Source organism: Dendrobates tinctorius, unplaced genomic scaffold, assembly GCF_039654945.1.
Source record: "Dendrobates tinctorius isolate UK_male_01 unplaced genomic scaffold, ASM3965494v1 ptg000079l, whole genome shotgun sequence".
NCBI classification, from domain to species: domain Eukaryota; kingdom Metazoa; phylum Chordata; class Amphibia; order Anura; family Dendrobatidae; genus Dendrobates; species Dendrobates tinctorius.
In genome coordinates this window covers 24,353,033-24,497,211 of record NW_027361747.1, presented here as the reverse complement: position 1 = coordinate 24,497,211, position 144,179 = coordinate 24,353,033, and the positions used below count along the sequence as shown (strand labels likewise).

The 144,179-nt window shown below is 44.2% G+C and overlaps 1 pseudogene; it reads left to right on the top strand.

Annotated features, from left to right (window-relative positions):
- The first annotated feature begins 62,656 nt into the window (after positions 1-62,656).
- Positions 62,657-116,992, top strand: LOC141096818 (polymerase delta-interacting protein 3 pseudogene; annotated as a pseudogene).
- Positions 116,993-144,179: the final 27,187 nt, after the last annotated feature.

Genomic DNA, 144,179 nt, shown 5'->3' with positions numbered 1-144,179 from the left:
TATGAATGTCCCCTTAACAGTCTTGTTGTTTTTTAAAGACTCTGCCGATAACCCCAAAAAGGCCATTTGCACCACCGGCCATGCCCGTATCAGCAGGGGTAGCAAAACTATCAGCCTAACCACCACCAGCATGATCAGGCACATGGCAAAGCACCAGGCTCCATGAACAGTGTCTGCGGGTGATACCACTGCTTCTTCGATGTTATGAGTGCAAGCCAATCCCCTATCCATTGTGCATGCAAAGATGCCTCCAGCCCTTCATCTGTAGCTGCACACAAGCTCAACTAGCACCATTAACAAGCACGTCCACGTGCTTGTCCCAGCACAGTGTTCAGTTGTCCATACCCCAGTCCTTGGAACGCAAGTGGAAATACGCAGCCAATGTCACTGTACTAAATTCACACATTTCTCGTCTGCTTGCGCTTGAAATGTTGCATTTTAGGCTCATGGGAGACAGAAGCTTTCTGCATCCTGATGGCGGTGACCATCACAAGGTACTCGGTCCCCAGCCACCACAATTTCTTCTCGTCTGCCGTCACAACATTACACAAGCAAGCACGTGTCCCACAACATTACCCGGGCCCTCAACAATGCTGTTACAGGGAAAGTGCACCTAACCACAGACATGTCGACAAGTGCTTGTGGGAAGGGACGGTATATCTCACTGATGGCACACTGGGTTAGCATAGAGGAAGCCATGACCCAGTCGGACATTGGGAGACCATGTCAGAGATTTATGGAGGAGACGGGTTGTGGAAGGCTTTGTGTGTCATAGTTAGGGTTTTTAACTTTAGCCTCTGGGCAATAGGAAGGCAATGAAGGGCCTGGCAAAGATGAGAGGCTGGGGAATAATGGAGGGATAGTGGATTACTCGGGCAGCAGAGTTTAGGATAGATTGGAGTTGTGCAAGAGTGCTAGAGGAGAGGTCAGAAAGTAGAAGGTTGCAATAGTCAAGGCAGGAGATCATAAGGGCATGCACAAACATTTTTGCAGTTTCTTGGAATGTATGGATCCTGGAAATGTTTTTGAGTTGTAGTGGGCAGGAGGAGGCAAGGGATTGGATATGTAGCTTGAAAGATAGGGCAGAGTCGAGGATCACCACGAGGCCCCGAACATGCAGAACTATTTGTCCCAGTGTGCCGCCCCGGTATTACACAGGCACATTTCCCACAACATTACCAGTGCCCTCCACACTGTTACAGGGAAAGTTCACCTAACCACAGACACATGGACAAGTGGTTGTGGTCAGGGAGGGTACATCTCACTGACGGCGCACTGGGTTAACATAGTGGAAGTCGGGACCCAGTCCGACCTTGGGATGGTGCACATCCTCCCAACCCCGAGTATTGCGGGCCCTACGTCAACCTGGGTTGCCCCCACAGTCTACAGCTCATGCATCTCCTCCTCCACCTTTGCCTCCATCTCCAAAAGTAGCACATCAGTCACAAGCTGGAAGCATTGCAGCACTGCCTCATCCAAGCAGCAACAGGCTGTGCTTAAGCTAATATGCTTAGGTGACAAACCACACAATGCTGAAGAGTTGTGGACAGCTCTGAAAGAGCTGGCAGATCTGTGGCTGACACCGGTGAACCTACAGCCAGGCATGGTCATGTTTGACAATGGCTAGAACGTGGTGGCTTCTCTGTGGCGAGGCGAGCTCACACACGTGCCATGCCTGGCCCATGTGCTTAACCTCATTGTTCAACGTTTTCTGAAAAGCGACATGGAGCTGCCAGATCCGCTTGGAAAAGTACAACACTCTGAGTACTCATTTTAGAAAGTCAGCTAGAGCTTCATCCGCCCTTGTTGTGCTTCAGCAGCGTTTGCAGCTTTTGGCTCACAGACTGGTATGTGATGTCCCCAAGCATTGGAACTCTACACTGCAGATGATGGAAAGGATTTGTGAGCAGAAGAGGGCAGTTGGTGACTACCAGCATCAACAACGCCGTCGGTGTTCAGTTCTGACTTCACACATAAGATCACAGGAGTGGACATGGATGTCAGAAATATGTACCTTCCTCCAAAACTTTGAGGAATCCATCAAGATGGTGAGAAGCAATGACGCCATAATTAACGTCTCCATCCTGCTTCTCTGTGTTCTAACATTAATATTTATACTTATTTATATAGCACAAACATATTTACAGTTTAACAGTTTCAAACACAACAGTCTTACGTAACAACAATAACAATACAATAATTAAACCAAAATAAAATGACCCTGCTCATGACAGCTTACAATCTACACTAAGTAACAACAATAACAATAATACAATAATTAAACAGAAATAAAACTACCCTGCTCGATACAGTTTACAATCTACACTAAGTGTTAGGAACGGCGGAACGCACTAAATAAAAATAATAATAAAGTGCATTCGCTGCTCAGAGTCCACCATACAGTAGGTGATATAACCGCTGCTAAGTGGTGGCAGGAGCAATATGGCAGAAATGCACACAGGGTTAAACTTCACCCAGGTGCGCAGAGCAATCTCAGTTAACTCACAGAGATGCAAAAAGTACAAACACAAATGACTGAGCCTGTTGTAGTCACAGTACTCAGTAAAAAACGCAGACGGTATACGGTCACAGGAGTAGCCCAAGACGGCGGCACTACGTCCGTCTAGACCTACCGTGTGCACGGCGTTGCAACTGCGAACGCAAAGGAGGCTGCTACTGCAGCGCGGCGTGGACACTGCCGCTAAACGACAAAGGCAAGGCGCAAGCACAATGTCGGACGCTAGCAGCTGTGGATGTTGCAGCAGGGGAGCGCTGGCGCTGATTTTAACTCAGTCCCTATCCACATGCGTAATATCAGAGGGAACGGATTTCAAATGAGTCAGTCACCAGAATCATGCATCTGTCCTTATACACACAGCAGCAAGTAAGTCTATACTAGCGCATGGTGGAACAGCCATGCGCGCCTTTTATAGCAGCCGGGACCTTCTGCACGCTTCCAGATCTCTGAGATGGACCAATGAGAACTGAAGCGGGACCTGAGCACATGACTCCCGATCTCCAATGGGAGATTGTCCCATGAGCATGCCCAGTAAGAGGACAGAAGGACTTAGCCTCAGGAGAGATTTGCTGCAAGGCAATCTCCTCTGCAGTGGAAAAATAGGAGGAGAGTGCAGAATGTGAGGATCTGGATCCCTGCTGAGTAAACGCAGAAATCCGACTCCTAACACTAAGTAACAATGATAACAATAATAAAACCCCAATAAAACTATCCTGCTCGTGACAACTTACAATCTACAATGAGGTGGGGGAGATAAAAACTACAGGGGTGTATTTACATTGATGTATTTACAATGATATTACTAAGGTTAGTTGAAAGTTGTGGAGGCCTGAGGACAAGGAGGAGGAGGAGAGCATGGTCAGTTGTCCTCTTGGTGAGGACACGGAAGTATTGACTGTTAGCAGTCTTGCATGCATGACTGAGTTTATGATACACTGCCTTTCCCGTCACCCTTGTGTTCTCAAAATTTTGGGTGACAGGGAATACTGATTTGTGACACTTCTAGACCCACACTACAAGGAGAACTTTATATCTCTTATTCCATAGGCAGACAGGTATACTAAAATGTTGGAGGACCAGAGGGCCCTCCTTGCAGAATTATTAACAAAATTCCCATCTTGGAGCATAGGTCACAGTTCTTTGGCCAAGCAAGGAGTACAGGTGAGAGAGACGACTCCAATCCAGCAGAGGCAGTGGAACACTGGTAAAGTTCGGCGAGAGTTTTCTTAGACCCTCCCATCGCCCTGGCCCTGGGGCTCAGGGGACTCTCACAAGGAGTGCAAAGTTTGGGAAAATTCTGAGGGAGTACCTTGCTGACCATACCAATGTCCTCTGTCGTTCCTCTGTGCCTTATAATTATTGGTTATCCACTTTGAACACGTGGCATGAACTGGCTCTCTCTACTGTGCACGTGCGCTGTACTCATGGTTATGGAGTGCACGGCACCTCCCTCTCTGGCGGTCACTGGGCACACAACACCTCGCTCTCTGGCAGCACCGCTTTTAGTGGTGGGAGCCAGCGGGAGCAGTCCTTTGAGGCGCCAGTGCTCTAATAATGGGGCACACTGCTCAGCCTCCTATGCGCTGCTTGTCCAAGCCAAAAAACTCTGCTGTCATGCCCGCTTTATCTTAAGCTGGCCCCCCTGCCTCTAGGTCACCAGGTCTGTCTGCTGCAGTTTGTCGCAGTGCCGGCACTTGGGGTGCGTAGTACACTGCCCCCCTTGCTGCTCACACGCTGACAGCTGGGGACTCACTCCTGATTTGCGTTTTTTCCCCTCAGCTTATGACCAGATTCCCTGTATAAACATGACCTCTTTTCCTGGGTAATGGGGCCTGTATGTTCCCCTATTCCTTCCCCCGGGAAGCAGGGGACACAGCCTTGATAATTCCGGACCCGGCACAGCACAGGTACCCGCAGCCAGGTCATCCTGAGACTGTACATATCTGGCCAATCAGTTCTTTAATGTAAGCATCATAGAAGGCATGTTCTTCTAATTTTCAAGAGAAAATTGTACATTACATCCAGAACAGTTTCACTTTGAAGGACTTTGTGGCTCATATCAATCCACAAGATTACACTTGTCTCATACTTCAAAATTTTGGTGGTAAATCTTTTCCCCAAAAGATAGGTTGTGTATGTTCTGACTTATGTAACATGATTTGGGTGATAATTATTCATAACTATTTGCTTCACAATATATTCATCTTTATCTTCAAGGCTTCGGAATATAAAGTTATTATTATTATTATTATTTATTTAGCACCATTGATTCCATGGTGCTGTACATGAGAAGGGGTAACATACAAAGTACAGATATCGCTTACAGTAAACAAACTAACAATCACAGACTGATATAGAGGGGAGAGAGGACCCTGCCCTTTCAGGCTTACATTCTACAGGATGGTGGGAAGGAGACAGTAAGTTGGGGGGTTGCAGCAGCTCCAGTGATGGTGAGGCGGTAGCTCCAGTAGTGGTGAGGAGGCAGCGGGGATCATTGCAGGCTGTAAGCTTTCCTGAAGAGACGGGTTTTCAGGTTCCGTCTGAAGGATCCGATTGTGGTTGATAGTCGGACGTGTTGGGGCAAAAAATTCCAAAGGATGGGGGCTATTCGGGAGAAGTCTTGGAGGCGGTTGGGTGAGCAGCGAATAAGTGTGGAGGAGAGAAGGAGGTCTTGAGAGGACCGGAGATTACGTGAGGGAAGGTATCGGGAGATTAGTTCAGAGACATATGGGTGAGACAGGTTAGAGATGGCCTTGTAGGTCAGTATTTGTAATTTGAAATGGATACGCGGAGGGAATGGGAGCCAGTGAAGAGATTTGCAGAGGGGAGAAGCGGAGGAGTAGCGAGGAGAGAGATGAATTAGTCTGGCGACAGAGTTAAGGATGGACTGGAGAGGTGCGAGGGTGTTAGCATGGAGATGAGATGAACAGAGAAAAAGGCGGGCACCACCACATAAATGCAATATCTAATATAAAGGGTGCTGCCTGTGTGCCAAGAGACAAGATGAATAAACAAAAGGAGAAAGACGGCACACCAGGGCGCACACACCAAATAGAGATAAAGTGAAAAAAGCTTTATTGTAAAAAAAAATGCACACGCATGTTAAAAACATTTAAAACACTAAAATCAGTGATAAACTGTATAGTACATGTAACGGACATATGTTGACAATCAAAATAATCTGCATAGAAGTCATGGAATGTGGCAAAAATATAACGGTTACAATATAACGACCATACTTTCAATGTATATGAGTCTCTACTAATACAGACATATCACCATAATGACAAAAAGATGTAAATAAGCTTGTCAACATATGTTACACTATTTCACCCATGGTGGTAAAAGAATATTTACTCAACACCAGCAATACCATAATAGTGAGCTTCCCCTGATGAAGCTACAAGACGTAGCGATACGTGTAGGGACAGGCAGTACAGCACTATAACCTTTGGTGAGTATGGCTATCTTTGCATCTATGCAATTCACATAGGATCTTATAGGGCCATAATATTATTAGCTCACTATTATGGTAGCTCATATACATTGAAAGTATGGTCGTTGTATTGTAACCGTTATATTTTTGCCACATTCCATGACTTCTATGCAGATTTTTTTGATTGTCAACATATGTCCGTTACATGTACTATACAGTTTATCACTGATTTTAGTGTTTTAAATGCTTTTAACATGTGTGTGCATTTTTTGTTACAATAAGCTTTTTTCACTTTATCTCTATTTGGTGTGTGCGCCCTGGTGTGCCGTCTTTCTCCTTTTGTTTATTCATGGTGTTAGCATGGAGGCCACAGAAAAGGATGTTGCAATAGTCGAGGCAGGAGATGAGTGCATGTACAAGCATTTTAGTAGAATGAGGGTTGAGGAAGGGATGGATTCTGGAAATATTTTTGAGCTGAAGGTGACAGGAGGTGGAGAGAGCTTGGATGTGCGGTTTGAAGGACAGGGCAGAGTCAAGGGTTACTCCAGGGCAGCGGACCTCTGGTACGGGGGAAAGCGTGATGTCGTCAATTGATATAGATAAGTCGAGTAAGGAAGATCTGTGAGATGGGGGAAAGATGATAAGTTCAGATTTGTCTACATTGAGGAGGAGGAGAAGAAGGAGGATATGGCTGATAGACCCTCCAGGATTCTGGACAGCAGAGAGGTGACGTCTGGGCCAGAGAGGTAGATCTGAATATTATTGTGGTATTGGACTCCATGGGACTTTATGAGTTGCCCAAGGCCAAGTGTACAGATTGAGAAGAGTAGGGGTCCTAGAACAGAGCCTTGGGGGACTCCAACAGAGAGAGGGTGGGATGAGGAGGTAGTATGGGAGTGGGAGACGCTGAATGTGCTGTTGGAAAGGTATGAGGAGATCCAGGATAGGGTGAGGTCTTTGATGCCAAATGAGGAGAGGATCTGTAGTAGGAGGTAGTAGCCAACTGTGTCGAAAGCAGAGGACAGGTCTTGGCTGTAAGTAGGTTATTGGTAATTTTGGTCAAGGCTGTCTCAGTGGAGTGATGGAGATGGAAACTAGATTGTAGATTATCAAAGAGCAAGTTAAATGAGAGGTGGGAGGAAAGGTCAGCGTGGACATGCTGTTCCAGGAGTGTAGAAGCGAATGGAAGCAGCGATATTGGGCAATAGCTGGACATGGCTGTTGGGTTGAGAGTGAAGGGAAGGTACTGGAAGTAAGTGATAAGTTGAAGAGGTGGGTTAGGGATGGGACAAGAGTGGTGGCGAGGTTGGGGAGGAAGTGGGATGGGATGGGGTCGAGTGCACAAGTGGTGAGGTGTGATTTAGAGAGAAGATGAGCAAGCTCCCCTTCAGTGATGTTGGATAAGGAGGTTATGGGGTTTGGGCATTGGTCTGGTATACAAAGGGGTTGTGGTGGTTGAATAATAAAGACTTGCCATGTGTGGTCTATCTTGTTTTTGAAGTGCGCGGCAAAGTCCTCAGCAGAGATTAGGGAAATTGGAGGGGGCAGTGGTGGGCGGAGGAGGAAGTTAAAAGTATTGACCAACTGTTTTGGGGTTGTGGGATAAGGAAGATACAAGGGATGTAAAGTAGGCTGGTTAGCAGAGGTGAGAGCTGATTTAAATGCAAGTGTTGCTTGTTTGAGTGCAGTGAAGTCGTCTTGGGAATGCGTTTTCTTCCAGTGCTGTTCAGCAATTCTGGATGCTTGCTGAAGCTTTTTAGTGGTGTTATTGTACCAGGGTTGTCTATTGATTCTTCACACTCTGCTATGCATGACAGGGGCGACCAAATCGATGGCTGATGCAAGAGTGGCATTGTAAAAACTAGTGGCAGTGTCTGTGTTGTGGAGTGAAGATATGGAGGACAGTGGTAGGATAGAGTCAGAGAATATGTGAGTGTCTAGATGTGCAAGGTTTCTGCGGGGGTGCGCATGTTGCTGGACATGGGTGACAGGTGAGGAGGACAGTGATGAGAAAGAGAGTAGATGGTGGTTAGATATAGGGAGAGGGGAGGTTGTGAGGTTAGCAGAGATGGGTGAAGACCAGGTCTAATGTGTGTCCGTCTGTGTGGGAGGCTGAGGAGGACCACTGAGTAATTCCAAAAGATGACATGAGTGACAGGAGTTTTGTTAATGTTGTAAAAGTGAAAGCAAGTTGGTGAAGTGTGTTTTAACTCATTGGTGAAAGTAATTGTCATCATTACTATGTCTCCATTCTGTGTGCGGCTTACCACCTCATTGATCTTATTGAGTTTCTTTGGCAAGAAAACAACAGCTCCATAAACACCACGTGCTTTTCCTATTAATTCATCATGCTGGTAAAGTAGAGGTGAGATTAGGGATCTAGATAACATCTGTGGACTGTAGTTAACATGACACTGTGACAAGACCCACTGGGGTCTAGCTACCAATTTGACATAGTATGTGCACAGCTGAACAGAGTTGTAGGAAATACAAGATTTTGATTCATTAACATGTTGAATGGATTGTCTAGTGCAAACACCCATATAGTATTATTTTTTATTTTTTTATACAGCTCCATTAATTCCATGGTGCTGTACATGAGAAGGGGATACATACAAAATAATAGATATAATTCACAGTAAACAAATTTACAATGACAGACTGGTACAGAGGGGAGAAGAACCTGTTCTTTGTGGACTTGCATTCTACGGGATAATAGGGAAGAGATAGAATGGTCATTCATCTGCTCAATGACGACTTTTATTCCCCATTGATTTGCATTGGGGTCGGGTTTCAGACGAAACTCCAACTTTTTTTTGCCCTAGTCGGACCAGTTTCAAATTTTGTTTCATTCGGGTTTCACAAAACCCGATCCGACCAAAGTTGCTCAACTCTACAATACAGTATTAAGAAACATCAGAATTTTATATATCCTTTATGAGTAGTCACAAGCTTAGCAGTAATGTTGATTCTCTGAATTGAATATTTGGGAAAAACACATTGAACTTAATCAACTCTAATTTCAAAAGATTCGATCAAGATTAAAAATTAATACCGAAAACAGAATCCACAGAAGATGAAAGGGCAATATCCTTGAAATAAAAATTAAAACGCAAAGTTATGATTCATAGAAATATAAGCCTTCATGTCCCAACTAATCACTGTAATGATTAGAAATAACCCTACCTCGCTCACCTGAATAAAGCCGCTGCTTAGATGAGCACATCTGTTCCCCTGCTCAAGTGATTGTGAGAGGTCTTTGCAACCCAACCCCAAATAGCCAAATTTAAGAAATGGCATATAACTACTTATAAAACAAAGACACTTTAATATTATATTTTTTAGTAATAGCTGGCAAATATAGTAAATATGATTAAAAATTTCTTGAAATGAACATTATTTTCGAGATTCTGGCTGATTGCTTCGCACATACAGTACAGACCAAAAGTTTGGACACACCTTCTCATTCAAAGAGTTTTCTTTATTTTCATGACTATGAAAATTGTAGATTCACTCTGAAGGCATCAAAACTATGAATTAACACATGTGGAATTATATAATTAACAAAAAAGTGTGAAACAACTGAAAATATGTCTTATATGCTACAGTAGGTTCTTCAAAGTAGCCACCTTTTGCTTTGATTACTGCTTTGCACACTCTTGGCATTCTCTTGATGATCTTCAAGAGGTAGTCACAGGAAATGGTTTCCACTTCACAGGTGTGCCCTGTCAGGTTTAATAAGTGGGAGTTCTTGCCTTATAAATGGGGTTGGGACCATCAGTTGTGTTGTGCAGAAGTCTGGTGGATACACAGCTGATAGTCCTACTAAATAGACTGTTAGAATTTGTATTATGGCTAGAGAAAAGCAGCTAAGCAAAGAAAAACGAGTGGCCATCATTACTTTATAAGAAATGAAGGTCAGTCAGTCTGAAAAATTGGGTAAACTTTGAAAGTGTCCCCAAGTACAGTGGCAAAAACCATCAAGCGCTACAAAGAAACTGGCTCACATGAGGACCGCCCCAGGAAAAGAAGTCCAAGAGTCACCTCTGCTGCGGAGGATAAGTTCATCCGAGTCACAAGCCTCAGAAATCGCAGGTTAACAGCAGCTCAGATTAGAGACCAGGTCAATGCCACACAGAGTTCTAGCAGCGGACACATCTCTACAACAACTGTTAAGAGGAGACTTTGTGCAGCAGGCCTTCATGGTAAAATAGCTGCTAGGAAACCACTGCTAAGGACAGTCAACAAGCAGAAGAGACTTGTTTGGGCTAAAGAACACAAGGAATGGACATCAGACCAGTGGAAACCTGTGCTTTGGTCTGATGAGTCCAAATTTGAGATCTTTGGTTTCAACGACAGTGTCTTTGTGAGACGCAGAAAAGGTGAACGGATGGACTCTACATGCCTGGTTCCCACCGTGAAGCATGGAGGAGGAGGTGTGATGGTGTGGGGGTGCTTTGCTGGTGACACTGTTGGGGATTTATTCAAAATTGCAGGCATACTGAACCAGCATGGCTACCACAGCATCTTGCAGCGGCATGCTATTCCATCCGGTTTGCGTTTAGTTGGACCATCTTTCATTTTTCAACAGGACAATGACCCCAAACACACCTCCAGGCTGTGTAAGGGCTATTTGACCAAGAGGGACAGTGATGGGGTGCTACACCAGATGACCTGGCCTCCACAGTCACCAGACCTGAACCCAATCGAGATGGTTTGGGGTGAGCTAGACCGCAGAGTGAAGGCAAAAGGGCGAACAAGTGCTAAACATCTCTGGGAACTGCTTCAAGACTGTAGGAAGACCATTTCCGGTGACTACCTCTTGAATCTCATCAAGAGAATGCCTAGAATGTGCAAAGCAGTAATCAAAGCAAAAGGTGGCTACTTTGAAGAACCTAGAATATAAGACATATTTTCAGTTGTTTCACACTTTTTTGTTAATTATATAATTCCACATGTGTTACTTCATAGTTTTGATGCCTTCAGAGTGAATCTACAATTTTCATAGTCATGAAAATAAAGAAAACTCTTTGAATGAGAAGGTGTGTCCAAACTTTTGGTCTGTACTGTATGTCATATTTTTGTGATTGCTAGACATTCTTCATTGTCTGCTCAAGATCAGTCAGGTAAAGGACAGGTAATTAAGTCAAGTAATCTAAATGTGGCTCCTCATTTTTCACAAATAATGGTGTGCTTATGATTGCCCTTAATTAAGAAAAGTCTGTTGCACTATTATTAATCAGTGTTATGCAGAATTAGTACCAGTTTTAGCATTAGTGTAAAATGCTACAATGCAAATAACACAACAGTGTATGAAACCTCCTGACTAAACTGCAGGTGGTGGTGAAACTTGGGTTACGTGTCATCAAGCTCAAAACTTTATACTGCAATGACCAAAGATAACCTTGTTGCTTTATATGTATAATGCTATTTTGTAATGTTATCTTTAATATCTTCTTTTATGGAGTGGCTGACTATTGTCTTATATAGGTGAACCATAGAATCTTTCTATTATATACTATGTTCACCTGATATGCAACATTTGCTTGTTAGTATGTTAGTGCCCTTGCTCCCTCCCTTGCCCTGTCAGTTAATATTCTATTTTCGAGGGTATTAATTGATATAACATGAGGAATTGCTTATATACTGTAGTGTATGAAACACATTGCTTCAGCATTAGAAAACATGATGGCTAAAAATTAGAAGTAAGGCCAATAAGTATTATGAGATAGTGACAGGACAGGTAGTCGGGGATTGTTATATTTCCCTGAGATTCTGCTCATATTTATGCTAAGTACTAGAAAGTATATAGTATATCTCATACAGAAACAGCTAAGTATAAAGAATCCAGGAAAGTATAGTTTGCTAAAGGCTCTGGAGAATCCAATTTTCAAGCCCGAATTTTTCTGTAATTGTAACGTTTCATCTTGTGGAGAGTGACATGTCTAGCCTGCCATGCCAAGGTGAGGGGACTTTTAAGCCACAATGCTCCTCTGGGCAATATGCAATTTGTCTCATCAGAAAGGAAGAGGACTAGAACTCTGGTACCACCTGTAGGAAGTAGCAATGCTAAAAGTTAGTATCAAGTCTCTAACTATCCTTGTCACATGACATAGGATAAAAGCCAAAACGAAATCTCAATTTGCAGGCACTGCATTTCGGGGTACTTTCCCTCATCAGTGCAAAGTGTGAGATGTGATTTGACTGGGTGAGAGGTGTCTGCCCAGGATCCAAGGTGTAATGTTTCTCCTTGCGGAGAGTGACATGTCACGGCTACAATTGAGTTCTTCTGGTCCGATTTCTGGCTTCTAAATTAATCATGGATCAAAACAATCTCTCCAAGTCCAGTGGCTTAGGCATTGCTTCTCAATATTATTGCAGTTTCCCTCACCTTTTTATTCACCTAAAAACTTCCTAGTACAACACACTGAGTTTCTTGTGTCTTTTATCTACGGATGCATAAAAATTGAATGCAATGTGGATGATCTGTATGGGATGCAATTTGTTTGCGCACTCATACTGCTGAATGGGTGAGTTTCATAGAGAAGAGAATGGCAAATGCTGTAGTTTTTTCACTTGGACACTTAGTCCATGTGATGGAACTCTCAGCTGAATAACACTATAGAATGACATTGGTCACCATGCTGTGTGATTTTAATATGTGCTGCACACGTACGTACAGAACGCTCATCAGGACAAACCTCTGTTTTGCACGCCAAAAATAGAGAACTAAAGTTATTATGCCACCATGCAGCCATTATTAAATATGAAACAGCATGTTTTTTTCATTTTCAGTCATGCCAGTTAACATGCTCTGTTAATGTTCATTTCTATTGAGAATGCTGTACTCAGGTAGAGGTAAAAAAAGGTATAGCTCAAGAATTAAAACTGCATAAAAGATATGCATGAAAAATATTGTACAGTAAGTGCCCTAATATCAATGTCATATAATGTCTAAATAAAACCAAAATGTTAAACTGGGTTTCAATTGTATCTATATAGACAGTGTTCAAGTTAAGCCCTGAATCTCTTTAAGATACTTTATCTGTTGGCAGTCAGTTTATTAAAATATTCTTGTCTAAATCCTGTTACTGAAATCTCGCCTAATTTCTTTGAAAATGCATCTGCATTTCCATGCTTTCCATGTTCAAAAAGGGGTCAGCAAAAATCTGATTGTAGTAAAAATCAAATACAGATAGTGCTCACCTTTCACTGGCTTGGCTGCAGCAATGAAGGCACATCGCTGCTGCTGCCAATCACTGACCTCAGTGACTAAGCTGTTAAAAAAAAAAAAAAATCTTTGTGAAAATTTGATGAATAGAACAAAGAATAATTGATAAAAGGTTCAATTTTTTTACTAGGGTCAGATCATCCACAGTGAAGCTGTGGACTCTGACTCATGCTTTTCGAGGACGAGGTGCATCCTTCAAGCAAAAGGTCCGGGTGGGCACAGGGATGACAGTCCTCAGTGCAGTCGATATGTGAGACATGAGAGACACAGACAGCTCAAGGACTGTAAATTGTAGATAGACAGGAGATGTCCAGAGTACCACATATAGGCAGCTGGAATGCTGGAAACCACAGATAGGCAGGAGATGTCCAGGAAACTGCAGAAAGGCAGGTGGGCATTGCTAGAAACCAAAGCAGGAGGGAATCATCCAGAAGATGGTAAGCAGGTGATATGATGAAAAACACAGAAAATGGCAGATAGCAGCAGAGCAGATCAAGGTGTACACAGAAACTCAGAGTCTAACAATACTGATGTCTTAATACCAAGACGCAGGTGTGTAGGCCCGGGTGCAGATGCTCACATGGGATCACGTCGGTCCATCTGTAAAGCCCAATATGGAGAACAACAGAGTCAGGACAGGTGCGTAACAATTACAAATTGAGTTTATGCAGGAGTCACTGTAAAAGTTTATAGAAAATAATGTATTTCTTTAAGCTACTATTACCTTCCCTAAATAAATTTAAAACACTAGACAGAACAATAGATGTTTATCACTAGTGATAAAAGAAAATATGGAAAATTAGTGTAGAATAAGTGAAAAACATCTGTTGTATAGGGACAAATGGCAGACCATTTGGAAATTAGTATAAACCCAAATGAGAAAAACTCAAACAAAAGGTCAGAAAAATATGACAATTAAAAATATGAGGTTAAAATACCTTTATTACTAATGGTATATAGTACTACAAACACAAGAAGTGTCCACCCAAATAATAACACATAATTTACATAATAAAATCAGAATTAAAGTATGACACATAAAAATCATACAGTCAAGTAACAAGAATAAATGTGAAATGCAATATTCATATTCATGGATAGCCATCATAAATAGTGAGAAAACTAAAAAGCAAAAAAACTTAAAAAAGTGCCTGTACTTGGTGCAACATGCTAAGCGGAGAAGAAAACTTATATGAACTAGCTAGGAGGTAGATTAAGTCACAATGGACGAAATCAGAAGGAGTGAGATATACAGTGTGAGATGTAAATGCAGCGGTCACTGTGAATCATATCACCCCTGATGAAGGAGAAGTTCCGAAACGCGCGTCGGGGCATGTGCCGCACTTGTGACCACTGATACCCAGGTAATTTACCCCTTACTCCACAAGACTCTGCCTATATTATAATCATCATTTCATTCACTTGCGTGATATGATTTACAGTGACCATTGCATTTACATCTCACGTTGTATATCTTACTCCTTCTGATGTAGTCCATTGTGACTTTACCTTCCTCCCAGCTATTTCATATAAGTTTTTTCTCCACTTAGCATCTTGCACCCAGCACAGGCACTCTTGAGTTATTTTGTTTTTAATGTTTTCACTATTTATGATGGCTATCCATGAATATGAATATCGTATTTCACATTGATTCATGTTACTTGATCGTAAGATTTTTTATGTTCTCACTTTGTAGCCTTTTAGCCACTATACTGTTATAACTGCATATTAGAATCCTTGCTGCTGTATGAGGCAGGCTGGCCCTGTGATTCTTTCCTATCTAAACTAAGCTGTTGCTAAAATCTGTATATAACCTTTTAACATACGGTAATTCAATTAATTTTTATCATTTTTTACCTGGTGTGGTGGTCTTTAATCCATTGTATGTGTCATACTTCAATTCTGATTTTATTATATAAATTATGCTATATTTGTGCGGGCACTTCTTGTATTTGTATTACTATATACCATTACTAATAAAGGTATTTTTCTGACCTTTTATTCGGGTTTTTCTTCTTTGGGTTCTTCTCTAAATAAAAGTATAGTGTAATCCAAAAAAAGGGGTAATTTGCAGCTTCTTCCTTCTAGCGATCATGATGCTTATAGAGTTTAATGCATATACTGCAGAAAAAGTCCTATTTCAATGTGTTAAATAGAATATAACACATTCTGATTGTACATTTATAAAAATGTTTTTAAATTTTTAATTCACTACACTGGAATCTTCATTATTAGCATTAGCAAAGTTATCCTGTTACATTTTAATCCTCATTTAGCTTTTCAGTACAGAATCCATTTTTAGTGATATTATCCATGGAAATGTTACAGTTATGTGTAGATGGCCTAGTTCAGTCAAACCATTGCTTTCTACAATAAATGAAGTTATTACCTAAAAGTATAATGAAAAGTAATTATAATAATCAAAACTACTTCAATAGGAATTTGAAAAGGAGCAGATCCTGGTAATACTGTAAACGTGTTCCCTGTAGCGTTTAATGATGCTTACAAGGATGTAAAAACAATAGCAACAAGTAGCACTAGTCTTATGGGATTTAATAAATGTTCAGTATTCTGTAAAAATAGAAATTAAGCAAGATTTGGTGAAAATACGCAGCAATTTAGCTTGTAGGGTAACAAAAGTGTCATACACTGCAAGTCTTTACATTGTAAGAAGCGCTATTGAATTGAAGTGTAAGAGCACTCAAAGTGCTTGTCTCTTTGGCAATCAATATGCCAACATTTGCAAAATTAAGGCATTACTGTGCGTAGTGATAACATAGCAAACAGACATTGTTAACTACAATGCTGACTGCTCGGAAGTCAGAATAAAAGAAGCAAAGAAAAAAAACTTAAAAATCAATTCACAGGACTTGAGATGTAGTTAGAGCCTCCCTTTGGGTATATCTTTCCACAGCATTTAAAGATCACATGTAGGTTGAAAACAAGTACTCAATTTATTATATGCATTACAGCACGCTCAGTCATCCGTTACCAACAACCTACCCCTGGGGTTACGCGCAGTTCACGAATGTCATTCATTGCAATTGAAGCATGGACTTTATAACAGAAAGTAATAGCTGCGTATTTTATCAAAATCTATGCAGCACACATGATATGTGGCCAAAGCCATATTACATAATAGAGTGGGAAATATAGTGCTCGTATTCACACAATCCGGTTTTGCCGATTTTTTTTTTTTTACAGTGAATGAGATTGGTGCGTTTTGCTTTGAATAAGATATCTGAAAGCTAGTGTCCAGTGCTAAACACCGAGCATGGACCTCTCCAGAAGTCTGGAAGTTCGGACTTCCGGGTAAAGTCAATTGCAGAGCCAGAGAGAGAAAATTTCCAGCTCAAAAGTTAGGGTTCCCATTCTTTACAATGAGGTTCAGGTTCTGGTTGAAGTTTGGGTACAGTTCTGGTACCCAAACAAAACTTTGTAATAAAGTTCTGGTCGGGTACCTCTCCTTTTAAATTTGAATCTTCAAAGCATTTTTTTCAAATCTGCAGTAACTTAATTTTTTCAGTATTTTTGCAAAGTTTTTAACCCATGAAATGAATAGGGAATAAAACGCAAGTAAAAATACATAAAATACGCACTTGAAGAAACAGATAAAAAAACAGTGAACATTTTATGCAGCGTTTTTCCTGCCAACATAAAAATCTGCAGGACATAAATCAATACTGGAAAATACTTATAAACATATTGTATGATATTGTAGCTTGAAGGGAAAAGGTTTTCCTCTTTTTATTCACATTTTTATGTGAAATATATATTTTTAAAATATTTTGTTTTTTTTATATCTCAATTCACGATCTATATATAAAAATTAAAATTTTTCAATTTTCATTTGACCACAGAGCCTTATAAAATGTTCACACTTTCTGCTTTATAGAAATCGTTTTCCTGTAGTGACACATCGTCACAGGCAAGATTGTCTTCCAAAAGTAAAAACATTAAAAAACCTCCATCAAAAATCAGGAGGCAGATAACTTAGGAATTTTTATCAACTAATGACATGATCAAAGTTAACCTCTTTCACAAAGATCTCTAATGGATCATAGATCATGCCTAAAATAATAAATCAAGATGGTTGCCCCCATTGTTTTCTAAGTCCTTCTTTGACAAAAGATACATTGAACTTACAAAAAAATTGGTTTCTTAAAGGGGTAGTCCACTATCCGTACAACCCCTTCTCAATTCTCAAGTCTCCTGATTCTCCTTTTAGAGAATAACAGCACTTGCACTCACCTCTATTGTCGGCGTCATTCCAATGGTGTCAACATTGGAGCTACCTGAAATCGCATAACATTACGTCACGCGATCCCTGCGGTCAAAGAGAGCTAGCTTCACTCTCCACACCTTTGGATGTATCACATATTGTACATGCAGAGCAATTAAACAGCTGTTGCTCTTTCACTTCATAAGAATGCATTTGATTTGTCTGGTGAGGAGAGTGAAGCCACAGGGCTGATTGGCCACACAGATAACGTGATATAACAATGTTATGCAATCCCTGGGAGAGCCAGGGCAAACACCACTGGAACAGCGACAGGCGAGTATTATGTATTGTTATTTTACAAAGGGGAATCAGGAGGATTGAGAAGGAATTTGTCCGAGTGGTGGACAATCCCTTTAAGTCTAAAGGCATTATACTGGGCAATGTTTCCTTACCCTACCGAAGGTTAGAAGGGTCAGATAATTAGAATTAATCAATTAACAAATAATTAGAGCTTATCCAAATGGCAGTGGAAAAAATGTCTTTAGCCATTATTTTATCTTTTAGGCATCATGTGTATGATATACAACATTGTCAGAAAATAGTGCTACTTTTGGACTCAAAGAAAATTTTCGTTAAGTAAAATATATTTTTTCCTTTTCACTTTTAAATAGTGTTGAGCATTCCGATACTGCAATATCGGGTATCGGCTGATATTCGCGGTATCGGAGTTCCGATTCTGAGTTCCGATACTTTTAGAATATCGAATACCAGAATCGGAAGTTCCCATAATGCAATGAGCCAGTTTGATTTTATTCAGCCAACCAGGAATCCTAAGAAGTGTGGGCACATCCTGTTATGCATGTTAGGCATGGTAACTAATGGCATGACTGTAATTGGCTGCTGAAATGATGTCATGATGCACTATAAAAGCCGCTGCCGCCATTTTGGGTTCACTCTGCTGTGAATTTACTTAGGGACAGGACGCTGCTGTTCTGACTCTGAGGGACAGTTTGAGCTAGCAATTTGCTTTATTGTGCTTTACCCAGGCTACTTTAGCAACCGCTGTGTGAGAAGCTTTCTTTTGCCTTGCAGCTCTGTTCACGGCTGTCTGCGAGGTCTCTGTAGTGTGTTCTGCAGCCACCTCCGGTTGTAGTCCACTCAGCGTGCGTCACTGCCTCATGCATTGTCCTTTTTTGAATTAGTGCAGCTCATTTTTCCTGATTTCTCCTATTAGTGTGGTTCCATCTGTATCCAGCTAGATTGCTTGAAAACACTATATAGAAGTAGATAGAGGAGCTTTTCTGCAGCCTTGCAGCGCTGTTCATGGCTGTCTGCGAGGTCTCTGTGTGAGTGCAGCTCACGCTGTAGTGTGTTCTGCTGCCACCTCCGGTTGTAGTCCACTCAGCGTGCGTCACTGCCTCATGCACTGTCCTTTTTTGCATTAGTGCAGCTCATTTTTCCTGATTTCTCCTATTAGTGTGGTTCCATCCGTATCCAGCTAGATTGCTTGAAAACACTATATAGGAGTAGATAGAGGAGCTTTTCTGCAGCCTTGCAGCGCTGTTCACGGCTGTCTGCGAGGTCTCTGTGTGTGAGTGCAGGTCACGCTGTAGTGTGTTCTGCTGCCACCTCCGGTTGTAGTCCACTCAGCATGCGTCACTGCCTCATACACTGTCCTTTTTTGCATTAGTGCAGCTTATTTTTCCTGATTTCTCCTATTAGTGTGGTTCCATCCGTATCCAGCTAGATTGCTTGAAAACACTATATAGGAGTAGATAGAGGAGCTTTTCTGCAGCCTTGCAGCGCTGTTCACGGCTGTCTGTGAGGTCTCTGTGTGTGAGTGCGCTCAATTGCGGCGTCCCAGCATGGCAAGATCGTGCATTGCAGCTCTGCAGCGCCGATTCCGCCTAACGGAACATCGCATCATATGTGACCTACCCACCAGGTGGAATTCAACGTTACATATGTTGGAGAGGTTGTGTGAGCAGCAGGCAGCAGTAATGGAGTACCAGCTGCATCAGGCGCAAACAAGTTGCACTGCGTGCCATACACACTTCACCACCACTGAGTGGGCCTCTATGAAGGACATCTGCCACGTTTTGCGTGCCTTCGATGATTCCACGTGGATGGCGAGTGCAGATGATGCACTAGTCAGCATGACTATCCCCCTTATCTGCCTACTTGAAAAACACTGCAAGCACTAAGGGAGGAGGTTGTGGAAGAGGTGGAGGATGAGGAGTCACAAATGCCATCTGCTTCTGGACAGTCTGCGCAGCGTGGTTCCTCACAAAGGCCTAGGCAGGGGACACTTTGTGTGGAGGATGAGGAGAAGTCAATGGAGGTGGAAGACATCTGTCCAGAGGAGGGAGGTACAGTACACAATGCTCTAGTAGTCAGTATGTAGAGCGAGGGTGGGGTGATGAAGAGCAGGCAGAGATGACGCCTCAAGCAGGGGACAGCGTTTCCTGGCCAGTTGGCTGTCTGCAGCACATGGTTGATTTCATGCTGCAGTGCCTGAGAAATGACCGCCGCATCGCCCACATTCTCAACACGGCTGATTATTGGGTGTACACCCTCCTAGATCCTCGCTACCGGGACAACTTACAAAGCCTCATAACACCGTTGAACCGGGAGCGTAAAATGCGGGAGTACCAAGACACACTGGTGCATTCCATCATGTTCTCCATTCCACCCGAGAGCAGTGCTGCTAGTGCTTTACAAAGCAGCTCAGTGCGTCGAGCCAGTGGAGGAAGCTCTGCACAAAGAGGGAGCAGAAGCAGCGCCTCAGCACAAGGCAAGACCAGTATGGCCCAAATGTGGCAAAGCTTTGTGTCCCAGCCACAAATGTTTACACCATCACAGACGGCTCCAGTCAGCAGGAGGCAACGTTTCCGTCAGATGGTGACAGACTACATGTCTTGCCCTCTCAGGGTTCTCCCACACGGCTCTTCACCCTTCAAGATTTGGGTCTCTAAGCTGGATACACTGCCAGAGCTTAGCCAGTATGCATTGGAGGTGCTGGCTTGCCCTGCTGCTAGTGTATTATCGGAACACGTCTTTAGTGCCGCAGGTGGTGTACTAACAGACCGTCGCATGCGACTATCCTCCGATAACGTTGATCGGCTAACTTTTCTGAAAATGAACAAGGCCTGGATCTCGCAGGAATTTGCCAGTCCTCTTCCAGATTAAATAATAGGTTGGCAACAGTATCCAGGTCTCTTGTTGTGTTCATGTTTCTACCACCTGAACTGTAATCCCTGGGCTCCAACACCGCCAGTTGCTGCTCAGAAGTGCCGTCAGCACAGTCAACACATGCTCCAGTGTTATTGAGGATCAGTAACATCAGCTGATCCCCTGCTGTGTGTCTGGCAATTTTGCCTGCTCTGTCCACATTCACACTACTACAGATTTTAAACTTGCTCCAATTACGCCTCTGCCTCCACTCTGTTTCTAGTATTTACCCTGGGCTCCAACACCGCCAGTTGCTGCTCAGAAGTGCCATCTGCACAGTCAACACATGCTCCTGTGTTATTGGGGTTCAGTAACGTCAGCTGATCCCTGGCTGTGTGTCTGGCAATTTCTCCTGCTCCGACCACACTCACACTACTACAGATATTAAACTTGCTCCAATTAGACCTCTGGCTACACTCTGTTTCTCCTGTAATCCCTGGGCTCCAACACTGCCAGTTGCTGCTCAGAAGTGCCGTCTGCACAGTCAACACATGCTCCAGTGGTATTGGGGTTCAGTAACGTCAGCTGATCCCCTGCTATGTGTCCGGTAAATTTGCCTGCTCTGTCCACATTCACACTACTGCAGATATTAAACTTGCTCCAATTAGGCCTCTGGCTACACTCTGTTTCTCCTGTAATCCCTGGGTTCCAACACCGCCAGTTGCTGCTCGGAAGTGTCTTTGGCACAAGTACTCCCTCCTGCCCAGCCTGGTTCCAGCATGCCAGCTGTTTCTGGGTAGTGTCAACGTCACTTTGCCTCCAATATGTTGTCCTGTCGTGTTGCGGTCGGGTTAGCCGACTCTTTGGTGCCTGCAGTTTAGGTGCTTCCTATGTGGGCTGTAGGATCTGGCAATGAAGGCTGGTTCCTAGTGCCAATAGGACAAGCTCCCCCTGTAGGACTGTGGGTTTCGGTAACTCCGGCTGGCTCGCGGCCTTGCAACTTTTTTTTTCATGTGTACCTTCTGCTGCCTATCTGAGTTCCAGTACCATTTGCTGGTTCTTTGGAAGTCAATCTTGAATATGTCCCCCTGGGTTCCAGTAACGTCAGCTGGTTCCAGGCAGAGCTTTTGGCTTAGGTGCCTCCTTCTTGGTATCCAAGTTCCACCAATGTCTGCTGGTCCTTGGTAGTGCTTTCTGGCACAGGTACCTCCTGCTTAGTAACCAGGTTCCAGTACCATCAGCTGGTCCTCGGTAGTTCCATTGGCTCTTGTAACTTCGGCTACCCATCCAGGTTCCAGTACCGTCAGCTGGTTCTCAGCAGTTCCTCAGCCTTCTTGTACCTTCTGCTACATTTCCAAGTTTAAGCTTTTTGAAATTGTTTTTTGGTAATCACTCTGGATCTTCCTGACAATGACCCTAAAGACGACGACCCTGAAGACCATCCCGAAGAAGACTACGACCCCGAAAACGACGACCCTGGAGATGACAACCCTGAAGACCACCCCGAAGAAGACAATGACCCCGAAGACGACGACCCTGAAGACCACCCTGAAGAAGACCAAGAAGATGACCCTGAAGAAGGTGACCAAGAGGACAAAGAATAAGAAGACAACCACCAAGATACAGAAGAACAAGAGACAGAAGACCAAGAAGCAGAAGATCAAGAAGCTGCAGAACAAAAAGCAGAAGAACATTAAGCATAAGACTAAAAATCAGAGCAAAAGATATTATCTAAATTATAAGCAGAAGAAGACTAAGCAGTGTATGGGGGTGAGTTTGTTCCTCCTCATTGTGCCCCTGGAAAATACCTGCTGCTGCAGGCAAAACTGAACGTGAATAAATCCTGTTGTAAATCTTTTGTGACAGGCAGAACGGAAGGTGTAATCTTCAAACTTTTACAGATAACAACTACAGGAATGCCTGTCACAAATAAGATTATGATGAAGAAGAAGAATATGAAGAAAATGAAGAAGTAGAATAAGAAGAAGAATAATAGTTGAATAAGAAGAATATGAAGAATGTAAAAAAAAAGAATAATAGGAAGAAGGTGAAGAAGAAGAAGATGAATAAGGTGAAGAAGAAGTTGATGAAAAAGATGCTGCTGCTGAGTATGATGAAGGAGAAAGTGTGGGAGAAGTAAAAAAGAAGGTGAAGAGCATGGAAGTAGTGAAACATAAATATCTGACAAAATATAAAAAGCTTAACATAGTCAATATCTTTGTAACTCCGAACGTCTTAAAAAAAATTAATTCCTGCTATTCCATTTGATTGGGCTAAACGTCTATGCCTTTAATGTCTCCTCCACCTCCCCCCAATACATTCTACATTATTCTTAGTTGTTTTCCTTCATGTTGAATTAACCTACAAGGAAAGTAAGGGTTTATTTTCATTCCGATATTTGTGTCCCATTGACTTGCATTGGTTTCCGGTATTGGAATTGGCGATATCCGATATTTTTGGGGTAGCGGTCCGATCCAATCCGATATCGGAAGGTATCGCTCAACACTACTTTTAAACGGAATGTTGGGAAGTAGGTAGCTAGAATTCAGGCGTTACCAACTTGAAAACTATTTCAAGAAGTACTTATACGCCAAATGTCAAACTTGAGGAGATACTCAGGTTATACAATAGTTGGTGTTGGATACATTTATTTGAGTGGAATTCAATTTGACTCAAATTTTACAAAAATCCATATTCTTTTTTTGCAATTCACTCCGCATGAATGTCATTTTGGAAAACCATAAGAAGGCTGACAAAAGGCTAAAAAAAGCCCCCCAAAAACTAATACCCCACTGCTCACCTCTCCAGCTATGCCAACTGCTTTTTCTCCTCATAAAGTCCTCAGCCATTCTTCTTTCTGCTGTCATTTGCTGAAGTTCCGGGTTTCTTCATACCAGACTTGCACTTCTTCTAGATGCCACCAGGACTGGGGTGACTCAGGAAAAATGTGTCACAGCAAAGTTTATGCTCGAGATAATTACAACTAGCATATTGGGTGCACTAAACCAAAAGGTTCTTATTTAGTGGATTTAAAAAAAAAATATTCAGGGGAGCAATGGGAATAAAATAATAGCAAAAAGTGACCACTTTTTATCTGGTGACAAGTTCTCTTTAACAAATACATTTCATGTTGACCACGAAGCAACTTGACAAGTTTCATCTAAAGGCACTTCAGTAAGTTTATGGCATGAAACTGCTGATGACCTAGAGGGGTGTGCTTTGAAGTTAAAAGGAGATGGTACATTTTTTCAAGGAATACTGTAAGTGAAAGAGATGACATCTGTAATCTAACAAAATAACAGATTTGCTTGAACTCATACCCTTTCTAGGACATTGAAATTGAAAAAAAAGACGGTCTGACTTTCAAAATAGCTCTGTTCTATCAAGATGCATTGGAACTACTTGTCTGCATCCAGTCAATTACAAGTTTCTTTAGATTTGGATGTGGATGCTGCTAAAAGGCATGTATGCAGATATCCTGATTTACAATGTCTTGAAAAAGTATTTTAGAATCTGTGAACATTTCCATATTGTTTCACATTACACTCACAAACTTAAATGTATTTTATTTGGATTTTATTGTGATATACCAACACTAAGTAGCAATCTTTTGTGAAGTGTAAAGGAAATGATACATGATTTTCTAAATACTGTATAAATCTAAAAATTGTAACACACATTTAAATTCAACTCCCTGTTGTATAATGCCCTTAAATAAAATCCTGAGTGACTTATTGCCTCCAAAAGTCACATAATTAGAAAATTGAGTATGTGTAATTTACTCTCAGTATAATGACATCTGTTCTATGAAGCCCTAAGAGGTTTCTTTGAGATCATCAGGGGGTCAAATAGCATCATGAAAACTAAGGAATGCACCAGACAGGTCAATGATAAAGTTGTGGAGAAGAGTAAAGCAGAGTTTTATTATGAAAAAATATCCCAAGATTTTGACATAAAAATGGGGAAATCTTGTTTCCCCTCGCTTCACAAATTTCCAGACGCCCAACTGACCATGGAGAACCACAGGTAAGACATTCTGCAGAACTGTTCACACATTGTATTACATGGGCATCAGAGGTCTGCTCCAAAGAATCACAGAATCCAAAGGAGGAAACCATCTGCACCGATGCCCAAAAATTTTTCATGTTGGATCTACTGTAGTGCTGTATGAAGTTTAGTCTGAGCAGAATCCAGACCCTCGTCACCAGATGTTAACCACAGAGTCTGGTGGTGAGCTTGCTGGGAATCGGATACTAGAGGCGCACAAGTACTGTACTGTAGTGTTATGGCATGAAGAGAAGGGTGACTCTCAGGGTGAGGAGTGTGAGAACCAGGGGCGGACACTGACAGCTTAGGGCACCTGTGCAAGAAATAAGTCTGGGTCCCCCCTCCTTTTATGGCGACAAAGATTTTATATTATATATATATGTATATATATATATATATACTGTATATCACACATATACGTGTAAATATTTTAGATAGTGTCCTTTATTATGCATAGTGCTGTTTCTTATTACTGTTATTAGTGCCCTCTCTTGTTAGGTACAGCAACGTCCCTTACATATCGGAATATATAGATCCCTGTTCTTTATTACATACCGTCCTTTCTTGATATATATATATATATATATATATATATAATGCAATGACGGCTGACGGAGCATGGGAAAGCTTTTTTTTCTAATGGAGGAGCCGATGGACTGGTCATCTGGTTACCAACTGCTCCATCAGCAGTCACTTTATATCTAAGAGAAGGGACTAAGTAATAAAAGAGGGCATTGTGAATAACTAAAATAACAAGAATACACTATATAAGAGACATAACAGCAGAGGAAGCTATATAATAAGGAACAGCACCATATATAACCAGATAGGATGTTATGTAATAAGGGATGGTGTTATCTATCTATATCTATAAAAATGAGTGTATGTGTGCATTGACGATGATGTCATGATGGTTGGCATGACGATTGTGATGTCATAATAAGTTGCGATGGTGTCTATGATGTCATAATAGGTTGTCATAGCGACTATGATGTCATAAAGGTTGCCATGGTGAAGATGATGTCATAATAGGTTGCCAGGGTGACGATGATGTCATAATTGGCAGCCATGGCAACGATGATGTCAGAATGGTTGAAACCTATTATGACATCATAGTCACCATGGCTTGGGACTATGGGATGGAGGATATGTATGATGAGGATTATGGGATGGAGGATATGTATGATGGGTATATAGGCACTGGACTATGGGATGGAGGATATGTATGATGGGTATATGGGCACGGGACTATGGGATGGAGGATATGTATGATGGGTATATGGACATGGGACTATGGAATGGAGGATATGTATGATGGGTATATGAACACTGGACTATGGGATGGAGGATAATCTTTATAATTTGTTATAACTAACCACAGTTAGTTACTATGCCCGGGAAATGCTGGGCTCTTCAGTTAGTACATAATGAAAGAGGAAACTATGCAAGTAAGGATGGTATTATACATAATAAGTGAGTAGACTCTATACTACGGGACTCGGCTATACATAATAAGGTTATATTCCTGCATCTGTTTGCAGTATCAGTGTGCTGCCTGCTTTTACAGACACATTGAGCATGTCCTATTCTGATCATCAAAATCGGATGAGAACAGAACATTCTCTGACCCTCACGGATCTCATTCTCAGATCCATGATTTTCATGTATGTGTGAACGGAACTATAAAACTCTATGAGTCCGTGTGCCATCCAATAAAAAAAACTGGAAGCACATGGACATTTCACACAAATATGAGAATGTAGAATACAGGATTTTACAGATAAACATTATCAGTCAGCGTCACACAGTGCAGATACAGAATAATATTTACATCCAGGCACTTACCACTGATGTTTACCGCTGATGTCTCGTCTGATTAGAGTCGCTTTCTCCTGTTTCTTCTCCATCTGGTCTGACCTTCATATCAACATTTCCCAGTCACGACTCATCTTTTCACAATGATCTTCGCAGCACTGAAAATAACAAGGTCACATACATTTTATACATACATGTGTCTCCCCCGAATACAGATATGTACCCCACCATTAATACACTATTAGCCACTCACCATGAAAAATATAAAGTGATAAGCAGCACAGTGCCCCTCATAAACTATAATCTCTGCCACCCAATAATATAAATTATTCTGAGACTCTCCCCAATTAACTTTAAGGCTATCTGCACATGGAATACTGTATATGCAAGGTTTTACAGTACAGGAAAAGTGAATGAGATCCCTGAAGTTTCATGCCACACTGCTTATTTTTTCCTTGCAGATTTTCAGCAGATTAAAATCTGCAAAATGTCGATTTCTGCAGTGTATTTCACCTGTATTAATGGGGAAAAATACGTAACAAGCATGGCAAAAATGTGGAAAAAAATAAGTTTTACGCAGCTTTCTTCACGCTCTTTGATTCTTTTGCAGCATAAGTTGAGATCATTTTTTCCTGTGATGTCAATTTTTTTTGTATATTAAAAAATTTTCTGCAAACAATTTGAGTGCAGCTGTTTTAACATTTCTATTGATTGCATATTTATCCGGTTCAGCTTGCACCCTGCTCCCTTGATAGCTTTGTGCTCATCTTTATTTCTTCTTAACACATTAGGATATGCAGCAGAGTTTTCTCCTGCAAATCTTGAACAAGTGCACATAGTCCTGTCCTGTGTCCCCATCATTCATTATAAGACGCTATCAGGTACTTAGCACCTTCCGCCACCTCCCAATTCATTATAAGTCCCTGACAGCATCTTCTCCCACCTTTCTGTTCATTACAAAGGGTCCTTTGCATCTTATCGCTTCCTCTCCCACTCCCCAACAAATTTTATGTCCCTGATAGTATCACAATAAATTGTGAGATGGAGAGGACACTATTAGGGGCTTAGCATCCTCCTCCACCACCCAATTAATTTTACATCCATATCTAATGTCTTCCTCCACCTCCCCAGTTTGTAAGTTCATTATAAGTCCCCTTCCTCCCATCCCAATCCTCCACATCCCTCATTGTCCCCCCTCGCATCTCATCCTTGTCCTCTCCCTCACCTCCATCATTGCCCTCTCCATAATCAACATCATTGCCCTCTCCACTACCCCAATCATTGCCCTCCCCATCACCTCCATAATTGCCCTCTCCACCACCTCATAATAACCGTCTCCACAACCTCCATCATTGCCCTTTCCACCACCACCATCATTGCCATTTCCAGCACCCCATCATTGCCTTCTCCCCACCACATCATCATTGCCCTTTCCACCACCTCTATTATTGCTTTATCCCCCACCACCCCATCATTGCCCTCTCCATCATTGCCTTCTCCATCACCACCCCCATCATTGCCCTATCCATCATCTCCATCATTGCCTTCTTCCCCACCACCCCATCATTGCCATCTCCACCACACATACACACACCTCACCACTCCGCACATTCCCCACAGCCTCAGCATCTTTGTTGCTGGCAGCTTTCTGTCTCACAGGCGTGCGCTGAATGCTGACATCATCCAGCTGCGCTGCTATGTCAGACAGGATGTGCGGCCAGGAAGCATGATACCTGCATCTCCGCTCTGCTGCCATTTTCTCTGTAGGCAGCAGAGCTGCAGGGATAGCTCCCTACATGCTACATGAGGGCAATCTGTCTAGGGGCCCACCAGAGCCTTGGGGCCAGATAAACAGGCCAGATTGTCTCAGTGTTAGGTGCCCTGCAGGGGCCCCCTCAACCTCTGGGCCCCTGTGAAGCAACACCTGCTGCACATGTGGTTTGTCCGCCTCTGTTGAGAACAAAGAGGATGATCATGAGGTTGTAGATCCAACTTAATGTGAACCCAGAGGTATGCAGCTGAGGAGCTCAACAGAGGAAGTGGAGAAGGAAGATGAGGAGATTATGTTGCAGTTTCCCACACAGACACAAAGTGATGCAACCATGACAAGCACTGCATTCTCAGATCCAACTCTGGCTGTGGTCAGCACTGGTTGTGAGTGTGCAGTTCACAGGGGTGGCAAGATTTGCCTAGCCTGGGTCTTTTATAAGACCGAAAGGATGGCCTAACTCACGTTATTTGACAAATTTGCAAAAAAAACCTCAGTAGATGTAAAAATTGCAGTAGACAAGTAGAAGCTTGAACCAGCACAAAAGCGCCATCAGCACGCCTTAGTTTGAGGTTCTCACTGCACTAAAATGCGGGCCTCACCAACCACTGGCAGTCTCATCAGCCACATCTGCTGCTTCTTCCTCCTCAGTCAATGTGCCAAGTGTTCTCACATAGGTCTCCGGAAACAGAAACTTCACTTTTTGACCACCTACCATCGGGGTGAGTGAGAACCCATCAGCTGTTACAGAAGTGGACATGACTGCTGTTTTGTGTCACCTAGCACAACACATCTCTCAATCCACCATAACATCTCCACCTGTCCCAGTCCAGCAGTTGCCCTGTTTTCCGTACTCAACTGTCTCAGCAAAGCAACCAACTCTCGGTCCCGCAGTTGTGGTCACTTAAAATAATGTTTCCTATAACACATGCCAAAGCTAAAAGCTTGATCTCCACCATCTCCAATCTTTTGGCCACGGAAATGCTGCCTTTCCACCTGGCGGATAAAGATGATTTCAGAACTTTGATGGCGATTGCAGATCCCCAGTGTCAATTGCCGAGTCGCCATTACTTTTCTAAGAAAGCTTATCTAAGAAAACCAGCGCTACACGCGCATGTCACAGATAACATCATCCTTTCCCTGAAAAAAATCTATCCAGAAAAGAAAGCAGCCGACAGCACATTCAGAATGAAGGAGATGCACGCTCCCAGTCCAAGGACGCATTTGGGCATAAAAAATCCAGAGAAATAACGTAGAGGAGCAGCATCTAATCCGGGTGAAAAAATGTACAAAAGTTTAGTCTGCCATTAAAAAGACATACAACGTTTCGACCACAATTGGTCTCTTTCAAGTATAGCACACAGCATATATGGCGGCCTTATATAGAGAGGAATATCCAATCGATAGTAAGGAACCGCCCATTGATAATACATACAAGAAAACAATGATATGCATATAAATATTGTTCATAATAACAAATACTAGAACATTATATATCAGAACAAGACACCACAAAAAAAATAATACAAATATAATAAAAACCTGTTTGTGTAAACAGTAGTATACCACAACCCACATGTAAAGCCACCAATCCCGTATGCGCATCACAGTCGCAATAGTGACCCTTTAACCAATCTCCTTTGTTGATACAAAAATTGAGGTCATGCAGACTAGGCAACCTATAGATGACTATTAAAAACAGGTGTCAAAACCAGCAGCCTATCAAGATTACTCACACAGACTTAGCTGGCCAGGAAGCGCTATCTAGCACACCCAAATCACTCTTCCACAATGACTTTTCAACGTCAGTACATACTGCCAGGAGAAGTGACATCATAGGACAAAGTCCCGCGATAACTCTCCACTTTGTGGCCAGTGCACATGTGCAGTAGCTCCAAAAAGGTCATATGATCAGGGTCTCATAGAACACACATCAGCCAGGAAGCAGTCACATGATGGAATCATGTGACCGCAAAACACTCCCAGAGCAAGATCACAGGGTCTATGTCAGAGACTAATGTGTGGGAATAAACAGAAGCCATCTCCGCGGCAAAAGATAATCACATTGCAATATATCCCATTCCCACAGTCAAGCAGTATATAGCATTAAATAGCCCCAATTTGTATTTGGAAAATTCTAACCAGATTATGGAAAATTTTATTCAAATACAAAAAATCTATGTAAAGCATGGACAGACAAGAAGGCATAGGGATCAATGAATACAAAACAGTAGATAATATATAATGAAGTATACAAAAACTTCACGACTATTCAGTCCCCATGTCCTCTGGTCACTCCATACATTGAATGTAATTACTTAGGAAGAGACTACATCCTACAGCACCCTTATTCCAAAGGAGAGGTGTGACGAAGCACCCAGATCTAACCTATAATGATTGTAAAATAATAGATAACGGGGTGCTCACTGCTTTTCATCCGGTGCTCAGAGGAAAAAATACAATATATCATAGAAAAACCTCGGCACACAGTATTGCATGAATCCAATATTTATTCATCCAGAAAAACATATATTATTGGACCAAAAATATGTGGTACAGATAAATAGTCATCGACGTTTCGGCTATTCAGCCTTTTTCAAGATTTTATCTAATGCAAAAAAATCAAATGACAACAAATAAGAAGAAAATCATTTCCCAAATAACAAAAAGATAAATGTATACATTACATACAGGTCTCATATCCATTACAATATTTAGCCTTCAAAAATGAAATACATGTGCTCAAAATTAACAGCATTTTTTAATAGGCATTCATATATGAGAAAAATTATTATTCATCGAGTACCTCCATTTAATAAGGTAAAGTAAATATATGTCCCCATCATACAGTCATGGCCAAAAGTTTTGAGAATGACACAAATATTAATTTTTACAAAGTCTACAGCTTCATTTTTTCTAATGGCAATTTGCATATACTCCAGAATGTTATAAAGAGTGATCAGCTTAACAGCAATTACTTGCAAAGTCAATATTTGCCTAGAAAATGAACTTTATCCCCCAAAACACATTTCAACATCATTGCAGCCCTGCCTTAAAAGGACCAGCTAACATCGTTTCAGTGATTGCTCCATTAACACAGGTGTGGGTGTTGATGAGGACAGGGCTGGAGATCAATCTGTCATGATTAAGTAAGAATGACACCACTGGACACTTTAAAAGGAGGCTGGTGCTTGGCATCATTGTTTCTCTTCTGTTAACCATGGTTATCTCTAAAGAAACATGTGCAGTCATCATTGCACTGCACAAAAATGGCCTAACAGGGAAGAGTATCGCAGCTAGAAAGATTGCACCTCAGTCAACAATCTATCGCATCATCAAGAACTTCAAGGAGAGAGGTTCCCTTGTTGTCAAAAAGGCTCCAGGGCGCCCAAGAAAGACCAGCAAGCGCCAGGACCGACTCTTAAAAGTGTTTCAGCTGCGGGATCGGGCTACCAGCAGTGCAGAGCTTGCTCAGGCATGGCAGCAGGCAGGTGTGAGTGCATCTGCACGCACTGTGAGGAGGAGACTCTTGGAGCAAGGCCTGGTCTCAAGGAGGGCAGCAAAGAAGCCACTTCTCTCCAGGAAAAACATCATGGACAGACTGATATTCTGCAAGAGGTACAGGGAGTGGACAGCTGAGGACTGGGGTAAAGTCATTTTCTCTGATGAATCCCCTTTTCGATTGTTTGGGACATCTGGAAAACGGCTTATTCGGAGAAGACCAGGTGAGCGCTACCACCAGTCTTGTCTCATGCCAACTGTCAAGCATCCTGAAACCATTCATGTGTGGGGTTGCTTCTCAGCCAAGGGAATGGGCTCTCTCTCAGTCTTGCCTAAAAACACAGCCATAAATAAAGAATGGTACCAGAATGTCCTCCAAGAGCAACTTCTCCCAACCGTCCAAGAGCAGTTTGGCGATCAACAATGCCTTTTTCAACATGATGGAGCACCTTGCCATAAAGCAAAGGTGATAACTAAATGGCTCAGGGAGCAAAACAGAGAGATTTTGGGACCATGGCCTGGAAACTCCCCAGATCTTAATCCCATTGAGAACTTGTGGTCAATCATCAAGAGACGGGTGGACAAACAAAAACCTTCAAATTCAGACAAAATAAAAGCATTGATTTTGCAAGAATGGACTGCTATCAGTCAGGATTTGATCCAGAAGTTGATTGAGAGCATGCCAGGGAGAATTGCAGAGGTCCTGAAGAAGATGGGTCAACACTGCAAATATTGACTTGCTGCATTAACTCATTCTAACTGTCAATATAACCTTTTGTTACTCATAATATGATTGCAATTATATTTCTGTATGTGATAAAAACATCTGACAAACACACATAAAAACCAGAGGCCAGCAGATCATGTGAAAATATAATATTTGTGTCATTCTCAAAACGTTTGGCCATGACTGTATACAAAGCATCAATACATCGCCATCTAGTGGAAAAGGTTCTAATATCTGTATAAGTAAAGGTCCACACATGTCACAACATGGATTCCTCATGTTCATTTCACGTGAGTAGCTTGTGGATTACCTTATATTAAAGAGTAACACAAATCAATGCCCCAAAAAAGTGCAAGAGTCTCATGTAAAAAAAGGGGGTTAAACCCGCTCCAACATACCACCAAAGTGACCGTCCAGAAAGCGTATCGGCAAGCGCCAGTGAGTGATGTGGTGTGCTTTGTGAACGCCGTACAGGGAGGCGCACCTTAAATGTCATGGCGGAAAATCAGTTCTGGGACCTCCACCATTCTTTCTAGAGTTAAGACCCATGGTGATTTTTTGCATACTCCTAAAGAGGAGTTACGCACAAGAAATCTGGAAAAGGATCTAAGGAGATTAGCGACACTTGATCTCCACTGCACGACGTTAGCAGAGTACCATAAGGTCAATCGTATTCCACGTGGATTGAGAGTTTCATTGCGACCTACCTTATTCCAGGACAATACCGATTTTTGTTCAAGGTTTGAATCCATTTTGAACAAATGTTCTATGGGCAAAATTATATTAACAATTGATTTTTACAGAAAGAGATTATTGATTTGAATGCTAAAATCTCAGCTACTGAACAACAATTAGTTAATACTGTCTCAACTGAGGACTTTAAATCTATAAAATAGAAATTGGATCAGACCATCCTTGAATTCCGTAATAATTTAAAAATCAAAAAGAAAAGTAAGTTCCTCCGGGACACGGATGATTACCAGAATTACCAGGTTTACAGATGGCGTTTTTCCAATACCTACAGAAACACCCAATCTTTTTGACGGGGATACAGTTCTGTATCCACCAGCTCAGACAGCGATGGAGCTTTATGTCCATACACCACCCCTTTTTTAGGGAGACGACAAGAACGTCCACAAAGAGGAAGACGCGGAGGGGGAAACGTCAAAACAGGGGATCAGCAGAGGATGACCACGCGATCACAGGTAAGCTCCAACAAGAGAGCATTGTGTATAACATCTCATCGGTATGCCTTTCCCCAGCAGAAATGACTCTTTTACAAAAAGGTTTAACTTTTGTCCCACATTGACGTTTAATACATTTCGATTGGATCAAGACCTCCATAGATTCTATAGGACGTTACGTCTAAAGGTGCATTTCACTGATCGAATGTCGGTAACTAAGATGGACTTAAGTGATATGCCTTCTAAATTCTCATTACAATCTCTAAATTTACGATCTGCAAGTAGTTTTTTACCCCCATGTATTTACCATCCTGTAACATTCATTGATTTAGTCCAAAGAGATATTACCGAAGTTATACAGACGGTGAATAGGGGCGCAGTACGTATTAAGAATAATCTTAGATTGGAGGAAAAGAGGTCTTTAAATAGTTTAAAGGAGAATAAAAAATTAATTATTAAACCAGCCAATAAAGGAGGGGCCATTGTTATAATGGATCGTTCCTATTATATTATGGAGATTCAATCGCAGTTGTGTAATACTGACACTTATACTCCTATTTCTTAAAATCCCACCTTTGAAATAGCAAGGAAAATTAAAAATCTTGTCGATTTTTATTGTCAGTTGAGTACCATTGATTTGAAATTTGGGGAATTTTTAATTAATCCTAGTCCATCCATACCAGTATTTTACACTCTCCCGAAGATCCACAAGGATTTGTGGAAACCACCTGGACGAACTATAGTTGCCTCCACCAATTCGGTCTTATCTCCATTATCCATTGCTTTAGAGCAAATATTAACTCCATATGTACTTCTTATGAAATCTTATATAAAAGATACTGTACTTCAGATTTCTTAGACAGTATTAGATCTATGAGTCCCATACCCGTTACACTTGATGTAAATAGTTTGTACACGAGTATTGTACATCAGGATGGGATTGAATCCATGGTTATGTTTTTATCTAAAAATACTACTTTTTCAGGTGATCAGATCGAATTTTGGAGGGACGTACTCACTTTAATCTTGACTAAAAAATTTTTTCTTTTTGAGGACCAGTTTCATATACAAAACAAGGGAACGGCTATGGGTTCAAATGTGGCACCCCCCATGCCAACATTTTCATGGCACATTTTGAAGACTCTTTCATATATACTCATCCTTTATTTGCATTATATGCAATATATTGGAAACGTTATATTGATGATGTTTTCTTTTTAATTTGGACAGGGGATGTAGAAACTCTTTTAAGTTTCTTCAATTATCTGAATACATATATCGCAGGACTTACTTTCTCCCTTCACCATGATTGCCACTCAATTAATTTTCTTGACACACTTGTGACTATGAAACGTGATGGCACTATTGAAACGGATTTGTATATTAAATCCACTGACAAAAATAGTCTACTCCATTTTGAAAGTGGTCACCCACTACATATAAAGTGGGCATTGCCAAGATCACAACATGTGAGGATTGACTGGATTGTTTCAGATCCCATCACTAGAGAACTTAGACATCAAGAAATGGAAACACACTTCCGTAATAGGGGTTATCCCACTCACATACTGAAACAGCATAGCAATCCTTCACGTCACAGGAATAATACAAAAAGAGTGGCCTTTGTGAGCACATTCCATCCTTTCAACAATCTTGTGAATCGTTGTATACTTAAACAATGGGATGTTTTTAAAAACTCGTATGTATCCCTCTATTCCTGAATTTCTTTCTAAACCCATTATGTACTTTAGGAGATCAAATAATATTAGTAATTTTGTAGTGAGAGCTGATGTTGGCTCTAGTAAGAAGGAACTCACTCAAAAGACATTGACCACATCTCGGAAGGGGACGTTTCCCTATTTGGGTTGCTTACAATGCTCTAACGTTACCAAAGGAAACTCTTTTTTGCATTCCCGTACCGGACGACGATATCCGACTAATGGATATTTCACTTGTGATTCGTCCTTTGTTGTGTAAAAATGCCCTTGCAGTCTCGGATATGTTGGAGAGACCACCCAGCATGTCCGAGACCGCATCTCACAACACAAGTCAACCATTAGGTGTGGACGTACATTATTACTCATTCCAGCCCATTTTTTGTCATGTGGCCACTCGGTAGCACAATTGAGATATCATCTACGCATGGCTAGGAGCGGTGGTGATAGGGTTAAAAGGTTGAAGGAGCGTAAGTCCTTTAGGATACATACATTACAGACCCTAACGCCACTAGGGTTGAATAGAGAATATGATATAACAAGTTAGTCATATCTTTAAACCTGCTATATACGACGATATCTTTAATTAATACGGATACATTTTACCCATTGCTCAATTTTTCCTTTGTTTTTTGTATATCTAATAGGTATTGTCCTTCTTATAGTTTTTACAAGTAATTGTAAAAGTATCTTTGTTCCAGTTTTAGGTAACCTACTAGCGCATGCTTTGGTACATTATACATGAGTGTTTATGATATTTAAGGAAATTCAATGCTATTTCTTGATTAATCTAGGTTACCTTTTTACTAATATTATTTTTCTTCCCCCTCCCTTCTTTTTTCCCCCAGTTACAAACAGATAGTACCTGCAATAAACAAGTTATTTGATTGTCACATTGACGTTCACGTCTGCACACTTTATTTCTCTGGACATTGGCAGCGTCTCTGATTGAGTTTCTGGACTTTCCGGTGATCTTCGGGTGTGTGGCGCTCTTACATCTGGGAGTGCTTCGGTCTTTTTCGTCAGACTTCGGCGGCACATGCACAGTTTGCCGTCCTGGACGCTGACATCTATCCCGGAACTGATTTTCCGCCATGACATTTAAAGTGCGCCTCCCTGTACGGCGTTCACAAATCACACCGCATCACTCACTGGCGCTTGCCGATACGCTTCCTGGACGGTCACTTTGATGGTATGTTGGAGCGGGTTTAACCCCCTTTTTCTACATGAGACTCTTGCACTTTTTTGGGGCATTGATTTGTGTTACTCTTTAATATAAGGTAATCCACAAGCCACTCACGTGAAATGAACATAGGAGGAATCCATGTTGTGACATGTGTGGACCTTTACTTAAGCAGATATTAGAACCTTTTCCACTAGATGGCGATGTATTGATGCTCTGTATATGATGGGGACATATATTTACTTTACCATATTAAATGGTGGTACTCGTTGAATAATAATTTTTCTCATATATGAATGCCTATTAAAAAATGCTATTAATTTTGAGCACATGTATTTCATTTTTGAAGGCTAAATATTGTAATGGATATGAGACCTGTATGTAATGCATACATTTATCTTTTTGTTATTTGGGAAATGATTTTCCTCTTATTTGTTGTCATTTGAATTTTTTGCTTTAGATAAAATCTTGAAAAAGGTTGAATAGCCGAAACGTCGATGACTATTTATCTGTATCACATATTTTTGGTCCAATAATATATGTTTTTCTGGATGAATAAATATTGGATTCATGCAATACTGTGTGCCGGGGTTTTTGTATGATCTATAATGATTGTAAAACGTGCTCGAAGAGAAACAAGTGGCCATCTTACATATTTGATCAATGGAGACTTCTGACCTCCCTGCCCATGAGGCTGCCATGGATTGAGTGGAATGCACCTTCTGCTTCTCCGGAGCCGGTCTGCCACTTGAAGAGTACGCTTGGGAAATCACTAATCCACCTAGCCAAATTGCTCTTTGACACCCTAAGACCTTTCGTGGTGCCTTGAAAGGAGACAAACAAGGAATTGTCCTTTTTCCAGGAATCAGTGACCGATAGGTACTCAAGGAGACATCTCCTAACATCTAGAGTGTGGAGCTTACTCTCATTCTGGTTGGCCAGGATTGGGAGGAAAGATGAAAGGACCATTTCTTGCATTCTATGAAAGCTGGAAGCTACCTTAGGTATGTAAGATGGATTAGGCCGAAGTATTAGTCTATCATCATGGAACTGAGTATACAGAGGAAGTCTAGTGCTGATGTCTCAGTGCTGATGTTAATGCCACCAAAAAGGCTACTTTGAGTGAGAGTATTTTCACTGAGGCTGATGAAATGGGGTCAAATGGGGCCTCCGTCATCGCCATGAGTACTAGATTTAAATCCCATGGCATAAACCTTTCCCTAACTATGGGTCTGGACCTGCCTGCTGCTTTAATAAACCTGCTAATCCAGTAGTTACCTGCAACGTCGCAGCTAAACAGGGCCCCCAGGGCTGATACCTGTACATTAAGGGTACTGGTGGAAAGTCCCTTGTCTAGACCCTTTTGAAGGACCTCCAGGATTTGAGCTATTGGAACCCCTTCCCCGGCTATAATCTCTGAGTTCTGCAAAAAAAATTTCCAGATCCTAGCATAGATCCGTCATAATTTCTTTCCTACTTTTAAGAAGGGTATTTATCAAATTTGGCAAAAGAATTCTATCCCTTAGTAACGACCTTTCAAATTCCATGACGTCAGATGCAGGCCAGCCGCTTGAGGGTGGTAGACTGGGCCCTGGGAAAGGAGAGCTGGACTTTCCGATAGTTCCCAAGGATCGGATATCGACATGGCCCTGAGACATGAGAACCATGCCCACTTGGGCCTAAAGGGAGCGATCACTATTATCCTTGCTCTGTCCTTCTTGATTTTCCTCACTACTAGAGGTAGCAGAGATAAGGGAGGAAAGGCTTAAGCTAGACTGAAATTGCACTTTATCAGGAAGGCATCTACTGTCATTGGGTCTTCTCTGGGGTCCAGTGAACAGAACTGCCTTACTTTTCTGTTTCTCTTGGTCGTGAAGAGGTACACATTAGTGTTGAGCGATACCATCCGATATTGAGAAATATCGGATCGGATTGGATTGGCAGATACCCAAAAAGTATCGGGTATCGCCGATTCCGATACCGGAAGTCCCATTCAAGTCAATGGGACAGAAATATCAGAATTAAAAAAAACCTTTCTTTACTTGCACATCCTGTTCGGGAGGGGGGAAGAGTGTGGGCGGACACTGTGCGTATCTGTGTGTGCGGGGTCTGTGCAGGCCTGCCGGGGGTCTGTACGGGCCTGCCGGGGGTCTGTGCGGGCCTGCCGGGGGTCTGTACGGGCCTGCCGGGGGTCTGTGCTGGCTGCCGGGGGTCTGTGTGGGCCTGCTGGGGGTCTGTGCCGGCTGCCAGGGGTCTGTGCGGACTGACGGGGGTCTGTACGGGCCTGCCGAGGGTCTGTGCGGACTGCCAGGGGTCTGTGCCGGCTGCCGGGGGGTCTGTGCGGACTGCTGGGGGTCTGTGTGGGCCTTCCGGGGGTTGTGTGTGTGTGCAGGCATCGTCCGATGGGACTACAAGTCCCATCGGGCGATGCCTGCTACAATGACAGTGATTAACACATTAGCCAATGATGGGGCAGTAGTAGTCCCATCATCCGACTAATGTGTTGAATGTAAAAAAAAAAAAATACATACTACATGCATACTACATATATACAACATTCATACAACATACATACAACATACATACTACATACATACTTCATACATACTACATTCATACAACATACATACATACTACATACATACTTCATATATACTACATTCATACAACATGCATACATGCTACATACTACATACATACTTCATATATACTACATTCATACAACATACATACTACATACATACCACATATATACTACATTCATGCAACATACATACATACTACATACATACTTCATATATACTACATTCATACAACATACATACATGCTACATATATACTACATTCATACAACATACATACATACTACATACATACTACTTATATACTACATTCATACAGCATACATACATACTACATGCATACTTCATATATACTACATTCATACAACATACATACATACTACATACATACTTCATATATATTACATTCATACAACATGCATACATACATACTACATACATACTTCATATATGCTACATTCATACGATGTACATACATACTACATACATACTACATATATACTACATTCATACAGCATACATACATACTACATACATAATACATATATACTACATTCATACTGCATACATACATACTACATACGTACTTCATATATACTTCATTCATACAACATACATACATACTACACTACATACATACTACATATATACTACATTCATACAACATACATACATAAATAGTACATACTTCATACATACAACATACATGCAACATGCTACAGACATACAAAATACATACTACATACATACTACAGACATACAACATACACACTACATACGATACATTCATACAATACATACTACATATAGACATACAGTACAAACAACATAGAGTACATACTCACAATCACTTGTCACTTTGTTCCCCGAAGCCAGTGTCATCTATAAAAAAATATGAAAAAAACAAACAAGCAATATACTCCCTGAGCCGCAGAAATCCACGAGTGTCCCACGACGATCTCCCGTGGAGAACAGCAGCATTAGCTGATGCGAGCGCTCTCTAGGGGCCCCAGGAATCCAATGACGGGAGGTAGGTATCCTTCCGCACTGTATTCCTCCGCCACTGTAAAAAAAATAGTCCCTAGTCTCACCTTTGGCATTGCTGTGTGAGAAAGTTCCAACACAGCTTTTGCCATAAAGTGAGACCAGTGAACCATAGTAAGGCCGCTTTCACATTTGCGCTTTTGAGCGCAGCGACGGCCTGCGCACGGCCGCCGCTAAGCCCCACCCCCTGCCGCGCCTCCGCCGGTAGCTCCGCCTACCAGCGCATGACGCTGCTTGCGTCCTGTGTCCCCTATCTTTATCACTGGGGGCGCAGGCAGTGCGCAGTATGCATTTGGCAGCGCATGCGTCCTTTTGACGGTGCGCCGACCAGCGCCAAATGCAACCTGCTACAGTTTGATTGCGCTCGGCGCACCGTCAAAAGGACACATGTGCCGCCAAACGCATACTGCGCATGGCCTGCGCCCCCAGTGATAAAGATATGGGACGCAGGACGCATGCAGCATCATGCGCCGTTTGTCGGAGCTACCGGCGGAGGCGTGGCAGGGAGCGGGGCTAAGTGGCGGCCGTGCGCAGGCCATCGCTGCGCTCAAAAGCGCAAATGTGAAACCGGCCTAACCTCTCAGTGATGCAGTGCAGGAGATCGTCGTGGGACACTCGTGGATTTCTGCGGATCAGGGAGTATGTTGCTTGTTTGTTTTTTTCATATTTTTCATAGATGACACTGGCTTCGGGGAACAAAGTGACAAGTGATGGTGAGTATGTACACTATGTTATATGTACTGTATGTCTATATGTATGTATTGTATGAATGTATTGTATGTAGTATGTATTTTGTATGTCTGTAGCATGTTGTATGTATGTTGTATGTATGTACTATGTATGTATGTTGTATGAATGTAGTATATATGTAGTATGTATGTAGTATGTAGTATGTATGTAGTATATACAGTATGTAGTATGTACTATGTATGTATGTTGTATGAATGTAGTATATATGTAGTATGTACTATGTATGTATGTATGTTGTATGAATGTTGTATGTATGTAGTATGTATGTAGTATGTATGTAGTATGTATGTATGTATGTCAGGCGGTAGATGACACTCCTGGCACAGAGTCTAAAATTAGACCCAAAAACTACTGTATTCTTAGGGGCTGTAGCCGGGATTTTTTTTACGCTTAGTAGCCATCCTAATCGTTCCAGGATGGACATAGTCCTTTTCAACTGCTCTAAATAATGGTCCACTGTTTTTCCTACAATAAGGAAGTCATCGAGGTAGGGAAACTTATAGAGGGCCTTTAGATTAATGATGGTTATGAAGGAACATTCCGGTTTCTGGACCAAAAGCAGAGGAAAGTAGAATACTTCATCCCTCTCTGATTCCAGTACTTCTACCAGGACTCTTTTATGACATAGGTCACGGACTTCTGCCTCCAGGGCAGCCTGCTCCGAGGAAGAGGGTCGTAAGGGAGTAACCCTGAGCCTATCCTGAGGAACACAGAAAAATTCTAAATGGAGTCCTGATGATATTAGACTTAGGATCCATTTACTGTTGGAGATCAGGGACCGGGTTGGGTAGTAGGCCGCCAGCCTACCCCCTACGGGCATTGCTAGTCATTGGGATGGTTTCTTATGGTCTCATGGGGAGCTTTAAAACATAAATCCTGTACCTTTCTTTCATTTATCCCACTTTACTCGCTCCCTGGAAGGCCTCCTACAATTAAACCTTCTTCTGCTGAATGGGCGTCAGTACGAAGGGGTCGGTAAACTGGGGAACTTCTTTTTATCATCCCTTGCTTTCTCTAAAAGTTCATCAGGGACTGGACCAAAAAGGTACTCTCCTTCGCATGGAATGAAGCAAAAGTGGAATCTGGCCTGAATGTCCCCCCGGCCAACACTTTAACCACAAGGCACTTCGGGTCACTTTGGATAGACCTGCTGCCCTAACTGCCATTTTTTACAGAGTGTACTGAGGCATCGGCTAGAAAGGCTGAAGCTCCCTGAATCATTGGTAGGGCTTTTAAGATAGACTCCCTAGGTGTTCTGTCCCTTAGCTGGGACTCGAGTTGATCCAACCAGACCATCATGTATCCATATTGGGACCTTTCAGGGTGCCCATTGCACACATCGGTTCGGCATAGTGAGACTGTCGGTACTCAAAGTTTGTGTCCATGGGCTCAGCCAGGTGGGGGCAATCAGCTCTCATATACCCTGGTTCTTGGCACCGCCAGCAGATTATGGGGCTCCTTACCTCCCCAGATAAGTCCTGAGCGGCCTTCCTGGGCTCCGCTTGCCGAACCAGGTGTGGAGGCTTATGGAACCTTCCTGTTACCTTCCGAGGAGTCCCTCCCTGTAGCTCTTTGGCAGCCCCATACCTTTCTTTGAGGTCTATCATCTGCATGGCATTAGTAGGGGATGCCTGTACGACTCATGTCTGGAGGGAGGGGGGCAAAGCTCTCTAAAACTTATCAGTCACTATGCGGTCCAGCATGGCCATGGGGGACAACACCTCAGGCTGCAACCACAATCGAGACACGAGACAGATAAAACTTTAAACAGTAACTTTTATAGATAAATGCCTTTAGGGCTATTTTAAGCAATCAACAGAATAACAGTAGTTGTCCTCACAGGGAGCAAATACACATAAACAAGTATTGGGAGAACACGACTACTCCGGCAAAGATCGGTTACTATAAGGCTGCGGAATTGGCGACTAAGGATCCTTAGTTACTATGCGTCACTTATCCGCCCTGACGTCCCTCGGTGTCCTGTTCAACGGTGTGTCGGCGTCGCAGCCACTGGGCCCAGCCGCTGAGGATCTGGCGTAATCTTCAGGCATTCCGACACCCAGGAGAAGCAGGAGCACAACAGGCCCGTGGGGAGTTCTTTGTTGGGATGTCCCCCAGCGGAGGCAGCGGGATACAGCCTGGGAGTGGGAGAGTGGAGGTCGCAACTCCCTGACAGGTGCTGGCAGCGGCGGTGATAAGTGGCGGTTGGTAGGCCACAGGCGCAGCCTGCGGCAGCACTGGAGGATCCGTGGCGGGCGTAGGCCCAGCCCCTACCACAGACTGGAGTGGGGCAGTGGCAGCTGCGGGCGGCAAAGGAGAAGTCACCGCCGTGGTCGGGAGTGAAGCAGTAGTGGCTGCAGGCAGCAGTGAGGCGGCTGCAGCCGCGAGCTGGAGTGAAGCAGCGTCGGCCACGGATGGCTGCGAGTAGGCCGCGGCCGAGAGCTGGAGTGAGGCAGCAGTCTTCTTTTGTCGGCAAGTTCGGCTCCATCTCCCTGTGGTCCACTGAGAGTCTCCCTCCTATCGCTGTCCTCATCTCTTAAACTGCTCATGGCTCTCGCTCTCTGGCCCTCACCAAGTCTCCACCTCCTTCTCCCTCGTTCTGCTGAATCACTCAGTCTAGACCTCTCCGCCCCTCTTATCTGGACTCCTCCCCCAACTGCCCTGTCAGTCTCAGTGGTCCATCCCCTAGCTCTGCTCCCTGGAAACAGATACCCCAGGAACCTAGAAGACGGTCCCCTCGGTTCCAGCCTGGGTACACGGTGGAGGCCTCTCTTCCTACACACACACACATTAGGAAGAAGGCCAAGAATAAGCGATAATTTTCCCAGATACAGTTCTATGAATAAGGGGAAAAACCAGGACATTTATTGGCTATGATCGCAAGGGCTAAAATATGGACATCTTTTATAGGAGCTTTAACAGATAAGGAAGGCGCAATGGTTAATCAGCTCGATCAAATCTCAAATATTTTCAGAGAATTTTATCAGGACTTACACAGAACCAAAATACAGTTTAGCAGAGAACAAATCCTGACTTATCTGGAGAGGATTGATCTTCCAGCTATCTCTGAGGCAGATCAAAATTACCTGAATAGCCCTCAGCAATTAGAGGAGTTGCAAATAGCCACAGCATCAATGGCCAATAATAAATCACCGAGCTGGATTGGTTCCCTGGGGAAATATACAAGAAATTTGGGGATATATTACTACCTCAATTGTTGTACACCTTCCAGGAGGCAGCCACGGAAGGCACTCTGCCCGTATCAATGAGAGAAACAGTTATTGTCATTATACCCAAACCAGGTAAGGATCCATTGATTCCCGATTCCTATAGTCCTATATATTTACTACCTACGGATGTTAAAATTATAGCCGCCAGGTTAAATAACGTAATATCTAATGTTATACATAGTGATCAATTGGGCTTTATGCCCGCTAGATTTACAGCCGATAATATCCGTAGATTATTTCTTAATCTCCAGCTACCAGTGGATAATGCAGGAGATAGGGTCGTATGCTCGCATGACGCTGCTAAAGCATTTGACTCTGTTGAATGGGAATACTTATGGGTAGTTTTAGAGAAGTTTGGTATGGGTGCTGAATTTATTTCATGCATCAAATTATTATATGAGAGGCCATTGACACAATTAAGGGTGAATGGACATCTTACTTCAGCCTTTGAACTGGTGAGAGGTACATGGCAGGGTTGTCCTCAGTTCCCCCCTATTGTTCGCATTAGACATTGAATCGCTAGCTGTGATTCTTAGGAAGCACCCAGGAGTAGTGGGATTTTGCTGAAGAAATATGGAGGAGAAAATTGCGCTTTATGCTGATGCTTTATTATTTTTGGCTGAAGCCTCCAAAGCATTACCTGTAGCTATGCAGACAATTGAGAAGTTTGGGAAATATTCAGGTTTGGTTATTAACTGGACTAAATCAGGATTGCTTCCACTGGATAACAGGAACATTAATGCACCTCACTATACTGCTATACGGATTCGGGATTACAAGTGGTCAGTGAATTTAAATATTTAGGCATTAATGTAACATATAAAATTACTGACTATGAGAAACTTAACCCAATATTGGCAAGATTAAAATGCAAATTGGAAACGTGGTCTAAATTAACACTGTCAGTTGTGGGTCGCACCAACTTGGTCAAGATGATCTGGATGCCACAACTGATATATGTTTTGCATGATGCTCCAATTTTGCTGCTCCAGTGATATTTCTTTAAAGTTAATGGCATTTTCAGAGACTTAATCTGGGGATGATAATCTCCAAGAATTAAACTGGAAACTTTGCAAAGAGATAAAACAATGGGCGGCCCATGTGTCCAAATCCATGGGTTTATTATATGGCAGCTCAGCTCCAGCACATTCATGGGTGGGACAAACCTGGAGGGGGAATTCAACATCTACTACTCCAATCACATTTTAAATCATCCAGACTCTATGAAACATTGGAATTTCACAATTTACATCACTGTGGGAAATGCCATGGCTCCATAATCTGTATAATTTGGAAGGGTTTAAAAACCTTTTCTAAAAGGAGTAGAAAGATTTAGACATGTTTTAGAGGGAAATACACTCAGAGTTCTCATAAATACAAAATGAATATAGACTACCCAACACAGAATTTTATAAGCATCTTCAGTTATGACATGCATATCAGGCAGAGGGTCCCGTCTTAAATAACAAAGTGACCAAAAATGATGTAAAAGAGAATAGTCAGCTCACAACTCTGGGAAGCTAATCTCATTACTTTATAGATATCTGTTGAATCTTGTATTAGCAAGACACCCCATACAGTCAAAAGGAAAATGGGAGGGCATGTTAGGCCCTATTGAAGAGGGGCTGTGGTGTGAAATACTGGAAAGAGTTCCACAGTTGTCTTTGAGTGAATCCCATACATTTTTTCACAGGTACTATACCAGTCATATAGAACACCGCAATTTCTCCACGATATAGGGCTTCAATCAGACTCCTTATGTGCTAGATGTAAAACATCCCCAGCTAACATGCTTCATATGACGTGGACATGCTCCACTTTGGAAACTTTCTGGAGGGATGTAATAGCAATCATTAATATATCATATTCAGTTGAAACAGATCCCTCACCATTAGTATGTATACTGGGATATATAGACGATCTGAGCACTGACAAACATGGCAAAATAGCAGTGGCACGCATGTCATACATGGCCATGGAAATTGAAAGCCCAACATTGGTTATCAGAGCAGGCACCCATTGTAACAGAATATGTAAATAAAATTGGTTATTAACCCCTTCACCCCCAAGGGTGGTTTGCACGTTCATGACCGGGCCAATTTTTACAATTCTGACCACTGTACCTTTATGAGGTCATAACTCTGGAACGCTTCCATTGATCCCGGTGATTCTGACATTGTTTTCTCGTGACATATTGTACTTCATGTTAGTGGTAAAATTTCATTCAAATAACTTGCGTTTATTTGTGAAAAAAATGGAAATTTGGCAAAAATTTTGAAAATTTCACAATTTTCCAACTTTGAATTTTTATGCCCTTAAATCACAGAGATACGGCACACAAAAAACTTGATAAGTAACATTTCCCACATGTTTACTTTACATCAGCACAATTTTGGAACCAAAATTTTTTTTTGTTAGGAAGTTATAAGGGTTAAAAGTTGACCAGCGATTTCTCATTTTTACAACACCATTTTATTTTTAGGACCACATCACATTTGAAGCCACTTTGAGGGGTCTATATGATAGAAAATACCCAAAAGTGACACCATTCTAAAAACTGAACCCCTTAAGGTGCTCAAAACCACATTCAAGAAGTTTATTAACCCATTAGGTGCGTCACAGGAATTTTTTTGAATATTTCAAAAGAAATGAACATCTAACTTTTTTTCACAAATAAAATACTTCAGGTTCAATTTTTTTTATTTTACCAAGGGTAACAGGAGAAATTGGACTGCAAAAGTTATTGTGCAATTTGTCCTGAGTACGCTGATACCTGATTTGTGGGGGGGAACGACTGTTTCGGCGCATGGCAGAGCTCAGAATGGAAGGAGCGCCGTTTGACTTTTTCAATGCAAAATTGGCTGGAATTCAGATCGGACGCCATGTCACGTTTGGAGAGTCCCTGATGTACCTAAGCAGTGGAAACCCCCTACAAGTGACCCCATTTTGGAAACTAGACCCCCCAAGGAACTTATCTAGATATGTGGTGAGAACTTTGAACCCACAAGGGCTTTACAGAAGTTTATAACGTACAGCGGTACAATTAAAAAATCATATTTTTTCCACAAAAATGATCTTTTCACCCCAATTTTTATTTTCCCAAGGGTAACAGGACCTTAAAAGTTATTGTGCAATTTGTCCTGAGTATGCTGATACCCCACATGTGGGGGTAAACCACTATTTGGGCGCATGGCAGAGCTCGGAAGGGAAGCAGCGCCATTTGACGTTTTTGGCTGGAATTGAGATCGGACACCATGTCGCGTTTGGAAAACCCCTGATGTACCAAAACAGTGGAAATCCCCCACAAATGACACCATTTTGGAAACTAGACCCCCTAAGGAACTTATCTAGATGTGTGGTGAGAACTTTGAACCCCCATGGGCTTCACAGAAGTTTATAACATAAAGCCATACAATTAAAAAATCATATTTTTTCCACAAAAATGATCTTTTCACCCTCAATTCTTAATTTTCCAAGGGTAACAGGACCGTAAAAGTTATTGTGCAATTTGTTCTGAGTACGCTGATACCCCACATGTGGGGGTAAACCACTATTTGGGCGCATGGCAGAGCTCGGAAGGGAAGCAGCGCCATTTGACGTTTTTGGCTGGAATTGAGATCGGACACCATGTCGCGTTTGGAAAACTCCTGATGTACCAAAACAGTGGAAACCCCCCACAAATGACACCATTTTGGAAACTAGACCCCCTAAGGAACTTATCTAGATGTGTGGTGAGCACTTTGACCCCCTCAGTGCTTCACAGAAGTTTATAATGCCCGGGCGTGAAAATAAATAATTCGTATTTTTTCCACAAACATGATCTTTTAGTCACCATTTTTTTATTTTCCCAAGGGTACCAGGAGAAATTGGACCCCAAAAGTTGTTGTCCAATTTGTCCTGAGTATGCTGATACCCCATATGTGGGAGAAAACTACTGTATGGGCACACGTCGGGGCTCGGAAGGGAAGTAGTGACGTTTTGGAATGCAGACTTTGATGGAATGGTCTGCGGGTGTCATGTTGCCTTTGGAGAGCCCCTAATGTACCTAAACAGTGGAAACCCCCCACAAATGACACCATTTTGTAAACTAGACCCCCCAAGGAACTTATCTAGATGTGTGGTCAGCACTTTGAACCCTCCAGTGCTTCACAGAAGTTTATAACGCCCGGGCGTGAAAATAAAAAATTTGTATTTTTTCCACAAACATGATCTTTTAGTCACCATTTTTTTATTTTCCCAAGGGTACCAGGAGAAATTGGACCCCAAAAGTTGTTGTCCAATTTGTCCTGAGTATGCTGATACCCCATATGTGGGTGAAAACTACTGTATGGGCACACGTCGGGGCTCGGAAGGGAAGTAGTGACGTTTTGGTATGCAGACTTTGATGGAATGGTCTGCGGGTGTCATGTTGCCTTTGGAGAGCCCCTAATGTACCTAAACAGTGGAAACCCCCACAAATGACCCCATTTTGAAAACTAGACCCACTAAGGAACTTATCTAGATGTGAGGTGAGCACTTTGAACCCCCAAGGGCTTCACAGAAGTTTATAATGCCAGGGCATGAAAATAAAAAAATCGTATTTTTTCCAGAAACATGATCAATTAGTCCCCAATTTTTTCATTTTCCCAAGGGTAACAGGAGAAATTGGACCCCAAAAGTTGTTGTCCAATTTGGCCTGAGTACGCTGACACCCCATATGTGGGAGAAAACTACTGTATGGACACACGTCGGGGCTCGGAAGGGAAGCAGTGACGTTTTGGAATGCAGACTTTGATGGAATGGTCTGCGGGTGTCATGTGCGTTTGGAGAGCCCCTGATGTACCTAAACTATTGAAACTCCCCACAAGTGACCCCATTTTGGACACTAGACCCCCCACGGAACTTATCTAGATGTGTGGGGAGCACTTTGAACCCCCAAGTGCTTCACAGAAGTTTATAACACTCGGACGTGAAAATAAAAAAATCATTTTTTTCCACAAAAATGATATTTTTGCCCCCAATTTTTTATTTTCCTAAGGGTAACAGGAGAAATTGGACCCCAAAAATTGTTTTGCAATTTGTCCTGAGTAGGCTGATACCCTACATGTGGGGGTAAAACACTGTTTGGGCGCATGGCAGAGCTTGGAAGGGAAGGAGCACCATTTGACTTTTTCAACTCAGAATTGGCTGGAATTGAGATCAGATGCCATGTTGCATTTGGAGAGCCCCTGATGTGCCCAAACAGTGGAAACCCCCAATTATAACTCTAATCCTAACCCCAACACACCCCTAACCCTAATCTGAGCCCTAACCCTAGCCCTAGCCCTAGCCCTAACCCTAGCCCTAACCCTAGCCCTAACCCTAGCCCTAACCCTAACCCTAGCCCTAACCCTAGCCCTAACCCTAGCCCTAACCCTAGCCCTAACCCTAAGGCTGTGTGCACACGCTGCGGATTTTGCTGCGGTTCCGCAGCGGTTTTGGCTGCTGCGGACCCCAGTACCATGATTCCCTATGGGAATCAAAAACCGCAGTGCAGACGGTGCAGAATTTTCCGCGCGGATTATCTGCGGTTTTCAATCCGCAGAAAGAATTGACATGTCAATTCTTTCTGCGGATTCTCCTGCGGTTTGCCATCTCCTCTATTGAGGAGATGAAAAACCGCAGGACAAAACCGCAGAGCAATCTGCAGGTAAAACCGCAGGTCTTTTGACCTGCGGTTTCACCTGCGGATTTTACAAAATCCGCGCGGATGAATCCGCACCTAATCCGCAGCGTGTGCACACGGCCTTACCCTAACGGGAAAATGGAGATAAATACTTTTTTTTTAGTTTTATTATTTTTCCCTAACTAAGGGGGTGATAACGGGGGGTTTGATTTACTATTTATGGCGGTTTTTATTTTTGGCAGCTGTCACACGCTAAAAGACGCTTTTTATTGTAAAATAGTTTTTGCATCACCACATTTTGAGAGCTATAATTTTTCCGTATTTTGATCCACAGAGTCATATGAGGTCTTATTTTTTGCGGGACGAGTTGCCGTTTTTATTGGTACCATTTTCGGGCACGTGACATTTTTTGATCGCTTTTTATTCCTATTTTTGGGACGCAGAATGAACAAAAACCAGCGTTTCATGAATTTCTTTTGGGGGGGTGCGTTTACACCGTTCCGCGTGCGGTAAAATTGATAAAGCGGTTTTATTCTTCGGGTCAGTACGGTTACAGCGATACCTCATTTAGGTCGTTTTTTATGTTTTTGTCGGTTTTATGCAGTGAAAACTATTTTATATAAAAAATAATTATTTTTGCATCGCTTTATTCTGTGAGCTATAACTTTTTTATTTTTTCGCTGATGATGCTGTGTAGTGGCTCGTTTTTTGCGGGACAAGATGACGTTTTCAGCGGTACCATGGATATTTATATGCGTCTTTTTGATTGCACGTTATTACACTTTTTGTTTGGTGGTATGATAATAAATCATTATTTTTTGCTTCGTTTTTTATTTTTATTTTTTAAGGGGTTCGCTAAAAGGGTTAACTAATGGGACAGTTTTATAGGGCGGGTCATTACGGACGCGGCGATACCTAATATGTGTACTTTTATTGTTTTTTTTTTATTATTTTCAAAAAATGAATTTATTGGGGAATATTTTTTTTTTTTTTTACTAATTTATTTGGCGATTTTTTTTTATTTATTTTTACATTTTTTTTACTTTTTTTTTACTTTATTACATAGTCCCAGGTGGGACATCACTGTCCTGTGACAGATCGCTGATCTGTCACATCACAGATCACTGTGACAGATCAGCAATCTGTCACAGGCATTGAAGCAGACTTCCTCTTGCCTGCGCTTTGCAGGCACTGAGGAAGCCAGCTTCCTCAGGTCCCCGAAGGCCCCCGTCGCCATCTTGGATTCGGGGGCCTGGAGGATAGAAGCCCCCGGCAGCAGCGCTGCACATTGCGCTGCCGTGGGGGGGCTCAGGGAAGCACGCTGATCGCGCCGACGTACTATCCCGTCCCCGGTCATACGGGCCCGGGTACCGTGGACAGGATAGTACGTCGGATGGCAGGAAGGGGTTAAATCTAGAACAAAACATATATCTGAAAAGGAAGGCCATCTCCAAATTTGAAAAATATATGGGCTCCATGGATTGACGGCTCCGGCCTAGCTTCTCGAGAACTTCAAAGATTTTGTCTAGGTCTGTTTTGATTTATAGTGGGGAAAAAATATTTAGTCAGCCACCAATTGTGCAAGTTTCTCCCACTTAAAAAGGTGAGAGAGGCCTGTAATTGACATCATAGGTAGACCGCAACTATGAGAGTCAAAATTAGAAAACTAATCCAGAAAAACACCATGGCTGATTTGGCATGATTTATTTTAAAAATTATGGTGGAAAATAAGTATTTGGTCATTAACAAAAGTTCATCTCAATATTTTGTTATCTATCCTTTGTTGGCAATGAGGTCAAATGCTTTCTGTAAGTCTTCACAAGGTTGGCTCACACTGTTGGTGGTTTGTTGGCCCATTCCTCCATGCAGATCTCCTCTAGAGCATTGATGTTTTGGGCCTGTTGCTGGACAACATAGACTTTTAAATTCCTCCAAAGGTTTTCAATGGAGTTGAGATCTGGAGACTGGCTAGGCCACTCCAGGACCTTCATATGCTTCTTACAAAGCTACTCCTTTGTTGCCCTGGCACTGTGTTTGCGATTATTATCATGCTGAAAAACCCATCCACATTTCATCTTCAATGCCCTTGAAGATGGAAGGAGGCTTGCACTCAAAATCCTATGATACATGGCCCCATTCATTCTTTCATGTAAACGGATCAGTCGCCTGGTCCCTTTGCAGAGAAACAGCCACAAAGCATGATGTTGTCACCCCCATGGTTCACAGTAGGTATGGTGTTCTTTGGATGCATCACAATTCTGTCTCCTCCAAACATGATGAGTTTTGTTTCTACCAAACAGCTCTACTTTGGTTTCATCAGACCATATTGACATTCTTCCAATACTATTCTGAATAATCCAAATGCTCTCTAGCAAACTTCAGATTGACCCGGACATGTACTGGCTTAAGCAGGGGGATACATCTGGCACTGCTGGATCTGAGTCCCTGGCGGCATAGTGTGCTACTGATGGTAGCCTTTGTTGCGGTGGTCCCCGCTCTATGCAGATCATTCACTAGGTCCCCCCGTGTGGTTCTGGGATTTTTGCTCACTGTTCTTGTGATCATTTTGACCCCATGGGGTGAGATCTTGCGTGGAGCCCCAGATTGAGGGAGATTATCAGTGGTCTTGTATGTTTTCTATTTTCTTATTATTGCTCCCACAATTGATTTTATCACACCAAGCTGCTTGCCTATTGCAGATTCATTCTTCCCAGCCTAGTGCAGCGCTACAATTTTGTTTCTGGTGTCCTTCGACACCTCTTTCGTCTTTACCATAGTGGCGTTTGGAGTGTGACTGCTTGAGATTGTGGGCAGGTGTCTTTTATACTGATAACAATTTGTTTTCTCATTTTGACTCTTATAGTTGTGGTCTATGAAGTCAATTACCGGTCTTTCTCATCTTTTTAAGTGGGAGAACTTGTAGAATTGGTGGCTGACTAAATACTTTTTTCCCCACTGCATGTATAGCTCAGTTTAAAGACATGATAGGTGCTATATCCAAGATTGGGCAGCTTTAGTCATGTATATAACTGTGCCAAACCAAGATCTAGATTCCCCATTACTATGATAGTGAAGTGATTATTCATATTGTAAGGCTTCTAATCTGCTGTTAACACAACTGTGAAATATTTATCTTAAAATGTTATGTTTAAAATGTTGTCAGGGGGATAGAAGTGGGACTGATTCCCTTTCATGGTCGAGTTGTTTTGTACTGTTGTGTTTAAAAAAAAAAAAAAAAAAAGTGTGACAGAGGCCTATAATACTGTTTCTACTATGTGGAAATTGATGCAATTTTATTGGTGTGTGACAATAATTTTTTGAAATATGGAGAGTCCAGGTTGGGTCTCCTTTATGCGTGATGCCTGTAGAAGTAGGGCTTTCAGACAAGCAGGCCTGCACTTGTTTTCTGTCAACTACCTGATTTTTTTCCTTATTTCTTGCTACCAATAATACTGTCTGAAACAGATGTTTGTGCCATCTGAGTGTGGCTGGAAAAAATGTGGAGGTGTTGAATGAGGCATCAGGGCTTCCAGCTAAGAAAGCTTCCATTGCTCCCTTAACTACCAGGTCCTCATTGAAACTTCAATTCTAAGCTGTAAATCCTGGGTGAGACCCTGACACATCATGCATGGCCATGTCTGACTTCTAAAAGTTTCTACTGTAGGATAATTGATGCCACTTTTCATGGTGTCTGCCCCAATATCTAGCTTTTGGGAAGCTTTTTGGTAACCCTTTACAGTGTGGTGTATATGTTTGGGTTGACCGGCTATTGAATCTAATGGGGTTTGGGTACGTTTGTTAAACTGTTAGACGAACATGTTCGGCGAACGTCTAAAGGTTTAGCGAAATCGAACTGAACCAAATCTTGGAATGTTCCTTCATCTCTACTGGCTACCACATGCTGTTAGCTAGTTTGCATTATTTTCTTGTTGCTATAATGACCTGGCAGCTCTGCAACTTAACTCTCAAGGAGAGAGAACAAGGTAACATAAATGGATCCTGTTGTGTGGCGGCTCAATGGTAAATTTATATGGCTGCAGCATATAATATATAGAGCCCACACCACTGAAAGGACCGGGCAAATATATATATATATATATATATATATATATATACACTCACTGGCCACTTTATTAGGTACACCTGTCCAACTGTGTGTTAAGACTTAATTTCTAATCAGCCAATCACATGGCGGCAACTCAGTGCATTTAGGCATGTAGACATGGTCAAGACAATCTCCTGCAGTTCAAACCGAGCATCAGTATGGGGAAGAAAGGTGATTTGAGTGCCTTTGAACGTGGCATGATTGTTGGTGCCAGAAGGGCTGGTCTGAGAATTTCAGAAACTGCTGATCTACTGGGATTTTCACGCACAACCATCTCTAGGGTTTACAGAGAATGGTCCGAAAAAGAAAAAAAATCCAGTGAGCGGCAGTTCTGTGGCCGGAAATGCCATGTTGATGCCAGAGGTCAGAGGAGAATGGGCAGACTGGTTCGAGCTGATAGAAAGGCAACAGTGACTCAAATTGCCACCCGTTACAACCAAGGTAGGCAGAAGAGCATCTCTGAACGCACAGTGCGTTGAACTTTGAGGCAGATGGGCTACAGCAGCAGAAGACCACACTGGGTACCACTCCTCTCAGCTAAGAACAGGAAACTGAGGCTACAATTTGCACAAGCTCATCGAAATTGGACAGTAGAAGATTGGAAAAACGTTGCCTGGTCTGATGAGTCTCGATTTCTGCTGCGACATTCGGATGGTAGGGTCAGAATTTGGCATAAACAACATGAAAGCATGGATCCATCCTGCCTTGTATCAACGGTTCAGGCTGGTGGTGGTGGTGTCATGGTGTGGGGAATTTTTTCTGGGCACTCTTTGGGCCCCTTGGTACCAATTGAGCATCGTTGCAACGCCACAGCCTACCTGAGTATTGTTGCTGACCATGTCCATCCCTTTATGACTACAATGTACCCAACATCTGATGGCTACTTTCAGCAGGATAATGCGCCATGTCATAAAGCTCGAATCATCTCAGATTGGTTTCTTGAACATGACAATGAGTTTACTGTACTCAAATGGCCTCCTCAGTCACCAGATCTCAATCCAATAGAGCATCTTTGGGATGTGGTGGAACGGGAGATTCGCATCAGGGATGTGCAGCCGACAAATCTGCGCCAACTGTGTGATGCCATCATGTCAATATGGTCCAAAATCTCTGAGGAATGCTTCCAGCACCTTGTTGAATCTCTGCCACGAAGAATTGAGGCAGTTCTGAAGGCAAAAGGGGGTCCAACCCCTTACTAGCATGGTGTACCTAATAAAGTGGCCAGTGAGTGTATATATATATTGTGAGAATCATGTGGGAATAGTGGATGAGGGCAGGTATATCTCGCCCAGATTCCTTTCCTATGTGGCCTAGTCTGGTCAGTATCGCACCTGCTTACTAATGGATAATGGGAGGTGGATATATAAGGATGCAAGGTGGTTGTGTGAGTGTCTCAGCCTGGGGACACAGAGAGCCTGTCTGTGTGAGAGACACACACGTGAGTGGAAGCAGTGCCCACTGCAACTGTGGTTTGGCTGGACGGGAGAAGCCCGCCAGTTGGTAGTTAGGTTGTACTTTGTTTAGTTAGTGCCGGACAGGCAAGGATTTGTTTTATGTTTTATTTCCTTTTTTGCATTGCTTTCACCGTTAATAAACCTGACCCAGGGTCAGTTTCACCCGAATCCCAGCTCTGCGCCGGAGTTTTATGCTGAACGCACGTGACCTTTGACCCCAGCAAAGGCGATCCCGGAGTGTTTTATCACATTGTGGTGGAGAACGCGGGCACCACGTTGCAAGCATGAGCGTGGAGGACGTGGTGAAAGCGCTGGTACAGTCCACCGCCGTCCAGCAAGAAGCTAATCGGGTGATGATGGCCCAGCTGAAGGAGTTGGTGGACATGACAGCTACCGATCGTTCGCTTCTCCAGCAGGTGGCGCAGCGCCTGGCAAGCCTACAGGAGGTTAACCTGGAAGCCGAGTCGAGAGTGATTCACGTGAGTCGGTACTGGCAGAAGATGACGACCGAAGATGACGTCGAGGCATACCTGACCACGTTTGAACGGACGGCGGTGCGAGAAAAATGGCCAAAGGCACGATGGGCCGGCCTGATTGCCCCGTTTCTTTCCGGTGAGGCCCAAAAGGCTTATTATGACTTAGAGCCTGAAGCCGCGCAGGACTTTGACAAACTGAAAGCCGAGATCTTGGCCCGGCCGGCTCTGAGACGACGCTACCCCACCTCGTTCTTCATCATCTCCACGGGGAACCGGTAAGACTGTTCCAGGGAGTAGGGGAGATGGAAAAATCCCTAAGACAGTGGGGGAGGAAAACGGGACTGCCCGCACTGCGAGGCCGAGAGTAACGAACTATGGTCTAAGCAAGGGGCCCGTTAGGTGTTTCCGCTGCCAAGAGATGGGACATATTGCTGCGAACTGTCCGGTCACTACTGAACCCATGCAGTGCGACGTCACAGACTCTAAAAACCGCATGTCTATGGTTGCACGGGTAGTGAGTGTGAATGCCGGTCAAAAGGATGTGGAAAAACACCTCTGTGATTTAACTGTTGATGGCAAAAATGTGGTGGCATTGTTAGACTCGGGAAGTGTGGCGACTCTGGTGAAGGCCAGTCTGGTGTCAGCCCCGACTGGACCATCAGACAAATTTTCTGTAACGTGTGTGCATGGAGACACCTGTTCATACCTCACCACGGTCGTATGCATTACTACTTCCTATGGGTCTGTGCAACATAAAGTGGGACTCGTCCCGGCGTTATTGCATGATGTTATCCTGGGCCGGGATTTTCCCCACTTCTGGCAATTGTGGGAGAATCAGTTGCTGCCCTCGGGTAATAGTGTACATGATTCTTCTCCCAGGGAGCGTGTGGGTCCCGAACCCCTGGAAGAGGTCTCCCCGGAAGACTCGGGGGAAGAGTCTGCGGGAAATGACCTGCAGTTCCCGTTTTCAGTCATGGCGGGTGATAATGAGGAGACCAGGGAAGAGGAGGAGGCTGACAGCCGTCCACCTCCCCGTTTGCCGGATTTAGAAGTTCAGAAAGATGACTTCCAAAGCGAGCAAATAAAGGATCCTACCCTTTCTCAGGCTAGGACAAATGTAAAAGTGATAAATGGGGTACCCGTTGAACCTGGCTCTAGGCTGGCATATCCTTACATGGTTCTGGAGAATGATTTACTCTATCAGATAGAGAAAAAGGGGGAAGATACGGTGCAACTATTAGTCATGCCAAAACCCTACCGGCGGCAGGTCCTGGACCTGACCCACGGACATGTGATGGGAGGTCACCTGGGAGTCCAGAAAACCACCGAAAGGATATTACACTGTTTTGTTTGGCCAGGCATGCATCACGATATTCGTGTATATTGCGAGTCTTGTCCTGACTGCCAAGCCTCTGCACCTAAGCCCCGGTTCTGTAGCCCTTTGGTACCCCTACCTATTATTGAAGTCCCGTTTGAGAGGATTGGGATGGATTTAGTTGGGCCCCTTCCACGGTCTGCACGTGGACACCAACATATCCTGGTCATCTTGGATTATGCCACTCGTTACCCGGAGGCCATCCCTTTGCGTAACACGGCCACCAAGACGATTGCCAAGGAGCTGGTGCATGTGTTTAGTCGGGTCGGTATACCAAAACAGATACTCACCGACCAGGGGACCCCCTTTATGTCCAGGATAATGAAGGAGCTCTGCCGATTGTTACAAATCGAACCGTTACGCACATCCGTGTATCACCCTCAAACCGACGGGTTGGTTGAACGGTTCAATAAAACTCTGAAGCAGATGCTGAGAAAGGTGATAGACAAGGATGGGAAGAACTGGGACTATTTACTTCCGTATTTGCTTTTTGCCATCAGGGAAGTACCCCAGTCTTCCACGGGATTCTCGCCTTTCGAGTTATTGTATGCCTGACGTCCTCGCGGACTGTTAGACGTTGCAAAAGAAACCTGGGAGGGTCAGGTCACTCCATTTAAAACAGTGATAGATCACGTCACTCAAATGCAGGACCGTATTGCGGCTGTTATGCCTATCGTCAAAGAACACATGATACAGGCTCAAGGAGCCCAAAAAAGAATCTATGATAGGGGCGCCAAGATCCGTACGTTTGCACCCGGAGATAGGGTGTTGATCCTGGTCCCCACGGTGGACAGTAAGTTCCTGGCAAAGTGGCAGGGCCCCTTTGAGATCAAGGAAAGAGTTGGTGAAGTAAACTACAAAGTATACCAGGCAGGTAAACGGAAACCTGAACAGATTTATCATGTAAATCTGATAAAGCCCTGGAAGGATCGGTCTGCCTTGTCAGCGGAGCTGGCCCGTCCTGTCTTCTCGCATACCGTACCGGAGGTACGGGTTGCAGAGACTCTCTCGGAGCGGCAAAAGACGGAAGTCAGGCAGTTTCTACTTCACAACCAAAAGTTTTTCTCAGAAAAACCCGGGCAGACTATGCTAATGAAACATGACATCGTAACGGAACCTGGTGTCACAGTTCACGTAAAGCCCTACCGAATCCCGGAAGCACGCCGTGAAGCCGTTTCCCGAGAAGTGAAGGCAATGTTAGAGTTAGGAGTAATTGAGGAATCGCACAGTGCGTGGTCCAGCCCGATTGTGCTAATTCCTAAACCGGACGGCACCATCCGGTTCTGCAATGACTTCAGGAAACTGAATGCGGTCTCAAAATTTGATGCCTATCCTATGCCCCGGGTCGATGAGTTAATAGATCGGTTAGGAAAAGCCCGGTATATTACGACCCTAGACCTAACAAAGGGGTATTGGCAGATCCCTCTGGCGGAGGCTGCCAGAGAAAAGACGGCATTTGCTACCCCAGAAGGTCTATTTCAGTATGTGTATATGCCGTTTGGACTGTACGGAGCACCGGCGACCTTCCAGAGACTGATGGATCGAGTCCTGAGGCCACATAGGCGGTACGCTTCGGCCTATTTGGACGACATTGTCATTTACAGCTTGGACTGGGAGACTCATCTCCAGAAAGTACAAGCTGTGATTGACGACCTGTGGGAGGCAGGTCTAACCGCGAACCCCAAGAAATGTCACATCGGGCTAGAAGAAGCCCCGTATTTGGGGTATGTAATTGGGAGGGGTGTTGTTAAACCCCAGGTTCATAAGATTCAGGCGGTTCAGGACTGGCCACAACCTGTCAACAAGAAGCAGGTGCAAGCCTTCCTGGGGATCGCCGGTTATTATCGCCGGTTCATACCCAATTTTGCAGCCATCGCTACCCCCCTGACGGATCTTACAAAAGGGAAAGACTCCGTCATGATTAAATGGAGTTTAGCGGCTGAAGAAGCCTTCCATAGCCTAAAACGGGCACTTTGCTCTCAGCCCGTACTGGTGACTCCGGACTTCTGCAGCGAGTTTGTGGTACAAACGGATGCCTCTGATACTGGTATCGGGGCCGTACTCTCACAAGTGAGGGACGGAGTGGAACACCCAGTCCTCTATCTCAGCAGGAAGCTGAATAAACACGAGCAAAGGTATGCAGTCGTGGAAAAAGAGTGCCTAGCCATTAAGTGGGCTCTAGAGGCCCTCAAATATTACCTGGTGGGCCGAAAGTTCAGGCTGATCACTGACCATGCCCCTCTCAAGTGGATGCACTTGAACAAGGAACGGAATAGCCGGGTGACCCGGTGGTTCCTTGCCCTGCAGGCCTACACTTTTACGGTGGAGCACCGCCCAGGGGTACAGATGGGGAATGCAGATGCCCTGTCCCGAGTGCACTGTTTGGCGGGTGTCATTGCTCGACCAGAGTGGTCTGAGCAGAAGGGGGGGATATGTGAGAATCATGTGGGAATAGTGGATGAGGGCAGGTATATCTCGCCCAAATTCCTTTCCTATGTGGCCTAGTCTGGTCAGTATCGCACCTGCTTACTAATGGATAATGGGAGGTGGATATATAAGGATGCAAGGTGGTTGTGTGAGTGTCTCAGCCTGGGGACACAGAGAGCCTGTCTGTGTGAGAGACACACACGTGAGTGGAAGCAGTGCCCACTGCAACTGTGGTTTGGCTGGACGGGAGAAGCCCGCCAGTTGGTAGTTAGGTTGTACTTTGTTTAGTTAGTGCCGGACAGGCAAGGATTTGTTTTATGTTTTATTTCCTTTTTTGCATTGCTTTCACCGTTAATAAACCTGACCCAGGGTCAGTTTCACCCGAATCCCAGCTCTGCGCCGGAGTTTTATGCTGAACGCACGTGACCTTTGACCCCAGCAAAGGCGATCCCGGAGTGTTTTATCACAATATATATACACATACCTACACACCCCAACAAAACAGTCGGTATGTACGCATGAAAAGAAGCAAAGCGTTTCCGACCATACATACAAAGTCGCAATTAGTGAAACAAATGTGTTTTATTTTAATCAGGTGATAATGAATAGAATATCAACACAATGCCTAAAGATATATAAAGGCAAATAATAAAAACAAGGAATGCACACCCAGCAGACAGGTATAAGTCAGTATCTAGAGGAAAAAAGTTATATTGCAGTTGTCACGATCCATTTTTGGATCTGTGTCAGAATGGGCTTCTCACATTTAAACTTTTTTACTTTCTGGCCATCGGGGGTTAATGTCAGTTTTTCCCCCTGGTGGCAGCTGGTGTTACTAAGTGTTTAGTTAGTCTGCTGGTGGTGACCACTCCCACCTTCCTATATAAGGTCACCTGAGGCATCAACTGGTGTTGGTGATACACTTCCTTTTGGATACCAACCGTGGTCAAGATAGGAACTGGCTGAGAACAGTGGTGCTTCTGCTGAATGCTGATCTGGTGCCTTACTCTGCTGCTCGGTGCATTGCAGCAGAGAAAGCTAAGTGTTGTTTGTCTTACCTTGTCTGTTATCTTTCCTTGGTGTTATATTAGTGCAGCGGTGGGACCAGTGTTCGCACTTTCCAATTCCCTATTGAGGGATAGGTGCAGGACAAGTGAGGGCTAAGATATCCTGCTCGGCGACAGGTTGAAAGAACCTGTATAGGGACGTCAGGGAGATCAGGGCACATACTTAGGTGAGTGCAGGAGGTGTCCCTTTCCCTGTTCCCTATAGCAGGGCCCAATGTTGTAATTGTGTCCCCGGTGTTCCTTTGTTTGTCCAGTTGTTTTGGTGACCGTCCAATTGCTGGGTCGCTTCACACAGGGCCGGTCACATATTGTGACAACAATTTAATGCAATACAGTTAGTATATGATCCATGCTAATAGGTAGAGTATACATAGCATCCATTTTAACCATTAATCATATCAAATATTAATAAACTAAATACTGTGGATTGATTGGTAAATAGATAAAATGCTAATTCAATGGGAATACAAATTGTAGTGTACAGTATCTATCAGTTACTGATGGCAAGTAACTCAGGCTATAATTAATACCCTATGAAATTGTCAATATATGGAAACAGTCATAAGCAGAGGGTCATGCATCCTAAGTAGTGATGATTGAGCACTAAAATGCTCGGGTGCTCGTTGCTTGGGTTGAGCAAATTGAAATGCTTGGGTGCTTGACCCGAGCAACGAACCCAATGTAAGTCTATGGGAAACCTGAGCATTTTTGCTGCGCCCCCCTTCCTTTTAGGGTCTAAAAACATCTGAAATCGATGGGAACAGTGCTCAAATGACGTGGGAACATCATGGGGAATACCTATGGAAGCATTTCTGACTTCCAGGTCACAGTTGTGAACAATGTTGTCAGAGTCTTATGCCACTTTTAGAGGCGCGCAATAAAACATATAAAAACGAAACCAAAATGGACTTTCCTGGGAAATGTGTTAATGAACATACTTTCCAGGGTAATGATTTGTATGCAAGGCAAAATAAATATCCAAAAACAAAAATGTTCCTCTACCACCGCTTGGGCTATGTTCACACGTAGTGTTTGATGTGTTTTTTTTTAGCATTGCTTTCAACCAAGACAAATGCATTCACTGGTAAGTCATTTTAACATTTTACAACCTTATTTGGCCATGTGGTGTGTGACATATCAGACACATCCTGTTTCATTTATGAAGGAGGGACTCTGAAAGTCACAAAGTCTTTTTTTATAGGGCCAGCAGTCAGCCCTCACTTTTCTTAGAGAGCTATCAGCTGGCTATGCTTTGTTGTTCCCATTATTAAATAGTGGGTACCTCATACTGCTATTGCTTATGTAGTAAGTGACAGGGCTGCCCAAAATTTGGGTGCGCCCCAACAAACCATCGAACAGATGTCATGGATGACCACATGCAACCAAAGTTCCCAGTATTCATTTGGTACTCCCATACTGTTTGCTTATGCATTGAATGCAAGGACTGCCAGGCCCCAAAGTAACACCCCACCCCAATAAGCCTTTGAACACATGTACTGGATGGCCACAAGAAAACCAGATTCACAATCTTCATTTGGTACTCCCATACTGTTTGCTTATGCATTGAATACAAGGACTGCCCTGCACCAAAGTACACGCACCACAATAAGCCTTTGAAACCACGTAGTAGATGGCCACAAGAAACCAAAGTTTCCATTATTATGATTTTTTTATGTCACATAAACTTTGCCCATGAAGTGAATACAAGGCCTGCCCCAAATTTGCACGCACTTCAATCCCCCAAGGAAGAAATGTGGAGGGAGGATGGCCTCCGAAAAATGTTTTCCCAATATAAAGGATCGGGTCTCCTATACTTGTAATTCCCATACACTAAGTGTATGGGCTGACAAACATTTCCCCATGGGGGGTACACATCAGCATATTGTGTCAACATTTTTTTTCTGGCATCAAAATCACCCTTGAAAACAATAACGTGGTTTCCTACACAGTTGCTGCTGGGAAGGTGCAGGTTTGCAGCAGAAATATGGAGTACGTGTCATGGGATGAAGTGATCAGGAAAAGAGGCATGGTGATGGCAGGAATGGGAAAGTACAGGATTAATAACAGGGGGGCTATGAAAGGTATGAAATCCAGAATCCAGCCTACAATTATTAGTCATTTACACACCACCAATTACCAGAATGTGTTTGATGCCCGTCAGAAGACAGCTGTAACAGATGCACGTCTCAAGTTAGGCATAAAAGATGCCATGAAAAATTGGTTGCCAAAGACACACGTTTCCGTATAAAGGGTAAAGGGCAAGATGGTTGTGAGATGTTGAATTCCAGAAAGCAGCAGATCAGTGTTGGAGGACAACCAACCAAACTGATAGATGCTCATGAAAAACAAAGTTTAAAGAGGAGTGCACCAGCCTTAACTATCAACTCACTCGTGACACAAGGTTCTTCATCTTCACCCATAAATATTACCAAGACCATCAAAATTTCATAGCTGTAAACTTTCTTCAGGTGTAATGAACAATGTTAAAGGAATGCAAATAAACGTTGCTAACCATGAACCAGGAAAACCACAGATTTCCTCTTTACAAGATATGGATGATGATGGCATTGATGACGACTTAGAACTTTACCACATCCCCACCAAGAAGATGAAAATCACAGCTGCCAACACTGTGCAAAAATGGCCAGGAATGTCTGCAAATTCATTTTCTCTTGGGCAACCTTTACCTCTTTCTAAAGTGGTACAGAATGTTGCATACAGAGCTCCCTTGTCTACTCAGCACAAGACTTCGCCACCTTTATTGCACACAAAGGCTCTAACCAACATGTCATGGACACTTGTCACAAAGGAGGACAGTTCTTCAGTAGGGCTGACTCAAAAAGAGTCTGTCTTTAGCCCTTTAGAAAGCAAAAAAATGACTGTTAATAATTTGCATGCAAGAGTCACAGAGGAAGATATTGTGTAGCTTTTATGTGTATACGGTGCCTTGAAGCTCACCCACTTGTTGAGTTACGGTGTTGCAAAGGATTGAAAGGAGGTTAAAAAACAAGGGTTATAAAAAATGGATTTTGCAAATGGCAGATACTTTGGTAAAGGAGAGAACTAAGGAGTCCTTACTGTTAGGACTGGCGGAACGCACAAAATATTAAAAGATGGTAATAAGGTGGGTTCGCAGCCCGGGGTCCATCGTACAGGGGTGGTAAACTGCTGCTCTGTAATGGCGGATGCTATATTGTGGTATAATAGAAAAGCACACGAGGGTTAGCGTCACCCGGTGTGTACGGGGGCGGACTCTGTTGCTTCACAGAGCCGAATACTGCAGAACATAAATGCTGGAGCCTGTTTAAAGCTCACAGAGCTTGGCAAGGGAGCGCACAGAATGCGGTCACAGAACTCTGCCCCAAGGACACGGAGTCAGAGTCCCTCTAGACCTTCTGGATGCGTGGTGTCGCACCTGCGGATGCCACTAAAGACGCTGACTATGGTGGAGGGTCAAGCACATGCACCGTAGCATGCAGAGCCAGTGGTGGACACTGATGCCAGTCGCAGACTGCCTCTACCTACACCTAAGCCTGGGCGCTTAACAGGCTAGGCTGCACAACACATGCGTAACAAGGGTAGGGGTTTCACCAGAGTCATTCACCAGAGACATTCATACATGTATACAACACTCACTCCTCATAGTCTGGTAATGCAGTCTATACTAGCGACTTAATCCCTGGAGTAGCTTGCTGCTGACCAGCATGTGTTGCTATAGCTAGACCAGAGGTGGCAGCAGCAACCAAACCCACAGAGCTGGTCTGAGCAGAGCTCCGGGACCGACGAGTCTGCAGAACAGACTCCTCTGCGGCCAGAGAGGAATAGGAGACTGCCGAATGCAAGGCTCGGGATTCCTGCTGTGCAGCAACAGGGACCCGACGTCTAACACTTACTTGGTGATGAAAGCCGTATAGACAGGGTTAATGAACAGAATATACCTACATTTTCAACCACCTATAGCGTGGACTATAATATCATTTTCTCACTGATGCACAAGTTTTTGGCCATTGTCTATCAGGATGCTGTTTTGGCCAAAATCTTGGAAAAAGGCTATCGTGTTCCCAGAGGTACCAGAACATTAGGTAATATCTTATCGCAAACTCTTTTTGTTAGTGCAGAAAGGAGACTTACATGGTTGACACAAAAAGGGTGTTATAAATGTGGGAGAAAGAAGTGCACCCTGTGTAGGCATATGGAGAGAACAGATGAATTTTGTAATGATATGACCAACAAGAAATATTTGATTAAAGCATTTATTAATTGTAACTAGAGTTGAGCGACTTTTGGTTTTTTAGGGTCGCGTTTCGTTTCGTGAAACACGACTTTTCCAAAAGTCGGGTCGAGCAAGATCGTCCGATTATAGGGAAAAGTCGGGGTCGTCCCGAAACACGAAACCCAATGTAAGTCAATGGGGAATAAAAGTCGGCAGTGAGAGGAGGACAGGAAACACACCAACAGTGCCCATTTGAATGCCAAAAGCATCAATTCTTCTTACTTAAGCTTGTCAACCTTAATTAACTTCATAATACAAGTTACGCACTGAAAAATGGGGGTTATTTGGCTACAGACTGTGGGGGGGAGGGCTGGCTCCAGGTTTTCATGTGCCCTGGGCGAAAGAGCGCCCCTTTAACACATACCACAACTCATCATGCTCCGATACGGCAGAGAAATAGCGGTATAGTACAATGAAAAATACCTCACTTTTTACATCTCATGACGAGGCCCATCTATTTCTCCATACAGAATCATTGGTCCCATATAATGTTTGAAACAGTATATGATGAGCTCCACATAATGCTACAGTATATGTTGGTCCCCATGGATGAAGCTCTACTGTCTTATGGGCCCAAATAATGCTCCAAACATAATGGGCCCCATTTCTAATGCTCTAGTGCATAATGGGCCCTGTAAATGCTGCTCCAGTGTCTGATGTCCACCTTTGGAATGTTCCAGTGTATGGTGGGCCCCATCTATCATTCTCAGACGGTGTTAGGCCCAGTATGGATTGCACGTGATTGCACAAAGGTTAGAAAGGGTACCGTATCCCCAGATAACATGTATGGATAGCGTACAGATTCAAAATATATGTCTCAGGAGGCAGGCTCAGACGGTGTTAGGCCCAGTATGTATTGCACGTGATTGCACAAAGGTTAGAAAGGGTACCGTATCCCCGGATAACATGTATGGATAGCGTACACATTCAAAATATATGTCTCAGGAGGCAGGCTCAGACGGTGTTAGGCCCAGTATGGATTGCACAAAGGTTAGAAAGGGTACCGTATCCCCGGATAACATGTATGGATAGCGTACACATTCAAAATATATGTCTCAGGAGGCAGGCTCAGACGGTGTTAGGCCCAGTATGGATTGCACGTGATTGCACAAAGGTTAGAAAGGGTACCGTATCCCCGGATAACATGTATGGATAGCGTACACATTCAAAATATATGTCTCAGGAGGCAGGTTCAGACGGTGATAGGCCCAGTATGGATTGCACGTGATTGCACAAAGGTCAGAAAGGGTACCGTATCCCCGGATAACATGTATGGATAGCATACACATTCAAAATATATGTCTCAGGAGGCAGGCTCAGACGGTGTTAGGCCCAGTATGGATTGCACGTGATTGCACAAAGGTTAGAAAGGGTACCGTATCCCCGGATAACATGTATGGATAGCGTACACATTCAAAATATATGTCTCAGGAGGCAGGCTCAGACGGTGTTAGGCCCAGTATGGATTGCACGTGATTGCACAAAGGTTAGAAAGGGTACCGTATCCCCGGATAACATGTATGGATAGCGTACACATTCAAAATATATGTCTATACATCAGGAGGCAGGCTCAGACGGTGTTAGGCCCAGTATGGATTGCACGTGATTGCACAAAGGTTAGAAAGGGTACCGTTTCCCCGGATAACATGTATGGATAGCGTACACATTCAAAATATATGTCTCAGGAGGCAGGCTCAGACGGTGTTAGGCCCAGTATGGATTGCACGTGATTGCACAAAGGTTAGAAAGGGTACCGTATCCATGGATAACATGTATGGATAGCGCACACATTCAAAATATATGTCTATACATCAGGAGGCAGGCTCAGACGGTGTCAGGCACAGTATGGATTTGACGGCCCAGATTACACAGCGGAGGAGCAGGGAGAGGTAAAGATTGCAAATGCTGGGGCCCTGCCCAAGCAAGGGGGGCCCACTCGTGGGCGTCGGTACTGGCACTGGGCCCCTCATAGTACAGCGGTGTGTCTGACGGCGGGTGTGCACCACCACCGTCAGAGACACTTGATTGCACTATGAGGGACCCTGTGCCAGTGCCCGCGCCCAAGAGTCGGCCTACCCACCTGTCCAGGGCAACGGCACTCGCACGGTGTCGTGCGCTAGGTGGTGACCCCGGCCATGGGGGGGGAGGCAGCACAGTTAGGGAGTTTTAGAAAGTGGCATATGTTGATGTTGGACATTCGGCTGATGCAAAAGGCGAAATAGGTGAATTACCAGGAAGAGGTGGACCAAAGCAAGCCATTTTTCTGTCACCCTATGTGTCATCAGGGGAAGGTGGGACAAAATCCTTGGAAACCCATGCGTGGTTCATTTTAATGAAGGTTAGATCATCCACATTTTGGGTTGACAGACGGGTCCTTTTTTCTGTCAGGATTGATCCAGCTGCACTGAAGACTCTTTCCGATAGCACACTTGCAGCTGGGCAAGCGAGCTCCTGTAAGGCAAATTGTGCCAATTCAAGCCAGGTGTCCAGTTTAGCGGCCCAATAGTCAAAGGGGAATGACCTGTGTGGGAGAACATCGATATGGGAGGAAAAGTAGTTTGTAACCATAGTTGACAACTGCTGTCTCCTGTCACTTTCCATCGATGCAGTATTACCAGTTGTGTGAGCGGTATTTGAAAAATCAGTCCACAACATTGTCATGAAACCCCTGTCTCCAACGCCACTTCTGCTGTGTGCACCACGAACACCTCTGCCAAGCTGCCCCCGGCCCGTACGGCTCGTGTGAGAACCATCACCGCTGCTGTGTGCTGGGAATGCCTCAAGCAACCGATTTACCAGAGTTGCTTGTTTATTAGCCAATATTAGGTCAAGGTTCTCCTGTGGCATGATGTTTTGTAATTTGCCTTTATAGCGTGGATCCAGGATGCTGGCCAACCAGTAGTCGTCATCGTTCATCATTTTGGCAATGCGGGGGTCCCTTTTTAGGATCCGCAAGGCATAATCTGACATGTGGGCCAATGTTCCCGGTGTCAATGATGCACTGCGAGTGCTGGGTGGAGGAGCACTTTCTGGCAAATCCACATCCCTCCAGTCACGCACAAACCCTGTACCAGACCTTGCCACGCCAACATTTTCACTTGCCCCACGAGATGCATCCTCCTCCCCTAAGTAATCATCCCCATCATCATCCTCCTCCTCCTCTTCTTCCTCCACCTCGTCCAGGAGAGGTCCCTGAGCAGACAATGGCTGAATGTCATCAAGGATTCCCTCCTCCTCTTCCTCCTCATCAACATTGGCTGCAGACGCCTGCTCCTTAAGGTGCGTCAAAGTTTGCATGAGCAGACGCATAAGTGGGATGCTCATGCTTAGGATGGCGTCGTCTGCGCTTACCAGCCGTGTGCATTCCTCAAAACACTGAAGGACTTTACAAAGGTCTTTCAGCTTCGACCACTGCACACCTGTCAACTCCATGTCTGCTCTCAAAGTGCCTGGCCGTGTATCCTCCCACAAATGCATTATGGCCTGTCTCTGCTCGCACAGCCGCTCCACCATGTGCAGGGTGGAGTTCCACCTTGTTGCAATGTCGATAATGAGGTGGTGGTTGGGAAGGTGGAGCAATCGCTGCAGCTTCTGCATACGAACGGAGTGTACAGGCGACCGGCGGATGTGCGCGCACAGTCTTCGCACCTTCTGGAGCAGGGCTGTTAACTCCGGATAATTTTTGAGGAAGCACTGCACCACCAGGTTCAAGGTGTGAGCCAAGCAAGGTATGTGGCTGAGTTTTGAAAGGGCTATGGCTGCCACAAAATTACGGCCGTTATCACTAACTACCTTGCCTGCCTCAAGATGTACACTGCCCAGCCATGACTCAGTTTGTCGCTTCAAGTACTCGGCCAGCACCTCGGCGGTGTGTCTGTCGCCCAAACACATCATCTGCAACACAGCCTGCTGACGCTATCCACTAGCTGCTCGATAGGGGGACACATCGTGTGCAACAGTGGCAGCTGCAGATGGAGTGCTCGTACGACTGCGCTCTGTGGACGAGCTTTCGTTTCTGGAGGAGGAGGAGGAGGGTCGAACGCCTACAGCCAACTGTTTCCTATACCGTGGGCTAGGCAGCACTGTCCCACCACCGCTGTCCCCTGTGGACCCTGCATCCACCACATTAACCCAGTGCACAGTGATGGACACGTAACGGCCCTGGCCATGCCGACTGGACCATGCATCAGTTGTGAGGTGCACCTTTCCGCTCACTGACTGCTTGAGTGCATGGACAATGCGGTCTTTCACATGATGGTGGAGGGCTGGGATGGCTTTGCGAGAGAAGAAGTGGCGACTGGGTAGGTCAAAGCGTGGTACTGCATAGGCCATGAGTTCGCGGAAAGCTGTGCTTTCCACCAACCGAAAGGGCATCATCTCAAACGAGATTAGTTTGGCAATGTGGGCGTTCAAACCCAGTGTACGCGGATGAGAGACTGAGTACTTTCTTGACCTACTCATAGTGTCTGGGAGGGTGAGCTGGACTTGAGAGCTGCATATGGTGGAAGTAGCGGTGGACAGGGCGGACTGAGAGAGGGTTGATGATGGTGATGGAGTTGGTGTTCTTTCTGATGGCCTAGAATCAGTCTTTCGTTGATATAACAGTGGGATTCCCTGACTGCTGTGGTCTTGCAACGACACCTCAACATTTGCTGCTGTGCTAACCGGTGGGCTTACAGTGGGGGAAACAATGTAGCGTTGTTGACTACCTTCGTTGTGATCAGTTGCACATGTGGCACTTGAGGTTTGGTGTTGTGTCCACGCTTGCAAGTGCATGCTGGTTAAATGTCTAAGCATGCAACTGGTATTCAAATTTTTCAGATTTTTCCCTCGGCTAAAGGTCTTTGCGCACTTCTTACAGATAACCTTGGCCTGATCATGAGGATTTTGTTCAAAAAAGTGCCACACTGCACTCTTCCTACTTTGGCAGACATTTTGCGGCCTGGCACGCTGTGATCTTTTGACCCTCTGGACAAGCTGTCCAGCAACTCTTTTGATGTTTGGAACCTGTCTTTGGAGTGCTCCGGGCCTGCCAGATAACAGCTGTTGCGATGTCTATGTCTGCTGTGGATGCTACTCATCTGAGCTATTGGAAGCAGCACCCTCTTCCCCCAATGGATGCCAATCTGGGTCAACAACTGGGTCATCCATCACCTCCTCTTCTATGTCATGTGCACCTTCCTCTGTGTCACCGTGTATGGTGGTATAGTGTGCGGGAAGGGGCACCTGAGTCTCATCAGGGTCAGAATCTGGCTCTGTACACTGCGAGGACAATGTAGTGCTCTGAGTGAATGTACCAGCAGAATCATCCATCAGCGGCTGTGCATCAGTGCACTCCATGTCAGATTCATCTTGGCCTGGGTAATTCACCATTTGACTTGATAATCCAGGCATGGTATGTGAAAACAGCTCCATGGAGTAATCAGTAGTATGGCCTGCGTCATCCTTCAATCTTGGTTGGGGTGAAGGACACAAGGAAAGGTGTGGTTCATGAACATGAGCCTCCAATGACGACTCAGTGCTTTTACTTTTTACAACTGAAGAAGAGGAGGCGATAGAGCTGGAGGCTGAGTCAGCAATGTAAGACAAAACTTTTTCCTGATGCTCTGGCTTTAAAAGCGGTTTGCCAACTCCTAGAAAACTAAGCGTTCGAGGCCTTATGTAGCCAGACGATGACGCAGGGTCAGCACCTCCTACATTCGGTCCTATTTTGCTCTTGCCACTACCATCAGATCCACCACCAACACCATCATTACCAGCTGCCAACCCCCGCCCAATTCCACGGCCTCTTCCACCAGCCTTCCTCATTTTTGGTAGAAATGTAGACAAAATCCAACAAACTATATAGTAATGTAAAACAAGGTACAAGGTGTCTATAGGACAGGGGAGATTTTGAATTTCTGCAGACACTTGTGGACACTGGACACTTTTGGATTGTGTGAGGCCCACTGATATCTGAGCGCTATGTGACAGGCTCGATGGCACAGCTGTGACCAAAGTGACTAGAGGATAAGGGAGATTTTGAATCTCTGCACACACTTTTGGACACTGGATGGACACTTTTGGATTGTGTGAGGCCCACTGATATCTGAGCGCTATGTGACAGGCTCGATGGCACAGCTGTGACCAAAGTGACTAGAGGATAAGGGAGATTTTGAATCTCTGCACACACTTTTGGACACTGGACACTTTTGGATTGTGTGAGGTCCAATGAATATCTGAGCGCTATGTGACAGTCTCGATGGAACAGCTGTGACAAAAGTGACTAGAGGATAATGGAGATTTTGAATCTCTGCACACACTTTTGGACACTGGACACTTTTGGATTGTGTGAGGCCCAATGAATATCTGAGCGCTATGTGACAGGCTCGATGGCACAGCTGTGACAAAAGTGACTAGAGGATAAGGGAGATTTTGAATCTCTGCACACACTTTTGGACACTGGATGGACACTTTTGGATTGTGTGAGGCCCACTGATATCTGAGCGCTATGTGACAGGCTCGATGGCACAGCTGTGACCAAAGTGACTAGAGGATAAGGGAGATTTTGAATCTCTGCACACACTTTTGGACACTGGATGGACACTTTTGGATTGTGTGAGGCCCACTGATATCTGAGCGCTATGTGACAGGCTCGATGGCACAGCTGTGACCAAAGTGACTAGAGGATAAGGGAGATTTTGAATCTCTGCACACACTTTTGGACACTGGATGGACACTTTTGGATTGTGTGAGGCCCACTGATATCTGAGCGCTATGTGACAGGCTCGATGGCACAGCTGTGACCAAAGTGACTAGAGGATAAGGGAGATTTTGAATCTCTGCACACACTTTTGGACACTGGACACTTTTGGATTGTGTGAGGCCCAATGAATATCTGAGCGCTATGTGACAGGCTCGATGGCACAGCTGTGACAAAAGTGACTAGAGGATAAGGGAGATTTTGAATCTCTGCACACACTTTTGGACACTGGACACTTTTGGATTGTGTGAGGCCCAATGAATATATGAGCGCTATGTGACAGGCTCGATGGCACAGCTGTGACAAAAGTGACTAGAGGATAAGGGAGATTTTGAATCTCTGCACACACTTTTGGACACTGGATGGACACTTTTGGATTGTGTGAGGCCCACTGATATCTGAGCGCTATGTGACAGGCTCGATGGCACAGCTGTGACCAAAGTGACTAGAGGATAAGGGAAATTTTGAATCTCTGCACACACTTTTGGACACTGGACACTTTTGGATTGTGTGAGGCCCAATGAATATCTGAGCGCTATGTGACAGGCTCGATGGCACAGCTGTGACAAAAGTGACTAGAGGATAAGGAAGATTTTGAATCTCTGCACACACTTTTGGACACTGGATGGACACTTTTGGATTGTGTGAGGCCCACTGATATCTGAGCGCTATGTGACAGGCTCGATGGCACAGCTGTGACCAAAGTGATTAGAGGATAAGGGAGATTTTGAATCTCTGCACACACTTTTGGACACTGGACACTTTTGGATTGTGTGAGGCCCAATGAATATCTGAGTGCTATGTGATAGGCTCGATGGCACAGCTGTGACAAAAGTGACTAGAGGATAAGGGAGATTTTGAATCTCTGCACACACTTTTGGACACTGGATGGACACTTTTGGATTGTGTGAGGCCCACTGATATCTGAGCGCTATGTGACAGGCTCGATGGCACAGCTGTGACCAAAGTGACTAGAGGATAAGGGAGATTTTGAATCTCTGCACACACTTTTGGACACTGGACACTTTTGGATTGTGTGAGGCCCAATGAATATCTGAGCGCTATGTGACAGTCTCGATGGAACAGCTGTGACAAAAGTGACTAGAGGATAAGGGAGATTGGATTGCCTTTAAAAAAGCAGTTTGCGGAGCAGTGGGTAAACAGCAATGCAGGAATGTCAGGAAGCCTTAGAAGGCAGCCCAACAACCAACACCACTGATACACCACTATATAGCCTCCCCTTGCACTGCACACACAGTGACTGGTGTGTTGTGCAGGCCAAATCGCTAGCAGCAGAAGCAGTTTTTTTGTCTTCTTCCCTGCCTAACGCTCTCCCTACAGAATCAGCAGCAACCTCTCCCTATACTAAGATCGGCAGAAGTAAGATGGCGGTCGGCGTGCACGCCCTTTTATACCCCCTGTGACGCCCACCAAAGCAAGCCAATCACTTGCATGCCCTTCTGAAAGATGGTGGAGACCCGTGCCTATGTCATCACGTTGCCCACAGTGTCCGTGGATCCTGATTGGCTGATAAAGAGCGCAAAACAAACTTTTGAAACGCGACTTTGGCGCGTAAGTCGCCGACCTCGTGGCCGACCTCATCCTAGGGTCGGGTTTCGTTTCATGAAACCCGACTTTGCCAAAAGTCAGCGACTTTTGAATTTTTTCGACTCGTTTCGCTCAACTCTAATTGTAACACCACACATGTTGTTTACATGGTGACATGTGTGGTGTGCAATAATTACTCCATAGGGAGCACTGTGAGACCCCTTAAAAAAATAATTGGAGAGGGGGGCGTAGCCTGGATCTCTAACAGGGAGAACACATGTCAGCTCAGCTCCCGTTTCCAGGCTGCTAAAGAGACGTTTTACCTACAATCTGGATGATATATTTTGCTTTCAGTGGATACCTAAAACCCCAGAGACAAGGCACGGGTACACAGGAGGAGAGATTGGTGGCAACCAGTGACAGAACCAGCAGTCAGAGAGACACAGGGCCCTGATGGCGCGCCATCTTGCAGCGTGGGCGGCCCACCCTGGTATCCGGAGACGGAGGCGCGCGGACTGCCCGCCGGTACAAAGAGAGTGGTACTTACTTGAAGCAACAGCCTAGCCTGGAGCTGGGGAGCCTTACGGTGCTGCTTGCAGGGGGACGCTGGTCCCGGGATCGGTTGGACGGTAGGCTACATCCAGGTGCAGGGCAGAGAGACTGAGCCCTGAGCGACATTGCAGTAATCAGCTTGCTGTAATGAGAGCACTCGGAAAAGAGAGAACAACGCAGAATTCTGCCCTGTTCCTCCCCACTGCCCGGAGCCCCCACGGAATGCAGAGGGCACCATGTTCTATAATATAGGCGCCACTGGAAAAAGTGCTTAAAATTAACTGTTGGTTAGCCAGATTTTACTGGCCTTTCTGGCGCTACTTGTTTGCTCCTCATCCACCACGCCCCGGTTGTTAATCCTGTGGCGCCCGGGACTGTTAGCACCAGTGTGATTACTACGGAAGTTCTGTCTGCATTGGAGACCATCTTGGAGTCATTCTCCCTATCTCTTTACATTTACAGAATTTTCTACACTGATATTCCTGCCACCCAGGCAGATGCTCTTTTGAACTCTAGGTCTATAGATATAAGAAATAAGATGAAAGCGGCTGCTCTTACAATGTGGTTCTGAATGTCATTTCCATGCACGTGCGGTTACCCATATAGAGCGCGCTATATATAGATATAATGGTTAAGTCGCATAAAGAGCGCGGAAAAATCGTGGCCCCAGATTTACATCAAGCCAAACAAAACGAGATGGAAAAATGTTTAAAAAATAAATCTTCATCCATCCGGGCTACACCGAAAACTTCTCTTCCTAATATTGCCACAGATGACCAGATGGACGATTCAGACTGGAGCGATGATGTCTCAGGTAGTGACCTTCCTTCCTGGCACAAGCAATGAAACCTCTAATTAACTAAATATCTGGCATGAGACCAGACATGCAACAAATCGGCAGTAGAGTTGAATCCCAGGAATCTACTCAATCATCACTCATAGCTCACTCTAAAAGTATCAGAGACCACATGGAATTCCACAGAACCCAACTAAACAATGCATCGATCGCTCTAGAAGATCAAGAGAATCGGAGCCGCAGAAAGAACATTAGGATCAAAGGAATTCCAGAAAGTGTCTCTAATGAAATACTAGAAAAAACAACCAGAGAAATTTTTTGCATTATTATTGCGGCAGGACAGATGCGAACAAATGGTCATTGAGAGAGTTCATCGATCGCTCAGGCCAAAATCAAAACCTTCAGATCCCCCAAGGGATGTTATTTGTGGCTTACCGAGCTATATTGATACTCATGGAGTTCTGTCTGCCTCCCGGGACGGTGGAGCCATTTCTTATGAGGAAGCATCCATTCAGTTGTTTCAGGATCTGGCTCCATCGACTTTAGCTAAACGCAGGATCATGAAGCCACTGTTGGATATCCATCACTCCAATAAACTCTTATACAGGTGGCTGTTTCCATTTGGTCTGGCGATACACAGTGGAGGAAATCAGGTGATTGTTAAACACACAGACGACCTTCCAAAGGTGTGGGAGTCCTTCAACATTCCTGAGGTAGGGATTCCTTCCTGGCTGCCACTGGACATGGATCTTCAGTCCCCTCCATCTCTGCCGCCTCTACCGGTAGGACAGGGGGAATGGACACCGGTAAAAAGGCACTCATCACCTAAACAAGCAAGATCTGCTACCAAGAAGAGACAACCACCCTGAAACGCTGGCCTGTTGTCTTGTACTTTATATATTTCTCTGACGTTTCAGAGTTTGTTTTCCTCCAAGTTGACTTAACTGGAGGCAACTTTATACTTAACTTTGTTTGAAACATTTGCTTCACTCATATTTTTCTTCAATACGGGCCACCGCCTGTAGTCATGGAATGATCTGACCTATCTGCTATGGGAGGCTATTGTATCTCCCCCCCTCTGCTGCAGATGGGTTATTTTGTTGAATATATGTTATTTAGTTATTTTCACTGTTTTAGTTGAGAAGTTGATGTGGTACACATGCAAAGATGTCCCTTATTCACCCAAACTCGGGGTATAATTAACAACAAAGTGTCAGCCACGATAGAAGTGGCTTCTTATAATACTGAGGTTTTTACATTCCAAAGGCTCTAATGTTTTATTCTTACAAGAAACACATTTTAAGAAGGGTCGAGTACCTGACGAGGCTAGGACTAGATTCCCAAAATGGTATCACAGTACAGGTTCTTCAGCTAAAAATGGTGTGAGTATAGCTCTCTGAAAGGATATGCCCTTTACAATACACGATACTCTGTCAGACTCCGAAGGGAGATACATAATGATCAAAGGCCTCTTGGCAAATACAAAGGTTAGCCTTTAGATTAAAGATATATACAGGATGGGCAAAAAGACTATAACGACCTAATAAGCCCTAATATGACCCTTCCTAACTGCGGAGGTTGTGTTCGGGGATGAGGATGTCGTCTGATCCCCTAGGGTATTATTCTGGGGACACTACATCGATGACATCCTCGTCCTCTGGGCAGGTAATGGGGAATCTTTTGGGGCATTTGTAGATGTCCTAAATAAGAATGAGATGGGTCTCTTTTTCACCTCTGAGGTGGGGGGAGACCAGATTAATTTTCTGGATTTGAGCATCTCTATTCCTAGGGAAGGCTCTTTGAAAACATGTTTACATAAAAAAACGACTTTAGCTAACAGTCTTTTGAAGTGGGATAGTTATCACCCCCCCTGAAATGTGGGATCCCGAGGGGGCAGTTCCTTAGGGTATGAAGGTACTGCTCAGACTGGGGTGATTTTGAATTACAATCTAAAGATCTGTGGGGGAGATTTAGAAACAGGGGGTATCCCACCAGAGTCATTCAACCTGCCTATAGACATGCTAAAAAAGTAAATAGGACATCTCTCTTAAGGCCCTTTTACATTTAGCGATGCACCAGCGATCCGACCAGCGATCCGACCCGGTCAGGATGGCTGGTGCATCGCTAAATGATCGCTAGTGAGCTGTCACACAGGCAGACCTCACAGCGATGCAGCAGTGATGCAGTGCACGATACCCACCTTTCACACACAGCGATCCTGGCATCCTCCCGCCCGCCTCCACGCGTCGCTCGTCGTCACAGCAGGAAGCCCCAGCAGGAAGCTGACGACGAGAAATGGAGCCGGACATTCTCGCGCGATCAGCGATGGACAGCGGGGGAGCCGGTCGGAGGTAAGTATCACACATAGCGATATCGCTAGCGATATCGCTATAATGTCACAAAATCGGTGATGTTATAGCGATATCGCTATGTGTAAAACCCCCTCTAGTCCCCAAAGAGAAGGAGGACCCTAATAATATCACTAGATTGATAGGCACCTTTGACGACCAGTCTGAAAAAGTTTTGGACATCCTTAAAAGACATTGGGCGATTCTTAAAACTGATCGAGACATATGCAACCATACCACCTTGAAACCCTCAATCACGTATAGGAAGGGCAAGTCAATTAAAGATCAAGTGGTAAGGAGCCACCTAGAACCATGTAAGAAAGACACTGCAGTTTTTGTAAATGCATTTGTCCTTCACAAACATTCTGTAGCGCACATACTAAAAGGGTGCATAATATGAAATCATTTTCCAACTGTAAAACAGCAGGAGTTATATACCTGTGTACCTGCTCCTGTCCCCTTGACTATGTGGGGAAAACTAAACATGAGTTGAGAGTCTGCATAGGTGAACACCAGGGAGACATCAGACATGACCCTTGCCACGTCATGTCAATTTGGTACACGGGGGTGATGCTAAACAAATTTCATTTTGTGTGATTGAAAGAGTTCAGCCGGCAGCAAGACAGGGAGATTGGGATAGGAAGATCCTACAGCGAGAAACACTCTGGATTTTCTGGCTCGAATCACAGAACCCTAAAGGTTTAAATGAACAGTTACATTTTAATAGTTATCTATGATCACTGTGGTCCAGTACAGTTTCCAACGTATCTCTTTAGCTCATTTGAGCTCTATGACAATTATGTCAATAGATATTAAAATATTGAGATATATTACTTCCATCACTAGGATACAATTAGCTTGCTCTATGTTGAATATATATTTTGGGCAAAATTTTTTTATTTTTGTATACCGTTTATTGGGTGTTGGTAACAATTTGAGATATTTAACATAAACCAAAATGACAAGAAAGCACCGCGCTGAAGTTACTGCAATAAATACCAGAATGCCCAATTAGAATGGTCAAAAAGAACAATTGAATGAAATAGTCATAAAAATGTAACATACAGTTAAGTGAAATAAAAAGTTTGCCTACCTTAAAGTAAGTAAATGATCCAGTATGGGGATGGCTCTTGTGTGAGTAAAAGAGTGATAAAAAATCAAGGTATTCCCCAGAGATGGCTTCCGGTAGGGGGATCCTCTAGGCTGAAGCAGGGAGATATGAACCAGCTAGTTCACAGATCGTAGCATGATAACACAGCGGCAATTGTGATCACAAGGGTGCAACCAAGGTGGAGGGAAAGTGGGGGCCGGGGAGCGTCCCACCTTGGATTGGAACCCACCTGAGCCCTCACCTGAAGCAGAAGCACACGGCGTGTACAAGGTGTGCACCGGCCGGGAGACACCGCTGACAATGCCGGAGTGTGGGGGGGGCGTGGTCTGGGTGATGTCACCTAGAGCAGGAGGCTGAAAGCTGGGGGATGGAGGCTGAGAGGGGCCAAACACCAACGTGTTTCGAAGGTGAACGGACCTTCTTCATCAGGGCTGCTGGCCTGGCCACCGTGATACCCCATATATATAGAAGCAATGTTCCCACTCCTCTAATAGAAAGCCCACACCTTCCTATAGGATCTTAGAAAGAGATTAAGTCCTAATCCTGTCGAACTAAATCCAAGGATATTTTTAAAATACAGGAGTATTTATTGTAAAAAAAAAAAAAAAATTAAACACTTTATTAAAATTAGTTAATATGAAAAAAATAGGAAAAATACAAAATGAAAATATAAGACAGCCTAAAAAATGCCTGCACATTACAAGGCATAGAAAAAAGACCTAAAAAACTGTTTAATAATTTATATTAAAACTAGATGAAGAGCCCGGCGCTGCTCGGGCATAGTAACTAACTGTGGTTAGTTATAGCAAATTATAATTATCCTCCATCCCATAGTCCCGTGCCCATATACCCATCAAACATATCCACGATCCCAAAGGCCCGTGCCCATATACCCATCATACATATCCTCCATCCCATAGTTGAGTGCCGTATACCCATCACACATCTTCCATCCCATAGTCCCATGCCCATATACCTATCACACATCCTCCATCCCATAGTCCCATGCCCATATACCCATCATACATATCCTCCATCCCATAGTCCCGTGCCCATATACCCATCATACATATCTGCATCCCATAGTCCCGTGCCCATATACCCGTCATACATATCCTCCATCCAATAGTCCAGTGCCCATATACCCATCACACATCATCCAATAGTCAACCATTATGACATCATAATGAGCTGCGGGGCTTGCAACCTATGATGACATCAGCGTCACCATGGCAACCATTATGACATCATAATGAGGGGCGGGACTTGATATACACACACTTTTCCCCATTATGTAGATAGGGGCAAAATCGTTTGGTGAGGCTACTTTCACACTTGTGTTTTTTTGTGGTGCGTTTTTTGCGCACACAAACGCACGAAAAAACGCATACAAACGCTGCATTTTTTTCAAGCATTTTTATGCACATGCAGGAAATAAGCGCAGCGTTTGTATGCGTTTGTATGCGTTTTTAGTGCGTTTGCGTTTTTTTGCACATTGTTTGTCCTCACCCAAAAAAAATACAGAAATATTAATTTTACTTCATTCTCTGTTTCGCAGATTCCTGGCGACTGGAGAGACCCTATCTTCACTACACTTCCAGTACCGTATTGGAATCTCTACCTTGTCTGGAATTGTTGTGGACACCTGCCGGGCTCTCTGGAACGTTCTTTGTCGTGAATTTATGCCCCTGCCCACTGCTGAAAAGTGGATGGAAATTGCTGACAAATTCTGGACAGTCTGCAATTTCCCCAACTGTTTGGGAGCTGTTGATGGTAAACACATACGGATCATCAAACCCAAAAGAACTGGATCTGAGTACTATAATTACAAAAAGTACTTTTTCATAGTACTCATGGCCATTGCGGATGCCGGATGTATGTTTGTAGCAGTGGACATTGGAGCATTTGGCCGTGGTAATGACTCCCAGGCTTTTAAAAACTCAGACATGGGCCCGAAGTTGTATGGCAACCAATTTAATTTCCCTATGCCACGGCCTCTTCCCCACACCGAAGCTCCGTCACTGCCCTTTATAATAGTTGGGGATGAGGCTTTTCAAATGTGTGCAAACCTACTGAAACCCTACTCCAGCCGTGACTTGGACCACACCAAAAAAATCTTTAATTACAGGCTGACCAGGGTCAGAAGAACTGTAGAGTGTGCTTTTGGGATTCTTGTCTCCAGATGGCGAATTCTCGGCACAGCCATTAATCTTAAACTTGAAACAGTGGATGAGGTGGTGAAGGCGTGTGTGGTTCTACATAATTTTGTGATGGCTAAAGAGCACCCGACCTTTGAACTCGATGATGCTGCTCCTAACCCATTGCCTGAATTCACTCAGCACCCACTCAGGTCATCCGTTGAAGTTGGCCAAATGAGGGACCAATTTGCGGCCTACTTTATCTCTGATGTAGGACGGGTGCACTGGCAAGATGAAATGGTGTAAAAATGTTTTTGTGTGTGTATGTTAATAAAAAACCTGTTTTGATACCAGTACCGAGTGTACTATGTTTTTTACACTCCAATAAAATAAAAAAATTCCCATGTATACCTGTGAATTCATGATGTTCTCATGCCTGGGCAGGTAAATACACATATGAGTTAAACTGCAGCATCGCTAGTCTGCGTAAAATATATACAGTAGGTACGTAAGCAACACTGCAGGTTAAATATGATATGTGTATTAACCAGGCCATGATTGATAAATAATTATGATTAGAGTTGAGCGACTTTGGTAGGATCGGGTTTCATGAAACCAAATTCGTTTCAAATGAAACTTGTCCGACTAGTGGAAAAAAAGTCGGAGTTTCGTTCAAAACCCGACCCCAATGCAAGTCAATGGGGAATAAAAGTCTGCATTGAGTGGATGAATGTAATCCCCTCAATACCGACTTTTATTTTCCATTAACTAACATTGTGGTAGGGTTTCGAACGAAACTCGCCTTTTTTTTGCCCGAGTTTCACCAGTTTGTGTTTCATGAAACCAGATCCTAGTCGGTCAACTCTAGTTAGTATACTAGGCCTTGGTATTTAAGCTGGTTGCTTAGAGTTGGTTTTGCCCCCAGTGGCCATTAGGATTATTACACAGTGGTGTCTTTTGTTCTAGTTTGCCCCGGTGGTGGTGAGCATTATTGCATGGGAATCTCTAACAGGTGCCACAAAAATGTACCCCTTTCACCAATTTCTTATGATAATCCTTAAAATGTCTAGATAAGGGGTGTCCAATAAAGCCCTTCTCAATGTTATTAAAATGTTCCCTAATCCGGTCCATGAGCTTGCGTTTAGTGCGGCCCATATAGATCTTATTGCAGGGACATGTGATTAAATAGATCATGCCCATAGAGGAGCAGGACATACAATCCTTGATCCGAAATTCCTGAGAGCCATTAAAATTATAGATTATACAGTATGTTGCGTTTTTTTCTTGAACTCTGTGCGGACACAGCAAGAACAGGTCCCGCATGGTATAAAGCCAGGCGTCTGCGTCCTCGGAACTCCAATTCTAGTATTACCCACTGTTGGTGCCACAATGTTCCCTATTGTTTGACATTTTCTAAACACAAATTTTGGGTACTTGGGTAGAAATTCCCCTATTATTTTGTCTTCTTGTAGGGTAGGCCAATGCTTCTGGATAATTTTAATAAACTTTTTGTAGCCATGGTGGAAATATGTAATAATGGGTAACTGGCGGATTTGTTCAGATACATTGAATGGATCGTCCCTAGCTGGTCGGGTTCTAGATAGCAACGTATGCCTGCATGTTGATTTAGCCTCCTTGTTGGCTACATCCACTAGTGATTTGGGATAACCCTTTTTAAACAAACAGATTTGTTAAATATTCCACCTCGTTCTCATAATCTTGAATTTTCGTACAGTTACGCCTTACCCGAGTAAATTGACCCTTAGGAATATTTTCCAGCCATATGGGTAAATGGCAACTTTCAATATTAATGAAGCCATTAGAATCAACCGCCTTGTGATGGCACTTGGTAAATAACTGATTGCCCTCTATAAAAATATTAAGGTCTAAAAAATTTACATTAGTAGTACTTGTAGTTGCTGTAAACTCCAGACCAAAATCATTTGAATTCAAATTCATAATAAAGACATCCAATTCACTCTGGGGGCCTCTCCAAATAAACAAAACATCGTCTATGAATTGTCGCCACAATACTAGGTTAGAGTTTGTGGGTAGAAAAATATTTGACTCCTCCCATTTGGCTATGTATAAATTCGCATAACTAGGTGCGAATCTAGTACCCATTGCTGTCCCTCACGTTTGAAGATAAAATTGACCCTCATACATAAAATAGTTGTGCTAGAAAATAAATAAAATACTATCTAATATGAACCGGGATAGAGTTTGGGTGTATAGGCCTAGTTTTTCAAGGTAATATTCTACTGCCTGACATCCCCTGGAATGATTGATGACAGTATAGAGGGATTTTTGTCTAGTGTGCCCAAAATATATTCACTACTCCATTGTACTTTTTTCAATAACTGGATAACCTGTGTAGTATCTTTAAGATGGGCCGGAATTTTCGGCTTGCACTTTTGGATGTGAACGTCGACATACCTAGAGAAATTTGATGTTAAACAATTAATGCCCAAAATTATGGGTCTCCCTGGTGGACAAGTGTCATTCTCGTGAGTTTTAGGGAGATGGTAAAACATCGCTGTACTTGGTGTCTTGTTCAGGATAAAGTGATATTATTTCTTAGTAAGAATTCCTAAGGTTTTACCCCTTAGGGCTAAAATGCTTAAATTCTTGATATACCTTTCGGAAGGATCATTCAGTAATTTCCGGTAAGTAAGTTCGTCACCTAGAAGGCGATTAGATTCCTCCCGGTACTTAGTATAATCTAAAATAACAATGCCCCCTCCCTTATCGGCAGGAAGAATGACGATGGCATTATTAGCCTGCAGGTCAAGTAAAGCTTTTCTCTCTACATTGTTTAGGTTTTGAGGAATATATTTGGGGTTAGTTAGCTTCATTTTTCTAATGTCACTAGTAGCCATAGTTTCAAAGCTATGGAAGGCATTAGAATATTCCTGAACAGGGTGAAAAGTGGAGGGGTTCGCTAGAGTTGTATGTATGTACCTGGAGTCTTCATGGCTTACAGGATGAGTGGTCTCTGGTCCATTTAAAAAAAATATATATTTAAATAGCCAAATTACGTAGAAATTGCTTCAAACTAATATACAAGTTAAATGGTTTAGAGGTAGCAGTTGGTGCAAGTTTCAGTTTTTGGATTTTTTGTGGTCCTTGCCCCAAAAAAATCCCGGCTGACTTGCAGGTTAGAAATAGGGCCTTTACCTTTTCTATGGAGAAGCCTGGGGACTTTTTTTATGGGTCCTGTTTTTTTAGGAATATTATTAGTTTTTGATATTTTTAAAATTGGTGGGCCTGAGCTGTTTTTAACTGCTCCATTTGTCCGCTCAGTACTTGCCTTATTGGGCATTATATGACTGATGTTACCTGGAATGTGACTAGGACCCGGAGTTTCCCTTATATTTGGAGTTTCGTTTATTTCCTCCATTAATGAAAGTTGAGAGAAACGGTTAGTGGTCAAAATGGAGGTACCCCTAACTTCTGGTGTTTGATCGGGGACTCTATACGAGTTAGATGTAAATGATAGATTAATTACCTCCATATCCTCATTTGGAGTAACTACATGAAGCCCCCTAGTTTGAATGTCTGTATTGTATATGGACATGGGCGTATATTGAGTTGAATTACTATTGGCATAAACTGAAAAAGCCATAGATTGTTCTAAAATACTTTGGGCTGGGGTTGAATTATATTCATCCAAAACTAAAAGATCCGCAGAACCTAAGCATGTACTGGTTGAGGGTGAATGCAGCTGGACCACATAAGATTTTTCAGAAAACTCACTAGGTGCATGTACCTAGGACCTTGTACATGGGCTGCACAAACCGCAAGCTCACAGACCGGATTAGGGAACTGTCATGGTCACGTGTGACTGGACACACCGCCTCCAGCAGGGCGAATTTATATGACACGTGTGACCCTGGATACACCGCCTCCAGCAGGGCGAATTTAAATAATAATACATGCAGCCGGATAAACCGCCTCCAGCAGGCGAATTTCAGTAGTACATGTATGTCTGGATACACGGCCTCCAGCAGGGCGAATTTCAGAATAAAGGGGAAAACCAGGAAAACAATTACAATGGTGGCCCTGCGATAGGGAATGGGGACGTGGAGACCTCCTGCACTCCCCTGAGTCAGTGTCTCTACACTCCTAACGATCCCTAGGCCAGTTCCGCACCGGGCGCTGATCAGGATACCTGAAATCCCTAGCTCGCCCTGAACCAATCCCTTACTAGTGAAGTGGACGGTGCAGAAACTAATCCCACCACTGCACTAAAACACACATTGAGGAAAGTGACAAACAGGGAAACACCACTTAGCTTTGCTCTGTTGCTAATGCTCCAAGCAACTGAGTCTGACACCTGAGTGCATCTTTTCCTCCAACTGGATCCAACACCTGAGTGCAGCTTTGCAGCAACCGAGTCCCGCGTCTGAGTGCAGCTTTACAGCAACAGAGTCCAGCATCTGAGTGCAGCTTTCCAGCAACAGAGTCTAGCATCTGAGTGCAGCTCTCTTCCAGCAACAGAGTCCAGCATCTGAGTGCAGCTTTCACCATAGCTGCTACTCCACCAAGCTTTGCAAGAACTCCTTGGTGAAACCATAGCTGCCACTCCACCAAGCTTTGCAAGAACTCCTCGCTGATATCATAGCTGCCACTCCACCATGCTTTACAAGAACTCCTCGCTGACACCATAGCTGTCACTCCACCAAGCTTTATAAGAACTCCTTGCTGACACCATAGCTGCCACTCCAGGATTCTGACTAGGCTGCCCGGGACTCTTCTCAAGTTCCTTCCTTCACCAAGGATGGTTGAAAAACACCAATATCACCAAACAGTGAGTGAGAACACCTGACACACCTTTATAGTTAGGAGCCAGAGTGTCACACCTGTTAGAGATTCCCGTGCAATAATGCTCACCACTACCGGGGGCAAACTAGAACAAAAGACACCACTGTGTAATAACCCTAATGGCCACCTTGGGCAAAACAAACTCTAAGCAACCAGCTCAAAGGAAAAAAAAGGTTACTTACTCAAAACCTGTCATATCCACCCTGGATCATGACAGTACTCTCCCTCAATGAGGGGCCTCTGGACCCTCAAGACCGCTCCTCATCAGGGAACACCAGCAGAGGGGATGCCCAGATCCAGGGTTCACCTCTGCAAACTACCTGTATTTCAGGTTAAAGACAAATGGGCACTGCTGGAATTGGCAATGTATGTTCTGGCGGCGTTGCACATCCCCAGAGCACCGTCCTGGGGAGCGAGTTGTGAATGAGCAAGTTTGAAGGTAAAACAAGCAGACAAGACTCCGCACACACTTCCACTGTATGTTATTTAGTGGACACCCATTCACGCTCGTTCACACACTGGTCCAGACCAGAACTTTTATTGCCACTCATTACTTTGTCAAATACTGTGAACTTTTACTGGAACTGTCAACAGATGCGTCCCCATGTGTTACCACACTCACACCCCCGCTATTCACAAAGGGAAACACCACCCTCCAACCCCTTCTACTACGAGTCTTGCGCCTCTCTGGGTTGGCTAATGGCAAGGGTTGAGACTTGCCCCTACTCCCTGGCAGCACCCCTGCAGCCACAACTGGAGGAGAAGGGGACGGGGATATGGAGGAAATATACACTCCCTGGTCACCTTCCTCCACACGACCAGGAGGGGGCGGCTTCTTCGGTGGTATGGAAGGCTTGGCGTGAGCCCCGCGGACTATAACACAAATCCGCCCACCACAGGGATGTACCCCTTCACCTCGGGGAATACCAGGCAGCACCATGGGGACACCCACTCCCCCTGTCCACGTGCATGAGCAAGTCCCGATCACCAGCAGGGACTCTGTGAGCTTCTTTGCCTGAGCCGAAATTTGATTTTCTGGTTGAGCCAAAGGGAAGGCCCCAGACCCTGATAACTGCTGCTGGAACTGCTTCAACACACCATGCAGCTCCTCACTCACCTCAGTGAGGCCCAGCAGCAATTTCTCACTGGCCTGAACTTGGCCAAAGGCCTACCAGAAAAAAAAAATGTAAGGTTGGTGATAATGTCATGGTCACGTGTGACTGGACACACTGCCTCCAGCAGGGCGAAGTTATATGACACGCGTGACCCTGGATACACCGCCTCCAGAAGGACGAATTTAAATAATAAAAAGGGCAGCCAGATACACCGCCTCCAGCAGGCGAATTTCAGTAGTACACGTATGTCTGGATACACCGCCTCCAGCATGGTGAATTTCAGAATAAAGGGGAAAACCAGGAAAACAATTACAATGGTGGCCCTGCGATATGGAACTGGCACATGGAGACCTCCTGCACTCCCCTGAGTCAGTGTCTCTACACTCCTAACGATCCCTAGGCCGGTTCGGCACCGGGCGCCGATCAGGATATCTGAAATCCCTAGCTCGCCCTGAACCAATCCCTTACTAGTGAAGTGGACGGTGCAGAAACTAAATCCCACCAATGCACTAAAACACACATTGAGGAAAGTGACAAACAGGGAAACACCATTTAGCTTTGCTCTGTTGCTAATGCTCCAAGCAACAAAATCAGACACCTGAGTGCACCTTTTCCTCCAACCGGATCCAACACCTGAGTGCAGCTTTCCAGAAACAGAGTCCCGCATCTGAGTGCAGCTTTACAGCAACAGCGTAGAGCATCCGAGTGCAGCATTCCAGCAACAGAGTCCAGCATCAGAGTGCAGCTTTCCAGCAACAGAGTCCAGCATCTGAGTGCAGCTCTCTTCCAGCAACAGAGTCCAGCATCTGAGTGCAGCTTTCACCACAGCTGCCACTCCATCAAGCTTTGCAAGAACTCCTCGCTGACACCATAGCTGCCACTCCACCAAGCTTTGCAAGAACTCCTCGTTGACACCATAACTGCCACTCCACCATGCTTTACAAGAACTCCTCGCTGACACCATAGCTGCCACTCCACCAAGCTTTGCAAGAACTCCTCGCTGACACCATAGCTGCCACTCCAGGATTCTGACTGGGCTGCCTGCGACTCTTCTCAAGTTCCTTCCTTCACCAAGGATGGTTGGAAAACACCACTATCACCAAACAATGAGTGAGAACACCTGACACACCTTTATAGTTAGGAGCCAGAGTCTCACACCTGTTAGAGATTCCCATGCAATAATGGTCACCACCACCGGGGCAAACTAGAACAAAAGACTCCACTGTGTAATAATCCTAATGGCCACCGGGGGCAAAACCAACTCTAAGCAACCAGCTTAAATGAAAAGAAAGGTTACTTATTCAAAACCTGTCATATCCAACCTGGATCATGACAGGAACATTTTAATAACATTGAGAAGGGCTTTATTGGACACCCCTTATCTAGACATTTTAAAGATTTTCGTAAGACAGGGGTACATTTTTGTGGCATTCAGAGGGTATATAAAAACATGAGAGGTGGCAATTATCTTAAGCAGATGTCGCGCACCGAATCCAAATGGATCTTTACCCTTGACTGCCTAGCCCCCAAAGGGTTAAATCATGAGATAGAGCTTTATGCCTTCTCATGATATCACTTCATACATTTTATACCCTTGTTCTAAATACCCCATGATGTGTTTGTTTTTACTCTATTGGTTATAATCTAGGTGTGATTTGTTGATCTATTCAACCATGTATTTGCAACCTTGGCATTCATTTTAATATAAATTATTAAAGGGTGTTTTAGATCTTTTTTCTATGCCTTGTAATGTGCAGGCATTTTTTTAGGCTGGCTTATATATTTATTTTGTATTTTTCCTATTTTTTCATATTATCTAATTTTAATAAAGTGTAATAAAGTGTTTAAAAATATTTTTTTCTTCAATAAATACTCCTGTATTTTACAAGTATCCTTGGATTTAGTTCGACAGGATTAGGACTTAATCTCTTTCTAGGATCTTATAGGGAGATGTAGGCATTCTATTAGAGGGATGGGAACATTGCTTCTATATATATATGGGGTATCATGGTGGCAAGGCTAGCAGCCCTGATGAAGAAGGTCCGTGCACCTTCGAAATGCGTTGGCATTTGGCCCCTCTCAGCCTCCGTCCCCCAGCTTTCAGCCTCCTACTCTAGGTGATGTCACCCAGACCACGCCCCCCCACACACCGGCATTGCCATGTGCTTCCGCTTCAGGCGAGGGCTCAGGTGGGTTCCAATCCATTGGGGGGGACGCTCCCCGCCCTCCACTTTCCCTCCACCTTGGTTGCACCTTTGTGATCACAATTGCCGCTGTGTTATCACGCTACGATCTGTGAACTAGCTGGTTCATATCTCAGCCTAGAGGATCCCCCTGCCACAAGCCGTCTCTGGGGAATACCTTGATTTTTATCACTCTTTTACTCACACAAGAGCCATCCCCATACTGGATCATTTACTTACTTTAAGGTAGGCAAACTTTGTATTTCACTTAACTGTATGTTACATTTTTATGACTATTTCACTCAATTGTTCTAATTGATACAGGAAAGATGTATATCTTTGTACCGTTCAATCCTGAATATTTTTTTTGTTCTAATTGGGCATTCTGGTATTTATTGCAGTAATAGTCCAGTCAAAATACGAAAGAAAAATCCTTTACCATGAACAAATTCCAAGAAAGCGTTTTATTGTTTTTTTTTGGTAGTATTACATGTAGGGAAAAGCATACTAAAAGTTTGCCAAGATAGGGTTACCACAACGGGTCCAAATGTGACGTCAAAGAATATGGCCGCCAAAGCTGTAAAATGTTAAATACGACTCGCCTTTCAGTGTCTATCATATTTCTTTTACAATTACTACTATTATTATATTTATTATTTAAGGATTTATTTATCTTCTTTTACAGAGCTGAGAATGATGGAAAGTCAAGAAACTTGCCCCTTATGCAGCCATGAAATAGAAGATGATGGAGAAAGAGTGGTGATTGGTGCTAAAGGAGCTGAAGGGATCAATAAAGCCAGTATTGAGAGGGGCGTTAGTGTCTACTGGATCCTATGATAGCACGACGCAGTGTTTGTTCTGTGGACATGAAGTGGTGAAGACAAGATCTAGTAGTGATTTCGAAGACTATAGCTTTGTTAAAATGGATGGATTTGTAAGGACCATCTTGTCTCATTGCAAACAGCGTAATGATGACTGGGCAATCACCATTCAAGGGAAAATCGTGTACTTTGAGAAGGACTTACATGCTGCAGACTGTCTGTATCATCGTTCATGTGACATTAACCTTCGGACAAATTACGGAATTCCTATGCGTCGTGGTGGATCTACTACAAAGAAACCACAGAAGGTAGGGAGGCCGATGAACATGGACCAAGAGCAAGTGTTCTTGAGAATGTGTGCATTTCTCGAGGACAATGATGAAGAGCAACTGACTGTCACAGATCTTGCAAAGAAAATGACGGAGTATCTTGTAGAAGGAGACAGTGCTGTCTATAGTAATAAATGGCTGAGGTATAGGCTGGAGGAAAGGTATGGCGATTTGCTATTCATAGCAGAGTGTGAAGGGTTGCCTAACATTGTAACGTTCCGTGAAAAGACCAGAATAATCCTGAGGGACTATTTCCGTAGTCAGGAAACGGATGAAGAAGCCCAGAAGAGAGCCATCATAGAGACTGCGGCCAAACTAATCAAGAGCAATATCAAGTCTAAGATCCCATCTTCAACCAATGAATATCTGAACACTTCTTGGCTTGAATGTCAGTCTGCCTTAGATAATCTCCCCCTGAGTTTGCTTTGCTTGCTTGAAACCCTCTTCGTTGGAAAGGACATTCACAGGAAGGTCGTAAGCATTGGACAATCAGTTGTTCAGGCTGTACGTCCCAGGGCTGTAGTAGCTCCATTGCAGCTTGGGTTAGCAGTCCAGCTCCATCATCATCACAGGTCTCGATTTCTTGCAGACAGTCTCTCAGCCATGGGATATTGTTCATCATATTCGGAAGTTCAGCGATTCAAGGAAAATGCTGCCGCTTCTGTTGGCCAGGATGTACTCTGTGGTACCATAGACAGACTGGATACGGCACTGCTGTTCGCTGCGGACAATGTCGATCATAATATCATCACGTTAGATGGGAAGGGGACTTTCCACGGCATGGGGATGGTAGCTACTGTGACTCCAGGAAAACAGAAAGCAAAAAACACAAATATCCTGAACTAAAAGTAAAAAATATACTGCAAATAATGCATAAAGGTAATAATAATAATAATAATAAGGGTATTTAGTAAACATAATTTTGATCAAAATGATGTACAAGCCATCCCGCCACGTCACGGCAACCCTTGTGGGACAGTTCCTACTCTAGTATTTAAAACCTTATCACTTGCCAAGTGGCGTGAATGTGAATAAGGGTCGAGCGGCTGAACCACTTGTAACAGCTTAGGCCAGACTGGATGGCTTTCCCAGCTCAGAAAAAGGGCGGTCACACCCCTATATGCACTGAATGCACAATGAAATGAATAAAAAACAAATCTGAACTGAGACAAGTAAGTTAATGTGTATGCACAATGTAAGTGCATTTTAACACATGACCATTAACCAGAGAAAACAGAAAGCAAAAAACACAAATATCCTGAACTAAAAGTAAAAAATATACTGCAAATAATGCATAAAGGTAATAATAATAATAATAATAAGGGTATTTAGTAAACATAATTTTGATCAAAATGATGTACAAGCCATCCCGCCACGTCACGGCAACCCTTGTGGGACAGTCCCTACTCTAGTATTTAAAACCTTATCACTTGCCAAGTGGCGTGAATGTGAATAAGGGTCGAGCGGCTGAACCACTTGTAACAGCTTAGGCCAGACTGGATGGCTTTCCCAGCTCAGAAAAAGGGCGGTCACACCCCTATATGCACTGAATGCACAATGAAATGAATAAAAAACAAATCTGAACTGAGACAAGTAAGTTAATGTGTATGCACAATGTAAGTGCATTTTAACACATGACCATTAACCAGAGAAAACAGAAAGCAAAAAACACAAATATCCTGAACTAAAAGTAAAAAATATACTGCAAATAATGCATAAAGGTAATAATAATAATAATAATAAGGGTATTTAGTAAACATAATTTTGATCAAAATGATGTACAAGCCATCCCGCCACGTCACGGCAACCCTTGTGGGACAGTCCAGGACTGTGACTCCAGGAAGGAAGGTCAGTCGCCCTGTTCTCAGACGGAAGCCTGCGGACTTAGAGATAGTTGAACAAAGCAGAGTTGATGTAAGGGAATACCGTTTCGCAAAACACACTCGCCAAAACATAAAATTCAAGCCCTTGCCATTTCTCGACGCCATTGACCATCATGTTGATGTATTGTGGGAGATGTCTTTACGCTTCAAACAGCCTGAACCGAGCTGGAATGGAATGATGCACATGCTAAATAAAGACTGTGATCATCCGGGGTCATCTTCGGTAATCTTCCTGCCCATCATTGGCATGTATTCTGGAGACAAGTCATGCATCTTCTTTACTCTGTCTGTGTCCTCTTCCTACAGTGATGCAATGCAGGGTTTCACTCGCCAGAGCTTTGTCACCAGTGAACAACACAAGGAGGCATGTTATGAATGGGTCACCGAGGAAGAAAAATTAAACAACAAGCTAAGTCTCAGAAAACCAGAGAAGTTGGTAACTATGCTGATTGCAGATCCCTGAATTTAACCGCACAACTAGCAGCAGTCGTGGAGCGTTCCTGCGTTGGTCCTAGATGCCTTGTCACAACCAGAGAGCTACATAAGCCTAAAGCAGGAAAAGAGGAAAACTAACTGCCCCAGAGCAGACCCCAAAGGAAAGACAGTCCCCAACATGTATTGATGGTGAAACAAGATGAAATTACAAACAAAGGCAGGAAAATAGGCCGAGCAAACGATGGGTCCTGGCTAACTAAACAGGACAGAAAAGGAAAGACACTGTCTGCAATCTGCCAAAAATATCCTACAAAAATATTGTCCAACACTTCTGATAACAAAATTAACCCTGAAGTCACTAGCACTCTGAAATATTCTGAGACAGAGCAAAAAGAGGCCAATCCAATAAGGGACAAAAAGCAGCTTGGCAAATACTGATACATAGGAGTGGAAATTCAGCATAGCCCCAGCAGGGGCAGGGTGACCACACAAGAAACCGAACTGACCAACAAGCGCAAGTGTGAACAATAGCAAAAAGCAAACTTAACTTGAGAAGACTGGAAGAGAGCTGAAGTCCAGGACCTGAGAAGCAGACTGAATCACCAGCACTAGGATAGGGCGTCGGCTGTCTTATATCCAGTCTGATACTCCAGAGATCCAGTCGTTATCTTCCTCATCAAGTGGCAGATCACTACCACTTAAACCAACCTCACTACCTCCTGTCACCACCAGAGGGAGAAATTAATTAAATTCACCGCACACTCAAACAGACTTTATGCAAATAGGTGTACATTTTATTACATGTGGGAGCCAAACAGGAATATAGCACACAGTGGAAGCGATATAAATAAAAGATGTTTCGGCTCAGCCCGAGCCTTTATTATATTATCGCTTATTCCAATATTGGAGGTTTATATAGGGTGCAGAAGGAGAGAAGAAATACCAAGATAAATGGCTGATGTGTGCTGAGAGAAGGAAGCGCTCCCGCGCCTGTCAGGACGCCACCTCTGACAGGCGCGGGAGCGCTTCTTTCTCTCAGCACACATCAGCCATTTAGGAGGTGCAGCCACAGGAACTACTGGCTCAACAAACCTCTTCAACAGTGACTTGAGAAATACGTTATGGATTTTGAACGTAACTGGAAGAGCCAATCGAAAAGAAACAGTATTAAGAATCTCCAAAATCTTATAAGGTCCAATAAATCTTGGCTTAAATTTTGGAGATGCAAACTTCATAGGAATATTCTTAGACGACAACCAAACCATATCACCCACTTTAAACCGAGGACTAGAGTTGAGCGAAACGGGTCGAAAAATTTCAAAAGTCACCGACTTTTGGCAAAGTCGGGTTTCATGAAACGAAACCCGACCCTAGGATGAGGTCAGCCACGAGGTCGGCGACTTACGCTCCAAAGTCGGGTTTCAAAAGTTTGTTTTGCGCTCTTATTCAGCCAATCAGGATCCACGGACACTGTGGGCAACGTGATGACATAGGCAGGGGTCACCACCATCTTTCAGAAGGGCATGCAAGTGATTGGCTTGCTTTGGTGGGCGTCACAGGGGGTATAAAAGGGCGTGCACGCCGACCGCCATCTTACTTCTGCCGATCTCAGTATAGGGAGAGGTTGCTGCTGATTCTGTAGGGAGAGCGTTAGGCAGGGAAGAAGACAAAAAAACTGCTTCTGCTGCTAGCGATTTGGCCTGCACAACACACCAGTCACTGTGTGTGCAGTGCAAGGGGAGGCTATATAGTGGTGTATCAGTGGTGTTGGTTGTTTTGCTGCCTTCTAAGGCTTCCTGACATTCCTGCATTGCTGTTTACCCAATGCTCCGCAAACTGCTTTTTTAAAAGCAATCCCAATTTTTTTTTTTTTGTCCTGAGAAGAAAAAAAAACTGCTTTTGCTGCTAGCAATTTGGCCTGCACAACACACCAGTCACTGTGTGTGCAGTGCAAGGGGAGGCTATATTGTGGTGTATCAGTGGTGTTGGTTGTTGGGCTGCCTTTTAAGGCTTCCTGACAGGCTGGCATTGCTGTTTACCCACTGCTCCGCAAACTGCTTTTTTAAAAGCAATCCAATCTCCCTTATCCTCTAGTCCCTTTTGTCACAGCTGTGCCATCGAGCCTGTGACATAGCGCTCAGATATCAGTGGGCCTAACACAATCCAAAACTGTCCACAAGTGTCTGCAGAAATTCAAAATCTCCCTTATCCTCTAGTCCCTTTTGTCACAGCTGTGCCATCGAGCCTGTGACATAGCGCTCAGATATCAGTGGGCCTCACACAATCCAAAACTGTCCACAAGTGTCTGCAGAAATTCAAAATCTCCCTTATCCTCTCGTCACTTTTGTCACAGCTGTGCCATCGAGCCTGTGACATAGCGCTCAGATATCAGTGGGCCTCACACAATACAAAACTGTCCACAAGTGTCTGCAGAAATTCAAAATCTCCCTTATCCTCTCGTCACTTTTGTCACAGCTGTGCCATCGAGCCTGTCACATAGCGCTCAGATATCAGTGGGCCTCACACAATCCAAAACTGTCCACAAGTGTCTGTAGAAATTCAAAATCTCCCTTATCCTCTCGTCACTTTTGTCACAGCTGTGCCATCGAGCCTGTCACATAGCGCTCAGATATCAGCGGGCCTCACACAATTCAAAACTGTCCACAAGTGTCTGCAGAAATTCAAAATCTCCCTTATCCTCTCGTCACTTTTGTCACAGCTGTGCCATCGAGCCTGTCACATAGCGCTCAGATATCAGTGGGCCTCACACAATCCAAAACTGTCCACAAGTGTCTGCAGAAATTCAAAATCTCCCTTATCCTCTCATCACTTTTGTCACAGCTGTGCCATCGAGCCTGTCACGTAGCGCTCAGATATCAGTGGGCCTCACACAATCCAAAACTGTCCACAAGTGTCTGCAGAAATTCAAAATCTCCCTTATCCTCTCGTCACTTTTGTCACAGCTGTGCCATCGAGCCTGTGACATAGCGCTCAGATATCAGTGGGCCTCACACAATCCAAAACTGTCCACAAGTGTCTGCAGAAATTCAAAATCTCCCTTATCCTCTTGTCACTTTTGTCACAGCTGTGCCATCGAGCCTGTGACATAGCGCTCAGATATCAGTGGGCCTCACACAATCCAAAACTGTCCACAAGTGTCTGCAGAAATTCAAAATCTCCCTTATCCTCTCGTCACTTTTGTCACAGCTGTGCCATCGAGCCTGTGACATAGCGCTCAGATATCAGTGGGCCTCACACAATCCAAAACTGTCCACAAGTGTCTGCAGAAATTCAAAATCTCCCTTATCCTCTCGTCACTTTTGTCACAGCTGTGCCATCGAGCCTGTCACATAGCGCTCAGATATCAGTGGGCCTCACACAATCCAAAACTGTCCACAAGTGTCTGCAGAAATTCAAAATCTCCCTTATCCTCTCGTCACTTTTGTCACAGCTGTGCCATCGAGCCTGTCACATAGCGCTCAGATATCAGTGGGCCTCACACAATCCAAAACTGTCCACAAGTGTCTGCAGAAATTCAAAATCTCCCTTATCCTCTCGTCACTTTTGTCACAGCTGTGCCATCGAGCCTGTGACATAGCGCTCAGATATCAGTGGGCCTCACACAATCCAAAACTGTCCACAAGTGTCTGCAGAAATTCAAAATCTCCCTTATCCTCTCGTCACTTTTGTCACAGCTGTGCCATCGAGCCTGTGACATAGCGCTCAGATATCAGTGGGCCTCACACAATACAAAACTGTCCACAAGTGTCTGCAGAAATTCAAAATCTCCCTTATCCTCTCGTCACTTTTGTCACAGCTGTGCCATCGAGCCTGTGACATAGCGCTCAGATATCAGTGGGCCTCACACAATACAAAACTGTCCACAAGTGTCTGCAGAAATTCAAAATCTCCCTTATCCTCTCGTCACTTTTGTCACAGCTGTGCCATCGAGCCTGTGACATAGCGCTCAGATATCAGTGGGCCTCACACAATCCAAAACTGTCCACAAGTGTCTGCAGAAATTCAAAATCTCCCTTATCCTCTCGTCACTTTTGTCACAGCTGTGCCATCGAGCCTGTGGTATAGCGCTCAGATATCAGTGGGCCTCACACAATCCAAAACTGTCCACAAGTGTCTGCAGAAATTCAAAATCTCCCTTATCCTCTCGTTACTTTTGTCACAGCTGTGCCATCGAGCCTGTGACATAGCGCTCAGATATCAGTGGGCCTTACACAATCCAAAACTGTCCACAAGTGTCTGCAGAAATTCAAAATCTCCCTTATCCTCTCGTCACTTTTGTCACAGCTGTGCCATCGAGCCTGTCACATATCGCTCAGATATCAGTGGGCCTCACACAATCCAAAACTGTCCACAAGTGTCTGCAGAAATTCAAAATCTCCCTTATCCTCTCGTCACTTTTGTCACAGCTGTGCCATCGAGCCTGTCACATAGCGCTCAGATATAAGTGGGCCTCACACAATCCAAAACTGTCCACAAGTGTCTGCAGAAATTCAAAATCTCCCTTATCCTCTCGTCACTTTTGTCACAGCTGTGCCATCGAGCCTGTCACATAGCGCTCAGATATCAGTGGGCCTCACACAATCCAAAACTGTCCACAAGTGTCTGCAGAAATTCAAAATCTCCCTTATCCTCTCGTCACTTTTGTCACAGCTGTGCCATCGAGCCTGTGACATAGCGCTCAGATATCAGTGGGCCTCACACAATCCAAAACTGTCCACAAGTGTCTGCAGAAATTCAAAATCTCCCTTATCCTCTCGTCACTTTTGTCACAGCTGTGCCATCGAGCCTGTGACATAGCGCTCAGATATCAGTGGGCCTCACACAATCCAAAACTGTCCACAAGTGTCTGCAGAGATTCAAAATCTCCCTTATCCTCTCGTCACTTTTGTCACAGCTGTGCCATCGAGCCTGTCACATAGCGCTCAGATATCAGTGGGCCTCACACAATCCAAAACTGTCCACAAGTGTCTGCAGAAATTCAAAATCTCCCCTGTCCTATAGACACCTTGTACCTTGTTTTACATTACTATATAGTTTGTTGGATTTTGTCTACATTTCTACCAAAAATGAGGAAGGCTGGTGGAAGAGGCCGTGGAATTGGGTGGGGGTTGGCAGCTGGTAATGATGGTGTTGGTGGTGGATCTGATGGTAGTGGCAAGAGCAAAATAGGACCGAATGCAGGAGGTGTTGAGCCTGCGTCATCGTCTGGCTACATAAGGCCTCGAACGCTTAGTTTTCTAGGAGTTGGCAAACCGCTTTTAAAGCCAGAGCATCAGGAAAAAGTTTTGTCTTACATTGCTGACTCAGCCTCCAGCTCTATCGCCTCCTCTTCTTCAGTTGTAAAAAGTAAAAGCACTGAGTCGTCATTGGAGGCTCATGCTCATGAACCACACCTTTCCTTGTGTCCTTCACCCCAACCAAGATTGAAGGATGACGCAGGCCATACTACTGATTACTCCATGGAGCTGTTTTCACATACAATGCCTGGATTATCAAGTGAAATGGTGAATTACCCAGGCCAAGATGAATCTGACATGGAGTGCACTGATGCACAGCCGCTGATGGATGATTCTGCTTGTACATTCACTCAGAGCACTACATTGTCCTCGCAGTGTACAGAGCCAGATTCTGACCCTGATGAGACTCAGGTGCCCCTTCCCGCACACTATACCACCATACACGGTGACACAGAGGAAGGTGCACATGACATAGAAGAGGAGGTGATGGATGACCCAGTTGTTGACCCAGATTGGCATCCATTGGGGGAAGAGGGTGCTGCTTCCAATAGCTCAGATGAGGAGCATCCACAGCAGACATCGACATCGCAACAGCTGTTATCTGGCAGGCCCGGAGCACTCCAAAGACAGGTTCCAAACATCAAAAGAGTTGCTGGACAGCTTGTCCAGAGGGTCAAAAGATCACAGCGTGCTAGGCCGCAAAATGTCTGCCAAAGTAGGAAGAGTGCAGTGTGGCACTTTTTTTAACAAAATCCTCATGATCAGGCCAAGGTTATCTGTAAGAAGTGCGCAAAGACCTTTAGCCGAGGGAAAAATCTGAAAAATTTGAATACCAGTTGCATGCTTAGACATTTAACCAGCATGCACTTGCAAGCGTGGACACAACACCAAACCTCAAGTGCCACATGTGCAACTGATCACAACGAAGGTAGTCAGCAACGCTACATTGTTTCCCCCACTGTAAGCCCACCGGTTAGCACAGCAGCAAATGTTGAGGTGTCGTTGCAAGGCCACAGCAGTCAGGGAATCCCACTGTTATATCAACGAAAGACTGATTCTAGGCCATCAGAAAGAACACCAACTCCATCACCATCATCAACCCTCTCTCAGTCCGCCCTGTCCACCGCTACTTCCACCATATGCAGCTCTCAAGTCCAGCTCACCCTCCCAGACACTATGAGTAGGTCAAGAAAGTACTCAGTCTCTCATCCGCGTACACTGGGTTTGAACGCCCACATTGCCAAACTAATCTCGTTTGAGATGATGCCCTTTCGGTTGGTGGAAAGCACAGCTTTCCGCGAACTCATGGCCTATGCAGTACCACGCTATGACCTACCCAGTCGCCACTTCTTCTCTCGCAAAGCCATCCCAGCCCTCCACCATCATGTGAAAGACCGCATTGTCCATGCACTCAAGCAGTCAGTGAGCGGAAAGGTGCACCTCACAACTGATGCATGGTCCAGTCGGCATGGCCAGGGCCGTTACGTGTCCATCACTGCGCACTGGGTTAATGTGGTGGATGCAGGGTCCACAGGGGACAGCGGTGGTGGGACAGTGCTGCCTAGCCCACGGTATAAGAAACAGTTGGCTGTAGGCGTTCGACCCTCCTCCTCCTCCTCCAGAAGCGAAAGCTCGTCCACAGAGCGCAGTCGTACGAGCACTCCATCTGCAGCTGCCACTGTTGCACACGATGTGTCCCCCTATCGAGCAGCTAGTGGAAAGCGTCAGCAGGCTGTGTTGCAGATGATGTGTTTGGGCGACAGACACACCGCCGAGGTGCTGGCCGAGTACTTGAAGCGACAAACTGAGTCATGGCTGGGCAGTGTACATCTTGAGGCAGGCAAGGTAGTTAGTGATAACGGCCGTAATTTTGTGGCAGCCATAGCCCTTTCAAAACTCAGCCACATACCTTGCTTGGCTCACACCTTGAACCTGGTGGTGCAGTGCTTCCTCAAAAATTATCCGGAGTTAACAGCCCTGCTCCAGAAGGTGCGAAGACAGTGCGCGCACATCCGCCGGTCGCCTGTACACTCCGTTCGTATGCAGAAGCTGCAGCGATTGCTCCACCTTCCCAACCACCGCCTCATTATCGACATTGCCACAAGGTGGAACTCCACCCTGCACATGGTGGAGCGGCTGTGCGAGCAGAGGCAGGCCATAATGCATTTGTGGGAGGATACACGGCCAGGCACTTTGAGAGCAGACATGGAGTTGACAGGTGTGCAGTGGTCGAAGCTGAAAGACCTCTGTAAAGTCCTTCAGTGTTTTGAGGAATGCACACGGCTGGTAAGTGCAGACGACGCCATCCTAAGCATGAGCATCCCACTTATGCGTCTGCTCATGCAAACTTTGACGCACCTTAAGGAGCAGGCGTCTGCAGCCAATGTTGATGAGGAGGAAGAGGAGGAGGGAATCCTTGATGACATTCAGCCATTGTCTGCTCAGGGACCTCTCCTGGACGAGGTGGAGGAAGAAGAGGAGGAGGAGGATGATGATGGGGATGATTACTTAGGGGAGGAGGATGCATCTCGTGGGGCAAGTGAAAATGTTGGCGTGGCAAGGTCTGGTACAGGGTTTGTGCGTGACTGGAGGGATGTGGATTTGCCAGAAAGTGCTCCTCCACCCAGCACTCGCAGTGCCTCATTGACACCGGGAACATTGGCCCACATGTCAGATTATGCCTTGCGGATCCTAAAAAGGGACCCCCGCATTGCCAAAATGATGAACGATGACGACTACTGGTTGGCCAGCATCCTGGATCCACGCTATAAAGGCAAATTACAAAACATCATGCCACAGGAGAACCTTGACCTAATATTGGCTAATAAACAAGCAACTCTGGTAAATCGGTTGCTTGAGGCATTCCCAGCACACAGCAGCGGTGATGGTTCTCACACGAGCCGTACGGGCCGGGGGCAGCTTGGCAGAGGTGTTCGTGGTGCACACAGCAGAAGTGGCGTTGGAGACAGGGGTTTCATGACAATGTTGTGGACTGATTTTTCAAATACCGCTCACACAACTGGTAATACTGCATCGATGGAAAGTGACAGGAGACAGCAGTTGTCAACTATGGTTACAAACTACTTTTCCTCCCATATCGATGTTCTCCCACACTGGTCATTCCCCTTTGACTATTGGGCCGCTAAACTGGACACCTGGCCTGAATTGGCCCAATATGCCTTACAGGAGCTCGCTTGCCCAGCTGCAAGTGTGCTATCGGAAAGAGTCTTCAGTGCAGCTGGATCAATCCTGACAGAAAAAAGGACCCGTCTGTCAACCCAAAATGTGGATGATCTAACCTTCATTAAAATGAACCACGCATGGGTTTCCAAGGATTTTGTCCCACCTTCCCCTGATGACACATAGGGTGACAGAAAAATGGCTTGCTTTGGTCCACCTCTTCCTGGGACTTCACCTATTTCGCCTTTTGCATCAGCTGAATGTCCAACATCAACATATGCCACTTTCTAAAACTCCCTAACTGTGCTGCCCCCTCCCCCATGGCCAGGGTCACCACCTAGCGCACGACACCGTGTGAGTGCCGTTGCCCTGGACAGGTGGGTAGGCCGACTCTTGGGCGCGGGCACTGGCACAGGGTCCCTCATAGTGCAATCAAGTGTCTCTGACGGTGGTGGTGCACACCCGCCGTCAGACACACCGCTGTACTATGAGGGGCCCAGTGCCAGTACCGACGCCCACGAGTGGGCCCCCCTTGCTTGGGCAGGGCCCCAGCATTTGCAATCTTTACCTCTCCCTGCTCCTCCGCTGTGTAATCTGGGCCGTCAAATCCATACTGTGCCTGACACCATCTGAGCCTGCCTCCTGAGACATATATTTTGAATGTGTACGCTATCCATACATGTTATCTGGGGATACGGTACCCTTTCTAACCTTTGTGCAATCACGTGCAATCCATACTGGGCCTAACACCGTCTGAGCCTGCCTCCTGAGACATATATTTTGAATGTGTACGCTATCCATACATGTTATCTGGGGAAACGGTACCCTTTCTAACCTTTGTGCAATCACGTGCAATCCATACTGGGCCTAACACCGTCTGAGCCTGCCTCCTGAGACATATATTTTGAATGTGTACGCTATCCATACATGTTATCTGGGGAAATGGTACCCTTTCTAACCTTTGTGCAATCACGTGCAATCCATACTGGGCCTAACACCGTCTGAGCCTGCCTCCTGAGACATATATTTTGAATGTGTACGCTATCCATACATGTTATCCGGGGAAACGGTACCCTTTCTAACCTTTGTGCAATCACGTGCAATCCATACTGGGCCTAACACCGTCTGAGCCTGCCTCCTGAGACATATATTTTGAATGTGTACGCTATCCATACATGTTATCTGGGGATACGGTACCCTTTCTAACCTTTGTGCAATCACGTGCAATCCATACTGGGCCTAACACCGTCTGAGCCTGCCTCCTGAGACATATATTTTGAATGTGTACGCTATCCATACATGTTATCCGGGGATACGGTACCCTTTCTAACCTTTGTGCAATCACGTGCAATCCATACTGGGCCTAACACCGTCTGAGCCTGCCTCCTGAGACATATATTTTGAATGTGTACGCTATCCATACATGTTATCTGGGGATACGGTACCCTTTCTAACCTTTGTGCAATCACGTGCAATCCATACTGGGCCTAACACCGTCTGAGAATGATAGATGGGGCCCACCATACACTGGAACATTCCAAAGGTGGACATCAGACACTGGAGCAGCATTTACAGGGCCCATTATACACTAGAGCATTAGAAATGGGGCCCATTATGTTTGGAGCATTATTTGGGCCCATAAGACAGTAGAGCTTCATCCATGGGGACCAACATATACTGTAGCATTATGTGGAGCTCATCATATATTGTTTCAAACATTATATGGGACCAATGATTCTGTATGGAGAAATAGATGGGCCTCATCATGAGATGTAAAAAGTGAGGTATTTTTCATAGTACTATACCGCTATTTCTCTTCTGTATCGGAGCATGATGAGTTGTGGTATGTGTTAAAGGGGCGCTCTTTCGCCCAGGGCACATGAAAACCTGGAGCCAGCCCTCCCCCCCCACAGTCTGTAGCCAAATAACCCCCATTTTTCAGAGCGTAACTTGTATTATGAAGTTAATTAAGGTTGACAAGCTTAAGTAAGAAGAATTGATGCTTTTGGCATTCAAATGGGCACTGTTGGTGTGTTTCCTGTCCTCCTCTCACTGCCGACTTTTATTCCCCATTGACTTACATTGGGTTTCGTGTTTCGGGACGACCCCGACTTTTCCCTATAATCGGACGATCTTGCTCGACCCGACTTTTGGAAAAGTCGGGTTTCACGAAACGAAACGCGACCCTAAAAAACCAAAAGTCGCTCAACTCTACCGAGGACCAATGGTCCTACGCCGGTTGGAAAAACGCTGGGCCTTTTCCTGAGAGAGTGACAACTTATCCACCACTTGGTCCCATATCTGCTGCATTCTCACAACCACAGTGTCCACACCTGGGCAGGTCGAAGATTCCGCTTGCCCTTGTCATGATCCAGGACGGGATTTCGCTTTGACCCGTCCTGGTTAGACTATGGGTTAATTGTGCTGCCTCTCTCTGGCAGCAGGAGGCTATTTAGTGCTCACTGGACCTGGGTCCGGTGTCAGTTATACTCCTGCCCTCGGCAGAGTTAAGTGACCTCTTGTATACGTGTGCCTTGTGCCTGACATCTTGCTTGCTTGTTCGGTTGTGATCTGGTTCTGTCCCTGTTACGAGTTCTGCCTGACCCTCTTGTACTGCGCTACCTCTCGTATATGACTCTCTGCTTGTGACCCGATTTCTCTCTGCTCGTCCCCTTGGTGCCACGTCGCCCTCTTGTGTATGACCTTTGGCTTTGCCTGACTACCCGTCTGTTTGTCACTCCTGTACCTCGTTTGCCCGTACTGCTGTGACCTCTGTTTTGCCTGACTCTGAGTTGTTGTATGGTGTCCTGTCCTATCTGAATACAGGACGCTAAGCCCCGCCCCCTTGCAGTCACATGACCATAGGTCCCGTGCAGATTACTCATTTTCAGTGTCCGCAGGTCCTATGCCTCTTTACTTTCCAGCGCTGACTGGACCCTGACACTATTAGCCTGAAGCACGCATGGTCACCTCTGCTGCCCTGCTCCACAGGTATCTTTTAGCACTGCTTCTGTACTCAGGACACGCGCACTGGCTCTATGAGCAAGTGCAGTGCGGTGTCTCTGACAGCCCTGAAGAGAATCGAGGATGAAACCCAAAATTACAGAAAAAGGGTGACATCAGAGTGGCAGAACTAGCTCTATTGTTCAGCGCAAATTCAGCCAAGGGCAAAAATGAGAGCCAATCATCTTGATCAGCTGATATAAAACATCTTAAATAAGACTCCAGGGTCTGGTTTGTTCACTCAGTCTGCCCATTGGTCTGGGGACGAAACGCAGAGGAGAAGGATAATTGAATTCTCAGATTGGAACAAAAGGCTTTCCAGAATCTGGAAACAAACTGGACCCCTCTATCGGACACAATATTCTCAGGAATCCCGTGTAACCGAACCACCTGTTGTAAAAACAAGGGCACCAACTCAGCGGAAGATGGCAACTTTGGGAGTGGTACAAGATGGACCATCTTCAAAAATCTATCACAAATCACCCAGATAACAGTCATTCTCTGAGAGACAGGAAGATCAGAAATAAAATCCATTGGGGTATGGGTCCATGGCCTCTTGGGCACCGGCAGGGACATCAGCAACCCACTAGAACGAGAACAGGGTTTAGACCAAGAACAAGTCCCACAGGACTGTACAAAATTCCTGATATCACGAGATAAGGCAGGCCACCAAAATGACCGACTCACCAAATCTCTGGTACCAAAAATACCCGGATGACCAGCCAATGCGGAGCAATGGACTTCAGACATCACTCTTTTTCGCCACTGGTCAGGAACATACAATCTTCCCATAGGGCAATGCTCAGGTTTATCCTCCTGAAATTCCTCCAGGGCGCATCTCAAATCGGGCGAAATGGCAGAAAGAACTACCCCCTCACCTAGGATAGTAGTAGGCTCGGTCACATTAAGAGAATCAGCAAAGAAACTCCTAGAAAGGGCGTCTGCCTTAACATTCTTAGTGCCCAGAAGAAAAGAGACCACAAAATTAAAACGCGTGAAAAACAAGACCCATCTAGCCTGTCTAGGATTCAAGCGTTTGGCCGACTCCAGATAAATCAGATTCTTGTGATCAGTGAGGACCACAAATTGATGTCTAGCTCCCTCCAACCAATGTCTCCACTCCTCAAATGCCCATTTCATGGCCAACAATTCCCGATTCCCCACGTCATAGTTGCGTTCAGATGGGGAGAACTTTCGAGAAAAGAAGGCACAGGGATTCATCTTAGAAGTCACAGGGTCTTTTTGGGACAAAACAGCTCCTGCACCAATCTCAGAAGTGTCCACCTCCACTTGAAATGGAAGTGAGACATCAGGTTGCCGTAAAACTGGAGCTGAAGTAAATCTCCGCTTAAGCTCCTGAAATGCTGAGACAGCCTCAGGAGACCAATTCAACACATCAGCTCCCTTCTTGGTCAGATCAGTCAGTGGTTTGACAATACTAGAAAAATTACCTATAAATTTACGATAGAAATTAGAAAAACCCCAAAACTTCTGGAGAGCCTTCAAAGAAGTAGGCTGAACCCAATCATAAATGGCCTGTACATTGGCCGGGTCCATTTCAATAGTCGATGGAGATAAAATCCGGAACACAGTCCGGACATGTTCCACATGGGAATCCCAATCACTAGAAAAGACCAAAATATCATCCAGATAGATGATCAAAAACTTATCCACAAAGTCTCGGAAAATATCATTCATAAAGGACTGGAAGACAGAAGGGGCATTAGAGAGCCCAAAAGGCATTACCAGGTACTCAAAATGTCCCTCCGGAGTATTAAACGCCGTCTTCCATTCATCCCCAAGATTATACGCCCCCCTGAGGCAGTCTTAACTCTGGAGAATAAATCAGACATCAGAGGTAACGGGTACTGATATTTAACCATCATCTTGTTAAGGGAACGATAATCAATACACGGTCTTAATGAACCGTCTTTCTTGGCCACAAAAAAAAATCCAGCGCCTAAAGGTGACGAGGATGGTCTAATATGACCCTTCTCCAACGACTCCTTAATATAGGATCACATAGCATCATGTTCGGGTACAGATAAGTTGAAAAGCTGACCCTTGGGAAATTTACACCCAGGCATCAACTCAATTGCACAGTCATAACTCCTATGAGGAGGCAAAGACGCAGACTTACTCTCACTAAAAACATCAGAGAAATCAGCCAGATAATCAGGAATATCATGAGACTGAGGAGAGGTGGAGAAAACAGGAGCGTCCCTAAGAACACACTGACAACCCCAACTCACCACAGACACAGATTTCTAATCCAAAAATGGGTTATGAGTTTGCAACCAGGGGAACCCCAGAACAATAGTATCATGTAAATTATGCAGCACCAAAAATTTACACTTTTCTTGGTGGTCTGGGGCAACTCGCATTATCACTTGGGTCCAAAACTGAGGTTTATTCTCAAAGGAGTGGCATCAATACCCCTCAAAGGAATAGGCGTCTGCAGAGGTGTCATGGAAAAACCACAACGTTTAGCAAAGTCCAAATCCATCAGATTCAGAGCTGCTCCTGAATCCACAAAAGCCTTAGTGGAAAATGTGGACAAGGAGCAGATCAGAGTAATTGCCAAAAGGAACTTAGGTTGTTCACTACCCACAGCAAATGTATGTGCAAAACGTTTCTCTCATTTAGACCACACAGAAATAGTATGAGAGGCGTCTCCACAGAAAAAACACAGCTTATTACGCCTTCTAAACTCCCGACGTTGCACCCCAGACAAAACCCCATCACATTGCATAGGTTCAGACATTTGTTCAAAAGGTGGCAGCGCCTCCCGTGTAGTTTTACGTTCACGTAAACAACGATCAACTTGAATGGCTAATGACATAGAGCCATCCAGACCAGAGGGAACAGGAAATCCCACCATCATATCTTTTACGGTCTCTGACAAACATTTCCGAAAGAGAGCTGCCAATGCACTATCATTCCATGTAGTGAGGACCGCCCACTTTTGGAATTTTTGACAGTACAACTCTGCAGGATCCTAACCCTGGATTAATGCCAACAGGGTTCTCTCAGCTTGATCAACAGCATTAGGTTCATCATACAACAACCCCAAGGCCTAAAAAAATGCATCCACATTAGTCAGAATAGGATTTTCAGGTGTCAGAGAAAAAGCCCAATCTTGGTGATCGCCGCGCAGCAAGGAGATGACAATTTTAATCTGCTGCACAGAGCTGCCCGATGAGTTAGGCTTCAAAGCAAGAAATAATTTACAATTATTCTTAAAATTCAGAAATTTAGACCGATCCCCAGAAAACACGTCAGGAGTAGGAATCTTGGGTTCAGCAGCATGTGACTGAATAAGGTAGGTGGAAATTCCCTGTACTTCAGCAGTAAGCTGCTCCACATGATCAAACAGTTGCCTAATCTCCAGGAGGAAAAAAAAATCCTCCTACGGCCCCAGAGGAAAAAATACATAAAAAAAAAAAATTCTGACACTTTTTTTTTTTTACTTTTTTCTTTAACAATTCCTTCCTGCTTTTGAGTACCCTAGAATCTGCGGTATAGCTGGTGATTCTGTTATGAATGGGTCACCGAGGAGGAAAAAATAAACAACAAGCTAAAGTCTCAGAAAACCAAAGAAGTTGGTAACTATGCAGATTGCAGATCCCTGAACTTAACCGCACAACTAGCAGCAGTCGTGGAGCGTTCCTACCTTGGTCCTAGATGCCTCGTCACAACCGGAGAGCTACATAAGCCTAAAGCAGGAAAAGAGGAAAACTAACTGCCCCAGAGCAGACCCCAAAGGAAAGACAGCCCCCCACATGTATTGACTGTGAAACAATATGAAATTACAAACAAAGGCAGGAAAATAGGCTGAGCAAACGATGGGGCCCGGCTAACTAAACAGGACAGAAAAGGAAAGACACTGTCTGCAATCTGCCAAAAAAAACCTACAAAAATATTGTCCAACACTTCTGATAACAAAATTAACCCTGAAGTCACTAGACTTCTACACCTATATCAGCACTCTGAAATATTCTGAGACAGAGCAAAAAGAGGCCCATCCAATAAGGGACAAAAAGCAGCTTGGCAAATACTGATACATAGGAGTGGAAATTCAGCATAGCCCCAGCAGGGGCAGGCTGACCACGCAAGAAACTGAACTGACCAACAAGCGCAAGTGTGAACAATAGCAAAAAACAAACTTAACTTGAGAAGACTGGAAGAGAGCTGAAGTCCAGGACCTGAGAAGCAGACTGAATCACCAGCACTAGGATAAGGTGTCGGCTGTCTTATATCCAGTCTGATACTCCAGAGATCCAATTGTTATCTTCCTAATCAGGTGGCAGATCACTACCACTTAAACCAACCTCACTACCTCCTGTCACCACCAGAAGGAGAACGGGAGGGGAACTCTCAACTGGTGGAGCCAAAAATGAGTTCATAACAGAGGCAAGAACGTCAAGGACGAGAAGAGATGGTGAAGACCTGGAGAAAATTGCAGATAAACTCGAGACCTTTTCACCTTTCTCTGATGAAGTGTCTCTTTGCAACATTATCACCGGTGTCAATGAAAATAAGGATGTGAATGTCCATAACCTGTTCACCATTGGCAGAGAAATAGTGACAACAATGGCGGGTCAATCAATGCTTTCAGTTAAGTACAAGCTGTCAATGAAAGCTAAGACCCTGGCATCCAGTGAGGCTATTGACGTTGCTAAGGACAAAACAATAGACCACGCTCTTTTGTTCCAAAGGTTTCTTGTGGTGTCTCAAACTGCTGATCTTTCCTTTGATGAGGTGATGGCCTATGAACTTTCACCATACCCACCATCCCTCTTTGAGGCAAAACATCTCTTACGCAAACCAAACAAAGCACAACTGATGGCTGCTATAAAAGAACAGAGTTCAGATGACGCAGTACTCATGGATGTACCATAAGTGGAACATTATGTTCTTGATGGAGGTTCTCTTCTCCATCGACTGAAGTGGTCAGAAGGAAAGACATATTGTTCAATCGCTGAAGACTATGCATCTTTCACACTAAAGCACTATGGTAAGGCTACGATAGTATTTGATGGTTACATTGGAGGACCAAACACTAAGGACATTACCCATCAGCGACGGCGCAAAAAACGAACAAGTAACAAAGTGAACATTGCTGAAGGAACGAAATTTGTCAGGAAAAAGGAGGACTTCTTTTCGAATGTGGAGAACAACCAGTCTCTTATCAATCTCGTTTCACAGTGCATGAATGACAGAGGTTGCCACGTAATACAATCAGAGGGGGATGCAGATGTGGAGATTGTTAAGGCAGCAGTGTCAATGTCATCCAACAAAAGTACTAGTCTCATTGGCGAAGATACAGATCTTTTGGTGTTGTTACTTCATCACGCGTGAACCAGCGATGGCAACAAGCTTTACTTCTACTCGGGTAAAGGGAGTCCTGCAACAGTATACGACATTAATGTTATGAAGAAGTTCCTGGGAAACCATGCCTGCAGCAGTCTTCTGTTCCTTCATGCATTCACGGGTTGCGATACCACTTCCGCGGTTTTTGGAATCGGAAAAAAACTCGGTCTACACAAGGTTTTGAAGGGAGACTCGGTCTTAAATAGCTGTGCTAAAATCTTTTCCACACCTAACAAAAACAGAGCTGAGATTGAAGATGCTGGGTGTAAAGTGATGGTGGCATTGTTCGGGGGCAAACCTGGAGGCAATCTGTCTGCAATGAGGTATTCTACTCTCTGCAAAAAAGTTGGCTCAGCCAAAATCTTTGTTACACCTGAACGACTGCCACCGACCTCCTCTGCAACGAAGTATCATGCCCTTCGGCGTTACCTCCAAGTGATGCTTTAGATGGACAATGGTGAGGCCATGGCCACTACTGAATGGAGATGGGAATTACAGAACAACAGTCTAGTTCCAGTGATGATGGATACTTGAACCGCGCGAGAAACACTTCTGAAAATAATTCACTGCAATTGTTCTTGTGGTTGTAGTACACTTCGGTGTACTTACCTGTTCACGGGTATGCGGACCATGTCAAGAAAGGCATTGTGACAATATGAGTGAGGAAGCAGTGTCTGATGATGAAAATAGTGACTATTGACCTGACACGCTTATTCAGTGATGAAGTAGGTCTTAAAATGCACTGTGTATTAATTGTATAATTTCTAGAAATGTACATACAGTATATGTCATGACATCATTGATGACGTCATGACCTCGCCTGTCCATGTAGTTAGTATAAAACTTTGTATAAAAATTCTTATATGAAAATATATAGTATACAAAATACAAACTCTTCTGTAACCTAAAGCTTCAGCTTTGAAATAGGGAAATATTCGTTATTTTTAGTGCGATGGCTGTCATCGTCTTATGACGTCATAGTTAGGACCTTTGTGGTGATCAATTTTTGGAAAACTTTTAATATGTTGCTCCCCACATTTAATAGTAATAAAAAAAATCATAAAACGCTTTCTTGGAATTTGTTCCGGGTCAAACCGTATTTTGACTGGACTATAACTTCAGTGCGGTGCTTTCTTGTCATTTTGGTATATGTTAACTGTTCCTTTGCCAGCTGCTAGCACAGAGGCTGACTAAGCACCCGCAGCTTTAGTTCACACCAGAGGAAGCGCCGGTGTATACATTTTTGTTTTATCTTTAAATTTGAGATATTTCCTGGCTTTATATGTGATATTATGCCATTGGGGTTATTTGCAGGAAGGATGTTTTGTTTCATTGTTTTTTATAGGATGCCTTGCCATAGCGCTTTTTTAGCCACTAGTACATCTGTGGCTGTTATTTATTGCGGGATATATGATCTGACCCGTGTGCACCTCATTAGACTGGTGCTCGCTATAGCGGTTTGTAGCCACCTGTATTCTCTTGGTTGCTATGTTCCCGTTACTAGGGAACACATCATGTGATCTCTGTGCGCCGTATGAGCCTGGCACCAGCTTTGACATTCTTCTGAATTTCCCTCCCCACCAGCATCATTCAGTCCCCTCTGCCCCTCCCCTTTTAATACACACTTCCGTTCTCTGGAGCGCAAGAGTGCGTTCCATTTGGCGTCCATCATGTTTGACAACAGACCGGAAGTGGGCGGTCTATAGTGGCGTCGAATCTTTAAATAATGGTGCCGGACGTGCCTGGAGTAAGCCGCACACTGCATTTGTCTCTTGGCCAGGGGCAATGAGAGGGGGAAATGCGTCAGGTTCCGCTGTCACCAATGGCTGATAAGTATTTTTCTTTTGCACATTGCATTTGGCAGACTGTTATACCACATGTTTTATCATGACTGAGGTAACTGCATTAACCTCATGAGACGGTGTTTTTTTTTCAAGAATTGACTATGTTTGAAAGGAGAATCACATACTGTATGCAAATTGTGTACAAAGAAAAGTCCATTTTGTGTATGTTACCACATGTTGAAGTGGATATTACCTTTTGCTACACAGGGTCATTGTTACCCCCGTCTCTCTCTCTGTTTTTGGGTTATTTTATACCCCTGTTTTTTCTGCAATAGATGTTGCATGTGGATTACATTTTTCCATAATCCTGTGTGTCATTGAATGTGCAATATTTTTTGCAATATTCCACAGGCTTGTCCTGAGGATGGATATTTTCCATAAAGTGCTTTGTATGTACTATACTTCTCTGTAGACGTTTTTTGTATTTTTTAAAGGGGTATTTAACCATTTGTCTGCCTTTTGCAGCGTGTCAGTATTTTTTAACTACGAGATAAGTGTCATGAAGCTGCTTTTTCTATACCCTTATTCTATTCTGAGATAAGATTTCAATTTTTAAGGGTATTTATACTACGAGATAAGTTTACAGCGCTAGAGCACTTTTTATAATATTGGTTTTTGGTATTTAGGTGTGAGTGTGTGTTTTTCTTTTTTGTGTCCCTTCTTGTATACATAGGGTGTTCTGGGCGTTATTAGGGACGCTGACATAGAGCGGGGGCGCCATGTCATCAACAACTAGGGTGCCAACCTCCGCAGTTAGGAAGGGCCATATTAGGACTTATTAGGGTGTTATAGTATTTTCCTGTATATATCTTTAATCTCAAGTATAGATTTTGCAACTGTGTTGTTCTATTTTTTTGACCCCCTGGTATTTTGTGATTTCACATATGTATGTCTTTTTTAATCATTGAATTAAAAGTTATATTTTAGGGGTTTCCCCCTTTTTGTGCTCTCTGGTATACTGCTTCATCGTGGAACCCCTCAGTATTCTTTTTTTGAGGTTTATACAAATACAAAGGTTACACTATGTAACATATATGCCCTGAATACTAATCAGATTAGTTGGTTGGGCAGGGTTTTGAACACCCTCCGCCTTTTCACTGAGGGTCTTCTGATTGTGGGAGGTGATGTTAATATTTCTTTGAACCCATTAATTGACACCTCATCAGGTAAATCTTCTTTTTCACAAAAAGCCTTGAGGAAACTACATCTCAATTTGCAATCTTTAAACTTGGTAGATACGTGGAGAGTCTTGAACCCTTTGACTAAAGATTATACCTTCTTCTCACCTCCCCATAATAGTTACCATAGAATAGATTATCTCGTCATGCAGTCATCATGCATCCAGTTGGTAAAATTCGCAAAAATAGATGTGATCTCCCCCTCGGACCATGCTCCGATTTTTCTGGAACTTAATATTTCCTCCTTGCCTTTACCCTCCAGGACCTGGACTCTTAATGAGACATTATTAGACTCAGATTTACATGTTTCTAGGTTGTCTGACACTCTTGAACTCTTTTTTCAATAAAATTCATCCTCCGGCCGGCTGACACCATTGGTATGGGAGGAACATAAAGCCGTCATGAGAGGGGATTTCATATCATTAGGATCGCACTTGAAAAAAGAAAGATCAAAAAAGATTCACTCAATCTTACACCAAATAAATTCTTTCAAAAAGATGCACGAAAGGTCGCAAGTGAGTAAGATTCAAGAGGAGTTGGTAGGGCTTAGACAAAACCTGAAAGACCTTTTAAATATTCAATCAGCCAAAATATACATGAGAAGTAAGAAAAGGTTCTACCTCCATGGTAATAAAGGCAGTAAACTTATGACATCTTTGCTAAAAAAGCGTAAAGAGAAATCCTTCATTAAACATCTCACAGCTCCGGATGGATCGCTGTTCAAGGAAACTGCCGACATTGCCGGAGAGTTTAGAGCCTTCTATGAAAAATTTTATAATCTAGATAAACCTGAAGACATTAGGGATCCTGGGGCAGCTGTAGATAAAATAAAAGACTTTCTAGACCCCCTTAAGCTCCCTAAACTTCCTCCAGAAGACCTTTCACTGCTGACAGCCCCTGTTATGCCTAAAGAAGTCTTAGATACCTTATCATCCATCCCTAATGGGAAGGCGCCAGGTCCGGATGGTTTACCCATTATATATTATAAGAAATTAATCAAATTCCTGCTACCTCATTTAGTGACCCTGTTTAATTCCTACTTAAGCGGGCTTCCTTTACCAAAACAATCTCTGGAAGCTATTATCACTGTCCTCCCAAAGGAAGGAAAAGACCCTAACCTCTGTGCTAGTTATAGACCTATTTTATAACTCAATGCTGATACTAAATTATGGGCTAAATACTTGCGGGATGTCTCGGTAACATACTCCCTAAATTAATCTATAAAGACCAGGCGGGATTTGTGAGGGGGTGAGAAGGTAAAGACAATATGGCTAAAATCATCCAATCAATAATGTACGCTAGTAGTCACGACATCCCATTGATCCTCCTGTCTACCGATGACGAGAAGGCATTTGACAGGATGAGCTGGAGGTATATGGATATGGTACTGACAAAGTTTGGTTTCCCTCCCCAATACATCTCAGCTATATTCTCGTTATACTCTGAACCAACTGCCAAAGTGAGGATAAATGGCACCCTGTCAAACAGCTTTAGCATTAATATTGGTACCAGACAAGGGTGCCCGTGGTCCACATCCCTATTTATTTTGTCCATTGAAACATTAATTCAGAAGAAAGTAGAGGATTGATGAAATCATGCAATCTACCTACTTTGTCCTGGTTTGGACGCGTTAATATTTTCAAAATGTATGTAATGCCAATAATTCGATATACAATGACTATGGTCCCTGTAGGTGTACTGCAAACTTTCTTTAAAAATCTAAAAGCCCTAATTTCTAGTTTTCTTTGGAAGAAAAAACCTGTAAGGCTGCCCTATAAACTTCTCTCATACCCAGGTAAGGACCCCCCAGTTTGGTCATATGTGGCCTATAGCAACCGGGCAAACCGGGTTAGTCGCATGCACCATAAGAAAAGTGTTGTTAGGGTTGCTGAGTCCCTGCGTGGAATGATTGTTGTTTACATTTGTTGTTAGCTCAATATAGCCCCGCGGCTACAGTTTTAAAAAAGTTTATTCCACAAACCACACTCAGTCTCGTGTCTCATCACTGAATCCTGTGAACCTGCTAGGACCCTACACTATTAGACCTAGAATATGTGCCTTGTCTGTGGACCAGTGCAAAGCCGCCTGATGCTCTTCAGCTGGATGAAGTCACTTTATCCACATTGCAAGTAAAGCGCATGATAATCAATGACCTCCCCCTGATTCTTATCCGTCCACAAAGACACCTATTTCTGCTATACCGTTCTTGAAAGACCCCGGTTTCCGAGACCCTTACAGTCTCTGGTCTAAATTACCCAGGGAAACATTAAATTACTTTTATGATGAAAAAACCCTCAAAAATGGAGACTGGCCTGTCAATGCACTGAACAAGCCAAAACATTTTCTCCAATCGCAACATATAAAAGGTATCCTTAAACAATTCAAACAAACATACCCCCACAAGTCAACCTGGTCCTGGTTAGATATTATGAATAAACTCCCACCCCCACGCCTAAAAATTATATCCCGTGTGTATTCCTGGCTTAATGTCCCCCCTTTAGAGTTTAAGCCATCATTCTTGTATTCTTGGGAGTCCGAGCATCAAACTAATTTTTCTGATACACAAATTTCTGTGATTCTTCTCAATGCACATGGTTTCTCCAGATGTATGCTACTCCGAGAGAATTCTTATAAAATACTAACCAGATGGCACCTGACCCCCGTCAAACTTCATCACATGGGACACAGACATTTGCTGGAGGTGCCTTAACTTGAGAGGCCATCACACACATATATTCTGGGAATGCACTAAGATAAGGGAATTTTGGTATGGGGTCAGTAATATCCTCAAAGAACTAAAGTTATTCAAATTTGACTTACAAGCTTCTGAAGCTTTACTTTCATGCCCATCAAAAAATTTTAAACCAAAATAACATGGGCTTCTACCATTATTGGTTAGTGCAGCAAAACATTTAATGACCTTACACTGGAAGGACGAGTCCCCCCATCCATATTTGAATGGAAACTTAAAGAGAATCAGATTTCCCGCTTTGAGGAACTCTCAAGCTGGGAGACCCATAATCATGACTCATGTGTAGGTGTCTGGGCTCCATGGAAGGAATTACAAAGCAAAAGTAAAAATTAAATTATCTGATGTGAGTTCACCCCGTTAGACTAAATAATACCCGAGCACTTGGTTAGCACTGATGTAAAAGATTAGAGCTGTGCACCCATCTTGTTTTTTTGTTACCCCAATTGTTATGAATCCTTGTACCTTTTGCCCATGTCGTCCCCCCCCTCCATCCCCTTGGGCCTTCTTTTTGCTCTTGACTTCCCACCACCCCTCCTTCACTGTATCCCTCATGTCACTTGATTTGATCAATGCTAATTGATATGATTGTAACTTGGACATGGTGCATTTTTCCTGTTTCTCTATTATAAATAAAGAATTTTCAAAAAAAGAAAAAAAAATAATTGGAGAGCATGTTACGGATGCTAAACCTGACAGCACTGTCAATCGTTGGGGATTGTCGGGACTTTCCAAACATTTTTGGGAGATTCATAATGGAGATGTAAGTTCCCTTAAGGTTAAAGGCATAGAGAGAGAGTTGGGAAGCCGACCCGGGGCAGGGAGTGGGAGCGCTCTCTGAGGTGTTGTGAAGCTTACTGGATAATAGAGTTGAGAGCTAGATTCCCTATAGGGTTAAATTATCAGAGCGACATTAGCTATTTTTATTAATAGCGGGTGGCAGTTTGAGTTTATATGTGGGTTAGTTGTGTGTGGGTTTTTTTGTTGTTGCTGCACTGAATGTTATTGTAACAAATGTTCAGCTGTGACACACAGCACACACAGGCTGCAATGGATGTTACTGTAACAGATGCTCAGCTGTGACACATATACACAGGCTGTGCTGGATGTTAATGTGTTTTTTTACTACATAGAGTTGCTATACTGAGTAAGTAGAGATGTATTTTACAGACTTATTTTGTGTGGACAAGGAGGCGATAATCTGTGTAGGCGTCATGATTTCATGTCAAGTAACAGGTGTGCATAGTTTTACTTAATGGAATGGGAATATAAGGATGTTTTTATGTATTGTTCATATGCCTATGACTAAGAACTTTGTTAGAAACGCGTCAGTCATTTAGGGGTTGCGTCCCCGCATGATGTTTTTTTCTTGACATGAAAATAAAATATTGAAGATTTTTATGAAGAGACACCTGGTGCTGGAACTTTTTTTTTCCCCTTCTTTTGCTATTGCTATTGAGTTGTATCCAACCACTTGTTCCTGGCACCTGTGTTCATCTGGATTCTGGTGAGGCACCACTAATCCCTTTCCCTGTTCCCAGTATGATGACGGAATTGCAGAGGTTGTGTTTGTAAGAAAGGAAGATGCATTTCTTGCCTACAAAAAAATAGAACAGATACCCAGATGGACAGCTGATGAAATGCAATCTACATTTGAATGGTAGTGTGATAACATCAGACCAGCCCATCCTTCAAAGATTAAGTGACACCCCATCAAATAAGAAAGGTGAATCTAGAAGAAACACAACCTCCTGCTCCTCCAGTGTTGATTCAAATCCTCCAGCTGAAGTTGATCCTGATACTTACTCATTAAATCCTCAGGGTCATAAGGAGTCATCCAACAGCATTTAAGATTAAGCTCTGATGAGACCAATGCACATTGGAGACTGTAAGGGTATGTGCACAGGCTGCGGATTCTGCTGCGGATCCGCAGCGGATTGGCCTCTGTGGATCCGCTGCGGAACCGCAAGCAATGTACAGTGTAATGTTAATCAATGGGTTTTAGAATCCGCAGTGTACATGCTGTGGATTTTTCCACGCGGATTTGCTGCAGTTTTAAATCCGCAGCATGTCAATTCTTTGTGCGGATACCATAGCGGTTTGACACCTGTTTCATTGTCCAGGTGTCAAACCGCAGGAGAGAACCTCTGACAAATCCGCAGGAAAACCGCAGGTCACTTTACCTGCGGTTTTACCTGCAAATCCACTAGGAAAAATACACAGGGCAATCCGCACTGTGTGCACTCACCCTAAGAGAGATTCCCAAGTCACAAATGGGCCCAGAGACTCTTTAAAAAAACCTTCATTTTGCTTCTTGTGTTTTGTTTAGCACTGATCAGCATGTAGTTGATGGTTGAAGGAGTCTGGCATCAGACATTGGACAATTAATCCTGTTCCCAGCATTGTAGTACTGTTCACCTTCATTGTGGGGCAGTTGCGTTATTGCCTCAAGAATTTCCATTTTACCCTTGCTCTAGTATTCTGACCCAGCACGATTATGGTTCTACTGTCATGTCAAGGGAGGCTGAATAAATTTCTTCAATAATCTGGTTCTGCTTAAAACATAAGCTTTGTTGTTTTGTAGTTTTAATATCTGAATTCCTCCAAATGGATATGAAGACCTGCATATTCCAGTAAATGGGGGGGATTACTAAGTGTTCACTGATTGTGTTCTAGCCAAAAAAATATGCCTAATTAATGTTTCACACTGTGAAAACGTCATCAGGAACTCTACAATCATTGGCAATACTTATGGCCCTGCGGCTGAAGCATGTTCTGATATCTGTGATGCAGAGAAATGCTGAGGGATAGTGGATCACGCTAATAGTGATCTAAATACTGAGATATGTACAGAGGAATGCTGAGAGGACACAGATTGTGGTTTTCTACCAACTTCATCTGCATTTACAAATTTATATTTAATGCTGGTAATAAAAAAAAAAATTCTCTAGTGTAGGCAGGGCGCAGTGCCATAGCACATCTATCTATTTGCTCTTCCTGTACAACCCTATTATTTTTTAAATTGATATTTATTTGGATTCCTCATTGGGAAGGGAGCCACAAGAAATGATGGGTGACCTCTGCTAACACCAAAAACACTGCTTTGAAATCAATAACGCGGCTGTTGCATCAAGGAGCACGTTCATCCTGATGAACTAGTGGTGGTGTCGGAAGAGATGTGGAGGATGGCCTCCTAAAAATGTATGATAGTTGTGCTTGTAGTACCGTCTATAGCACATGAAAGTAGCGCCTGTTCTTCCTCCTCTTCCTCATTGTCAACCACTCCACATTGGGATGAGATGAGACTGGGCTGTGTGTAATCACCATGTATGGTTCCTTGATCCATCTCATCGTGCTCTGCCTACAATGCCTCCTCATTCATTAAGAGCAGTATGCAAAGAAGCGGGATGGTGACGCTAATTATGGCGTCATTACAGCTCACTATCTTGGTGGACTCTTCAAAGTTTTGTAGGATGGTACATATGTCTGACATCCATGTCTACTCCTGAGGTCTTATGTGTGGAGTCTGAACAGAATACCGATGGCCTTGTTGATGCTGGTAGTAAACAACTGTCCTCTTCTGTTCACAAATCCTTTCCAACATATGCAGTGTAGAATTCCAATGCTTGGGGAAATCACACAACAGTCAGTGAACCAGAAGATGCAAATGCTGCTGAAGCACAGCAAGGGCGGCTGAAGCTGCAGCTGACTTTATAAAATGAGCACACAGGCAGCATAATTTCACAAGCAAATCCGGCAGTTCCAGGTAGCTTTTGAGAAACCATTGAACAACGAGGTTAAGCACATGGGCCAGGCATGGTACGTGTGTGAGCTCACCTCAGAGCCGCCACCAGGTTCCGGTTACCCTTCACACATGACCATGCCTGGCTGCAGGTTCAGTGGTGTCAGCCTCAGATCTGCCTGCTATTACTGAGCTGTCCACAACTCTTCAGCATTGTGTTGTTTGTCACCTAAGCATATTAGCTTCTGCACAGCCTGTTGCCGCTTGGCTGAGGCAGTGCTGTAGTATTTCCAGCTTGTGATTGATGTGCTCATTTCGGAGATGGAGGCTGAAGTGGAGGATGAGGTGCAGGAGCTGTAGACTTTGGGGGCAACCCTGATTGACGTAGGGCCTGCAATCCTCACAGTCTAGAGGACGTGTTCCATCCCAAGGACCGACTGGGTCCCGGCTTCTACTATGTTAACCAAGTGTGTAGTCAGTATTTTGGCCTGTGGGGCATTGGCTGCAAATTTATGCTTGCATTCCATGGACTGTGGTATGTTCAACTAAACCCTGCAGTGGTACAAGGACGTGGACATGCTTGCTGATAGTGGTAGTTGAGTGGGTGCAATGACAGGTGCAAGGCAGGAGGCATCTTTGCAGGCACCATGGACAGGGGATTGGCTTCCACACATAACAGTGGAAGAAGCAGTGGTGTCACCTGCAGACAGTGTTCCTGGACCCTGGGGTTCAACCCACAAAGTCGGGTACTTTGCTGCCATGTGCCTGATTATGCTGGTGGTGGTCAGGCTGGTAGTTTTGCTACCCCTGCTGATGCAGGCAAGGCAGATGGTGCAAATGGCCTGTTTGGGGCTATCGGTAGAGTCTTTAAAAAACAACTAGAATCAGGAAGATCTAACAGATGTACTGCCAACTTCCGTCATGTTGGTATTACGAGGAACGGTTGCCCACCTTCTGTCTGCAGCCACCGCAGTGCTTATTCCTGCCTGTTGGGGTGCTACGCCTCCCTCCCCCTGTGAGCTGCTGTCCTCACTCTGCATGTCTTCCTGCCAGGTCGGGTCAGCTACGTTATCATCCACCACCTCGTCTTCCACTTCCGCACCCTGGTCCTCCTCCTCCTGACTTTCTGGCAATTATGTCTCATCATCATCCACCTCTTGTGACAGGTTCCCACCATCGCCTTCATATGACTGTGGCTGCTCAAATGATTGGGCATCGCTGCATGCAATCTCATCTTGACCCACTGCAAGTGCACCAGGTGAGAAGCCTGAATCTAAAAATGGAAGAGTGAACAGATCTTCCGAGTGTCCAAGAGTATAATCAGTTGTCTCCGAGCACTTGGCATTGTGAGAGGAAGGTGTATCAGGCTGAGGAATATGCAGTCCAGACTCAAGGCTACTCAGACTTGACCACGTGGAAAACAGGGTGATGGTGGTGGTGGCAAAGTGACTGGAAGCATTATCCGCTATCCAACTAACCACCTTTCCTGGCCACTTATAACTGGGGCTATGTATATACATAGTAACATAGTAACATAGTTATTAAGGTTGAAGGGAGACTTTAAGTCCATCTAGTTCAACCCATATCCTATCCTAACCTGCCCTAACATGTTGATCCAGAGATAGGCAAAAAAAACCCATGTGGCTAACAGTAAGCTTCACATTGGGGAAAAAATTCCTTCCCGACTCCACATACGGCAATCAGACTAGCTCCCTGGATCAACGCAATATTAAGGAAACTAGTGTAAATTACCCTGTAATATTATACTTTTCAAGAAAGGCATCCAGTCCCTTCTTAAATTTTAGTAGGGAATCACTCATTACAACATCATATGGCAGAGTTCCATAGTCTCACTGCTCTTACAGTAATGAATCCGCGTCTGTGAGTATGCTTAAACCTTCTTTCCTCCAGACGTAGAGGATGCCCCCTTGTCCCCGTCACAGGTCTAAGAGTAAAAAGATCATTAGTAAGGTCTTTGTACTGTCCCCGCATATATTTATACATTGTAATAAGATCACCCCTAAGCCTTCGATTCTCAAAACTAAATCACCCAAAGTGTAATAACCTGTCTTGGTATTGCAGACCTCCCCAGTTCCCTAATAACCTTGGTCGCTCTTCTCTGCACCTGCTCCAGTTCAGCTATGTTCAGCTATGTCTTTCTTAAACACCGGAGACCAGAACTGTACACAGTATTCTAAGTGTGGTCGCACTAGTGACTTATATAGAGGTAAAATTATGTTCTCCTCATGAGCATCTATGCCTCTTTTAATGCATCCCATTATTTTATTTGACTTTGCAGCAGCTGCCTGACACTGGCCACTAAATGTGAGTTTGTCGTCCACCCATATACCCAGTCTTTTTCAGTGACAGTTTTGCCCAGTGTTTTACAATTAAGCACATAATTATACATCTTGTTCGTTCTACCCAAGTGCATGACCTTACATTTATCCCCATTAAAGCTCATTTGCCATTTATCTGTACGGTCAATATCTGTAATAGGCAGCAGCAGACAGTAATGGAATAGACCCTCCTAATGAATGCAATAAAGTATGCCACATACAATGCCTGCCTAGCATTAATATCTATATACCCCACCGTAATTAGTCCTTAGAAGGACTGTTGGTTTAACTGGATTTGTGGATTCAAAAATGGCATACCCACAGTAACTGATACCCCAACTATTATGTCCCAATCACTGCAGCAAGTCTCCTTACACTGGTGATTCCAGGTCTGACTAGGACGAGCAGGGCGGTGCCAGGTCTGATATAGACCTGATGACGCTGTGCAGCCAGCCAGTCACTGTAATAAAACAAAACAAGATGGCTGCAGCATTACAGTGCATGGCAGCCAATCCCTGCATGCTCAAAAGAGTGCCAAACATGCAGGGCTCTCGCCGAATAATCCTGGAAATGCTCGGCGCTCACCGAGTACAGCGATGCTCAGTGGAGTACCGAGCATTTCCGAGTATGCTCGCTCATCACTAATCCTAAGGCACATAGGTACAATATATAGCAGTATTTACCACTTATGGTGTGTGACATCACAGGAAGCAGGCTTCCTCTTCTGAGTGGCATCCACCCAGACACACATTTCAGCATACTTCCTTCGTCAGTTAATTTCCAAGTCCTGTACCACTTTACTGACTGCTTTACTGTGAGTAACCATGAAGTATCTGTTCTTATTGCAAGACTGTAACCTTGACCCTTTCAATAAGGACTTAAGGGCTCATGTGGTAAGATAGATTTTCAGAAATGCCATTAAGTGTGACCAACACTGACCAAAGGTGATTACACTGCAAGCAAGACTAGCCAAATGGCATGTTGAACAGGGAAGACTAGGACAGCAGGCAGACAAGTGGAGCAGGCTGCACAGTAAGAAATAGAGCTAAGAGTGAAGTACTGTGGACTGCATGTGTACAGCACATTCAGTTAATGACTTGCAGCAGCATTTATAGTATAAATAAGAGAAGAATTTATGCTTACAGTAGATGAAGAATTATTACTGTCGAGATCCTCACCATTATAATGCGAGTACAATTCGATTTTTCACACCTAGCATCCGATTTACAGTTAGAAGAAAAGCAGTTAAAAGAAATTTTCCCGGTCGCGCTGATGTAACGTAGGTGAAGTGAGTTAATAGGCTGTGAACTCCCAGGCACTGTGAGTAGGAGAACTTTCTCACACTCGCAGTGCCATCAGACAGGTAAAGTGAGTTCACAGGGAGACACTGAGCACACACTGCTCAGTGCCTCTGCTGGATGACAGGCTGTATGGTCGCATCATGCAACCATGAAGCCTGCCATCTAGCTGTAGCAGAGCTAGACCCATCATGGTACAAATGGGTTATCATCTTCTCTACAGAAAGGTGAGGAATATTGTTGTTTGTTTTTTTAACTCTTTTGCAGAAGACAATGGCGTCGGTGGAATGGGCAAAGTTGTAGGCAGGGTTTAATTAAGGTTTATTAAAGGAGTCAGTGTCATTCTTGCAATTAAAGGACTTTTTTCTGGGTGTGTGTTTTTATAGAATATGACTATGGGTTAGTATTGGGGGTGTCTTATTGACACCTCTCCATAACTAATCTCAGGGCTTAATGTCACCTAACAATACAAAGGTGACATCAATCCCCCAACTATCACCCCACTTGCCACCACAACAGGGAAAGTGGGAAGAACAAGGCTAAATTCCAGAATTGGCACATCTTATAGATGCACCTTTTCTGGGGTGGCTGAGCGCTGATATTTTTAGCCTTGTGAGCAGTATCCATGGCCCCTTCCTAGGCTATTGATATCAGCCTGTAGCTGTCTGCATAGCCTTTGCTGGTTATTAATTATAGGGGGACCCTACGTCTTAATCTTAGGGTGCCCAATTTTAATAGCCAGTAAAGGCTAAGTATACAGTTGTAAGCTGATATTAATAGCCTAGGAAGCTACATGGGTATTACCCCCTTCCCATTCTATAAACATCGGCCCCCAGCCATAGGTTTTCCCTCTGCTGGTCACGAAAATTATGTGGGGGCCCTATTATTTTTTTTCAGAAAAATAATCTTTTGTTAATTAAATACATGTACAGTAAGCTGCAACCACACTGTACTAATTATATAGGTCACTGACATCTGTATATCTCCCTATGCTATGTGTTATAGACTGGCCTGGTTTGGCATAGTGACATTGCAACCACTAGGGACAGCACCGACAGCTAACGTAGTCAGGGATAGTACACAGTACACAGGGAAAGCAATGTAGTTTGAAGGAATAAGCAGCAATCATTGTCAATAAAGCCAGAGGTCATTACCAGGAGCAGCAGTGTCGTTTGAAGGAATAAGCAAGAATCATAGTCAAGGAAGCCAGAAGTCATTACCAGGAGCAGCAGTGTTATTTGAAGGAATAGCAGATGGAAGAACGCTTGATGTTACGGTGTTGAGGAAAAATAAGGATGTACCTGAAAGTGGACCCTCTGGGTCACGACTCCAGAGCCCCCGGAGGCGAGTGCCCAGGTGAGGACCACCCCCTATACAGGGAGTGTTAGGGACAGACCTCCAGGGGATAGGGTCACAACAGCCGGAACCAAAGAGACAACTGAGGCAATAGAAAGAAGGCACTGACGTGGACGATAGGCAGGGCATCGGGCAAGGCAGAGACCCAGTGGTGTACAGGACCGGAGAGCCAGGGGAACACAGGAACGGAGGCTGTAGAGGTAAGGAAGCAAAATAATGAATAAGGTGCAGGACGGCAGATAACCTGAGACGTGGAGGGGAGAGCAGGAGGCAGGACAGAGGAGGGAAAGCACTAGGGAGACTGGGAGGGCAGAGTACAGGAGAGGCAGACCGAGATTAAGCAGACAGCGGGTTAGGAAGCATGAAAGCACTAACACAGAACAGACAGAGGAACAAGAGGGGCCTGAGGGCACAGTGAGCACCGCAGCAGACAGCGTCACCGTATGAGATAATCAGGCGTCTTACCTGAGCAGACGCCGGGCATATATAGCGGTGGGCGCCGCCATATTGGGGGCAGGGCTAGTGTGTCACCTCACCCAGGAGGCCGCACGCTGTGTGCTGGTGCCCGATGCCGAGGGGACCGGAGGCCGGGCGCGGGGACGCGCTGGAAGACAGGAGTGCACCGGACAGAGCGCGCAGGGAGGTAGGCAGGAGCTGGTGCCGTGACACTTGACTAGAGGCAGGTAGCTCAATAATCACACAAGGAAATGACAGCAAGGCCAGGTTTAAATAGGGTGTGCAATCAGGATGAGCCAATTGGGATCTCAGGGTGGAAACATCAGCAACAACATAGGTATTTGGGTAGCATGGAACTATCCAGCAAGCTGAATAGCTCAGAAGGAAGAGCTGCCATCTGATGAACAGGAGCTGCTAGGTTTGAATCCTGACTCTATGTGTATTTACTGTATGTAATCCATTTATTCTATCTTGTCAGCTCCTGCTGTGATTTCATCGTACGTTGCTGCTGAACTACCGATTTTTCATCTATGTAACATACATACACATATATATGTGAGTCACTGCCATCTTTAAATCTTTCTATACTATGTGTATATATCTATTCCATTCTAACCTGTCAGTGTGATTTTACTGTACACGGCAGATGAATTGCTGGCTTTTCAAAGGACATCTATGTGTAAAAATATTGCAATATTGATTTTTTTTTCCTCGCACCCATAGGCTTGAATTGGTGAGTCTTGGCCGAGTCTCAGTGCCAATCACAGCCTGTGTCGAATACGCCTGAGAAAAAAAGCGCTGATGGAGCTGCCCTATAGATGAACATTGGACTGAGTGCTATGCGATGTTACTCAGCCATAGTACTCTACAGTAGTGTGTCTCCAGCCTAATACTTAGAAATGCAAGAGTGTGTAGCTTCAAAGCTTCAGGTGATTATTTCACTGGAGTTCACTGTACAACTGGTGAACCTTGATTTAGAACACAGCAATGGATGGGAAGTAGTCTACAGGAAAGGAGCAGAATCCGGCCATGGAGCTAAGACTTGTGAGTAGCTGCTAGTTGCCTAGGTATGAGATAAGTGCTTGGTGTAGGTCTGCCTATTCAACTGCTCTTCATTGTTTCAACGTTATAGAAATGTTTGCAATTATTTTTACATTATATCCCCTTAACGTCCATTGACGGGCATAGCCCATCATGGCAGGATGTCAGTTCCCGCATCACGACGGGTTATGCCCGTCATGCCTTTGAACTACCACTGCGTGTAAACAATCAGTGGTAGTTCAGTGCTGACAGCTGTCATAGACAGCTGACAGGCACAGCAAGAGGTGCGGGGACCCTTGCAGTCGGTCCCCGCACCCAGAGTGATGTGATTGGTCAGCGTACACAGGACAAATTGCACAATAACTTTTTTGGTTCTGCTATCCTTGGGAAAATAAAAATTGGGGGTTAAAAGATCATTTTTGTAGAAAAAATATGATTTTTTAATTTTTCGGCTCTATATTATAAACTTCTGTGAAGCCCTTGGGGGTTCAAAGTGCTCACTACACATTTAGATCAGTTACTTGGGGTGTCTAGTTTCCAAAATGGGGTCACTTATGGGGGGTTTCCACTGTTTAGGTACATCAGGGGCTCTCCAAACACGACATGGTGTCCGCTCTTGATTCCAGCCAATTTGACATTCAAAATCTCAAATGATGCTCCTTCCCTTCTGAGCACTGCCGTGCGCCTAAAGATTGTCTTCCTCCACACATGGGGTATCGGTGTACTCAGGAGAAATTGCACAACAAATATTGTGATTCATTTTCTCCTGATACCATTGACAAAATTAAAAAAAATTGTGTCTGATAAAATTTTTGGGAAAAAAAGTTAAAAGTTCATTTTGTCCTTCCACATTGCTTTAATTCTTGTGAAGTACCTAAAGGGTTAATAAACTTCTTGAATGAGGTTTTGAACACCTTGAGCGGTGCAGTTTTTAGAATGGTGTCACTTTTAGGTATTTTCTGTTACATTGACCCCCCAAACTCACTTCAAATATGAGGTGGTCCTCAAAGAATGGTTTTGTAAATTTTGTTGGAAAAATGAGAAATCGCAGGTCAACTTTTAACCCTTATAACTTCCTAACAAAAAAAATTATGCTTGCAAAATTGTGCTGATGTAAAGTTGACATGTGGGAAATGTTATTTACTAACTATTTTGTGTGTCATCACTCTCTGATTTAAGGGTGCAATAAATAAAAGTTTGGAAATTGCAAACTTTTCAACATTTTTGACAAATTTCCATTATTTTCATAAATAAACGCAAGTCATATCGAAGAAATTTTACCACCAACATAAAATACAATATGTCACGAAAAAACATTCTCAGAATCAGCGGGATCTGTTGAAGCGTTCCAGAGTTATAACCACATAAATTGACAGTGGTCCGATTTTAAAATTAAGGCCTGGTGATTAACTTACAAAGTGGCTTGGTCCTTAAGGGGTTAAGAAACAATGAGTTTTGCTCAAAAATGGTGACTGACTAATGAGTTGCTGTTTTTGTTTACAATAATGAATAACATTTCTAGTTTTTTCTTTCAGTGAAATAATACACATGAAGTATTTAACATAATAGTTAAACTCATACCTATTTGCTCACCAACGAAATAATAAGTGACAACTTACTATTAACCCCTTCACCCCCAAGGGTGGTTTGCACGTTCATGACCAGGCCAATTTTTACAATTCTGACCACTGTCCCTTTATGAGGTTATAACTCTGGAACGCTTCAACGGATCTAGGCGATTCTGAGAATGTTTTCTCGTGACATATTGTACTTCACTTTAGTGGTAAAAATTTTTCGCTATAACTTGCGTTTATTTATGAAAAAAACAGAAATATGGCAAAAATTTTGAAAATTTTGCAATTTTCAAACTTTGAATTTGTATGCCCTTAAAACAGAGAAATATGTGACACAAAATAGTTACTAAATAACATTTCCCACATGTCTACTTTACATCAGCACAATTTGGGAAACAACATTTTTTTTGTTAGGAAGTTATAAGGGTTAAAATTTGACAAGCGATTTCTAATTTTTACAACAAAACTTACAAAACCTTTTTTTTTAGGGACCACCTCACATTTGAAGTCACTTTGAGGGGTCTATATGGCAGAAAATACCCAAAAGTGACACCATTCTAAAAACTGCACCCCTGAAGCTACTCAAAACTACATTCAAGAAGATTATTAACCCTTCAGGTGCTTCACAGGAGCAGAAGCAACGTGGAAGGAAAAAATGAACATTTAACTTTTTAGTCACAAAAATAATATTTTAGCAACAATTTTTTATTTTCCCAAGGGTAACAGGAGAAATTGGACCCCAAAAGTTGTTGTCAAATTTGTCCTGAGTACGCTGATACCCAATATATGGGGGGAACCACTGTTTGGGCACAAGGCAGGGCTCAGAAGGGAAGGAGCCCCGTTTGACTTTTTCAACCTAAAATTGGCTGGAATTGAGATCGGACGCCATGTCGCGTTTGACGAGTGTCTGATGTGCCTAAACAGTGGAAACCCCCCACAAGTGACCCCATTTTGGAAACTAGACCCCCTATGGAACTGTGAGAAGAGCAAGGACAATATGGTCTGGCAAGAATTTAGCCACTGGGCTGTCTGAAAATGCACCAAGTTATTGTGGTCGGTGAACACCTGGAAAGGGTGGCGAGCACCCTCCAGGATGTGTCTCCACTCCGAGAAGGCCAACTTCATCACTAGCAACTCCCTGTCCCTGATGGAATAACTCCTCTCTGCCAGTGTGAAGGTCTTAGAGAAAAAGAAGCATGTGTGCTTCCGACTTTGCTTGTCCTTCTGGAACAGGACCGCTCCAGCACTGACGGAAGAGGCATCCACCTCCAGAATGAAAGGTTTATCTACATCTATATAAGTCACTAGTGCGACCACACTTAGAATACTGTGTACAGTTCTGGTCTCCGGTGTATAAGAAAGACATAGCTGAACTGGAGCGGGTGCAGAGAAGAGCGACCAAGGTTATTAGGGAACTAGGGGGTCTGCAATACCAAGACAGGTTATTACACTTGGGGTTATTTAGTTTTGAGAATCGAAGGTTTAGGGGTGATCTTATTACAATGTATAAATATATGTGGGGACAATACAAAGACCTTTCTAATGATCTTTTTACTCTTAGACCTGTGACGGGGACAAGGGGGCATCCTCTACGTCTGGAGGAAAGAAGGTTTAAGCATACTCACAGACGCGGATTCTTTACTGTAAGAGCAGTGAGACTATGGAACTCTCTGCCATATGATGTTGTAATGAGTGATTCACTACTAAAATTTAAGAAGGGACTGGATGCCTTTCTTGAAAAGTATAATATTACAGGGTATATACACTAGTCTCCTTAATATTGCGTTGATCCAGGGAGCTAGTCTGATTGCCGTATGTGGAGTCGGGAAGGAATTTTTTTCCCCAATGTGAAGCTTACTGTTGCCACATGGGTTTTTTTTGCCTTCCTCTGGATCAACATGTTAGGGCAAGTTAGGATAGGATATGGGTTGAACTAGATGGACTTAAAGTCTCCCTTCAACCTTAATAACTATGTTACTATGTTAATATGTTACATCGGGGCGATGTAGAATGGGAGCGCTTGTGAAATGGGACTTAATGGAGAAGGCCTTGGAGACAGGTTCCAACCACAACTTGGGATTTGCACCCTTCTTGGTGAGGGCCAGCAAGGGGGCTACCAAAGTAGAGAAGTGGGGGATGAATTGGCGATAGTAATTTATGAACCCCATAAAGCGCTGCACTGCTTTGAGAGAATGGGGCTCCTGCCAATCCATCACCGCCTGTAGCTTGGGAGGATCCATGGCCAATCCCTGGGCAGAGATGATATAGCCCAGGAAAGGCAAGGACACCTGCTCAAACACACACTTCTCCAACTTGGCATAGAGGGAGTTTGCTCGCAGGAGGTCGAAAACTTTGCAAACATCTCTCCAGTGGGTGTTGATATCTGGAGAGAAGATGAGAATATCATCCAGATAGACTACTACCGATGTGGTAAGCATATCCCGGAAGATATCATTCACAAAGTCTTGGAAGACAGCCGGGGCATTACAGAGCCCGAAGGGCATCACCAGGTATTCATAGAGTCGATCCCTGGTGTTAAATGCTGTCTTCCATTCGTCCTCCTCACAGATGCGAATCAGGTTGTAAGCCCCCCCCGCAGATCGAGTTTGGTAAACACTCTCCCTCCCTGTAGCCTATCAAACAGCTCCAATATCAGGGGCAGAGGGTAGTTATTCTTAACAGTGATGGCGTTAAGACCCCTGTAATCGATGCAGGGATGCAGTTCTCCGTTCTTCTTCTGGGCAAAATAACCATAGAAGCAAGCAGTCAAAGTTCAAATTATCATGACATCTTTATTAATTGTATCAAAATTCATAAGGACAAAAAGATATATTGACATACAGGGCTAAAAGATGGTAATGATGATGCCAGCAGCAAATTAACATGCCCAGAGCGAGTTAAACCATAAGAGTCAGGGTATCCACATAATCAAAGCCATATATAGTATACTGCACACCGCGTCATGCAGCAATGGACAGAGAGGGAGCACAGCGCATGCGCACAACATGCATTGGTCAAATAGACCCCATATTCATTGTTGGCAAACTATGGGCATGGGGGATAACTCAGACGCTGATAGTTATTGACTACGGATCACTATATGAAGATGACCATAGGGTAGCGTCAAACAAAATGAAATATATATACTTTGCATACAATTCATAGACAGTTGGCAGCACAGTCCAAATAACAAAATTAACAGCTATTGCAATCAAAAACCAATATAGATTTAGGATTATAGAAAAAAGTATATATAACAATCAAATCTATAGCAGTACACTAGCAAATATGTATGTATAAGTATACAGGTCAGTTGCTCAAGGTAAAGATTATCAAACATATAACTGTTAAAGTTCATATGAATGTATGAAAAATACACATTACATATACAGTATATAGAGGAAAAGAATAAATCCTAATAGGGAGAACATGACAAAATACCATGTCATAGAGAACCCCACATTTTGTATATATACACAGGAGAAATATCTCTCAATTACACACTCCAATTTAAGGGACACCAGACAATGAAATACAAATACATAGCAATCCACTGTTGTATGGTGGAAACATCACGTAGAATTAGAAGTTAACAAGTTGACCAGACTTGTACACATGAAAGTGATGGAACACCTAAACATAAAGAAAAAAAGAAACCAAATTAAAAACCAATAAAAACAAAAGGATGCGGGAATATATCAAACACAGTCACTTGGTGACTACAAAAATGGTGCAAAACTAATATTTTCATTTAACCCCAGGGGATGGATGGTATTGATGGTTCAGATACAGCGTGATTCCAATTGGCCAAGACGTTTAAAGAGATTACCTCCCCTGATGTTATTGTCTAGTACATCAATGCCACGCACTCTAAAAAGAGTGCTGTCACACTGATGAGCAGACTTAAAATGTTTGGGAATCATCTGGAGGGTGGTCGTGTCCATATGGATGGCAGCCGCCTGGATCCCCAGGACGTGCTCCCTAATCTGAACTTTAAGCTGTCTGGTCATCATCCCAACGTAGATAAGCCCACATTGGCATGTCGCAAAATATACGACATATCTGGTGGAACAAGTAATCAGCTTCCTAATTTTATAATCCCTTTTACCATTAGATTTGGAAAAAGAATTGCATCTATCTACATTGGGACATGTTGACACAACGACTGCAGGGACACAGCCATCCCCAATCGGGATTGCATCCAGGAGAGTTCTTGGTCCTTGCCCCATATAGTGACTTTTTGTGAGGTAGTCTCATAAGTTTTTGGCACGTCTAAATGTAATAAGTGGCTGTTTAGGGAGAAATTTCCCAATAATCGGATCCACTTTTAGAATAGGCCATGCCTTGGTCAGTGCAGATCTGACTCTATCCGAGTGAGGGTGAAAGGTTGTAATAAACCTAAACTGACCCTTATTATCAGATCCCTCGGTTTCCTGTTTGTACAGTAGATGGTTACGTACAGAGTATTTTGCCCTATGGTACACTTTCTTAATAACACGTCTACTGTACCCACGTTCAAGAAACCGTATTTTTAATTCCTTCGCCCGCCTTTCAAAATCAGTATCGGTGGAGCAGATATGGCATAGACAGAAGAATTGTCCAATAGGTATGGAGGAAATCATGTGATGGGAATGGCAGGAGGAGGCATGTAGCAATGTTGTTGGTGGTGGTTGCCTTACGTAAAATGTCCGTATGTAGTATGTACATTGTCACTGTGATCTTTACTGATAGTAACGTCCAAAAAGTTGATTTTAGATACATCCCACTCACAAGTGAGCATGAGGTTAAGGTCTTTGTTGTTGAAACATCTTCCAAATTGCGCAAGGTCGATGGCCGTACCTTGCCAGACAAACAGGATGCTGTCGATATACTGTGTCCAGAAGGGGACACCGTCTATCCACAACAGCCAGTCTGACAGGAAGAGGTCCCTCTCCCACAGCCCCAGAAACAGATTAACGTAGACTGGAGCAAAGGCCACCCCCATAGCCATTCCCTGGAGCTGTAGGTAGAAGGACCCCTCGAAGACAAAGAAATTGTGGGTGAGGGTGAACTCTAGTAGTTCCAGCAGAAGTCCCCTTAGGCCAATGGATAAGGTAGATGTTTCCAAAAAAATTTTTACTGCAGCAATCCCATCTTTATGCTTGATATTAGTATAAAGGGACTCCACATCTGCTGAAACTAGCAGAGACTCACCCTCCAGGCACAGGCCATCGACCTTGTGCAAGAGTTCCCCTGTATCTTTCCGGTATGATGAAAGTACAGATACGAGAGGTTGTAGATGGAAATCAATCCATTGATTCACATGTTTTAAGAAGTTTCCCCTTCCTGTCACAATAGGATGCCCAGGTGTTGACTCAAAATCCTTATGTACTGTATTTTAGGAAGGAGATATAATGTTGCAATAGCGGGTTCATTCACTAGTAGTGCCGAAGCCAGCCCCTTAGTGATAATGTCGTCCTGCACTGCCTTCTGTATGATGGCATCTAACTGGTCAGAATAGGCACTCAGTGGATTATAAGTCAATTTCTTATAACAGATGTTATTGCTAAGCTGTTGAAAAGCTTCCTTTTCATATAATTTTGTTGGCCACAGGACGACATTACCACCCTTGTCCCCTGGCTTCAGCACCACATCAGACAAATTCTGGAAATAGGAAATATTTTAACCTAGTTCGTTCCTCCCTGGTCAGATTATCAAATTTAGAAAACCTAGAGATCTGGAGCAACTCTTGAGTCACCACCTGGACAAATAGTTCCACGTTCTAACAGGTGGCCAGGGGAGGAAACTTAGTTGAACGTGGACGGATTGAAGGAGGGATCTTACCTCCCTCATGGCCATACTCCACTGCCAATTCTTCCAATGTTCTCAGAGCATTTTGTTCTTCCTTTGTTGGGAAAAGCATATTGGTATCATTATCAAAGAAATGGTGCTTCAACAACAATGACCTTGCAAATAAGTGTAAATCCTTCACAGTGGCAAATGTAACATACTCAGAGGTGGGTGAGAAGGAGAGGCCCCTACCCAAAAGTGAAATATCAGAAGGGGAAAGTGTATAATGACTACGGTTAATCACCCTATTATCTCCTTAACCTTAGCCTTATTTTATTTATTTAAATTATGTCCTCCTTGCAGCACTGAGGTCCTGGGTTCCAGTCCCCACAAGTACAACATCTGCAAAGAGTTTGCATGTTCTCCCCTAGTTTGCCTGGATTTACCATCGGTGCTATGTTTTCGCCCTCACTTTAAAGACATATTTGTAGGAAATATAGAAGGTGAGCCCTATTGGGAACAGCCATGATAATGTATGTAAAGTGCTTCATAATATGAGAGCGCTGTATAAGCAAAGTATAATAAAAACATTACTCTAAAATGTTATTTCTTTAAGTAGCTACTTGTTGACTTACCCCAGTAATGGAACATGTGGCAATAATATGCAGTGTAGTTGTGGGGTGTACAATTACGAAATTGCAGTGATGCGCGAATACATTTGGCACTATTCATTACTTGCACGCTATTCAGGCTATTCGTTACTCGGAAAGTAATTAGCTATTCACCTCGGTATATTCGAGTAGCTCGCCCAGCATGTTTGGTTCTTTATTTACTGCCAATGAACATGCTGAGCTTGCTTGCAAACATAGGAATGCCTTTGTCATTGTTGGTGTGGCATTACTGTGATTGGCTGGCCTTACAGTGTCATTTAAGCCCAGCCGGAGCCATCTTATGCATATTGCAAGTGGAAACAGCATTGTAAGAGCGTAGTGTGAGCATAGGGAGAGTGAATGCAGCGTATAAGGAGAGTTTCTGATTTCAAAAAGCTATGTTAAGAGCTACTGAGAGTGAAGATTAGTTCTCTTGAGGTAGTTGAGGTAGTGTAGGAAAAGTAGTGAGGTTGAGGTAGTGTAGGAAAAGATTTAACCCCTTAGCGACAGAGCCAGTTTGCAGCTTAATGACCAGGCCAATTTTTACAATTCTGACCACTGTCCCTTTATGAGGTTATAACTCTGGAACGCTTTAATGGATCCTGCTGATTCTGAGTTTGTTTTTTCGTGACATATTGTACTTCATGTTAGTGGTAAAATTTCTTCGATAAGTCTTGTGTTTATTTATGAAAAAAACAGAAATATGGCAAAAAATTTTAAAATTTTGCAATTTTAAAACTTTAAAATTTTATGCCCTTAAATCAGAGAGATGTGTCACATAAATTTCTTAATAAATAACATTTCCCACATGTCTACTTTACATCAGCACAATTTTGGATGCAAAATTTTTTTTTGTTAGGAAGTTATAAGGGTTAAAAGTTGACCAGCGATTTCTCATTTTTACAACAAAATTTACAAAGCCATTTTTTTTAGGGACCACATCATATTTAAAGTCATTTTGAGGGGTGTACATGACAGAAAATACCCAAAAGTGGCACCATTCTAAAAACTAGACCCCTCAAGGTGCTCAAAACCACATTCAAGAAGTTTATTAACCCTTTAAGTACTTCACAGGAACGAAAGCAATGTGGATGGAAAAAATTAACATTTAACTTTTTTTTGGAAAAAAATTACTTCAGAACCAATTTTTTTTATTTTCACAAGTGTTAAAAGAGAAAATCAACCACAAAATTTGTTGTACAATTTCTCCTGAATACGCCGATACCCCATATGTGGGGGTAAATCCCTTTTTCAGCACGCAGCAGAGCTCGCAAGGGATGGAGCACCGTTTGACTTTTTCAACGCAGAATTGGCTGGAATTAAGATCGGATGCCATGTTGCGTTCGGAGAGCCCTTAATGTGCCTAAACAGTGGAAAACTCCAACAAGTGACCCCATTTTGGAAACTAGACCCATTAAGGAACTTATCTAGATGTGTGGTGAGCACTTTGAACCTTCAAGTGCTTCACAGAAGTTTATAACGTAGAGCCGTGAAAATAAGAAATCCATTTTTTTTCCACAAAAATGATCTTTTCGCCCCCAAATTTTTATTTTTACAAGGGTAACAGGAGAAATCATACCCCCAAAGTTATTATGCGATTTGTCCTGAGTACGCTGATACCCCATATGTGGGGAGGAACCACTGTTTGGGTGCATGGGAGAGCTTGGAAGGGAAGGAGTGCCATTTTGGAATGCAGACTTTGATGGAATGGTCTGCGGGCATCATGTTGCGTTTGCAGAGCCCCTGATGGGCCTAAACAGTGGAAACCCCCAACAAGTGACTCCATTTTGGAAACTAGACCCATGAAGGAACTTATCTAGATGTGTGGTGAGCACTTTGAACCTTCAAGTGCTTCACAGAAGTTTATAACGTAGAGCCGTGAAAATAAGAAATCCATTTTTTTTCCACAAAAATGATCTTTTCGCCCCAAAATTTTTATTTTTACAAGGGTAACAGGAGAAATCATACCCCCAAAGTTATTATGCGATTTGTCCTGAGTACGCTGATACCCCATATGTGGGGAGGAACCACTGTTTGGGTGCATGGGAGAGCTTGGAAGGGAAGGAGTGCAATTTTGGAATGCAGACTTTGATGGAATGGTCTGCGGGCATCATGTTGCGTTTGCAGAGCCCCTGATGGGCCTAAACAGTGGAAACTCCCAACAAGTGACTCCATTTTGGAAACTAGACCCATGAAGGAACTTATCTAGATGTGTGGTGAGCACTTTGAACCTTCAAGTGCTTCACAGAAGTTTATAACGTAGAGCCGTGAAAATAAGAAATCAATTTTTTTCCACAAAAATGATCTTTTCGCGCCCAAATTTTTATTTTTACAAGGGTAACAGGAGAAATCATACCCCCACAGTTATTACGCGATTTGTCCTGAGTACACTGATACCCCATATGTGGGGGGGAACCACTGTTTGGGCGCATGGGAGAGCTCGGAAGGGAAGGAGTGCCATTTTGGAATGCAGACTTTGATGGAATGGTCTGCGGGCATCATGTTGCGTTTGCAGAGCCCCTGATGGGCCTAAACAGTGGAAACCCCCCACAAGTGACCCCATTTTGGAAATTAGACCCCCTAAGGAACTTATCTAGATGTGTGGTGAGCACTTTGAACCCCCAAGCGCGTCACAGAAGTTTATAAACGCAGAGCCGTGAAAATAAAAAGTCTTTTTTATTTCCACAAAAGTGATTTTTTAGACCCCAAATTTTAGACCCCCAAAGTTGGTAAATAGTGGAAACCCCTCAATTCTTGCTCCAACCCTAACCCCAACACACCCCTAACCCTAATCCCAACCCTAACCCTAATCCTAGTTCGCCCTAACCCTAGCCCAACCCTAGCCCTAACCCTAGCCCAACCCTAACCCTTAACCCTAGCCCAACCCTAACCCTAGCCCAACCCTAACCCTAGCCCAACCCTAACCCTAACCCTAGCCTAGCCCTAACCCTAGCCTAACACTAGCCTAACCCTAACCCTAGCCTAACCCTAACCATAGCCTAACCCTAACCCTAGCCTAACCCTAACCCTAGCCTAACCCTAACCCTAGCCTAACCCTAGCCTAACCCTAACCCTAGCCTAACCATAACCCTAGCCTAACCCTAACCCTAGCCTAACCCTAGCCTAACCCTAACCCTAGCCTAACCCTAACCCTAACCCTAGCCTAACCCTAGCCTAACCCTAACCCTAACCCTAGCCTAACCCTAACCCTAGCCTAACCCTAACCCTAGCCTAACCCTAACCCTAGCCTAACCCTAACCCTAACCCTAGCCTAACCCTAGCCTAACCCTAACCCTAGCCTAACCCTAACCCTAACCCTTATGGAAAACTGAAAAAAAAAATATTTTTTTTATTTCATTGTGTGCGCCTATATAAGGGGGTGATAAACGGGGGGGTTAAGTACTATTTTTATTATTTTGATCACTATGATCGTTTATCATAGTGATCAAAATAATGAATGGAATCTGCCAGCCGGAGCCAGCAGATTCCCGGCGGGCGCACTGCGCATGCGCCCGCCATTTTCAAGATGGCGGCGCCCATCGGATGACGCCGGCGGGCGCGGGACCACCGGGAGGGGACGGAGGACAAGGGAGAGGTACCGGGAGGGGACCGGGGGGATCGGGGACCCTATTTCTCTATCCTCTGATGTGCGATCACATCAGAGGAAAGAGAAATTAAATGTAAAATCGCGGCTTTTTTTTTTTTTTTGCGGTCGCCGTTATAGGGTTAATAACGGCGATCGCAAAAGCGGGGGTCGGTAAAAACCGACCGATTCATGTTCTCTGGGGTCTCGGCTACCCCTGGCAGCCGAGACCCCGGAGAAAATCCGACACTGGGGGGCGCTATTCACTTAAATCACAGCGCCGTGAATTAACGGCGCTGTGGTTTAAGTACCCTTAATTACCGCCGTTAAAAGGCGTATCGGCGGTCGTTAAGGGGTTAATACCAGGGAGAGTGAAAGGCAAGCTGGGTGTTATCATTGCAAGTACATGCTGCAGATCTCTGCTAGGTTGAATTGTGTATACTGTAGGAACAGATTGTGGGAGTAGGAAGAGAGAGGCCAGATTTCGCATCCAGTACAAGAATATACAAAACATCTATTTTTAGAGCAAAATAATATTACTCAGTACCAGCATATAGTAAACCATTTTTTCTAGCAAAATAATATTTCTGAAAACCAGCATATACTAAACCACTGTTCTTACAGCTAAATAATAATAATATTCCTCAGTGCCAGCAGCCAGCACATACTAAACCTCCTTTTATAGAGCTAAATGCTAAATAGTTTTCCTCGGCTATTGCTGAAATTGCGTATATTTATCTAGCAGTTGTGGAACTGGTGCAAAAACCTGCAGAGATACACAAACTATTTACCAGTAATTTTCCTGAGTCTGCTGTTGTCGTGTCTCATAAATGCAATATAAAAAAATTACTCTGCTATTGGTTAAAAATATAGCCTATATTTATCTAGCAGATGTGTGACTGGCGCAAAACCTGCTGAGATATGCAAACGTCAGTATTTACCAGTAATTTCCCTGAGTCTGCAGTTGGCGTGTGTCAAAAAGGTGTTATATAAAAAAACTTCCTGAGCTATTTGTTAAGTAATAGTGTATATTTAACTAGGATGTGTGCGACTGGCACAAAGCCTGCTAAGATACACAAACGTCACTCTTTACCAGTATTTTACCTGAGTCTGCTGTTGCCGTGTGTAATGAAGCTGATAGCTAAAAAAAATACCCACACATTGCTAGATACAGGGAATTTGTACATAACACCTCTGTGAGGGTACTTGTGACAAATAAAGCAAGGAATTTTTTTTATAACACACTCAATATGGGAAAGGGTGACTTTAAGGAATGGGGATGTGGATGTGGTAGTGCCTGCCAAGGCCGTGTGATAGATCAGAAGGTGATTATCTCGTTCTAGCTCCCTGTTAAATTTAGTCTGTGCGCTACATCTTTGTCAAACCCAAACAAGTTTGAGGATGTTGTGGGTTGGATGGCAGACAAAGGCTCCAGTGTGTTGACAAGCAGCATCACAAAGTCTTCCACATGGTCCTGTCTCAGTAGCCAAGAGGCTGGGCCTCACAATTCTAAACATGTTCCTCCTTCTTCCCGCATCAAGAGTCCCAGGAGACATATGACCCCAACATTGGCCACTCCAAGGAACTGTTCACGTTCCCTTGTAATTATTCTGGACTCTCACCGTGCACCATTAAAGAGGGTCATGAGGAGGTAGTGTACAGTGATGCATAAATATTTGGCAACACATGGCCAGAGGAAAGCCACATTGGGAAAGGTAAATTCATGTCTGAAAAGGTGGAGAATAATCATGAGACACAGTTGCCATCAGGTCAGACTAAAATCGCAACTCAGAAGAAGGGTCAGATTGATGAATTGGAAGACGATGAGGCCACTGATACAACCTGGCACCGTGGCACTAGAGATGAGCGACTTTGCCTTTTTTTGGGTCGAGTCTGGTTTCATGAAACCTGACATTCACAAAAGTTGGGTCGAACGCAATCGGCCGATTATTGTGAAAAGTCGAAGGCCGACTGAAACACGAAACCCAATGCAAGTCAATGGGGAAGAAAAGTCGGCAGTGAGTGGAGGACAGGAAACACACCTACAGTGCCCATTTTAATGCCAAAAACATCAATTCTTATTACTTAAGCTTGTCAACCTTAATTTGCTTTATAATAATAGTTAGGCATTGAAAACTGGGGGTTATTTGGCTAAAGTTGTGGGGGGGTAGGGCTGGCTCCAGATTTTTGTGGGCCCAGGGCCAAAGAGTGTCACTGGGCTCCTTTAACACATGCCACAATTCATGATCCTCTGATACAGCAGAGAACCGCTATTTCTCTTCTGTATCAGAGGATCATGAATAGTACAATGAAAAATACTTCACTTCTTACATCACATGACTGATATCCATTTTAAATTCTCCAATAGCTCCAAAAATGGACAGTATATTACTCCATACAGTATTTTGGCCACCGCATAGTGCGCTATACAGATTAATGAGGCCCATATATTTCTCCATACAGAATCATTGGTCCCATATAATGTTCGATACAGTATATGATGAGCTCCACATAATGCTACAGTATATGTTGGTCCCCATGGATGAAGCTCCACTGTCTTATGGGCCCAAATAATGCTCCATATATAATGGGCCCCATTTCTAATGCTCCAGTGTTTAATGGGCCCTGTAAATGCTGCTCCAGTGTCTGATGTCCCCCATTTGGAAAGCTCCAGCATATGATGGGCATCACGGATGAAGCTCTAGAGTACGATTGGTCCAAATAATGCTCCATATATAATCTGCCCCATTTACAATGCTCCAGTATATGATGGGCCCCATGGATGATGCTCCAGTGTCTTATGGGCCCAAATAATGCTCCATATATAATGGCCCCCATTTCTAATGCTCCAGTGTATAATGGGCCCTTTAAGTGCTGCTCCAGTGTCTGATTCCACCTTTGGAATACTCCAGTGTATGGTGGGCCCCGTATATCATTCTCCAGAGTATAGTGCTCCCCAATAATTGCTCCCAACCTTTAAAACAATTAAATAAGTCTCCTCGCTAGGGAATCCCTGTACTCTGGACTCCTCATCGTCCCCATCTTCCATCTCTCTGCACTTGGACTGTTCAAGCAGAGGGCGCACAGACGTGATGTCATCGCGCTCTCTGACTAGAATGTCACTGTCAGGAAATGTGGAAGACGTCACGGCGGTGGAGCAGGGAGCGGTAAGTATTTTAGCTTTGCAAGTGCTGTGATCCTGAGCAAGCGGGGGGGCACTCGTTGGCGACGGCCCTGGCACAGGGTCCCTCATAGTACAATCAAGTGTCTCTGATGGTGGGGGTGCACACCCGCCATCAGACACACTGGCAGACTATGAGGGGCCCTGTGCCAGTGCCGTCGCCAACGAGTGGGCCCAAGAGTGGGCCCACCCACCTGTCCAGGGCAACGGCACTTGCATGGGTGTGTGCGCCAGGTGGTGACCCCGGCCCTGGGGGGGAGGCAGCCCAGTTAGGGAGATTGAAAAAATGGCATATGTTAGTGTTGGACATTCAGCAGCTGCAAATGGAGGAATTGGAGAAGTCCGCGGAAGAGGAGGGCAAAAGCGAGCCATTTTTCTGGCAACCTATGTGTCATCAGGGGAAGGTGGGACAAAATCCTTTGAAACCCATGCATGGTTCATTTTAATGAAGGTTAGATCATCAACATTTTGGGTCGACAGACGGGTCCTTTTTTCTGTCAGGATTGATCCAGCAGCACTGAAGACTCTTTTGGATAGCACACTAGCAGCAGGGCAAGCGAGCTCCTGTAAGGCATATTGTGCCAATTCAGGCCAGGTGTCCAGTTCACAGGCCCAGGAGAACATCGATATGGGAGGACCCGGTGGTGGTGAGCATCATTGCATTCTGTTTCTTTAGTTAAGTGCACATGTTGTAATGCAGGTGTGATTGCTGGCTCTGCTATAAAAGAGTCACAGGTGTTGCAATCAGCGTTGGTGATAGTGTTCATTTCAACCATCCTTGCTGGAGGAAGGAGCTGGAGAGTGTTCCTTGCAGCACTGTCTTAGCCCTGGTGTGGAAGGAGTCATAGGGGATTTCCTTGTAGCTCTGACAGAGCTTGGTGGCAGTGATTCAGGAGAAGAGCTGCATTCTGGTGGTGGACTCTGTTGCCAGGAGCAAGTGCAACAGAGTAAAGCTAAGTGGTGTTTCCCTGTTTGTGTTTTTCCTTAGTGTGTATTTGTACAGCGGTGGGTCCAGTGCCTGCACCACCCAGCTCCCTAACTGTTTTCCCTTCCCCTTGTCTTGTTTTAGCTACCGGCCTGCCGGCCGTGTCACACGAGACTGTATCACGTGCCGTGTCTTGTTGTTTACAGTTACCGGCCTGCGGGTCGCGTCACACAGGACAGATCCACGTGACAATATCCCCAGCCACAACTTTTTTTTCTCTGCTGAGCCATGGACCCAGTTCAGACCTTTGCCCAAATGCTGCAGACCTTTACTGATGAGATTAGGGGGCTGCGCGGTGAGTTTGTGCAGCAACTTCGGCTGTTGGTGGGCTCTGTGGGCTTGGTTCAGGAACAGGCTTAGCCAGAACCCAAGATATCCCTCCCTGACAGATTTTCTGGAGGGAGAGATCAATTCTTGGTATTCCAGCAAGCCTGTAAATTGTATTTCAGGCTGCGCCCTCGTTCATCAGGCAGTGAAGAGCAACAGGTGGGAATCATTATGTCCCTTCTTAAAGGGGATCCCCAATCCTGGGCCTTCTCCCTAACAGACAATTCTCCATCATTAGAGTCCATGGACGAGTTTTTTGCGGCTTTGGCACTTGTGTATGGGGATCCTGATGGCGTCGCCCTGGCGGAATCTCGGATCCGTAGGTGTAAACAGGGAGCCCGGGTTGCTGAGGAGTACTGCTCAGAGTTTAGGAGATGGGCCACTAACACTCAGTGGAATGACCCTGCATTTAGGAGTCAATTTGTGCAGGGTTTGTCTCCAAAGTTGCAGGATACTCTGATGCTGTACGCTACCCCCAGGTCGCTGGAGGCCGCCATGTCCCTTGCCATCCGGGTGGATAGATGCCTTAGGGAAAAACATATACAAAAAGTGCCTCCTGATGTCCTCACTAGGGAGGAGGACCCACCAGTGCGGGAGGAGGAACCCAGACAGCCCAGTGTTGTTGATACAAAAAAGGGGGTGTCCGCGGCTCATTGTGGTGGGGGTATGCTTTTCCTGTGGGAAGCCTGGCCATTTTATGAGAGCCTGCCCAGTTCATGCCAAGTCTCGTGACTAACCCATGCAAGTAGGAGTAGCTAGGTTGTATTCGGAGCTGCCTACGGTTCAGGGAGTGGTGTCGGCATGTTAGTACTGTGGGCAGACCGGTCATGTCTTGAAGGCTTGCCCATTGCACGCCCAATTATCTGTGCCATCTGAGAAGCTGCATTCCCCTGGTCGCTTGGAGAGAGGTGACCAGGGAGTATACATTTCCTCCATTTTTCCCTCCCAAGGTACTATGTCAGCAGAGGTGTTGGCTGGCGGCGTACCGGAGGTGACGGATTGGCGGGCGAGGGAAGTGGTCAGCTGGGGGCTCTCGTGTGAGGGTTGCTGCCTAGGAATTACTGTCTCTGCCGTCTCTCTTCAACGGACCCCTTCCTCTCTGGTGAGGGCAGCAGATGTGCTGCAGGAGAGTAGGGGCAAGTCTCAACCCTCGCCATTGGCCAACCCTGGGAGGCGCAGACCTCATTGTGGAAGGGGTTTGAGGGTGGGGTACCACTGGTGAAGTGCGGGGGTGTGAGTGTGGTGACACAGGGGGACGCCTCTGTTGATTGTCAGTCTCAGATAGAGTTCTCCAAGTGGTGACAAACGAACGAGTGGCAATAAACGTTCAGGTCCTGACCTGTGTGTGAACGAGCGTGTATGGGTGGCCACCAAAAAACATCCAGTGGAGGTGTGTTGTGGAGTGTTGCCAGCTTATACCAAGCATACACATACACAACCCATTCCCCAGGTCAGCGCTTCGGAGATGTGTGTTGCCTCCAGAACATACGATGTCAATACCAGTGGGCTCATTTGTCATCAACCTGACATGCAGGTACAGTAGTTGCTGGGGTGAACTCTGGGTCTGGGCGTCCCCGCTGTAGGTGGTTCCGTGATGGGGAGCGGTCTTGAGGGTCCAGAGGCCCCTCCTTAAGGGGAGGGTACTGTCATGATCCATGAGGGATCAGGACAGATAAAAGCACAGGTAACCTTTTTTTTCCTTAAGCTGTGCTTAAGTGTGGTTTTTGACCCTGGTGGCCATTTCGATTATTGCACTGCGTGTCGTTTGTTCTAAGTTTGCCCCCCGGTGGTGGTGAGCGCCATTGCACTCTGTTTCTTTAGTTAAGTGCACATGTTATAATGCAGGTGTGATTGCTGGCTCTGCTATAAAAGAGTCACAGGTGTTGCAATCAGCGTTGGTGATAGTGTTCATTTCAACCATCCTTGCTGGAGGAAGGAGCAGGAGAGTGTTCCTTGCAGCACTGTCTTAGCCCTGGTGTGGAAGGAGTCTTAGGGGATTTCCTTGTAGCTCTGACAGAGCTTGGTGGCAGCGATTCAGGAGGAGAGCTGCATTCTGGTGGTGGACTCTGTTGCCAGGAGCAAGTGCAACAGAGTAAAGCTAAGTGGTGTTTCCCTGTTTCTGCTTTTCCTTAGTGTGTATTAGTACAGTGGTGGGACCAGTGCCTGTGCCACCCAGCTGCCTAGCAAGGGATAGGTGTAGGGTGTGCTAGGGCAACAGGTTCCTGATCGGCGCCCGGTGCAGAACCGGCATAGGGAATGTTAGGAGCGTTAGGGACACTGACTCAGGGTAGTGCAGGAGGTCTCCACGTCCCCTTTCCCTATCGCAGGGCCCACCCCGTGTCTTGTTGTTTTAGTTACCGGCCTGCGAGTCATGTCACACAGGACAGTATCATGTGCCGCATCTTGTTGTTTCAGTTACCGGCCTGCGGGTCGCGTCACACAGGACAGGTCCACGTGTCAATTACTAGCCATGGAAATGTTGCCATTTCGGCTTGTGGGAACAGCGTCTTTCCATAACCTCTTGACGGTGGCAGCCCACGGTACTCGATTCCCAGCCGCCGCTATTTATCACAGTGTGCCATCCCAGGGGTACATAAGTACATGTTACACTATAAATCATGCTCAGGCCTATGCAGTCATAGGGAAGGTCCCCCTAATCACAAACCTGTGGACAAGTTCTTGTGGACAGGAATGCTGCATTTCCCTGATGGCACTCTAGGTGAACCTGATGTGAGTCTCGGACAATCAGAGGCAGGGACATCACACACCTTACCCACACCAATAGCAGTCTCAACTTCCATCAGGGTTCCAGTCTCCTCAAATACCAGTTCCTGTCTCTCCTCCTCCTCATCATTATCATCAGCTGAACTAGCCTCCCCGTCGCTCCCCAGCTGGGAGCTCTGCAGCACTGCAGCATTGCCTTGGTGAAGCGGCAGCACGCTCTGCTGAAGCTCATCTGTTTAGGTGATAAAGTTCACAATGCAGCAAAGCTGTTGAAAGGGATAAAAGACCAGACCGATCAGTGGCTCTCCCTGCTGAACCTCCAAACAGGTCTGTTTGTGTGCCATAATGGGCGTAACTTGATGGGCGTAACTTGATGACGGCTTTAAAGCTCAGCAAGCTGGTACATGTTCCATGCATGGCTCACATGCTGAACTTGGTTGTATAGCATTTTTTAAAAGCATACTCTGACTTGCCGGACCTACTTGCCAAGGTACGCTGTGTCAGTGCACATTTCCATTTAATTTGCCTCATCACCGACTGATTTGTGACCTGCCCACATGCTGGAATTTGACCTTTCATATATTGGCAAGGCTTAGTGAACAGCAGAGAGCATTGGCTGAATTCCAGCTTCTCAATGCCCGTCCGACTAATACTCAGACCCCTTACATAACTGCCGAGTGGTTGTGGATCACTGACTTAAGTAAAGTTCTTCGAAACTTTGAGCACTGCACCAAGATGGTGAGCGCTGATGATGCCATTATCAGCGTAACCATCCCGCTGCTTTGTCTATTACAATGTT